The following is a 144179-nucleotide window of genomic DNA, read 5'->3' on the forward strand; positions in this document are numbered from 1 at the left end:
GCTGTTGGGTGCAAGGGAGAAGAAGAACAAGGCTAGCTCTCACTTCTCTCTCACTATGGTGTGTGTGCTATGCTTAGAAGCCAACCCTTTGCATGGGTGCCCCGGGGGGTTTATATAGGCCTACCCCCCGGGGGTACAATTGTAATCCGGCTAGGTTCCGGTCCCAGCCGTCAGTGTCTACACTCGCCGGCTTCTCCGCCGGCTGTTGGGGCCCGCCGGCTGGTGGGTCCCGCCGGCTGCCGGCCTCTTGGCCGACAGGCCAGCCCCACCGCCTAGGGTCTTGTCGGCGGCTGCTTACTATAGCCTCGCCTTTGATGACGAGGGCTTTGTCGAGGTAAGCGTGGCTACAGTGGGCCGCCTCGGGGGCTCTCACTGTAGCCTTACCTCGTCTTGTCTCCTTAATGGGGCTCCTGCTTTGAGGAAGGGGGTAGCCGGCTTCTGGGGGCCGGCTACGCCCTCGGCCGACTGGGGGAGGCCAGGCCGCCTTCGCGCCTCTCTCTGGCGGAAGGGGCCCGCCGCCTGCGGGCCGTACAGGAGTCGGTCGTGGATGACGTTGAGGCTGGCATGGCTACAGTGCCGAGCCGAACAGGAGACGGTCATCCCGTACGGCCTCCTGTGGCCATGCCTGCCTCGGGCCTCGGGAGTAGTGGGTCGCACTGTGGCCACACCCCGTCTTGTCACCGTTATGTGGGTGTAGCTTTGGTGGTTGTGATCTCGGCCGACTGCTTGGAGTCGGCGCTCTTCTTGGCCGGCTCCCTGGAGTCGGCCACCCCGTAGTTGTCCTGGGGGGAGGTCGTTGAGGCTGGGTCGCCTTCCGGGAGTCGGCTTCAGAGGTAGCCGGTCAGGAAGGCGGCCCAGTGCTCGGAGTGCTTGGAGGCCCAAAGGCCTGATAATTTTTTCAGAAGAACCAGGGGCAGTCGGTTAGGCTACCCGTGGCCATTTACTCCGACAGTAGTCCCCGAAGCTGATTGGGCTTCGAGGTGGAGTAGGGGTTGAGAAGCTCGATCAGCTTCCTATCTTGACAAGTCGGCAGCTGGGAGCCGGCTTTGGTTAGGCGTGCCGCCTTGGTCGAAAACTCCGGAGTCGGAGGGCGGGAGCTCGCTAGCGTGTGCTCCGGGCCGCGGGCCGGCCACTTACCGTCTGCGAACCACGTGGCCTCCTTGGGCCAGAAAGCTTGCCAGCCCATGCGCGTGACGGGACGTCGCCACAGGGCGGGGGCCCGCCACGTCCGCGCCCGGGCCCAGGCGCGGATTCTCTGTATCCCGAAACCGCCCGCACGTCTCCTTGCGGCAGTTTCGGCTCGCCTTTAGGGCGCAATAATCGCGGGGCGTGGGGGGAATGGGTGCAGTTAATCCCACGTCTCCCCCCCACGTCCGGCCTCTTCGGCCTCGCCTCGCGAAGCTATAAGTAGGGGGAGGTGGAGGGCGGCAGGCCCACGCACGCTCCTCCTACTTCCACCATCTTCTTCGCTCGCCGTTTCTTGCAACAGCGCCTCGCCGCCGCGCTCTTCCACCGCACGTTCCTCCACCGCCGCGCTAGTTTTCGCCATGCCTCCCGCCACGGAGCAGTATGGCGGGGATTGGGACGGCTCCAACGTCCACGAAGATCACGTCGAGTTCCTCCGCAATACTCGGCGGCTGCCGGCCGCGGACAAGGTGGAGGTCCGCCTTGCGCCGGCGACGGAAATTACGCCGGAGCCGCGGGAGGGCGAGCGGGTGGTCTTCCGCTCGCACTTCTTGCGCGGCATCGGCCTGCCAGTGAGCGCCTTCTTCCGCTCCTGGCTCGATTTCTATCAGCTCCGGCCGCACCACCTCACCCCAAACGCGGTGGTGCTGCTATCAGCCTTCGTCACCCTGTGCGAGGGCTACCTCGGCGTCCTCCCCACCCTCGAGCTCTGGGGGGAGTTCTTCCAGTCCAAGGTGGGCACGCGCATGCAGGGCGTGCCGGCTCAGACTGGCGCCTTCATCGCATCGCGGAGGTCGGTCGCCGACAACCCCTTCCCCGTCATCACGCTGATCCAATCGGTGAAGAAATGGCAAAAATCGTACATCTACGTGCGGAACATCGCCCCGCGGGGCGACTACATCAACCTGCCGGCTTACGTAGCCGGCCCTCCGGCGGGCAGGCGGCCCCAGTGGTCCTTCCGGGCCGTGACTCTGACGCCGGCCGGGTCCGCCGCCGTCACCCGAGTGCGAGAGCTGACCCAGTCGGAGGGCTTGACGGGGCCCGACCTGCTGGCCGCATTTCGTCACGCGCCGGGTTCTTCCGCTCCAGAGCCGGCCTCATCTGATCTGTCAGATGAGCGGCCAGCTCGATCCGAGCCGAATGTGCACTAAGGAGATGCCGCGCGAGGAGGTCGCCTATATGGTGAACTACCTTGCGAACTGCAAACTCACCGAAGAGTGGCAGTTCGGCAAGGAGCCATATAGCCGAGCCAATCCGCCGCCTACGGTATGCTCTCCTTGTCTCTTTTTCTTTTTCTTTGCTTTGTTGCCGAGTTCCTCTTGGCCGACTCTAACTTAGTCAGTTTGTTTTTCGACAGAGCTCTCTTCTTCGGCCGGCCGGCGGGTCAGACGCGGAGCGTCGATTCGTCCCCGACTGGACCGAACACGATCTGGAGGACCCCGACTTGGGGGCGGCCGGTATGGACGACAACATCGAGCCGGGCGGTGGCCAAGCCGGTAGCGAAGCAGGCGACTCTGGGCTCGGAGTCACCTTCGACGACTGGCCGGACGACGATGAGGCCGAAGTCGCCCGGCGCCGCCAGCCGACGTCTGGACGCGGCGCGGGTTCCTCCGCTGCACCGCCTGCTCGGGGCGGAGGTCAAAAGCGTCGCGCCGCCCAGGGTTTGTTCGGTAGCCGGACGAAGAAACCCAGGGGCGGGGCGGCAGCCACCAGGCGGGAGGAGGCGGCCGCGAAGGCGGCCCGCTTCCGCAAGACGGTGAAGCAACCGCAGACCGTGTCGGCGTAAGTTCACTTTCTTTCGTGTACACTTTTTTCTTTCTTTTCTCTGGTGGTCCCTGAACCCTTATCTTTCTTCTCCAAACGATCAGAGCTCCGTTGTCGCTTGAGCGGGCGGCTGCCGCCTCCGTCGTCGAGTCGCCGAGGGGGTCTGGGAGCACCACTCGCCGCGTGGACCCCCGGGCCGACCTTCAGGAGGCGACAGAAAGGAACGCGCGGGAGGCGCGGGCGGAGCGAGAGGCGCGGAAGGCGGAGGCACGGAAGGCGGCCGCCGCCCAGGCGGCACGGGAGGAGGAGGCGGCAAAGGCACTCGCCGATGCCGCAGCCAGGGCCCAAGCAGAGGCTGCGGCCGCGGCGGCGGCGGGGGAGGTTTTGATGGTCACCCCGCTGCGCGTCATGGCGCCTGGGGACATGGAGCCCTCGCCAGAGGGAGCCAGCGGCGACCAGCCAGGGCTGGGGGGAAGCGACGACGTCATCATCCTGGAGAGGGCGCCGGTGCCGACCCCGCCAACTGGGGCGGCTCAAGGCGGCCGGCCTGATCCGCCGCATGTACAGTCGGCGGGGGGCGAGCCGGCCGCGAGGGCTGAGATGGCAGTCCGGATTCCGTCGAGCCGCCGCGCGGGGAAGGCCGTGTCGGAGCCGCAGAAGGCCGCGTCGGAGCCGCAGCCGGCCGTGGGCTCCAGCTCGTTGGCCCGGGATGCGGAGGCGGCCAGTGCTACCTCGGGGTGGACGCCAGGCGGAGGGACGGCCGTGGTGAACGTGGCTGCGCAGGATGTCCGGACCCGGCTCCAGGGCCAAGCTGCGGCGTTGAGGCAGTTCACCGACGAGTTCTTCGCGACGCGAGCAGCCATCCGGGTTAGTCTTCCCATCTTGCTTCTTCTAGCTTTGATTTCTTCTTGATCTTGATTTCTTCCGTGGGGGCGTGTCAGCGCACCCACTGGGTGTAGTCCCCGAGTTCCGAGTCGGCTGCTGAGCAGGCGGCTTGGAACTTCTTGGTGGATTTGTCTTTGCGATTCTTGCTCTTACTTCGATCTTCTGTCTATCTTCCAGGACTACCACAATCTTCGTGCGGCCGCCTTCAACTCCCAGGCTCGGGAGCTGACCCAGAAGACCGCCGACCTTACTGAGAGCCGAGGTACATGCTTTGTTCTTTATCTCATGTGGGGGCGCGTCAGCGCACCCACTGAGTGTAGTCCCCGAGATTCGGGCCGACTGCTGAGCAGTCGGGTCGGATCTTTCTTAACGACTTCCTCTTACTTGTTCTTTCTTTTTCTGCCGTCTCTGCAGCGGCCAACGCCAGTCTGAGGGCACAGCTGGGAGAGTCTCAGACTGCCCTTCGTGCCAAGGATGCCGAGCTCGCCGCCTTGATGCAGGAGCGCGACCGCCTAGTCAAGAAGCTGGCCGACCAGGAGGAAGGCCACAAGGCGGCCCTGAAGGTGGTGCAGGACCGCGAAGCCGCCCTCCAGGCCGAGTACGAGACGGAGGCGGCCGGCTGGGCTGAGGCCAGGCAGACTCTGGTCTCTGGCTATGGCCAGATCAAAGATCTGGTTGACGGTAAGCCGCCTACCTCTTCGTCCTTTCTTGCCATCTGCCACTTTGGCTCTTTTTCTGATTTGGTGTTCTTTTCTTCTTCTTCTTCTTCTTTCTTGCGCGGAATATTTTCCTGGCTATTCTACTGCCACCAATCAGACCATCGAGGCCCGTCGCCAAGCGCGAAGGCTGGCTGGCTTTGAGATCTCGCCAACCGCCGGCCGCTCGCTGGAGGAGCAGCTCCTGGCGATCCAGGCCCGCATCCAGCCGGCTCACCGACTGCTCCGTCGGCTTCAGCGTGCCGGGGCGCAAGTCTTGGCCGCCCTCTGGCCCGGCCAAGTGGTTCCTCGCACCCCCAGTCGGACTGCCGATTGGCTGGAGGTGGCAGTCGGCCGCTTCGAGGCTCGGAAGGCCTCGGCGGCTCGCTCCGGCGCCAGGCGGGCGCTGGAGTTTGTCAAGGCCTGGTATCCCGGCCTGAGCCTGGACCGGCTAGCTACCTGGCGGCAGCAAGCCAACACGGAGCTGGAGCCGGCGCGGCCGGCTATCATCCGGCGGGCTTCGGCGATCGCCGACTACACCGACACCAGCGTCTTCGCCCCCGAGGTAGACGACAACGGTGTCGCCCAGCCGGAGGAGTGGTTCGGGCTGAACCCGACGGACGGTGAAGACTCGGCGGAGGAGATTGACTCCAGCGACGAGGGCGAAGAGGAGGAGGAGGAAGGTGAAGACGCCGAGCCGGCTGGTGGAGCAGCCGGCCAGCCTCAGCCAGACCGCACCTCCAGCACTACGTCGCGAGCGAGTGCGTCGCCTGCCGTTGGTGGTGACCAAGCCGAGACCCGCTAGGCGGCTACTCCTTCAGCCGGCGAGGCCGCCTTCACCGACCAGCTCGGCCTCCACACCGCGCCTTAGTCTGCCATCTTTTGTTTTCCTGCTTTGTTACTTTTGGAACAATGTTTTGTTAAGTCTGCACAATTCCACCCACTGGGTGTATTCGAACTTATTTCTGTTGCCAGCCTATTGGGGCTTTATATGTATATATAACTTATGCATTTGGCCGTTCCTTGTACTTTTGCTTTTTGTCCTTCTGTTGTTTCCTTTGCCGCCCTCCCTTGGTTGCCGCCTCCCCAGTCCAACAGTTGCTCTGCAATCTGTAGCTGGAGGAGTGCTTGGCCAATTGGGGGGGAAGTACTTTAGCTTTGCTGGACTAAAGCTAAGTGTTTAGGAAGCCGGCCAGCCGGCTGTTCTGACAGCCGGCGGGCATGTTTGGAGGCCGTCTCTTTGCTATATAGGTTTGTTGTTCCTTAGCCATTTTTCGTGTGGGCATCCTTTCTGCCTTGCCTCTTGCTAGTCGGACAGTCGGTTCTTCGAGCTGCGACTTTCAACAAGAGGGGACTCGGGAGCCGGCACACTACTTTTCTGACTTCAGGTAGAACTTTCAATATAGCTCAAGGCGGCCAGTCCCCGGGCCGACTAGTCGAACCCGGTGCCAGACAAGAATTCAAATGTAATAATACATTCATGGATATGACACTTGTCATTCATAGATAAACAAAAGGCAGTCCCCGAGTACTGCTCGGGAGGCCTGTTGGTTTGTACTTAATACAAAAAAGGGGTAGCATGATACATACTGCTTTCAACTGTAAAATCGTCTTAGGAGGTTTGCGTTCCATGGTCGCTCCGACTCCTTGCCGGAGTCGTCTCTCTTGCGTGCTCTTGGTTTTTGTGCGTCGATCAAGTAGTAGGAGTCGTTGTCGAGTGCCTTGCTGACGATGAAGGGGCCTTCCCAAGGGGCCGAGAGCTTGTGATGGCCGGCTGTTCGCTAGATCAGCCGAAGCACAAGGTCGCCCTCTTGGAAGGATCTTGGCTTGACCTTGCGGTTGTAGTAGCGGCGCAGCCCTTGCTGGTAGATGGCGGACCGGCTGAGTGCTAGCAGCCGGCCTTCTTCCAGTAGGTCCACGCCGTCTTCTCTTGCTTCTTCGGCCTCCTCCTCCGTGTACTTGGTGATCCGAGGCGAGTCGAACTCGATGTCTGTTGGGATGACAGCCTCGGCACCGTACACGAGGAAAAATGGAGTGAAGCCGGTTGACTTGTTGGGTGTAGTGCGCAGGCTCCAGAGGACAGCCAGCAGCTCTTCGAGCCAGCAGCCGGCCGATCGCTCCAGTGGTACAACCAGTCGGGGCTTGATGCCGGAGAGGATGAGTCCATTTGCTCGCTCGACCTGGCCGTTTGACTGCGGGTGGGCAACGGACGCTAAGTCCAGTCGGATGCCCTGCGTCGCGCAGAAACGTGCCAGTGCTCCTTTGGTGAAGTTCGTGCCGTTGTCGGTGATGATGCTGTGCGGCACGCCGTACCGAGTAGTGATGTCGGTGATGAATGTCACGGCAGTCGGCCCGTTCAGCTTCTTGATCGGCTTTGCTTCGATCCACTTTGTGAACTTGTCCACAGCGACCAGCAGATGTGTCAAGCCGCCGCGGGCTATCTTGAAGGGGCCCACCATGTCCAGTCCCCAAACGGCAAAAGGCCAGGTGAGGGGAATGGTCTTGAGTGCTGAAGCCGGCAGGTGTTGCTTGGAACTAAAAACTTGGCATCCTCTGGAGCTCTTGACTATTTCTTTAGCATCCTCCAAGGCAGTCGGCCAGAAGAAACCATGGCGGAAAGCCTTGGCCACAAGTGATCTTGAGGCTGCGTGGTGGCCGCATTCGCCTTGGTGGATGTCTTTGAGGATTGCCACTCCTTTTTCTGGCTCGACACAGCGCTGGAAGACTCCAGTGACGCTGCGCTTCACAAGCTCTCTGTTGATTATTGTATATGTTGCGGCTCGTCGTTGCACCAGTCTTGCTGAGATCTCATCAGCCGGCAGCTCTCTGCTGACTAGGAACTTGAGGATGGGCTGGGCCCATGACGGAGCTGTGACTTCTTCTTCTGTCAATGTAGCCAACATGACTCGGGTGGGTGGGTTGGGTGGCGTGGAGTTGGAGTCGGCCACCGCTTCTTGTGTCGTTGCAGTCCCCGGGCTGACTGCTGCAGTCCCTGGGCCGGGCTCTGAAGTCCCCGGGCCGGGTGCGACTACGGCAGTCCCCGGGCCAGTCGTCGAAGTCCCCGTGCCGCCTGCGGGGTTTCTCCAGTCGGATCCGGCTGTATCTGGCGCAGGCGGTACGAAGATGGAATCCGACTCTAGAGACGGCTTGATGGACGGCTTGAGGAGGCGCTGGAGGGAGATGCCAGTCGGTATGGCCTGTCGGGTGGAGCCGATCCGTGCTAGGGCATCTGCTTGGTCATTGTCGGCCCTTGGCACGTGGAGGAACTCACACCCCTCGAAGTATCCGCTGATCTGTTGGACGAGGAATCGATAGCTCGCCATGTTCGCGTCCTTGGCGTCCCAGTCGCCAGATGATTGCTGGACCACCAAGTCTGAGTCGCCGTAGCACAGGATCCGGCGTATGCCAAGCTCTTTGGCTAGCCGGAGCCCATGTACGAGCGCCTCGTACTCGGACACGTTGTTGGAGGCGGCGAAGTGGATCTGCAGCGTGTACTTGAGCTTGTCGCCTTTGGGAGAGGTGAGGACGATGCCGGCTCCCAAGCCGGTGCGCATCTTGGACCCGTCAAAGTGCATCCGCCAATGGGTAGAGTCGGGAGCCGGCGGTAGGTACTGGGTCTCGGCCCAGTCGACGAGGAAGTCGGCCAATGCTTGCGACTTGATGGCGGTGCGGGGTTGGTAGAAGATTGTGTAGGGCGCCAATGCAATAGCCCATTTTGCCACCCGGCCGGATGCATCCCGGCTGCCTATGATCTTGGCGAGCGGGGCAGTGCACACGACCGTGATGGGGTGCTCTTGGAAGTAGGGCTTCAGTTTCTTGGCAGCGAAGTACACCCCATAGCACATCTTCTGATAGTGCGGGTAGTTTTGCTTTGAGCTAGATAGCACTTCGCTGAGATAGTACACCGGCCTCTGGACTAGCTGGGCTCGGCCTTCCTCTGGGCGCTGGACCACAACAACAGTGCTGATGACTCGGCTAGTCGCGGCGATGTAGAGGAGCATGGGCTCCTTCTCAGTCGGCGCCGCCAGGACAGGCGGAGTGGTCAGCATTTTCTTCAACTCATGGAAGGCTTGGCCGGCTTGATCATTCCACTCGAAGTGAGTGGACTTCTTCATGAGTCGGTACAAGGGGAGAGCCTTCTCTCCTAGTCGGCTGATAAAACGATTTAGGGAGGCTAAGCAGCCAGTGAATTTCTGCACATCTCGCAGCTTGGTGGGAATCTCCATCCTCTCGATGGCCTTGATCTTGACGGGGTTGCACTCAATGCCGCGTTCGGAGACCAGGAAGCCTAGCAGCTGGCCGGCTGGTACTCCGAACACGCACTTCTCGGGGTTGAGCTTGATTTGGAATCGGCGCAAGTTGGCGAATGTTTCTTTCAGGTCTTCCAGCAAGGTACCACGCTTCTCTGTCTTCACCACAATGTCGTCTACATAGACGTGGGCATTTCTGCCGAGTTGTTTCAAGAGGCATTTCTGCATGCAACGCTGAAAAGTGGCACCGGCATTTCTCAGGCCGAATGTCATAGTCAGGTAGCAGAAAGCTCCAAAGGGTGTGATGAAGGCAGTCTTCAGGCGGTCAGCTGGGTCCAACTTGATCTGATGGTACCCTGAGTACGCATCCAAAAAACTTAACAGCTCGCATCCGGCTGTGGAGTCTATCACTTGGTCAATCCGTGGCAGAGAAAACGGATCCTTTGGGCAGGCCTTGTTCAGACTTGTGTAGTCTATACACATACGCCACTTGCTATTCTTCTTCAGAACCAGAACTGGGTTGGCAAGTCACTCTGGAAAGAACACTTCCATGATAAAGCCAGCGGCAAGGAGCCGGGCTATCTCTTCTCCCACAATTCTTCGCTTCTCTTCTGACAGTCGGCGGAGGGGTTGCTTGACCGGCTTCGCATCAGCTCGGACATGTAATTTGTGCTCGGCGAAATCCTTCGGGACACCCGGCATGTCCTTTGGGGACCATGCAAAGATGTCTCGATTCTCACGGAGGAAGTCGACGAGCTCGCCTTCCTATTTACTGTCCAAGTTCGCCCCAATGACAGCGAACCTCTCCGGGTTCTCCGGGTCCAGAGGTATCTTCTTCGTCTCTTTGGCAGGCTGGAAGGAGCCCTGCGCATCACAATCCTTGGGGTTGGGGGACAAGGCCGGCTGCTTGCCGGCCATGGCCACAACCCGTTCCAACATCTTCTTCTCTTCTGCCACCACGAGGGACTCGGCTAGCCGGCTACTGGCCATGGCGCACTCGATGGACTTCTTGTAGTCGCCGGCTACCGTGATGATCCCCTTCGAGCTCGGCATCTTCATCTTCAGGTAGGCATAGTGGGGCACAGCCATGAACTTGGCCAGAGCAGGTTGGCCAAGCAGTGCATGATAGGGGCTCTCCAAGTCCACCACCTCGAACCATATTGCTTCTCGGCGAAAATGATCTTTGTCTCCGAAGAGAACATCCATTTTGATCTTGCCGATTGGGGAGCAAGATAGGCCGGGGACGATACCATGGAAGACGGTGCGGCTCGGCATGAGCTGCTTCGCTTTGATGTTTAGTTTTTCCATGGTATCGTGGTACAGTATGTTGATACTGCTTCCGCCGTCTATCAGGACGCGGGAAAATCTGGCAGCTCGCCTCTCCGTCGCGAGGGTGACGTCCAAGACCATTGCATAGGAGCCAGGAGAGGGCATCACCTCTGGGTGGTCGGCCTGGCTCCAGCTGATTGGCTTTTCTGACCAGTGCATGAACTCGGGGGTGCTGGTGGCGACTGCATTTACTTCTTGGTGTTGTCAGCGTCGGCTGCGCTTGTCGTCGGCTTGACTGGTGAAGACAACGTAGGCGGCGTGCTCTTCGGGGAATTCATCTTGGATGGCGCCGACTGCCGGCCGAGCCGCCGGCTGCTGAGGGGCTGGAGGCGGCGGGCCGGGAGGCGGAGACGGCAACATCCCCTCGCCCTTGGTGATGCGGGTGAGCCAATGGCACTTCCGCGTTGTGTGGTTGGACGGCTTCGCGCCGCTGTGGAACTTGCAGGGGGCGTCGAGAGCTTGTTCGTAGGAGAAAGACGGCTGCCAAGCCGGCCTGCCACCCTTCTTCTTGGGAGCGGGCCGCTCTTCGGGCTGCTCGTCTTCAACTGTGGCCACCTGCCGACTGGAGGAAGTCGGCATGGGGGCCTTGCGCTTGTGATCGTTCTGGTAAGGGCGCCAATTGGGGTCGCCAGCCGGCGTCTTGGGAGCCGGAGCAATCACCTTCCCAGAGGCGTCTACTCGCAGCTCGGTCTTCATTGAGGAGTCGGCCGTGGCGTATTTGTCCGCGGTGATCAGCAACTCGTTGAGGGTAGCCGGCTCGTCGCAGAGGAGTCGGTGCTTGAGGAGGGTGCCCTCTCGGCACTCGGCGGTGAAGTACTCGATGGCCTGGACCTCATGCACCCCCTCGCAGGAGTTGCGGAGCTCGGCCCATCGCGTGAGGTAGTCGCGGGTCGACTCGTTGGGCCCTTGGACGCAGAGGGAGAGCTGGCGAGGCTTGGGAGGCCACTTGTAGGTGCTGGTGAAGTTGCGGACGAAGACTTCGGTGAAGTCCAGCCAACTGTAGATGCTGTAGGGCTTGAGGCTGTTGAGCCATGTGCGCGCCGTGCCTTGCAGCATGAGGGGGACGTACTTCACGGCGACGCACCGATTGCCGTTGGCTATGCTGACGGCCGTGGAGTAATCGATGAGCCAATCTCCCGGCTTCATCGAGCCGTTGTACTTGGGCGTGTCTCTGGGGAGCGAGAACCCTTTGGGAAAGGGCTCGTCGCGGATGCGGGGGCCAAAGCATGGCGGGCCGACATCGTCTTCTTCTTCTAACGCCAAGGATCGAGCAAGGCGGTCGATCCTGTGGCGGGCGTCGTTCTCGCCGACTCCTTCTCGGCGGCCGAGTCGGTCGCCAAGAGTCGGGTGTGTGATAGGCGGCGGAGTGAGGCGTCTTTCTCTTCGAGGCGGGGGAGGAGGCAGATTTCCTTGGTGCTCTACTGCTCGAGGGCGGCCCTCCGCGTCGCGCTCGATGGTGATGTGAGTTCGGCTGCGGCTGGCAGCCGGCTCCTTGTCTTTCTTCTGGCGTGCGCCGCTCGCAGTCGGCGAGCGGGACGTCGCGGCGTGCTCCCGGCACGGAGGCTGACTATCAGCTCGGGCGCCGGCTTCGTGCCGTTCTGCAGCCGCGTCGAGCAGCTGCTGGATCCGTCTCGTCATGTAGGGGAGCTCATCGGCTCCCAGCCCATTGAGCTCTTCTGCGGCCGCCTGAGCGGCTCGCGGATTCTCGAGCGGGGTGGCGTAGACGGGGCGATCTGCCCCCAGCATGCTGGCGACGGCCGCGCCGCGCTTCTGGACGAAGCCGGCTCGGCTCGGGCCGCTAGGCGGCGGCGTACCGAAGGCGGCGCGGTCGACCTCGCGCTGGTGGGCCTCGGTGAGGCGTCTCATGGAGGCTATCTTCTAGCCCTCCGCGATGAGGGCGAGGCGGCGTGCCTCCGGGGTCTCGGTGTCGGCATCGGCCGGGATGGGGACGGAGAGGTCGTGCATTGCCGCTTGCAGGGCGTCGTGGGCGTTCTCGCCTGAGTTGGCGACGTGGCTGATGACCAGCACTTCGGTGACAGCGCTGCTGCCGCTGTCAGCTCGAGGGAGGGGGTCGTCGAAGACCACCACGTCGGAGGAGTAGGCGTCCAGCGATACCGTGTCGGAGTCGATGAGCATCGGGTCGGTGGAGCCGACCGACTCCGTGTCTGCAGCAGGCTCGCTGGAGACGTGAAGCTGGTCGAGGAGGCTGACGAGGCGGTTCTCGGGGTAGTCGGTGCCTGCGTCGGACGCAGGCTCGTCGAAGATGCGAGTCTCGCCGAGCAGATCGGCGAGGCAGCTCGCTGCGCAAGCGTCGTCGACGCCATGCACCGCGTCGAGGCAAACGCCATCGGGCGCAGCAGGCTGGCTGCGCTCGCGGGGGAGGAAGAGGGTTCCCGTCCAGAACAGGTCTCCGGACGACGGTGCACCTGGCCCCACGGTGGGCGCCAAATGTCGGGTGGTTGATGCGACATATGCCAACGGATGGCTTATCATTGTGGGTGCCAATAAGACATCGCCGGTGCCTGGAAATGGGATGAGGCGAAGACATGCACGCCGGCGGATCTTACCCAGGTTCGGGGCTCTCCGAGGAGATAACACCCCTAGTCCTGCTCTGCGGGGTCTCCGCATGATCACTAGATCAAGAAAGGTAGCTACAATCGCTCCTAGAGCTGTTGGGTGCAAGGGAGAAGAAGAACAAGGCTAGCTCTCACTTCTCTCTCACTATGGTGTGTGTGCTATGCTTAGAAGCCAACCCTTTGCATGGGTGCCCCGGGGGGTTTATATAGGCCTACCCCCCGGGGGTACAATTGTAATCCGGCTGGGTTCCGGTCCCAGCCGTCAGTGTCTACACTCGCCGGCTTCTCCGCCGGCTGTTGGGGCCCGCCGACTGGTGGGTCCCGCCGGCTGCCGGCCTCTTGGCCGACAGGCCGGCCCCACCGCCTAGGGTCTTGTCGGCGGCTGCTTACTGTAGCCTAGCCTCTGATGACGAGGGCTTTGTCGAGGTAAGCGTGGCTACAGTGGGCCGCCTCGGGGGCTCTCACTGTAGCCTTACCTCGTCTTGTCTCTTTAATGGGGCTCCTGCTTCGAGGAAGGGGGTAGTCGGATTCTGGGGGCCGGCTACGCCCTCGGCCGACTGGGGGAGGCCGGGCCGCCTCCGCGCCTCTCTCTGGCGGAAGGGGCCCGCCGCCTGCGGGCCGTACAGGAGTCGGTCGTGGATGACGTTGAGGCTGGCATGGCTACAGTGCCGAGCCGAACAGGAGACGGTCATCCCGTACGGCCTCCTGTGGCCATGCCTGCCTCGGGCCTCGGGAGTAGTGGGCCGCACTGTGGCCACACCCCGTCTTGTCACCGTTATGTGGGTGTAGCTTTGGTGGTTGTGATCTCGGCTGACTGCTTGGAGTCGGCGCTCTTCTAGGCCGGCTCCCTGGAGTCGACAACCCCGTAGTTGTCCTGGGGGGAGGTCGTTGAGGCTGGGTCGCCTTCCGGGAGTCGGCTTCAGAGGTAGCCGGTCAGGGAAGGCGGCCCAGTGCTCGGAGTGCTTGGAGGCCCAAAGGCCTGATAATTTTTTCAGAAGAACCAGGGGCAGTCGGTTAAGCTACCCGTGGCCATTTACTCCGACAATGTTTCTACATCATGAAAATGAGGAAACTAACATGGCCATTGATACACACTCATATTTAGTAGTAGTATATAGATTAGTAGAAAATAAGGATAATATCCATATATTCCTAACCGTTTGATTATTCAGGGTACAAATTGGCTGTAATGACATGGTCACAATCGCATGAATTAACTCATTCCAAATATAGCTGATTTACGGCGTCTCTAATACATTGCCATAGTTCTACTCAAATTCTGCTCAAACAGGGATATGCCAATCATCACAAAAAGTTCAAACAGTGTCATGGCATCATCATTAACATGAGACGGAAACAACTTACACGCGCCGTCCCAGCAATACGTGGTGCCATCTGCTTTGTCGATCGCGTAGATGATGCCATTGTGTTCAATAGCATCACAGAAGTGTGTATCAGCTTTGATGATGATCCACTGCGAGCCGAGTTGTCTCCAGCTAAAGAAGGCACCGTCGTAAAGATAGGCGAGTCCGCGGTCGAACAAGGCAATTAGCTTGAAGTCTGCGTAATTCGCATGTCATGTGGGCACTTGGCAGATTACAATCTTCTGCAAAACAAGGTCCGTCCAACTGACGTAGTAATCTAGATGACTTGGACCGCGATGGTAATACTCTATATAATCTAACGGAGGAAGGATAATCTCATGGGAGGTATGGAAGTTCACGAGCACCAACTTTTTACCGTCTTCTCTGAAGGCAGCCATCCAGTGGGAGTTCATGCCGACCCAGTACATACCTGCCAAGAAGTTTCGGGCGATGGTGATCGGATCGATGTCGAGGGAAATGATGTACGGCGACCCACTACATACCTGCAAAGAAGTTTCGGCTAATGGAGATCGGATTGAAGTCGAGGGGCATCATGCACGCCTCCGTATCATGGTGAGCCAATCTCACAAGACCAGATAGCAGCAAGCAGGGTGTCTTGAAAAGCTTAGGCCTTGCTTCGACGATGGCCGTGTGCATGTCCCTCGAGCATGCAGCCAGCCGCAGGGCGCTCAACATATCCATACACAAACAATAGAGGTCGAGGATGTCACTGGGGAGATTGCTCCAATCGCGGCTCATATGGATGCTGCGCGGTTCGCGTTCGGCCATGGTGGAGTTTGGAAGGGGGCTTGATTTACGGGGGAGAAGGATGTCGGTGCTGGAGCGGCTAGCGAGGGAATAGTGGTACTGGGGGAGGTGAGTGAGGCGACAGTACACGGGGGCACAGTGAGATGGAGACGGAGACGGAGACGGAGAAGGAGATGGAGATGGAGATGGAGTGGTGCAATGGGAGCGGAGAGGGAGACGAGGCGAGGCGCCAATGTGCTGTACAGCGGCGGTGACAGACTGCACAGTGCACAGGGTGAGGCTGACTTTGGTAACCCAAACACGCCGCCTGGACTAGTGTCAGGCGCAGGGTGTTGTCACTTCACTGTGAGGACCGGATGAATAGTATTTTGACCATCAAGTGTACCACAGTTGTACTACTACTACTACTAGTAGTAGTAGGAACATGAGTACTCCAGTATTGTATAGCGGAAATAGGTCTCCCGTGCTAGCATGCCTGTTCACTTCATCGTTCAGGTATCATCCATATTGCGAGCAGAACCAAATTCTCGTGCATGCCCAATCAACGCCCTGTCGCGATGCATGTAGTGGTCGTTCTGGTGCATCAAGGACGGCATGCAGATCGTTCCATACTTGAGAAGAGGAAAAATGGAAAGGTAGAACGCGGCAGCAGAGGAAGAGAACGCTGGCTAACGAGGCTGGGAGGGGGTCGAGCAGGAAGTTAATGCTCCACGCCTAAAGGTTTTGGGAAAACCTGATTTTCATAAGGTGACTTATACTCACCTAAACGGAGGAAGTATTCCTTAACCAGAGAATGTTGTATCTCCCACTCACGCGCTAAAAAAAAACTACGACACATTTTTTATCTGTTTGCATAGGTCCCACCTATCAGGAAGGATGGGCACGTACACAAACAGGTACGACTCATCAGTCTACCCGCATAGCCTTTTCGTTTAATCTACCTAGCCGTCTAATCAACTGCCTGCACGCCACTTCTCCCATTTACTTCTCCATCGGGAACCGATTCTCCTCGGCTTCTTCACCTCCCCTTCATCTTCATTTGCATCCAAACCCCACTGAGTTCACATTGTTTTAACCTCTTTAAATAATCATCTACTACTTCAGTTAGACTAGCCATCTAATCCTAATTCTCCAAACCATAGCCCTCCGTTCCAGCGGTTCCAAATGGCGAAAGAGATCGAGAAGCAGGTTTTTAGCGTCCAACATGTCCTCGTCGAAGGCTCGATGCGCATAGTTGCCACCGTCACCGTCCACCCAAGGGTTGTTCGGTAGCGGATCAACAATGTATCCGACTCCCTCGAAAAGGTAGAGACGAGGGTCATCGGTCTCGACGCAGAGTACACGGAGCGTGCCCCTGGGAAGATCCAGCGCGCCGCCGTCCTTCAGCTGTGCCTCGAAGATGATGTTTTGGTGTACCACATCATACACTCGCCCTCCATACCAGGTGAGCTTCACGATTTCTTGTCTCGGGAGGACGTATACTTCTGTGGGGCAGCCATCGAAGGGGACAAACAGAAGCTGGAGCCGTACAACCTTGATTTGAAAAGCATCGCTGACCTACAAACCAGAATCAAAATTCCTGTAGAAGATTGTGATAAACAGACACCATCCCTATTCGACGAAGCAAATTTTGTGCTCGGTACAAATCTTCAGAAGGGTGACGAGACGGTGGCATTAAGGTCGTCTGGATGGGAGAATTATCCCTTGATGTACGAGCGGATAAAATATGCTGCCCTCGATGCCCGTGTGAGTTTCGAGATAGCTGCAAGGTCCAAAGAGCTTGTTGCGAAGCCGTCTCCCACAGAGAATGAGAACAAGAAGAAGAAGAAGAAGAAGAAGAAGAAGAAGAAGAAGAAGAAGAAGAAGAAGAAGAAGAAGAAGAAGAAGAAGAAGAAGAAGAAGAAGAAGAAGAAGAAGAAGAAGAAGAAGAAGAAGAAGAAGAAGAAGAAGAAGAAGAAGAAGAAGAAGAAGAAGAAGAAGAAGAAGAAGAAGAAGAAGAAGAAGAAGAAGAAGAAGAAGAAGAAGAAGAAGAAAAGGCTGCACCAGCAGGAGGGCATTATGGATGGATGAACTATTTCCTCTCTTGTAAAAAAATTTATTCCCTCTCGGCATGAGTGACAGAAGCACAGCCCCGAGTAAGTAGGTTGTTTGCGTATGGGATAAAGAGGACTTGATACTTTAATGCTATGGTTGGGTTTTACCTTAATGATCTTTAGTAGTTGCGGACGCTTGCTAGAGTTCCAATCATAAGTGCATATGATCCAAGTAGAGAAAGTATGTTAGCTTATGCCTCTCCCTCAAATAAAATTGCAATAACGATTACCGGTCTAGTTATCGATTGCCTAGGGACAAATAACTTTCTCGTGAAAAAAAGCTCTTTACCAAAACTAATTTAGTTGTGTCTTTATCTAAACAGCCCCTACTTTTTATTTACGCGCTCTTTATTATCTTGCAAACCTATCCCGTTACACCTACAAAGTACTTCTAGTTTTATACTTGTTCTAGGTAAAGCGAACGTCAAGCGTGCGTAGAGTTGTATCGGTGGTCGATAAAACTTGAGGGAATATTTGTTCTACCTTTAGCTCCTCGTTGGGTTCGACACTCTTACTTATCGAAAGAGGCTACAATTGATCCGCTATACTTGTGGGTTATCAAGACCTTTTTCTGGCGCCGTTGCCGGGGAGCAATAGCGTGGGGTGAATATTCTCGTGTGTGCTTGTTTGCTTTATCACTAAGTAATTTTTATTTGTTGTTCTTAGTTGTTTTCTATCTTTAGTTATGGGTAGGAAACTCAAAATACCAAAAAATTAGTTGTACCCACCGAACCAATGGTTGAAGAACCACTCAAAATCTATCACACTCCTGAAGCTTTTTACTTGGATCATCTTCGATCCCTATGTGCTCGTGCTGAAACCCCAACTAGCTTAGTTGAGGGCAAATCTTTAGATGAGCATGCTTGTTATGTGCGACACCGCATATCTCAAAAAGGGAAACTTTTATTGGATCAAATTCATCGTTTGCAATGTTATGCTTGGAATTTATGTGAAATATATGATTTTACTTGTTGTTCTGAAAACCCTAAGAAACACCTTCCCTACCAATGTGAGTTTAGCGATAATGGAATCGTATCTTCGTATGCTAAGGGTGTTTATAATTACTATGATGTTCAACAAATTGAAAATTTTGTTGCTTTTAAGGGTGCTTATGAAATTGCTTCTTTGATTGAAAAGTATGATGCTAGTCTTTACAAATCTGAAAACTTTGCCATACTTAAATATTGTTATGATAATTATGCTTCTAATGCCTATGTTAAACCATATATTGAGGACTCCTCCGCTGTCCAAGAAGAGACTAATATTTTGCAGGGGTCTATGGAAGAAGAAATTGATGAAACTGTGAGCTCATTGGATGAAAAAGATGATGAGGAGAGCGAAGAACAAAAGGAGGAAGAGCGGATTAGCTACACGTGCCCACCTTCTAATGAGAGTAACTCTTCAACTCATACATTGTTTAATTTCCCTTCGTGCTTACCGAAGGATGATTGTTATGATCCCGTTGATTCTTTTGAAATATCCCTTTTTGATGATGCTTGCTATGCTTGTCGCCAAGATGCCAATATGAATTATGCTTATGGAGATGAACTTGCTATAGTTCCTTATGTTAAACATGAAATTGTTGCTATTGCACCCACGCATGATAGTCCTATTATCTTTTTGAATTCTCCCGACTACACTATATCGGAGAAGTTTGCCCTTATTAAGGATTATATTGATGGGTTGCGTTTTACTATTACACATGATGATTTTGATAGATATAATATGCATGTGCTTGCTGCTCCTACTTGCAATTATTATGAGAGAGGAACTATATCTCCACCTCTCTATGTTTCCCACATGATAAAATTGCAAGAAACTGCTTATGCTATGCATTGGCATTTACTTTGTGTGCATAAATTGTTCTTTTATGACATGCCAATGCATAGGAAGAGAGTTAGACTTCGTCACTGCTTGATATATGTTGCTTTGTGCTCACTACTAAATTACAAATCATTGTTAATCAAAATTGGCTTTGATATACCTTGGGATCCGGGTGGATCCATTACTTGAGCACTATATGCCTAGCTTAATGGCTTTAAAGAAAGCGCTGCCAGGGAGACAACCCGGAAGTTTTAGATAGTCATTTATTTCTGTTGTGTGCTTTTATAAAGCTAAAAAATAAAAATAATGTGCCGAGGTTTGCCTTTAGGATGTTTTAGACTACTTGCTGGTTTGTGCGGTGCAGGACAGAAACTTTGGCTGTAGTGCGCGATTTTTCATTTTTTACTGGAACGTCAAATGGTTCTGAAACTTTTTGCACTGTCTTTCTATACAAATTTTTTATTTTTCATAATTTTGGCAGAATGTTTGGAGCACCAGAGGTATGGTGAATTTTCAGATTATTACAGACTGTCCTGTTTAAGACAGATTCTGTTTTTGATGCATAGTTTGCTTGTTTTGATGAAACTATCGATTTCTATCAGTTGATTAAGCCATGGAAAAGTTATATTACAGTAGCTACAATGCAAAAAAATATGAATTGTTTTGCAACAGTACTTAGAGTAGTGATTTGCTTTATTATACTAACGGATCTTACCGAGCTTCTGTTGAGTTTTGTGTGGATGAAGTGTTCGAAGATCGAGGAGGTCTCGATGTGAGGAGAAGGAAGAGAGGCAAGAGCTCAAGATTGGGGATGCCCAAGGCACCCCAAGTAAATATTCAAGGATACTCAAGCGTCTAAGCTTGGGGATGCCCCGGAAGGCATCCCATCTTTCTTCAACAAGTATCGGTATGTTTTCGGATTCGTTTCGTTCATGCGATATGTGCCAATCTTGGAGCGTCTTTTGCATTTAGTTTTCACTTTTATTTTATGCACCAAGCTGGTATGAGATAGTCCTTGGTTGATTTATAGAATGCTCATTGCACTTCACTTATATCTTTTGAGTATGGTTTTATAGAATGCTTCATGTGATTCACTTATATCATTTGAAGTTTGGATTGCCTATTTCTCTTCACATAGAAAACCGCCATTTGTAGAATGCTCTTTTGCTTCACTTATATTTGTTAGAGCGTGGGCATATCTTTTGTAGAAAGAATTAAACTATCTTGCTTCACTTATATCTATTTAGAGAGATGACAGGAATTGGTCATTCACATGGTTAGTCATAAAATCCTACATAAAACTTGTAGAGCACTGAATATGATATGTTTGATTCCTTGCAATAGTTTTGCGATATAACGATGGTGATATTAGAGTCATGCTAGTGGGTAGTTGTGGATTGTAGAAATACTTGTGTTGAAGTTTGTGATTCCCGTAGCATGCACGTATGGTGAACCGTTATGTAACGAAGTTGGAGCATGAGGTATTTATTGATTGTCTTCCTTATGAGTGGCGGTCGGGGACGAGCGATGGTCTTTTCCTACCAATCTATCCCCCTAGGGGCATGCGTAGTATTACTTTGCTTCGAGGGCTAATAAACTTTTGCAATAAGTATATGAGTTCTTTATGACTAATGTGAGTCCATGGATTATACGCACTCTCACCCTTCCATCATTGCTAGCCTCTTCTGTACCGTGCATTGCCCTTTCTCACCTCGAGAGTTGGTGCAAACTTCGCCGGTACATCCAAACCTCGTGATACGATACGCTCTATCACACATAAACCTCATTATATCTTCCTCAAAACAGCCACCATACCTACCTATCATGGCATTTCAATAGCCATTCCGAGATATATTGCCATGCAACTTCCATCATCATCATATACATGACTTGAGCATTTATTGTCATATTGATTTGCATGATTGTAAGATAGCTAGCATGATGTTTTCATGGCTTGTCCTTTTTTGATGTCATTGCTAAACTAGATCATTGCACATCCCGGTACACCGCCGGAGGCATTCATATAGAGTCATATCTTTGTTCTAGTATCGAGTTGTAATATTGAGTTGTAAGTAAATAAAAGTGTGATGATCATCATTAAATAAAAGTGTGATGATCATCATTATTAGAGCATTGTCCCAGTGAGGGAAGGGTGATGGAGACTATGATTCCCCCACAAGTCGGGATGAGACTCCGGACGATAAAATAAAAAAAAATAAAAAAAGAGAAGGCCCAAAAAAATGGGAGAAAAAGAGAGAAGGGACAATTTTACTATCCTTTTACCACACTTGTGCTTCAGAGTAGCACCATTTTCTTCATATAGAGAGTCTCTTGAGTTATCACTTTCATATACTAGTGGGAATTTTCATTATAGAACTTGGCTTGTATATTCCGATGATGGGCTTCCTCAAATGCCCGAGGTCTTCATGAGCAAGCAAGTTGGATGCACACCCACTTAGTTTCCAGTTTGAGCTTTCATACACTTATAGCTCTAGTGCATCCGTTGCATGGCAATCCCTACTCCTCACATTGACATCAATTGATGGGCATCTCCATAGCCCGTTGATTAGCCGCGTCGATGTGAGACTTTCTCCTTTTTTGTCTTCTCCACACAACCTCCATCATCATATTCTATTCCACCCATAGTGCTATGTCCATGGCTTGCGCTCATGTATTGCGTGAGGGTTGAAAAGGCTTAAGCGCGTTAAAAAGTATGAACCAATTGCTCGGCTTGTCATCGGGGATGTGCATGATGTGAATATTTTGTGTGGTGAAGATGGAGCATAGCCAGACCATATGATTTTGTAGGGATAAATTTCTTTGGCCATGTTATTTTGAAAAGACATGATTGCTTTATTAGTATGCTTGAAGTATTATTGTCTTAATGTCAAATGATAGACTATTGCTTTGAATCACTCGTGTCTTAATATTCATGCCATGATTAGATTATGTGATCAAGATTATGCTAGGTAGCATTCCACATCAAAAATTATCTTTTTTATCATTTACCTACTCGAGGACGAGCAGGAATTAAGCTTGGGGATGCTGATACGTCTCCGTCGTATCTACAATTTTTGATTGTTCCATGCCAATATTCTACAACTTTCATATACTTTTGGCAACTTTTTATACTATTTTTGGGATTAACATATTGATCTAGTGCCCAGTGCTAGTTCCTGTTTGTTGCATGTTTTTTGTTTCGCAGAAAATCCATATCAAACGGAGTCCAAACAGGATAAAAACTGACGGAGATTTTTTTGGAATATTTGTGATTTTTGGGAAGAAGAATCAACGCGATACGATGCCCGAGGGGGCCACGAGGCAGGGGGGCGCGCCGTGGACCCTCGTGGCCCCCTGTAAGGTGGTTGGAGCCCTTCTTTCGATGCAAGAAAGCTAATTTCCGGATAGAGATCGTGTCCAAAATTCAGCCCAATCGGAGTTACGAATCTCCGGTTATAAAAGAAACGGTGAAAGGCCAGATCTGAGAATGCAGAAACAGAGAGAGACAGAGAGACAGATCCAATCTCGGAGGGGCTCTTGCCCCTCCCACGCCATGGAGACCAAGGACCAGAGGGGAAACCCTTCTCCCATCTAGGGAGGAGGTCAAGGAAGAAGAATAAGGAGGGGGCTCTCTCCCCCTCGCTTCCGGTGGCACCGGAGTGCCGCCGGGGCCATCATCATCACCGCAATCTACACCAACAACTTCACCGCCATCATCACCAACTCTTCCCCCCTCTATGCAGCGGTGTAACCCCTCTTTTACCCGCTGTAATCTCTACTTAAACATGGTGCTCAATGCTATATATTATTTCCCAATGATGTATGGCTATTCTATGATGTTTGAGTAGATCCGTTTTGTCCTATGGGTTAATTGATGATCGTGATTGGTTTCAGTTGCATGTTTTATTATTGGTGCTGTCCTATGGTGCTCTCCGTGTCGTGCAAGCATGAGGGATCCCCGCTGTAGGGTTTGCAATATGTCCATGATTTGCTTATGGTGGGTGGCGTGAGTGACAGAAGCACAGACCCGAGTAAGTAGGTTGTTTGCGTATGGGATAAAGAGGACTTGATACTTTAATGCTATGGTTGGGTTTTACCTTAATGATCTTTAGTAGTTGCGGACGCTTGCTAGAGTTCCAATCATAAGTGCATATGATCCAAGTAGAGAAATTATGTTAGCTTATGCCTCTCCCTCAAATAAAATTGCAACAACGATTACCGGTCTATTTATCGATTGCCTAGGGACAAATAACTTTCTCGTGACAAAAAGCTCTTTACTAAAACTCATTTAGTTGTGTCTTTATCTAAACAGCCCCTAATTTTTATTTACGCGCTCTTTATTATCTTGCAAACCTATCCCGTTACACCTACAAAGTACTTCTAGTTTTATACTTGTTCTAGGTAAATCGAACGTCAAGCGTGCGTAGAGTTGTATCGGTGGTCGATAAAACTTGAGGGAATATTTGTTCTACCTTTAGCTCCTCGTTGGGTTCGACACTCTTACTTATCAAAAGAGGCTACAATTGATCCCCTATACTTGTGGGTTATCATATCCATATTCAAACTTATTCACACACTATATAATGGTATAGATATGTGATCAGATCACATGTTGAAGTCCTATTTACGCATGTGCCACACAAATCTATCTTCTTGTAGGTGAACTGTTCAAAGAACAAGGCCAACCGTACGAAAGTGAAATTCCAACAGACGACAGGATCTCGTAGCTATATTGCACACTGCGAGGCTCTTGTAATTAACTGTTGTTTCACTCTTTTCGTTGTACCATATTATCAGATCTATATTGACTTGTTCCAAATGCAGAGGAAAGCCCGCAAGGACCAAAAAGTACCTGAACCAAATGTTGTGGAAATCTTCAAGGACTGTCACACCAGCAAGACGAAGGGCATGACTACACCAGTTAAAGCCGATGTTGTAAGTCCTTAATCCTCATGCCTTTTAACTACTACTTACTCTGACTTGTGCCTTGAACTGCATGGTTTGCAGCCAATGTCTATTACTCTTTTCAATTTTATACACAATTGTCTTAGTGTATCATTGCACCTTACAAGGTTTAAAAGAGAGGATTCATGTTCCTTTGATCTTGACCTGTAATCTAGTTCGGTGTTGGACTTGCCCACACAATGTTACAATTGTCTGTTTGTCTGTTCTCAGTTGTTTTGTGGTATGAATGATGTCATACTATGCTTACCGTATTATAAACTTTGTCTCTTTATCCTTAGTTGTCAATACAATGTGAACAAATAGACAATACATTAGCCATGGTACATGGTCATATGTTTGGAACCTGGTTTTATTATGTACTTTGCAGTAAAATACAACTAATATTTTACATGGGTTCACCAGAATAAGTTCTGTATATAGACCAAAGCTATTTTGTTCGGTTTTGCTGCCTCCTTAATATCTTCTGTTCTGGTACTACTAATGTAAAACTCAACTTTTCAGCAAGCTATGGAAAAAATGGTGGAACCGCCACCTTCTGAAGGTGGCGAGGCAACTATAACCGCAATGTCAGCTCTTGCTGCAGTGGGTCAGTACCTGTCCACTAATAGTGCCAAAAGCACGTTCCTGTGTAATACTTGGTTGGTTGTTAAGGCAATCTCGTCCAAACTGCCTCATGATCAAGATATGCAAGCTCAAAACAATGTTATATCTGCTCTCCAGACACAAGTCCGTTCCCTAACGGAGACCCTTTGTGAAACAAGGACAGACATTGTTCGATGTCGTCAAGATATGCATGGTTTTGAAGCCAGACTATCAGACATTTGCTATGTTCTTCAGGAGCCTAGGAGAAATGAAGGCGAAGGTTATGGTGCTCCATCGGACAATACAACATGAAAACGTAAGAGTCAGGTCAAATGAACTGAGCTTCTAAACTTCTGGTGGTGCATTTATCTGCCAGACTGTTAACTTTTATGCCAACCTTCCTTTTGTTTTATAGTTGTAATTTGTTTTGTTGCGATACAAAATTTGTTCTTAACGTGCAGCCACCGGCTGAAGAAAACAGCAAGCCATTTTTGTATAGTGTAGGGTGTTCCCTATATTTGCACTGGTGGCGATCTTTGATGCCCAGTGGATGTAATCTGTGCAATCGCCTTAATAGCCTAGAGTTAGTTTTGGGCTTATTTATTTCCTAGTCTTCTTTTTCCCTGGTTTGCTAGTGGCCGCAACAACCATGGGCCATATATGGACCGTGGTAACCTTGACCCTGCTACGGGCCGTAGGATCCATGGGCCTCCTACGGGCCGTCTTTAAATGGGCCTCCAACACGGCCGTAGAATCGGTAGGCCTCGGGCCATCGGATAAATGGGTCTACATGGGCCATAAATGGGGGTAATTGGTATCGGCCCAGCACGGTAACGGGCCGTTAACAGGCCGGAGGTCAGCAAAGGCTTAGTTCTCACAGGCATAACGGGTCGTTAATGGGCCAGAATATAGGACGGGCTGGAAACGGCGCAACGGGTTAACAGGCCAGAAACGGGCTGACTCTTGCCACGGGCCGAATTTGGCCCATTAGGGGAACAGGCCAGTAACAGGCCGGAAGTAATCGAGGGCCGGAAAGGAGCCCAAGAACGTATGGGCCGTCAGTAGGCCGAAAGCTAACATGGGGTGGAAACGGCCCATGTGAATCATGGGCCGTTAACGGGTACAAAGAAATTTACTGTTCATTGTGGGCTAGAATCACCGTGGGCCTCTAGAGGGCCTAAAGATACGAAGGACTCATATGGGTCGAAAGACGTCGTGGGCCATACATGGGCCGAAAGTGAAATGGGGTGGTGTTATATTCGACGGCCAACATGACGTTGTTGGGCCGATTTCGGGTAGGCCCTAACGGGCCGTGAGTTACCGGGCCGTAAAATGGGCTATTTGCGAAGAGACCGTTAACAGGCTTTTCACGTGCCAGCCCGCTAACTTTTGACCAAGTCAAACGGGCCAGCGTTTGTAAGCTAAATGGGCCGGTGGTGGGCCGTCCCACGTGTCGACATATCATAGGCGCCTATCTAACCCACTAACGAGCTGACACGTGTTTCCTCCGGCCAATCAGAATTTTACACGTGGAAATTTCCCATTGGTCCGGGCTGTTAACGGGTTATCGGATCCAAAACCGGACCCGATAGCTTAACGGCGACCCGTTACGGTGGATGCCACGTGTCGGTCACCCTTGACGAAAGCACTTCTGTGACGCGCGATTTATCGTCATGGAAGTGGGCACTTCCGTGATGATAATTTTGGTAATGTCATGGAACACTTCTACGACAGCATAGGTATGACTATCTTGATTCTGTCATAAAATTGTCATGGATGTACATGCATGACAGAAAACGTGACCTACTGTGACAAACACGTATCATCACGGAAGTGTCTTTTTTTGTAGTTTGAGCATCCAAGAGCCATTGCGGATCGCCAATGAACGAAGTCTGTGAAGGTTTGGAAGTCTACCTTGAAGACTTACCAGAGTGATTGGGCGAGGACTGGGTGTCCTTAGCTCAAGGGGAATAAGGTGAAGACGCGGTCTTCTGAGTTCAATCTCAGCCTCCCTAACCAGACATACAGTTGTCACAGCAACTGGAACTGGTCTACCAAATCTCTGTCTTCACCAAGCAACTGGTTCTATCCCAAACTTTCTTTACCTTTCAGTTTGTCTTCATGAAGTCATTGCTTGCCTGTCTGATGTGTGAAGACTATTACCTGTTTGGCTTCATACTGTCTTCCATTCTGATCCATACTACCTAGCTGCTGATAGTCTTCGTACTTTCACTACATTGCTTACTTGACTATGGCTTGTCTAGTGTAGTCTATCTTCCACTGCATATCAATAGGTTCATTTCATCTGTTTGTCTTCAAAGACCTCGTGTTTTGAAGACTTTCATCAAAATTTCCTGTTCACCCCCCCCCCCCCCTCTAGTCGATAACTAGCATTTTTAGGTTCTGAATCTTGCAAGCTGGGAATCAATGAGATGTGTAGGCATCTTTGTTGTATTTATTATTTGAATCTTATTTGTTGGTTCTGAATCTTGCAAGCTGGGAAATACGGTATGATGATGCAGAGGACAGCAACAACAAACAGTTCAAACTTGGTAGTATTATCTGTGTGAAAGTGCGACAAATGTGCTGATCGTGTGCGTCCTGAGAATAATGATTCTAATTGTTGTGCATGTTGATCATGTGGCACTGATATAACGAGCCAATGCATTGCTTGTTTTAAGAATAAATTTCAATTAAAGCTAATTTGCTTATGTATGTAACTAGTTCACTCGGTTGTTGTGATTTGAATCTCCTTCCTCCCAACATATTCCCCTTCTCAGGTGGACCCAGCAGGTCTCGTACACATACATATGGGACCAACCACATATCCATTTGTATTTCTTTATTTTGTTCAATCATTCGTCCTCTTCGTATACAACGGCTGGCGGCGCTGCCGCGCACGCCTCGGTGACCCATCATAGCCTATGGCGTTGGCCAGGCCATCCCTCTACTCCCACACATTGTCCGGTGGCGGCAGCTCCACTGGCCCACCCTGCACCCGAACAAGTCAACCCTCGTACTCCCCTCCACCTGCGTCTTCCCCACTCCGGTTCATTCGGTCTGAGGTCTCGACGTCGTCCTCCGTCTTGGTGCTCTCGCCGCGGCACCGCCGTCTGTCGTTTCCAACATGGTCAGCAAAACAAGAGGAATCGGGAGACGATTGTTCGTCAACAGGCTGATAGTCACGGGCCCACCAGGTCCATGGCCTAGGTTTTGTTGTTTAACATGAGCAGCCCACGACATGTTTCAACTTTTTTTGGATCCAGCAGGTATCAAGCGGCCTCTGGGCCTCCCAGCCTAGCTTGTCTATAACATCAGGAGCCCAAGTTATGTTTGTTTTTTCAAGACAACGCACAGCTCAGTTCTATTTTTCTATGAGAATGCAAAACTGAACCTATGTTTTCCCTTCTATAATGTTTACCATTAGCCGGTCTATTCTACTAATATTAGCAGAATAACTATTCTGGTAACACTTCCACATTGCACGCTCAACGCAAGTGCACGTCATTGTTTGAACCAAGTGTGCTGCAGTACTCAAGCGAGTGAACTTCTTGTCAAAAAAAACTGCACACTGTGTTTTTTGGGTACCTTTTTCGCTCTAGTTTTTTAACCATTTATCGGAACAAGGCGTGTAATATACCGTTGAGAAGCTATGGATTAGGCGCAACTTCGCCATGTTGAACACTTTCCGAGATTCCACGCGGTTTAAGAGCAGTTTTGAAAACGGTGTGGCGCACACCGAGTGGCAGCGAGCATTTTTCGCGTTTTTTTCTAAAACCGCTCATCGGAATGAAGCAAATGATACACCATCGGAAAGATATCATCGAGGCGCATCTTTTTCATATCAATAATTTTTTCTAATTCGCTACGGTTTAAGAGCAGTTTTAAATTTAATAAATCGCGGGATTGCGGCTTTTCAAAAAAATTGCAATTTTCGGTATTGTTTTGGCTCCAGTTTTTGAACCGTTTGTTGAAACGAGGTGTATGATAGGCCGTTGGAAAGCTACGGACAAGGCGCAACTTTCGTATGTTGGAATATTTTTGAGATTCCTTACGATTTTTAGTTAATTTTGAAAATCGTGCGGCTGACGACGGGAGGCAGCGGCCGTTTTTTGTGAAATTTTTACAAACCGCTGGTCGAAATGATTTGAATTATATGCCATTGAAAAGATATCGATGAGGTGCAACTTTTTTATGTAGAATACTCTCTCTGATTCCTTACGGTTTAAGAGCAATTTTTTATGTACTACATCAGACAGAAAACTGCACTGTTTTCAGACCAAAAACTGCACTTCATCAGTCCGACAAGTGCACTGCATGATTTCTTTTTTGTGGGACGTAAATTTTCCCAAACGAGGTAGCAAACCGCACTTTTTTAGACTAAAACTCGCACTTCATCAGACGGACAAGTGCACTGCATGATTTCTTTCTTGTGGGACGTAAATTTTCTCAAATGAGGTAGCAAACCGCACTTCTTTAGACTAAAACCCGCACTTCATCAGACGGACAAGTGCACTGCATGATTTCTTTTTTGTGGGACGTAAATTTTCTCAAACGAGGTAGCAAACCGCACTTCTTTAGACTAAAATCCGCACTTCATCAGACGGACAAGTGCACTGCATGACTTCTTTTTTGTGAACCAGCATTTTTTGTCGTTTCCATAACATTTTTCTATATTTCATATTGGGAGTAAGTGCACCACGACACTACCGCAAGTGAACCGCATGAGTTTCTTTTTTCTTCCTAGCATTTTTCGCACTTCACGTTGGGCGTTAGTGAATTGCTACACGACCGAAAGTGAAAAGCATTATTTCTTTGTCATCTTCCTAACATTTTTGTCTCCTCCTCATTTTTGTCTCCTTGCAAAGACGAGGCAAATGCACTGCATTATTATTTTTGAGTGAACCACCAATTTTTTTTATAACAAACTTGCACAGGGACACAAGAATAGTGAACTGCAAGGGCCTTCTATCCAACCTTTTTTTAAATGAAGTGTGTTTGTTTTTCTCAACAAATTTAATAACAAATTAAAATGCCACTCGGGCGTTGGGCTGACGAACTTCATGGCCATGGTCTAGCGCACTACATGGGGGACATAAGTGCACTGCACGAATGATAGAATAATACTGCACACATTTAATATAAGTTGCACAAGCAAACATCCACATAAAAGAGAAAAAGAAAGTACACACAGGACTGAAACACACACACAAACACGAATTCACCAACATCCACTGGGAACTGCACGCCGCGACCACGGAGGAGTTTTATTTCTATAAAAAAATATGCACAGTCAGCTCGCATCACACACAAGTTGAATAATATGGACCACATTTTTTGTACCTCACACGCACTGCACTGCATATCAGAACGCCCAAAAAAGAATCTGAATGGGAGAACTGCAATTTTGTGCCAAGCAAAACCTGAAAAATTAAAATTGAACGAGCAACTTGCAGATCTCTCCAACACAACAACGTGAACCACAGTTTTTTCACCACAAACTTGTAGATAAGGGGCCGGGAGCGGACTGCAGCGCAACGTCGGGTGGACTGCGGCCTCCGCGTCGCAAGGGCAGGAACAATGAGATGGTGGTGGCCGAGATCAAACTGCATGATGCACAACTTGCAGTAAAAAAAACATGCACAAACTGTACACCACCACACCCGAGCTACACAGGGCTATATACCAAACCACACGCTTGTGCAAACCGAGCTGCATGGGATGAGTTGCTGAACCGCTATCGAGTAGTGCATTTTGAATGTGAACCTCATCAAGCTCCCATCTAAATTGCGGGAACGGTCAGAGCGGACCGCATCGAGTGCACTGCAGGAGTAAGTGCAAAATTATATGGAAATATGCACAAGTAAACTGCACACCTCGGGAAAAGAAACTGATTTCCTTTCAAAAAATTAACAGGAAAAAACCTACAAATTCAACCAGAAGAATGACACATAGCAAACTCCAAACTCCACTGGAAGAGAGAGGGACGAGTGCACTGCCGCAACCGTCGTCGGTGGAAGGAGAGACGACCCTTGGGGCATGTATCTCGCGTGCATCACGGTGAAGGGATGGCGCGCATCACGACCTACAGCAGTAAAATTAACCGAGTGAATCAAGTCAAGTTGCGTGTGTTGTTTCTACTATGTCCAAACCCAAATCTACATTAGGAACTGATCTGCATCGGTAATGCTTACAACAAATGAATGAATCTGCACGTCTCAGTTTTGACATGCCAAACAAAGAGTGATGCATATATTCATCCGTCTGTACGTACAAGTGCAAAGTCAAGTCTGCTGTAATTACTAGTGCGCTCTTCCTAATCAGGATGGATTGGATTCCTATGCCTAATCAGCTTGGCATTTCCGCTGGTGTCAAAGTTTTCTGCTGACAAATATCAAACTTTTCTCCCCTCCTCTCCTCTGAAGAAAGGTTCAGTTTTCTTGACTTGTCCTGTCTATTCGGTAGCAAGCAAATTCGATGACCCATGCGCGGAGAGAGAGAGAGAGAGAGGAGGGGGGTTATACCTTCCATGGTGTCGGAGCAGTGGCGACCCGGGAAGAAGAAGGACCCGAGACTTGTATCCTCCATGGCGGCGCTTGACGAAACCGCATCAGGCCAGATCCTCCGAGTCCAGGGGTGGCGAAGTAGCCTGCTCAAGGAAGGGAATCTATCATATGAGGGAAGGGAAGGGAAAGGTATAGGAGCAAATGGAAGAGGGGAGTGAGTACCTCGCCTTGACAACGCGCGATGGAGCTACATCACGGTGAAGCGATGGCGGGGCAGCGCCGTCCAGTGTCGGGGTTGGGGAGGAGGCTTTGGAGGCCGGCCGTGGCAACCGAGCTGCACGGGCCTGACAACCGAGCTGCACGGGGCTGGTGGCGCGGTGGCTGCCTCGGATCCCTCGTCGCTGACCGCCGAGATAACCGAACCCCCTCCAATCTTTGAAGCCAGCTGCCCCTAATGCCCCCGGGACAACAAGTCCCTTGGCTTTGACAGTGGACTGCATGGAGAGGAGGAAGTGGGGCATGCCTCTGTGCGATGTGGACTGCAGTTCCAAATCCACCCGGTCAGAGCTGCTTCGTCGGGACACTGCGACACTCGAGGCCGCTGTGGAGGTACCCCAGATCGAGGCCGCGTCCGTGTTGGCTGCGTAGGCCAACCATAGCTCCGACAGAGGGGGCCGCCCCGTCGTCGTCAACGCGGGAGTGCTGCCGGACCTCACCCCACACATCATCCCTCCATGGCCGCCCGATCCGGAGGATGTTGGGGACCGGCGGACGCTCGGATCTGTTGATTGGGTGGCGCGGGGGGGACGAAGGTGCGTGGGGGAGGGGTGTGGTGGTGACCACGGGGGAGGCTGGCGGCACGGGGGAAGGTGGCGGCGCGGCTACCCAGGGGAGGTGGCGGTTGGGGCGGTGGGTGGCACGGCGCGACAGCGAAGGAGGTGCGGAGCGCCGGCCGGTGGGGCTGCTGTGTGGCTGGATCCGGACGTCGCAGTAGCAGGTGAGGGCGGCCGGGGCGGTGGGAGGCCGGGGAGTCCCTGGGTGGCGCAAGGCCGGAGTTGGGGGGCGCTCCATCCAGAAAGGCGGTGTTGGGTAGGAAGGGGCGCGCCGGCGAAGGTGGGGCAGTTGGGCGGAGCACTGGCGGTGGTAGTTGGCCGGCCTGGGGCGCGGCGGTGGGTTGGTGGATCGGGGGCTGAGGCGTGGGAGGAAGAAGGTGGAGGGGATCGGGGAGGAGTGGGGGAGGTGGGTGGGTTTCTTTTTTACGTGCGGTTCGGTTTGCGTGGGTTAGTCGGGGTGTTATCACAATAAGGCAGAAGTGTTATTAGAATAAGGTCTTAAAGGGTGTTATTAGAATAGACCCACACTATATATATATAATTTTATTACATATATATAATAGAAACAACATAAGGTTCCGTTAAACCTGTCGTTCGTCCAACCATTTTATAGACCTTCCCACTTCCTTTATTTTTCGTTTTCATTAATCCTATATCTGAATTTTCTCCCACTTTCTTTTTCGATGTAATATGAGTTTTCTTCCAGTACTTTTCCCTAAAAACCAACTCAACTGTCCCACGTCTAGCCTAAAAAAAATAATACCCCACGTCCTATTAACTCATCAAATTAAAATGATATTTTATTTCATAGTTCGGAAGTTCTTACAAAATAATAATTATTATTGTTTATATATAACTTGGCAAGTTAACTCCAAGTGATTGCGTGCATAAGCTTGCAAAGATTTTACTGACCAATGCAGTAATAGACGTGTAATCATGTGTTTATGTTTTTATAACATTTCTCCGTCCAGGCCAACATGATATTTTCACCTAGCCCAACAAGTCCGCAGATTTCGAGAAAAATGCAAATAGGCTTTAAATTCTACCACAATATATAAACGGGCTGCATATATGCTACATCATTGTTGCACTCAGCCCACCAAATGGACTGGAAAAAACAAAATGGACTGGCTGATATGTGGGCCAGTAGGTCGAAGCCTAAGCACTTTCGCAAAAAAAAAATACATAGGTCGAAGCCTAAGCAAAGCGTTGGATTTACATCCAACGGCCGGCACTCTTCTTCAATCTCTCGTCTTCTTCCCCTAGCGCTGCCGGGACCGCCTGCTCCAGCCTTCGGCGTCCAGCGGCGCTGTTTTGCGCTCCTCGCAGCGAAACGCTACCCCGCTGACGGCCAGGCCATCCCTCCACTCCTCCGCACCTCCTGTTATTCTTTCCCGAGTGTAGGCCCACCCCGCACCCAAACCAGTCAAGTTTCCCACTCCTCTCCGTCTGGGACTCCACTGTCGCGTCTTCCCCATCTCCAGGGCGTTCCAGTCCGGGGCCTCACCATCGTCCACCAGCTTGGTGCGGGGTGTGGTCAACGTGGTCAACAAACGAGAGTCATCGGAAGATGATTGTACGTGGAGAGGCTGACAATGGGGACGCACCATGCCCATGGACGCATGCATGCAACTGCATCCTTTTTACACTAAAAATAATGTTTTCTCCCCCTAACAGCTGGGACCCACCAGCTACATATTCGCATGCAAGGAAGTGCATCCTTGTTACGGCAAAAAAATGATTCTCCCCTCTGACAGCTAGGACCCACCAGCTATATCTTCGCACGCAAGGAAGTGTGTCCTTATCCTCCCTAATAGCTGGAACCCACCCAGTCGAAGCATACGTAGCGTTGTCTGTGTACATACCGGTCGATCGGTCTGTCTGCCACGATGAATCGTGGCTGAGTAAGGAGCGGTAGCAGTTCAGGCAGTCCAGTCAAAACCTTGTACGCGAACGTACAACCAGATGCCAAAAAATATGGCCACATACGTACATACGGGCGGGGTCTCGAACGCGTACTCGCGCATACGTACGACCAGGGCTCGTGTACATGGAGAGGCCACGGACGGCGGCAACGGCGTCCTGTTCATCTCAAGCCAACCGGCTGGGTCGGAACGGAGAAACTGCGTCGTGTTCATGGGGAGGCAACGAAATGCGTCGTGTTCATCGGGAGGCAACGGAATACGTCGTGTTCATTGGGAGCCAACCGGCTTGAACGGAACAGCCAAAACAAGGTCTGGCGTACCGCAGAACGGAGAAAACGGGCCTTCTGTTCGACCGCGAACAGTGGAAACGGGATCCTGTTCATCGGGAAGGGTCTGGCGTATCGCAGAACGGAGGAAACAGACTTGTGTTCGACCGCGTACGGTCAAAACGGGGTCCTGTTCATCGAGAAGGGTCTGGAGTACCGCAAAACGGAGGAAACAGACTTGTGTTCGACCGCGTACGGTCAAAACGGGGTCCTATTGATCGGGAGGGGTGTGGCTTGCCGCAAAACGGAGGAAACGGAGTAGTGTTGGAGCGCCTACGGTCGAAACGGGGTCCTGTTGATCGGGAGGGGTGTGGCGTACCGCAAAAGGGGACTCCACGGGCTACTGTTCATCCACCGTCGACTTCTTCCAGCCTCCACATGCTACTGTTCATCCATCGTCGACTTCCTCCAGCCTCCACCATCTACTGTTCATCCATGGGGTCCTGTTCATCCAGCCTCCACCGGTTACTGTTCATCCAGCCCTCCACGGGGTCCTGTTTATCCAGCCTCCACCGGCTACTGTTCAACCAGCCCTCCATGGGGTCCTGTTCAACCTGCCCCTCCACGGGGTCCTATTCAACCAGCCCTCCACGTACGGGGTCCCTCCACCGGATACTGTTCATCCACCCTCACGCCTCCTCGATCGGGATCCTGTTCATCCAGTTGCAACGGCCTCTACTACCATGGGATACTGTTCATCCAACCCCCAACGGGAACTGTTCATCAAGAGGCAGCTTTGATTGGCTTCAGTTAGCAGCAGTAGCAAAGGAATCACTCGGGTTCAGTTAACAGCAAGGGATCGATCCAGGTTCAGTAACGTAGCTAGTGCAATCGCTCGGGTTCAGTTAGAGCCTAACGCCTCGCTCGGGTTCAGTTAGAGCGCAACACCTCGCATACACGCGCGTACGTGTACGAGAGAAACGCGTAAACCTCCGTGCATCGCTGGGCCCCGACCACCCACCATAACCGGAAACTCCCTGATATTTTCCTCGCCCTTGCTTCTACCATGATTTTTTCCGTCGTGGACGGCCCAAAGAATGTCATGCATGTGCGTCTCCGGCCCGCCCAGGATAAAAAACCCATTTCTGTCATGATTTTTTGTCATAGAAGTAGGAGCCCACCACATCTATGATGATACCGGGTTTTGTCACAATTATCATCATAGAAGTGTCATAAGCATGACAGAAAAAAATCGTTTGGCCCAAAATGTCACGGATGTGTCTTTTTTTTGTAGTGTCTACCACCTCATCCGAGGTCTGGGCTTCCCTTTCCACCCCTTCGTCAGGGTCTACTATTTTCTATGGGCTTGACTCCATCATATATTCCCAAATTCTATTCTCCACATCGCCTCCTTCATAACATTCTGCGAAGCCTTCTTGCATGTCGAGCTCCACTTTAGGCTGTGGCTGAAGGTGTTCGGTATTAAGCCGCACAGCAGCGGCTCCAAGCTTGCTGATTGTGGTGGGGCCATGATCAACAAGATCCCCAAAATTACCTGGCCAAAGGGCACTTTCATCGAGACAATGAAACTTTGGCAACAAGAGTTTTTGCCAGCTCTGTCAATTTGTGAAGCAAGTGCATTATAGTTTTATCTTATGAAGCTCATATTTTTGCATACCTCAACACCCACTCATAACATGCCTATCCACAAATTTTGATCATGACCCAACCCCCATAGCTCCCTCCATAATTTTGCCAAAGTTTGCATCCACTTGGCTAGAATGTGAAAGAAGTACATTTTGCATCCACCCACTTGAGCTCAAATTTTTTATGATGGTTAAAAATGACAAAACATCACTGCAACTCCATTTTCATCAATTTTGATAACACCATTTGAGCACACTATCATCCCAAAGTTTATGTACATAGTTTTACTTTGTACGAAGTACTAGCTACACTCATCCAAATATCCTCAATTTTCAATCCATGTTATCCAACATATAAGACTAGCCTCCACCAAAATTTAGCCTCATTAGCCACACCATATGACCACAGACCCATCCCAAAGTTTATGTACGAATTGTCAAGTTGTATATGAAGTACCATTTAGGTTCATCTTATTGCCACCAGAATTTACATGCATGTGACCATGTCATATCTCCCTACACCAAAAATCAGCCCAAATGGCCAAGCCAGCTGACCACAACAAGATCACAAAGCTTTTGTACATAATTTAATGTGTACGACAAATGTCACCTAGACTCATCCACTTTGCCTCAAACTTTGCATACCTAATCATCATCATCCTCTATAACACTAAGTTCCCTAGTTTTGAAGAGCCCACATTTAATTGAAGTCTCCAACTAAAATTGGGTCACCTAATTTTGACCGGGTTAAAAATTTCTCAAAGCTCTCACATTCAATTCTTTTATACCATACAATATGCTTCCTGATTTTTAAGCGTCACAATTAATTGAGGTATTCAATTTAGAACTGGGTCAACTGATTTTGACCGAGTCAACACTTTTTCAAGCTCTCCCATTCAATTATTTTAATTCATCATGTTCCCTAATTTTAGAAACTCTTTCATTCAATTGAGGTATTCAATTTTGGATTTGGTTTACTATTTTGATCGGGCCAACGAATTTTCAAATCAATCAGCAGCAACTGGCCTATAAAAACAGATCCCGCGCACCCTCCCACCACCTGGAAAAAGTAAGTCTTTGACTTGTTACAACACGAGTGCTTGCATTTTACCGGATTTATTTTAGTCTTTTTGATACTACTCCCTTCGTTTCTAAATATAAGACCTTTTAGAGATTTAAATACGGATGTATATAGGCATATTTTAAAGTATAGATTCACTCATTTTGCTCCGTATGTAGTCTATATTGGAATCTCTAAAAGGTCTTATATTTAGGAACAACGGGAGTATTTCTCTGATGATATGGTATGCTTCTCAACTTCAGGTGTCTCTCGCGATTTCGTTAATCTCAAGTGTACTGGCAAACCTTTCGAAATTGCTCATAGTGATATGTACGTGAATGTCTGATCAATGCTGTGTTTAAAAAAAACATTTTAAGAGAAAAACCGTGTCCATATTGCTCTTATATTTTCGAAACTTCTATGCAAAATAAAAATTACTACCTCCGTCTCGGTGTATAAATCATTCGTGTAGTTTTAGGTCGACAATTTAACTATCTAAATATGTATTATATGTGATAAAAATATATATTTAGAAACTAAATCCGTGTAGAAATCTGGTGATATACTTTTCATGACGTATAATACATATTTAATTTCTCAAATCGATGACCTAGGACTACGCAAATGACTTAGGATGGTCATAGTGGGGAGTAACTTATACTAGTGTCATGCATATGACACTAGTCTAAGTTACTACCTCCATAGTGCAAAATAACATAGTAATAGTATCATAGATGGCTTCATTATTACCTTCCAGACTCATTCTTTCTCGGGCAGCGCTATGTTACAGCAACATGTTATGTTACTCTAAATACCTCTCTCCTCATTAACTACATGCCACATAAGCAAAATTTTCTTGGAATGCGCTATGTTACTACCTAAGGCTGGTCATAGTGGAGAGTAACTTATACTAATGTCATGCCTCCATAGTGCAAATTAACATAGTAGTAGTGTCATAGGTTGCTTCATTTATTAGCTCATAGACTCATTTTGCCTCGGGAAGCGCTATGTTACAGTAATATACTCCCTCATTTCCGGTTTATAGGGCTTAATTCAAAAATCTCATGAACCAAGGTAGATGGTGAGTGGTGGAATATTTTTTGTAGCTTGCAACCAATTAATGCTTTTGTTTTCCTCAAAAAAGTATGTTTACCAATGCATTAATTGCAATGCATGCATGCATAAAGTACATGCATTGGTCAATTTTCTTTTAATACTTGCATTCAATGATTTAATGCACCTTGAAATCTGAACTTGTAATGAAGAACAATCAAATAGAGCCTTATAAAATGAAAAAACTAAAATTTTAAGATAAGCACTGTAAACCGAAAAGGAGGGAGTATTATGTTACCACAAGCATCTCTTTCCTTATTAAATACTTGCCACATAAGCAAAATTGTCTTGGGATGTGTTAAATTACTACCTAAGTTACCCTACTATGGCTAGCCTAAGTTACTCCCACTATGACTAGCCTTATTGACGGAGATAGTACGAAAAAAATATCACATTTTCTGATTTCCATGTGATCGTTGTGTCCCCCTAAAAAAAAGTGATCGTCGTGTCACGGTTCAGCACGAGCGCTCGTCCAGGTGGTCGACTCGCCGCCTCCCCTTCTGCCCCCGCCGCGCCGCGTGTCCCGCCGCTTCTCCTCCCCCTCCTCGTCCTCTGGCTCTGTTCGCCTCCCCGTTGCCGTGATATAGCCACGGGCTTCCTCCGACAAGAGCGCGTCGCAGGCGAGGCGAGGGGTCGGGGAAGGGAAGGGAAGAGGATGTCGCTGGGGGCGGTGTTCCACGGCGCGCAGCTGATGCTGGATCTGGCGGTGGCCGGGATGTCGCTGATGTTCGCGCTCGGCCTGTTCGCCGTCGTCACCACCGTGCTCTGCTCCGCCGCCTTCCTCCACCACTCCAAGCCCGTCGCGTCGTAGCCGCGACCTGCCTCCCACCAAGCCCACGACCCCCTCGGCGCATCCTAATCGTAAGCCCGATGTCAAGAATTTCATCCGTTCATTTCAATTCATTCCAAGGTTGTGCCCTCGACGATGAGAAATACTGGAACGTAGCGCGGTGGAATCGATTTGTTTAGCACTGTAGTGGTGAATTTTGGATGGAATCAAAGAAACAATGTGCTCGCTCCACATGTTCATGCTTCCTGACTGGCTATGTGGATAAGCATGGACGACGCCACGATGGTTTGAGCAGGAGCACGTTGTCGTACTTGGAATCCATGAAATTGACATTCAGCACGATTCCCCTAGCCTTGTGTCTTGTGTTACATTACTTCAGAGTCCGCACCATTTCCCCTGACCCCTGTCGCCCTAACATTTTAAGCAATTTTTACTGCCAAATGTGCCATGTGGAGTACATTTGCTAAGGCTGCATTTTCTGTTTAGTCTCACAAATTAATGTGGCAGGTTAGCTCCCCTCGTTGTCCTAGCCTTGTTGTGATTGATAGCTTGGTAGAGGACTCCAAGGAGTCCAAGCTGGAACACCCTGTACGATTCCCTGAAGATTGTGCCTGCTGTTTCGTTGTTTCTGAGAATATCTGGTGTGAGATTAGGCATGATAGTCATCTGGGTGATTGGGCATATTTCTTTTTGCGACCTTGAGCTGGCTACTGATGCTTTTGAATGAAGTGGCTTTTATGTGTTTGGTCAGAAAAAATAGCATCAGAAAGCTGCAACTAAGGGTCTTAGATCTTGTTTGGCCACCGCTGAGTGAAACGACTTTAAGTTGGGAATTTCACAAATCACCATCCCTGCCTACTTTGGGTAACTGTAACTTTCACAATGAAACATCAACTCGACAGCCAAAACCATGTGAATAGATTGTGCCCAGTGCTCACCCTCATCTGAATTCTGAAATAACTCAATTATCTCTTTTGCAGTTTTGCTTTACCCTGTCTTTGCTAGTTCAGTTGAACTCTTTATCTTTTACTAACTGATTACCATTCCCCTTAATAAGTTTTTCATTCTTTCATCTCAGGAGTCAGATTGCTGTTGGGAGGTAATACCTTCTTTTGCATCATTTGCCCAGCAGCAGGTCCTCCATATGCTACTGCTGCTAGTACTGTTGGGAGGGAACTACTGTAGACGCAAAGAGTAGGAACTGCACATATCAGGTGATAGCTGGAGGCTCTTGTACCTTGTATTACTTGTCATGTCTACTTAAGCTGTTCTGTAAACTACACTTGCTTGTACAGTACATTGTTGGTTCGTCTTGTTGAAATCTTCTACATCTTATTGTTTATAAATGTACTGTACATTGTCTAATGCTTCTTATGGAAGGGCCGGATATTCCTAGGTTTCATGTGCAAATGCTGCATCAGTTGTAGTAAGATTGATCTACTATATATGATAGGATTTGCTTTACTCAAGGGTAAGAAAGATGTGTTAAGGAGATTTGTGTAAATCCTATTAATTTTTGCTCTACGGCTGTTCATATAACTTAACTGATAGACAATACTATATTAGATTGCTCACCAAACGTGAAAAGATTATTGACAGACACACGATAAAGCAGATTTCTATATACGCCTTTTCTGAGTAAATTTTAACACATGCAGATATTCTGACCTATAATTTTTTTGGGAAAGCAGAAGGCCATTGAACCGAATTATCTTTTTGGGTTGGTGGCCTCAACACCTCATTGGGGAGGTGTATCTGGACAAAGTGATCATTAATGTCTATAGAAACATAGGAGAGCATGCAGTGCTTGAATGTCGATATTACGAATAGGGTAATGAATAATAATGAAAGGGTGACAGATTTGCACAGGAAGAACTAACCTATGAGGTGGCTAACAAATGGACAAAACAGCAGAAGGCAATAGCAGGGACCATCACAAGGCCTTCAATTCCTCATGCCTCTGACATTGATTCTAGCTTGATAATATTACCAAAAGAAGCTTGTTCTTGATGAGCTACGTCTTCTATTGTGGCCTCTTTTGCTGCTTTTCTCGTCCCCTTTCTTCACCTTGCCCGCCTTTTTGTTGCTGCCTGTCGAGAACTTGGTAAGTGTCTCAGCTTGTTCATCCTTGACATGTTCATTGCTGGAACCATGATTTGTCTGACGATCCTTCTCTTCTTTGCCTTCAAGCACCTTCACTTGAGATGTCCCTGTGGAAGCATCAGACGCCAGGGAATCATAATCTCCATCATCATCCGCGTTGTTCTCTTCTTTCCCTTTCCTCCTCTCGGTGATGTAGCCACTGCCATCTTCAACATTGCTCCCTTCACTGCCATTCTCTTTTGCTTCATAGCTGCTCGTGGGGGAGGTCAGGTATATTGTCCACCCGGATTCATTGCTGTTGCACTCTTCGCCGCCATCCCCGGTGATTTGGGAGGATTCCATGACAGGCGATCGGAGTGGAAGACCAAAAGAGAGACAAGAATGGCCAAGAATGGAAACAAGGCAGAACAAGGTCGAGGGAGAATTCTGCGAGCACCTACTCTTATGCTTCTCCCGAAATCTGAATATCCTCAACAATGCAGCACTGAAGATGGCACTGTTCTTGCCTATGCCTCTTGAGCACCCATAACCCGAGAAGAGCACCAGATCCTCCAGCAATCAGCCCTCTTCAAAGGATCAAGAATTCAGAAGGAGTTGAGGGGGGGCAAGAATTCTTCAGGGCTGGGCCGTGTGTATGGCTATGGTGTGTTTGGGGGTGGAGGTGTGTGAAGGAACCGCAGAAAGGATGGCAGTGTGTTTAAATGGGAAAGGGTGGCCTATCCTCGCAAGCTCCAACTGTCACCCATAACTTTCCCCAACCATTTGCGTACCCTCTCTTCTCTTGTCACCAAAGCCAAGGAGGGAGGAGCAAACCATTTCGCTTGCAACGCAGTGTTACAGGTATTTCCATCTGTAGTCCATGTGGCCGTAGCGCCTCGCCCTCATGGTGGGGGCCTGGCAGATAGGCCTGGGGAGATTAGATGCACCTGCCTGGCTGCCTGGGTTTGGTTAGCCCATGATTTATTAGCATTAGATTAGAAGGTTAAGCATGAGGCTGGCATAGCTCAAAAGGCCCCCTGTCGCTGCTGTGTCTGCCTGTCATCCATGCATGCCAAATGCGTAGCTTGCTCACGGCGTATCTCCACTTCAACAACAGTCTGCAGGACCAGGAGAACATGTCTTTTGTTTGCTTTGGTATTAGTACGTACGTGCTACATGTAGACGGTGGATGAGCAATTAGGCCCAGAGCCACTGGATTTCTCATGTGCTGATACTGTCATCGTTGCCATCTGGGCAAGCAAGAACTCTGCTGTTGCAGGCCGGAGGGAGATACGCTGAGAGCATCCGTGGTGGATATGGTGAAATGTTACAGGTTGATTGGAACATCAGAAAGTGCTTGATATGTTTATTGATTGTTTACCATATAGTAGCTAGATTCGGCGGATACTGCACAATGATAGCAGTAAAAGGGATACCAAACTTGATTAAGTGACATGCTTTCCTCCAAGCTGGAGAAAGGAACAACCCGGCCCTGGCTTGTTTCTGAAGCTTTCATCGGGGAGAAAAAGGCTCGGAGACATGAAGAGGCCGGAGCTCGTGGTCCTTGTTGTTTCCATGTCCTAAAAGTTAGCTTCTTCTCGCCTGCGACCCAGTTGTCTCCTGCAGTTAACCAAAAGAGAAAAGTTTTGCCTGCGTTGCATCTTGTAATACTAACTCCGTCGTATGCTTGCTTGACCTGTGTGCGTCGTCACTGTGGCGCGCGACAGGAAATCGATCGATGCGACGGCTGGGCTGTGGCCGGTGGTGCTCCTACTCCTACAGTGCATGCATGTATCTCGAAAAATTTCTTGCTTGTTCCTGTGCGTCGGTCAGCGTTCTTTCATTGCCACGGGCGCATACATCGTCCATCCTGTGGCCGGCTGTTCCACTTCCACGTATGTGCACCTGGTCGGGTCACCAGTACGGCGATCAGAGCCCTATCGCTCAGGTTCACCGCACGTACGCTCGGATCGCGCGCTGTGGGCGGCCGTGCCCCTACCCCTACCACCCTCGACCGTCCGGTAGGGTAGGACGTCGCGCGGAGTTCACGTGGAGACGGTGTAGTTGCCTTGGCGGCAAGCGACGACGACGAACAGCTGCAAGGCTTTGGAGTGACTCGACGACCACCACCACCCTGCAGGCCTCTGAACCAGATGGTAGCTACCAGTAGATACGTGCCCTCGCCGTGGTGCAAACAGAGGCTGGACACGTCCGTAACTCGTGCCCGTGCTCGGGTAGTTGGTGGGCGGAGCACACGCGCCCTTGCCCCCCGCATCACCTGTCCGAGTCGATTTGAAGGCCGCCGCCCGGCGAACTGTGACGGGTACAGGGCGGCCATGCACGTCGGGTTCCGGGGTCTAATCGGCCGCTGTTGCTCACTGATTTCTCTGCTCTGCTGCTGTCGTCGCTTGCTACTTGCAGAAACCCATGGATGCGTCTGCTGGTTGGTTGGTTGCCCTAACGTTGCTGCCGCTGGTGCTGGTGCTGGTGCTCGTGAGAGCATAGCAGAGCAGAGGCCTGCCGTTGCGTGGTGTCCACGGGGCGTCGGTGCGCGCGCGCGGTGGCAAGGAATGAACGGCGTGCCTTTCCACGTGCGGCGGCCCCCGTTGACATGTGCGCGGCTTCGATCGGGGATTCGGGCAGGGGCGAAGCCAGGCTGCAGCGGTGAGGCCCGTGCGCTACTTGTGTGATTGCGTCGTCAGTGATCAGGAGGAGGGTCGGACAAGGTCGCGGGCTTGGGAAGGATGAGGATTTGTGGGGTTTTTTGATTTTTAGCCACCACTTTTTACATTGTAATTGATCAGTTGCCACTCTTTACTTTGCACTTTGATTTTTTGCCACTTTTTCACACAAAAACAATACTTACAAATGATTGACATAATATATGCATAAAACAGTGGATCAAAATACCCTTCGTGCTAGTTTGAGCAGGAGGTAAAAGCACCCAGGTACCCTAACTTGCACAGAATGTGATGTTTTAATCCCAAATTTGCAAAATGCAACTCCACCATACCCAACTTGCAGTGGATGTGATGATTTAGTCCCCGGCCCATCATAGCTCGACAAGTGGCAGCCAGATGGACTGGTCAGCGCCTGCACTTTTGCAAATAACACCCTGGAGTCTTCTCTAATTAACAAACTCTTTGTTTGTATCTGTCATTGCTGTCGAGAGGAAACGCCGCTGCAGGGCAATCTCACCTCCCGCCGTCGCCCTAGGCAGCCAAGCTCCAACTCAACCCCGACACGCCGTCCCCGATATTGCACGCCCAACCTGTCGTCCAACTGCCCTCGGCCGCTCTTGCTGCCGCTGTCGCTGCGTTAGTTCGCTTCGTCCATCTAACTCTCGCCATGCTCCTCTTGTAGACCTTCAGGCTCACGCACCCGTGACCTTGCGGCAGGCCTCGACCGTATGCTGCCTTGTTATGGATTAGAAGTTCAGTTATCCATGCTTGGCTGTATCTAGTATGATTGCATCTTAGAAACTGAGTGACGTTAAAACTTTCTTCAGATGCTAGGAAATAACCGAGCCATCACTGGAATAGGCAACAGCTTGAACCAATATACAATTTAAAACATGAATTTGCATTGGACATGGCCAACTCTACAAAGGTGAACACTAAACTGTCCATGACCGTGAGCCTCTGTCGTCTACGCCCTGCTGCCTGGGAGCCGTGGCGAGGATTACGTATTTCTGTATGACCTTCTTGTCAATGGCGGACAGCTCGCCAGTGGTGTCCGGTGGTTTCGCCACCACCGCCATGAACCAGGCCACCATGAGCAGCGTAAGCCATTGCTTCACATATGGCCTAGCAAGGAAGAGGACAACGCCACAACGGTGTAGGTAGGAGACGTCGGCGAGACCTGTGACATACTGACATGCTGCCGAGCGCCTGGTCTACGAGCCAGGCTGGCCGAGGAAGGGACGGGAGATGGGCTTGCGGAGGAAGAGGATGCATGCGGACGGCGAAACCAGATGAAAGGGGTAGCCTTAATCTGTCTGATTAGCTGAAAATTAATATCCCCAAATTGCCCTCAAATTACATATACCGCTCGTGTTGAACGAGCAGTGCACGCTGTACTGCTAACCAAATTTGAGCAGTATACATCTCTTTGGGTCGTTGGCTCCCTCTTTATGCATTCTGTCTCTCTTTTAAGGATTCTTTCTGGGCGGTCAATGGAGTTTTCGAGTGGAAGAGACCTGTTGAATAATTTGCTCCCAGGCCCAATAGTACCTTTTGTCCGTCGAGGAATTTCTTCCCCAAACTCCAACGTTAACATATGCACAGTGTGTGATACTATAGGCATAGGAGAACTAAACTAAATAAATGCAGAGGGCATTAGGAATGAGAAACATAATCAGTTCTGTAGGTTCCGTATATATATGATTGTAGGAGTACCAAACGGCCAACAGGTTGCACTTGTCTGATTTTTCTCCTTGATCCGTGCTGGAGCTGCCAAGTTTATGTCCTTAATTTTATGCTGCTTGCCGTGATTTTCTGCAGATCCAGAGAAGAGAGAGTTCCCTCGGCATACAACTGATTCATCAAGTGAGTGATCAGTGGTTCATTCTAGTTCCCCGTTTTAGCTTGAATCTTCTCTCTGGCAAAATTCGTATGCATGATGCATGATTTCCTATGTACGTATGCAGAGACGAGATTCAGCGTATCAAGGCCAACAATCCGGACATCACCCACAGGGAGGCTTTCAGCGCAGCTGCCAAGAATGTAATTAACTTCATCTTCTCTATTTCTCAACACACATTTTGATCGGACCGGGTTCGATCTTTGATTTGTTCAATACTTTGTGTATTTATCACCGATCGTCTGCATGCATCTGTGGGCTCATTTTCCACACATCCATTTCGGTATTTACCACCTCCATGCTCCCTCCCGAAAAGGTTGTACTGCGGGTTAATTAGAGAAGACTGCAGGGTGTTATTTGCAAAAGTGCGGCGACGACCGATCCAGCCATCTGTCGAGCTATGATAGGCCAGGGACTAAATCATCATATCTACTGCAAGTTGGGGTATGATGGAGTTGCACTTTGCAAGTTTAGGACTAAAACATCACATTCTGTGTAAGTCAGGATACTGGGGTGCTTTTACCTCGCAGGAGCAGTGCACCCCGATTCATCGATTGAAATCAAACCAGGACAGGATGAACCCATTCACTACCGCCGCCGCCCTCTCTGATGGCCGGCTGCTCTCCTCCTCCTCGCGTCGCTCTCCTCTAGGCCGTCGGCTGCGCCGTCGGAATACCAGATGCCGGGCGGGACGCACCATGGGGAGGGCCTAGGGCGCCGCTCCAGGCCTCCACCCGGTGGCTCGCCTCGCTCCCGACGGGGTCGCGCGTCGGGGATCGAACTTGCTACCTCACCCCGCCTCAGGCGCCGCTGGCGACGAGAAAACTGGTGGATGCGGCACGCAGGCGGTGAGGGAGATGGGGAGCGAGCTCCTCTCCCGTTTCCTGTACTCGTCGATCGGGAGGCAGCAGGGTGGGTCGAAGGGATTTGGGGAGGATGGGTAGGAGGTCAGCCATGGAGCAACGTGCCGTCGACGGAGAAGGAGCAGAGGCCCCGTGATGTAGTCGCCGCCGTCGTCTCTTATCTGTGGAATTTTTTTTTTTGCGGGGGTTATCTGTGGAATTAGTGTCGTGACCCGTGAGTAGTCAATGGGGTAGGAGCAGGGGCAATCTCGGGTTTATCCGTGCGCAGGGGCAAATCTTCCAAGTCCCAAGTAAGGAATGGCAAAAAAGCAATTACGAAATAAGGAGTGGCAAATCGTCAAACTTCAAAGTAAATCATGGCAAGAAATCAAATTCCCCGGATTTGTGCCTCTGGGTGCCACACACCCCTATATAAATATAGCATTAAAAAATATCAAGAAATTTATAAAAAAACCTAAAATTTTAGGATAGCAAACCTGGATGTCAATTGTACATTCGTGTTCAGTTTCACGGGGAATGGATGGATGCGGTATTGGTAGGATTTCCTGCTATTAAGAAACAGTATAACGGGACGAGCTACGGCTGCTCACAGCGTCTTAACATCCTTAGCCGTTCGATTATTGATGGGTCTATCTCCAGCCTCACATCCGGTGTTTCGTGGGCTGCTACTCCGCTGACTTACCTAGACTTGTTACGGTTGATTGGGCTGGAAATGCATGCCGGGCCGGATGGGCTGCTAGAACGTCCCCGTCAAATTTGACAAGCAGCAGCCCAAGTATAAATGATTCAGTGATGTTGCATGAGCCCTGCCATCCCCAATCACTACTCCGTCATGCTCTTCATGCTCCCCTGAAAGTAAAAGGCCGAGGACAACATAGCACGGTCAACTTCCACTGCCGCGATGCTGTTCAGTGCAGTCCCATCGTGAACCAAACCAAATGTTATTTCAGCTTCTATTTTCATGGAACTGCTTTGATGTTCAGCAATTTCGTTGTTTTCTTCTTGTTCTGCAGCTATGAATTCCCAATCATTTATTCTTGTTATTTGGTGCACAACATGTGCTTCTCTCAATGGCTGAGGATCATCACACTCCGTTACATGATTTTCAAGATTAAAGATCCTTATATTTAACTAACAACGAGCTATGTTGTAGGATCCGGCTGAACAAGTTGAACACCAATGACTAAATAACTTCAGGTTCCACCTACTGAATGAAACCTCCAACGACTGGAGCTGATCGAAATAAAAGTTATAGTGGAATGATTAACCCACTGATGCAAATGTAGATTTCTAGCACAAATAAATTGGTATCATCTCGTTTTCATCTGCACTTCAGCAACACTCGAATATGATATACGATGAGGATTTTGTTTCTTACATTTATGTGACTAATATAATCTATTTGACTACGTTAAGATGTTATATCCTCAATAATGATGCAAGAACCAAATATATTTAGTAGTGGTAAGGGCTTACTACAGCGTGCACATATACAGAGCACACATGTTTATCCAAAATAATCTCAAAATACTTCATCGATTACACATATTATATCCATACAACTCAAAGGTACAATACAATTACTCATTTATGTTATTGTATTTTTATTTTATTAATAATATACCGACATCCTCCTCACCATTGTGTTAGACAGGTTGATATTTGATGTCGTGACATATACCAAACATTTTGGATTCTTCAATGCCTTGTCATACTTTGCTGCGTTGTGCTTCGTGAATCTGTTCGTGTGTCTATACATGCTTAGCGATATTATGCTCTCTATTGGAGCATTTAAATTTAACACTATGTATGCATGTATTCACTTTAAACAACATTACAACGATCGTATTCCTAAGTATTTATACCCCCCTTTGTTAAGATGGACTAGCGCGGCAACGCGCGCCTTTATGATCTAGTGTTTTTAATGATATATTCATATAGGGGGTGTGTGGCACCCGGGAGTGCTAGCCTCTGATCCCTTCTATCCGCTCTCGCACATCCTCGCATCACACATCATGTCTCGTCGCCTGCCGTTGCATGTCACCATCCACATTCCAAACATATATTGTTTTCTAACTATTTGAGGGGTCTACGGCGGGCAAAATGCCGGGCTGAACCATTTTATTAAATTTAAAAGTAGTGAGCAGAGTTAATCCTCTATTCTTAAATAGCCACAACCAACTACCTATTTTTCCTTTTTTTTAACACAGCTACCTATTTTTCCTCTTCATGCAACCATGTCATTAAGTCATGCATGTGGTCATAAGTTATATTTTGTGCGCTAACCCATCCATGCAACTAGGGGTGAAAACGAAACGGAAACGGATAAAACTAGGTGCTGCCACATCTGTTTTTTTTTTTACAGAAACGAATACAAAACCCCCAGAAACAATACATAAGCGAACACTACCTAAAACAAAATGGAGCAAATACGGCACGGACACAGAGATGAAAGCGGACTGTTCACAGGAACTAAAGACCCCTTGAAGAATAGATAAAAAAAACAAGGAAACTAACAAAGTTGTTCAATGATAAGATGATTACTAAATATTGTGATATATCATGGCTATATAATAGGATATGTCAGTGATGGCAGCGTGCTCGATTAGGGGTTAGGGGTTCCGCTTGCGTGCTACCATGCTCGATGTAGTAGTAGTGCTGTAGAATTTGGGCCATCTGGGCTATTCTGCTCATCGTGTGTAGGGTTTAATTGTGTGTTTGTTGGGCTACAAAACGGCCATGTGCTCATACTAAAAACAGAGATTTTTCGTATTAGCGGAAACATGAAATTTTGTTTCTGCACCTGTTCCACCAGAAAATATCGTATCATTTCCGCACACACAAAAATCTGTTCCGTTTTGCAAAATTTCCTTTTCACTTCCATTTTCCCTCTTCGTTTTCATTTTTCCGCCAAAAAAGCCAAAAATTTCGGCTCCATTTTCATTCCTATGTGCAACCATGCCACCTCAGCAATCATGCATGTCAATTTGTTTCACTAATATTTGTGTGGGTATATATGGTATATACGTTGGGACGCTTGGAGCAAATATATTTAGGTCATGTTACAAGTTTTTGTTATGTAGGCACCCCGTTGACTTCAACCTAATAATTTTCTCTTTTTATACAACATTTTTTATATGCTTTATTATTTCAAAATATAAACATAGCGAAATCTTTTTCTTTTTTGCAATAGTTTTGGTTTTTAGCGCCTATTTATGCATCGCTTTTATCAATGTTCCCACAACAACGCCCGGGGCATCATCTAGTTACACAAGAGGCATAGAAAGCGGGAAGAATATAAGAGAATCTTCAATCAGATTGCAGTAATTTTACCCTTATATGTCCGTGAACGCGCGGATAGGAGGGGCTTGGCCCCTATTTGTCCGCCCCCTAAGTTGCCCCCCTCATATCTCAGTCCCATATTCATATAATTCATGCAACGTAAATCAACGCAATATCTATCCATAAATATATAATTAAACATATAGTAGTACACCACTTCTTCCCTTTGCCCTTCCCCTTATTGTCTTCGCAGCGACACTAATACGTGTCGAAAGTCGGCATCCAAAAGTTGCGTGCGTTTGAGAACCTAGAGGCCGACGAGACGTCAGGCGGCGTGGACCTCGACGCCATGGTGCAAATAGAGGGTGAACACGCCTGAAACTCGTACCTGCTTTGTACTTTTGACGAATATTTATAATAGATTCGATATTTTTCGGAAAAAAAACTTGTATGTGTTGGGGTTCACGTTGGTGAACGGAGGACACACACCATTGCCCTTTGATTCACCTGTGAGTCGATTTGAAGGCCGCCGCCCTACAAATTTTAAAAATGTAATTTGTAGAACATAACGTTAACACAATTATGGGCAATGGCCGAGCCACCTCCCAGCTAGCCGGTGCAATTGCCCGGGCTGTGCCATGCATTCTCCTTTGACCATTAGTAGTTAATGGAGAGCCGAACATCATTTTGCAAGGGCACACAACCGGCAGGCAGGAGCGTCATGGACTTTGCCCCGGCTCACCAGCCGAGCTGGCTCCGCTACTGATTATGGGATGGACAGGGTCATATGCCCCCCACCCCCACGCTCACTTCACCACGTTATATTTATTTAATAGTTATTTATGGTTGAGTGTGGTGCGAGAAGAGGCCTGGAAAAATGCCTACAGCGCTAACTAATCTCTGCATGGGTCACTCTCAATCTTGAGTGCTCACTTCGGACGCTTCAACAACCTCCGTTGCAGCACCTTCACAATAGTCGACCTCATCATCTCGTAGACCTTGCCCCCCAAGTCCGCTACTCTCGGGCTAGACAAACCAAATACGTAGCAATCATGTGACCGGGTGAATAAAAGTTCAGTCTTGCTAAGTCACTTGGTCATGTCTCAGTCGATACTATATACATATACGTAAAATCATGCATTAAGATTCGTGCAAAGTTTTCTTTTAAGATTTGCCTTTTTTTTTCTTACATGGTATGCCACTTGACTGAGACTTTGTTAAATCTCAGTCAGACCGAGACCTAGCCACACCCATAAAAGTTTTATACTCCCTCCGTTCATTTTTATAAGTCGTTTCAGACAAGTAAAATTGAGTTGTTTTGCACAATGTGTGAAACATCTACAAAGCCTTATAAAAATGAACATAGGGAGTACTAACTATTGAGATCTATGCCCACTTTTGTACATCATGCAATGGCAATAATGAGGCTGGCTAAATGATCCTACAACTAAAGAGTAAATAGCATAAAACTACTACTTTACACGCTAGAGTTTCAAAAAACTACCGATTTTTAGTTTTTCGCTGATAACTACCAAGTCAGGGGTTGGCTGTTTAAAAAAAAAAATCACTCATTGCTACCGATTTAAACCGTTTTATGGAAGACCGGGCCCACTCCTAAACAATCCGTTTGTTCGACCGTTTTGCTTGACCGTTAACTTACATGTGGGACCCACATGTAAGTTCCCTATCTTTTGTTCTTCCTTCTCCTCATGACCAAGGCCCAAGCTCCACCACCCGCTGCACGCCAAGCCAGGGCCGGCCGGGGGAAGGAGCGCCGCGCGGAGGACCAGCCGCCACCCAGGAGCACGGGCCGCCACCAGCCGCACGCCATGGCCAGGGGGCAGGGACTCAGCCCGCCACGTCCAGGGGCATGGACTGCCGCCATCCTTGCGCTATGGCCAGGATCACGGGCCGCCACCAGCCGAGCTCCATAGCCAGGGGCTCGGGTCCCCGTGCCCAGGAAAGAGAGGGAGAGCGAGAGAGAGGCCGTTAAGCGGGAGAGCTCACGACAGCTGTAGGCGCAGCTCGCCGGCAGGAGGAGGCCGCAGCCGCCACGCACGCTGGAAGGGAGCTCCGCTGCGGCACACATTGGACGGGCGACGGGAGGGATCTCCGCAGCGACGCCATGGCTTCTGGCAGGCGCGCTCGTCACGGCGGCTGCTGGCCGGCGAGCACGGCGGTGGGCGCGTTGCTCTCGATCTTGAGCACAAGGGGGCTGATAACCCACAAGTATAGGGGATCGCAACAGTTTTCGAGGGTAGAGTATTCAACCCAAATTTATTGATTCGACACAAGGGGAGCCAAAGAATATTCTCAAGCATTAGCATTTGAGTTGTCAATTCAACCACACCTGGATAACTTAATATCTGCAGCAAAGTATTTAGTAGCAAAGTAATATGATAGTAGTGGTAACGGTAACAAAAGTAACGGTAGCAAAAGTAATATTTTTGGTGTTTTGTAGTGATTGTAACAGTAGCAACGGAAAAGTAAATAAGCGAAGAACAATATGTAAAAAGCTCGTAGGCGTTGGATCGGTGATGGAGAATTATGCCGGATGCGGTTCATCATGTAACAATCATAACATAGGATGACACAGAACTAGCTCCAATTCATCAATGTAATGTAGGCATGTATTCCGAATATAGTCATACGTGCTTATGGAAAAGAACTTGCATGACATCTTTTGTCCTACCCTCCTGTGGCAGCGGGGTCCTAATGGAAACTAAGGGATATTCAGGCCTCCCTTTAATAGAGTACCGGAACAAAGCATTAGCACATAGTGAATACATGAACTCCTCAAACTATGGTCATCACCGGGAGTGGTCCCGATTATTGTCACTTCGGGGTTGCCGGATCATAACACATAGTAGGTGACTATAGACTTGCAAGATAGGATCAAGAACTCACATATATTCATGAAAACATAAGAGGTTCAGATCTGAAATCATGGCACTCGGGCCCTAGTGACAAGCATTAAGCATAGCAAAGTCATAGCAACATCAATCTCATAACATAGTGGATACTAGGGTTCAAACCCTAACAAAACTTACTCGATTACATGATAGATCTCATCCAACCCATCACCGTCCAGCAAGCCTACGATGGAATTACTCACGCACGGCGGTGAGCATCATGAAATTGGTGATGGAGGATGGTTGATGATGACGATGGCGACGTATCCCCTCTCCGGAGCCCCGAACGGACTCCAGATCAGCCCTCCCGAGAGGTTTTAGGGCTTGGCGGCGGCTCCGTATCGTAAAACACGATGAATCCTTCTCTCTGATTTTTTCTCCCCGAAAGTGAATATATGGAGTTGGAGTTGAGGTCGGTGGAGCGTCAGGGGGCCCACGAGGTAGGGGGCGCGCCCTAGGGGGGCAGGCGCGCCCTCCACCCTCGTGGACAGGGTGTGGGCCCTGACGTGGATTTTTCTTCCGGTATTTTTCTTATTTTCCAAATAGATGTTCCGTGGAGTTTCAGGTCATTCCGAGAACTTTTGTTTCTGCACATAAATAACACCATGGAAAGTCTGCTGAAAACAGCGTCAGTCTGGGTTAGTTCCATTCAAATCATGCAAGTTAGAGTCCAAAACAAGGGCAAAAGTGTTTGGAAAAGTAGATACGACGGAGACGTATCAACTCCCCCAAGCTTAAACCTTTGCTTGTCCTCAAGCAATTCAGTTGATAAACTGAAAGTGATAAAGAAAAGCTTTTACAAACTCTGTTTGCTCTTGTTGTTGTAAATATGTAAAGCCAGCATTCAAGTTTTCAGCAAACATTATGACTAACCACATTCATAATAACTCTTAGGTCTCGTGTTTACTCATATCAATGGCATAATCAACTAGTGAGCCATAATAATAAATCTCGGATGACAACACTTTCTCAAAACAATCATAATATGATATAACAAGATGGTATCTCGCTAGCCCTTTCTGAGACCGCAAAACATAAATCCAAAGCACCTTTAAAGATCAAGGACTGACTAGACATTGTAATTCATGGTAAAAGAGATCCAATCATAGTCATACCCAATATAAATTAATAGTAATGAATGAAAATGACAGCTGCGCTCTCCAGCTAGTGCTTTTTAATAAGAGGGTGATGACTCAACGTAAAAGTAAATAGATAGGCCCTTCGCAGAGGGAAGCAGGGATTTGTAGAGGTGCCAGAGCTCGGTTTGAAATAGAGATAAATAATATTTTGAGCGGCATACTTTCATTGTCAACATAACAACCAAGAGATGGCTATATCTTCCATGCTACAAACATTATAGGTGGTTCCCAAACAGAATGGTAAAGTTTATACTCCCCCTCCACCAACAAGCATCAATCCATGGCTTGCTCGAAACAACGAGTGCCTCCAACTAGCAACAGTCCCAGGGGGAGTTTTGTTTGCAATTATTTTGATTTAGTTTGCATAAAGCATGGGACTGGGCATCTCGGTGACCAGCCATTTTCTCGTGAGTGAGGAGCGGAGTCCACTTCTCTTGAGAATAACCCGCCTAGCATGGAAGATACGGATAGCCCTAGTTGATACATGAGCTATTCGAGCATACAAAACAGAATTTCGTTTGAAGGTTTAGAGTTTGGCACATACAAATTTACTTGGAACGGCAGGTAGATACCGCATATAGGAAGGTATAGTGGACTCGTATGGAATAACTTTGGGGTTTAAGGGATTGGATGCACAAGCAGTATTCCCGCTTAGTACAAGTGAAGGCTAGCAAAAGACTGGGAAGCGACCAACTAGAGAGCGACAACAGTCATGAACATGCATTAAAATGAATAAACATTGAGTGCAAGCATGAGTAGGATATAATCCGCCATGAACATAATATAGTGAAGGCTATGTTGATTTTGTTTCAACTACATGTGTGAACATGTGCCAAGTCAAGTCACTTAAATCATTCAAAGGAGGATACCACCCCACTATACCACATCACAACCATTTTAATAGCATGTTGGCATGCAAGGTAAACCATTATAACTCATAGCTAATCAAGCATGGCACGAGCAACTATGATCTCTAATTGTCATTCCAAACATGTTTATTCATAATAGGCTGAATCAAGAACGATGAACTCATCATATTTACAAAAACAAGAGAGGTCGAGTTCATACCAGCTTTTCTCATCTCAGTCAGTCCCTCATATATCGTCATAATTGCCTTTCACTTGCACGACCGAACGATGTGAATAATAATAAGAGTGCACGTGCATTGGACTAAGCTGGAATCTGCGAGCATTCAATAAACAGGAGAAGACAAGGCAATATGGGCTCTTGGTTAAATCAACAATAATGCATATAAGAGCCACTTCAAAAATTTAATCATGGTCTTCCCCTATCGACCCCCAAAGAAAAGAAAAGAAATAAAACTATTTACACGGGAAAGCTCCCAACAAGCAAAAGAAGAACGGGAAATCTTTTTGGGTTTTCTTTTTTGATTATTACTACTACAGCAAGAAAAGTAAACTAACTAAAAGTTACACTAATTTTTTTTGGTTTTTCTTAAGGTTTATTAAACACACAAGAAGAAAGCAGGAAAAAGAAAAAAAAAATAAACTAGCATGGATATTACAGTGAAAGAGTATGAGCACCGACATCTAGCAATGAGTGTGTGAACATAAATGTAAAGTCGGTGAGAGATACGTACTCCCCCAAGCTTAGGCTTTTGGCCTAAGTTGGTTTATTGCCACGGATGGCCTGGCGGATATCCATAGTTGTAGCCAGGGTCGTACTAAGCTGCGGAGGACTCTGACTGCCACTGGCTGGCAGTCATCTCCGGATCCCAAAAGTAATCAGACTTTCGTGGAGGCTCAAATTGTGGTTCCGGCTCTGGGGCTGGTGTAGGGTTCCGGTAAGCATAAATGGCCGCCCACGGAACAAGATACGGACCTTCAGATAAATTAAACAAGGAAGGAGCAGGCAAGGTAATAGTCTCAGGGTGATGTTTATCAAGAACAATTTGTATTTAAGCTCCCCTTCCTTGTTCTTAACAATAAAGTCATGCGCTACCATACTCTTATAATCTAAATAAGCATTGGGCAGCAATTTTTCTTCTTTCTCATAGAGCCTAATAGGTATGTTATAATGTGCAGCAAGTCGTGAAGCATAAATACCTTCAAAGATGGGACCCTTAGTACGGTTCAAACTTAACCGTTTAGCAATAATACCGCCCATACTAACAGTGTTATCGGAAAATAAACCATGGAACAAAATGATAATATCAGGAACACTAAGGTTTCCACAGTTTCCGCGACCAATCAAGCAACGACTAGCAAATATGGCAAAGTAACGTAAAACAGGAAAATGTATGCTAGTGATTCTTGCATCGGAAACCTTCCTGGTTTCCCCCACAGTAATGGTGTCAATAAACCCGTCCACATCTTTACGATGTGGTTCATCTAAGGTACCCTCAAAGGGTATTTTGCAAACCTTGCAAAATTCATCTAGTGGCATCTTCTTAACAACATCATATAAATGAAACTCTACTGAAGGAGGTATTTCTTTAGGAAAATAGTAGAAGTTTTGCACAAAAGTATTGGTGAGTAAGAGATACTGATGACGTTGGTCGCGGAGGAAGTCGGTGAGGCCAGCATTCTCAGCCAATGAATAGAAATCATCATAAATCCCGGCTTCTCTCAAGAAATCATCGGAAGGCCATTCACATGGCCGGACCTCCGTGGTGCGAGGCAAATTATATTTGGGCCTCTGTGCTTTTTCACTTTGCTTTTCCTTCGAGCTTCGGCTCGATGAGCCCCTCAAAAATCTCTTCATTATTTTCTGAAAAATTCTGAAATTTTTAGTAACTTCAAACAAAAGTGAACCAAGCTCAATAAAATTGATAGCATCTACTCCTACAAGTGCCTAGAGACTATATCATGCATTAGAACTACTTGGAACCATATAAATTTGACATGCAAGCTTAAGAACATGGTCACCTAGGCAGCACAAATTTGCAATGAATAGAGCACTAGAACAAAAACTAATTGGACCAATGGAGGAGTCACATACCAAGGAACAATCTCCCCAAGCAGTTTTGTGAGAGGTGCTTTGAGCAAGGAGATCGAAAATCGCAGCAAAATGAGCTAGAACTCGTGCTTGAGCTGGATATTGGTGTTTGTGGGAGGAAGAAGGAGTGTGTGGGTGCAGGAATAAGTGGAGGAGGGCCACCATGGGCCCATGAGGTAGGGGGCGCGCCCAGGGGGTAGGGCGCGCCCTCCACCCTCGTGGCCAGGTGCTTGCCCCTCCTGCTGTGTTCTCAGTGCCAGATATTCTCAAAAATTCTATAAAAAATCATATTCCATTTTCAGGGCATTTGGAGAACTTTTATTTTTGGGGTATTTTTATATTGCACAGATAAATCAGAAAACAGACAGAAAAATACTATTTTACTTTATTTCAACTAAATAACAGAAAGTAGAGAGGGGGTACAGAAGGTTGTGCCTTCTAGTTTCATCCATCTCATGCTCATCAAAATGAATCCACTAACAAGGTTGATCAAGTCTTGTTAACAAACTCATTCCGAATAACATGAAACCGGAGAAATTTCGAATAACACTATGTTACCTCAACGGGGATATGCACATCCCCAACAATAAGAATATCATATTTATTTTTGACAGTAGGAAGAGGAAATTCAAAACCTCCAAATATAATCGATGGAATTTTTCCAATAGAATTGATACTATGAACTTGAGGTTGTTTCCTCAGAAAGTGTACCGTATGCTCGTTACCATTAACATGAAAAGTGACATTGCCTTTGTTGCAATCAATAACAGCCCCTGCAGTATTCAAAAAGGGTCTTCCAAGAATAATAGACATACTATCGTCCTCGGGAATATCAAGAATAACAAAGTCCGTTAAAATAGTAACGTTTGCAACCACAACAGGCACATCCTCACAAATACCGACAGGTATAGCAGTTGATTTATCAGCCATTTGCAAAGATATTTCAGTAGGTGTCAACTTATTCAAATCAAGTCTACGATATAAAGAGAGAGGCATAACACTAACACCGGCTCCAAGATCACATAAAGCAGTTTTAACATAGTTTCTTTTAATGGAGCATGGTATAGTGGGTACTCCTGGATCTCCTAGTTTCTTAGGTATTCCACCCTTAAAAGTATAATTAGCAAGCATGGTGGAAATCTCAGCTTCAGGTATCTTTCTCTTATTTGTAACAATATCTTTCATATACTTAGCATAAGGATTCATTTTGAGCATATCAGTTAATCGCATACGCAAAAAGATAGGTCTAATCATTTCAGCAAAGCGCTCAGAATCCTCATCATCCTTTTTCTTGGATGGTTTAGGAGGAAAAGGCATGGGTTTCTGAACCCATGGTTCCCTTTCTTTACCATGTTTCCTAGCAACAAAGTCTCTCTTATCATAACGTTGATTCTTTGATTGTGGGTTATCAAGATCAACAGCAGGTTCAATTTCTACATCATTATCATTACTAGGTTGAGCATCATCATGAACATCATCATTAGCATTTTCATTAGGCTCATGTTCATTACCAGATTGTGTTTCAGCATCAGAAATAGATATATCATTTGGATTCTCAAGTGGTTCAGCAATAGGTTCACTAGAAGCATGCAAAGTCCTATCATTTTTCTTTTTCTTCTTTTTAGAAGGACTAGGTGCATCAATATTATTTCTCTGAGAATCCTGCTCAATTCTCTTAGGGTGGCCTTCAGGATACAAAGGTTCCTGAGTCATCCTACCAGTTCTAGTAGCCACTCTAACAGCATAATCATTTTTCTTACTATTCATTTCATTGAGCAAATCATTTTGAGCCTTAAGTACTTGTTCTACTTGAGTGGTAACCATAGAAGCATGTTTACTAATGAGTTTAAGTTCACCTTTAATATTAGCCATGTAATCACCCAAGTGTTCGATCATATAAGCATTTTGTTTTCATTGTCTACCAAAATAAGCATTGAAATCTTCTTGCTTAACCATAAAGTTATCAAACTCATCCAAGCATTGGCTAGCAATTTTAGTAGGAGGGATTTCAGCTTTATCATATCTATAGAGAGAATTTACCTTTACTACCTATGTCGGGTTATCAAGACCATGAGTTTCTTCAATAGGTAATGGATTAAGATCATATGTTTCTTCAACAGGCGGTAAATTAAGACCATGTATTTCTTTAATAGGAGGTAAATTCTTAACATCTTCAGCTTTAATACCTTTTTCTTTCATAGATTTCTTTGCCTCTTGCATATCTTCAGGACTGAGAAATAGAACACCTCTCTTCTTCGGAGTTGGTTTAGGAATAGGCTCAGGAGCTGGCTCAGGAAGTGTCCAATTATTTTCATTTGTCAACATATTATTCAATAGAATTTCAGCTTCATCCGGTGTTCTTTCCTGGGTCACTCTCAGTCTTGAGTGCTCACTTCGGACGCTTCAACAACCTCCGTTGCAGCACCTTCACAATAGTCGACCTCATCATCTCGTAGACCTTGCCCCCCAAGTCCGCTAGACTCTCGGGCTAGAAAAACCAAATATGTAGCAATCATGTGACCGGGTGAATAAAAGTTCAGTCTTGCTAAGTCACTTGGTCATGTCTCAGTCGATACTATATACATATACGTAAAATCATGCATTAAGATTCGTGCAAAGTTTTCTTTTAAGATTTGCCTTTTTTTCTTACATGGTATGCCACTTGACTGAGACTTTGTTAAATCTCAGCCAGACCGATACCTAGCCACACCCATAAAAGTTTTATACTCCCTCCGTTCATTTTTATAAGTCGTTTCAGACAAGTAAAATTGAGTTGTTTTGCACAATGTATGAAACATCTACAAAGCCTTATAAAAATGAACATAGGGAGTACTAACTATTGAGACCTATGCCCACTTTTGTACATCATGCAATGGCAATAATGAGGCCGGCTAAATGATCCTACAACTAAAGAGTAAATAGCATAAAACTACTACTTTACACGCTAGAGTTTCAAAAAACTACCGGTTTTTAGTTTTTCGCTGATAACTACCAAGTCAGGGGTTGGCTGTTTCAAAAAAAACTAATCACTCATTGCTACCGATTTAAACCGTTTTATGGAAGACCGGGCCCACTCCTAAACAATCCGTTTGTTCGACCATTTTGCTTGACCGTTAACTTACATGTGGGACCCACATGTAAGTTCCCTCTTCTTCCTCTTATCTTTTGTTCTCTTCCTTCTCCTCATGACCAAGGCCCAAGCTCCACCATCCGCTGCACGCCAAGCCAGGGCCGGCCGGGGGAAGGAGCGCCGCGCGGAGGACCAGCCGCCACCCAGGAGCACGGGCCACCACCAGCCGCGCGCCATGGCCAGGGGGCAGGGACTCAGCCCGCCACGTCCAGGGGCATGGAGTGCCGCCATCCTTGCGCCATGGTCAGGATCACGGGCCGCCACCAGCCAAGCTCCATAGCCAGGGGCTCAGGTCCCCGTGCCCAGGAAAGAGAGGGAGAGCGAGAGAGAGAGAGAGCGAGAGAGGCCGTTAAGCGGGAGAGCTCACGACAGCTGCAGGCACAGCTCGCCGGCAGGAGGAGGCCGCAGCCGCCACGCACGCTGGAAGGGAGCTCCGCGGCGGCACACATTGGACGGGCGACGGGAGGGATCTCCGCAGCGACGCCATGGCTTCTGGCAGGCGCGCTCGTCACGGCAGCTGCTGGCCGGCGAGCACGGCGGTGGGCGCGCTCCTCTCGATCTTGAGCACAAGAGGGCTGATAACCCACAAGTATAGGGGATCGCAACAGTTTTCGAGGGTAGAGTATTCAACCCAAATTTATTGATTCGACACAAGGGGAGCCAAAGAATCTTCTCAAGTATTAGCAGTTGAGTTGTCAATTCAACCACACCTGGATAACTTAATATCTGCAGCAAAGTATTTAGTAGCAAAGTAATATGATAGTAGTGGTAACGGTAACAAAAGTAACGGTAGCAAAAGTAATATTTTTGGTGTTTTGTAGTGATTGCAACAGTAGCAACGGAAAAGTAAATAAGCGAAGAACAATATGTAGAAAGCTCGTAGGCATTGGATCGGTGATGAAGAATTATGCCAGATGCGGTTCATCATGTAACAATCATAACATAGGGTGGCACAGAACTAGCTCCAATTCATCAATGTAATGTAGGCATGTATTCTGAATATAGTCATACGTGCTTATGGAAAAGAACTTGCATGACATCTTTTGTCCTACCCTCCCGTGGCAGCGGGGTCCTAATGGAAACTAAGGGATATTAAGGCCTCCTTTTAATAGAGTACCGGAACAAAGCATTAGCACATAGTGAATACATGAACTCCTCGAACTATGGTCATCACCGGGAGTGGTCCCGATTATTGTCACTTCGGGGTTGCCGGATCATAACACATAGTAGGTGACTATAGACTTGCAAGATAGGATCAAGAACTCACATATATTCATGAAAACATAATAGGTTCAGATCTAAAATCATGGCACTCGGGCCCTAGTGACAAGCATTAAGCATAGCAAAGTCATAGCAACATCAATCTCATAACATAGTGGATACTAGGGTTCAAACCCTAACAAAACTAACTCGATTACATGATAGATCTCATCCAACCCATCACCGTCCAGCAAGCCTACGATGGAATTACTCACGCACGACGGTGAGATGTTGGAAATATGCCCTAGAGGCAATAATAAATGGTTATTATTATATTTCTTTGTTCATGATAATTGTCTATTGTTCATGCTATAATTGTGTTATCCGGAAATCGTAATACATGTGTGAATACATAGACTACAACGTGTCCCTAGTAAGCCTCTAGTTGACTGGCTCGTTGATCAACAGATAGTCATGGTTTCCTGACTATGGACATTGGATGTCATTGACAACGGGATCACATCATTAGGAGAATGATGTGATGGACAAGACCCAATCCTAAGCATAGCTCAAAGATCGTGTAGTTCGTTTGCTAGAGCTTTTCCAATGTCAAGTATCTTCTCCTTAGACCATGAGATCGTGCAACTCCCGGATACCGTAAGAGTACTTTGGGTGTGCCAAACGTCACAACGTAACTGGGTGACTATAAAGGTACACTACGGGTATCTCCGAAAGTGTCTGTTGAGTTGGCACGGATCGAGACTGGGATTTGTCACTCCGTATGACGGAGAGGTATCTCTGGGCCCACTCAGTAATGCATCATCATAATGAGCTCAATGTGACTAAGGAGTTAGTCACGGGATCATGCATTGCGGTACGAGTAAAGAGACTTGCCGGTAACGAGATTGAACAAGGTATTGGGATACCGACGATCGAATCTCGGGCAAGTAACATACTGATTGACAAAGAGAATTGTATACGGGATTGATCGAATCCTCGACATCGTGGTTCATCCGATGAGATCATCGTGGAACATGTGGGAGCCAACATGGGTATCCAGATCCCGCTGTTGGTTATTGACCGGAGAGGCGTCTCGGTCATGTCTGCATGTCTCCCGAACCCGTAGGGTCTACACACTTAAGGTTCGGTGACGCTAGGGTTGTAGAGATATGAGTATGCGGAAACCCGAAAGTTGTTCGGAGTCCCGGATGAGATCCCGGACATCACGAGGAGTTCCGAAATGGTCCGGAGGTGAAGAATTATATATAGGATGTCCAGTTTCGGCCACCGGGAAAGTTTCGGGGGTTATCGGTATTGTACCGGGACCACCGGAAGGGTCCCGGGGGTCCACCGGGTGGGGCAACCTATCTCGGAGGGCCCCATGGGCTGAAGTGGGAAGGGAACCAGCCCTTAGTGGGCTGGGGTGCCCCCATGGGCCTCCCCCCTGCGCCTAGGGTTGGAAACCCTAGGGTGGGGGGCGCCCCACTTGGCTTGGGGGGGAAGCCACCCCCCCTTCCCCCTTGGCCGCCGCCCCCCCCCCCCCCATGTAGATGGGTTCCAGGGCCGGCGCCCCCCCCCTCCAGGGGTCCTATATATAGTGGGGGGAGGGAGGGCAGCAACACAACAGCCTTTGGCGCCTCCCTCCTCCCCTGCAACACCTCTCCCTCTCGCAGAAGCTTGGCGAAGCCCTGCCGAGACCCCGCTACTTCCACCACCACGCCGACGTGCTGCGATCTCCACCAACCTCTCCTTCCCCCTTGCTGGATCAAGAAGGAGGAGACGTCGCTGCTCCGTACGTGTGTTGAACGCGGAGGTGCCGTCCGTTCGGCACTCGGTCATCGGTGATTTGGATCACGGCGAGTACGACTCCATCAACCCCGTTCATTGGAACGCTTCCGCTCGCGATCTACAAGGGTATGTAGATGCACTCCTTTCCCCTCGTTGCTAGTATACTCCATAGATGGATCTTGGTGATGCGTAGGAAATTTTAAAATTCTGCTACGATCCCCAACAGTGGCATCATGAGCCAGGCCTATGCGTAGTTACTATGCACGAGTAGAACACAAAGCAGTTGTGGGCGTAGATGTTGCCAATTCTTCTTGCCGCTACTAGTCTTATCTTCTTTCGGCGGCATTGTGGGATGAAGCGGCCCGGACCGACCTTACACGTACGCTTACGTGAGACAGGTTCCACCGACTGACATGCACTAGTTGCATAAGGTGGCTAGCGGGTGTCTGTCTCTCCCACTTTAGTCGGAACGGATTCGATGAAAAGGGTCCTTATGAAGGGTAAATAGAAATTGGCATATCACATTGTGGTTTTACGTAGGTAAGAAACGTTCTTGCTAGAAACCTATAGAAGCCACGTAAAAACATGCAACAACAATTAGAGGACGTCTAACTTGTTTTTGCAGCATGTGCCTTGTGATGTGATATGGCCAAAAGGATGTGATGAATGAGATATATGTGATGTATGAAATTTATCATGTTCTTGTAATAGGAATCACGACTTGCATGTCGATGAGTATGACAACCGGCAGGAGCCATAGGAGTTGTCTTTATTTTTTGTATGACCTGCGTGTCATTGAATAAACGCCATGTAAATTACTTTACTTTATTGCTAAACGCGTTAGACATAGAAGTAGAAGTAATCGTTGGCATGACAACTTCATGAAGACACGATGATGGAGATCATGATGATGGAGATCATGGTGTCATGCCGGTGATGAAGATGATCATGGCGCCCCGAAGATGGAGATCAAAGGAGCAAAATGATATTGGCCATATCATGTCACTATTTGATTGCATGTGATGTTTATCACGTTTTGCATCTTATTTGCTTAGAACGACGGTAGTAAGTAAGATGATCCCTTATAATAATTTCAAGAAAGTGTTCCCCCTAACTGTGCACCGTTGCGAAGGTTCGTTGTTTCGAAGCACCACGTGATGATCGGGTGTGATAGATTCTAACGTTCGCATACAACGGGTGTTGACGAGCCTAGCATGTACAGACATGGCCTCAGAACACACGCAATACACTTAGGTTGACTTGACGAGCCTAGCATGTACAGACATGGCCTCGGAACACGGAGGACCGAAAGGTCGAGCATGAGTCGTATAGAAGGTACGATCAACATGGAGATGTTCACCGATCTTGACTAGTCCGTCTCACGTGATGATCGGACACGGCCTAGTTAACTTGGATCATGTTTCACTTAGATGACTAGAGGGATGTCTATCTGAGTGGGAGTTCATTGAATAATTTCATTATATGAACTTAATTATCATGAACTTAGTCTAAAATCTTTACAATATGTCTTGTAGATCAAATGGCCCACGTTGTCCTCAACTTCAACGCGTTCCTAGAGAAAACCAAGCTGAAAGATGATGGCAACAACTATACGGACTGGGTCCGGAACCTGAGGATCATCCTCATAGCTGCCAAGAAAGATTATGTCCTAGAAGCACCGCTAGGTGAAGCACCAATCCCAGAGAACCAAGACGTTATGAACGCTTGGCAATCATGTGCTGATGATTACTCCCTCGTTCAGTGCGGCATGCTTTACAGCTTAGAACCGGGTCTCCAAAAGCGTTTTGAGAAACATGGAGCATATGAGATGTTCGAAGAGCTGAAAATGGTTTTCCAAGCTCATGCCCGGGTCGAGAGATATGAAGTCTCCGACAAGTTCTTCAGCTGTAAAATGGAGGAAAATAGTTCTGTTAGTGAGCACATACTCAGAATGTCTGGGTTACACAACCGCTTGTCTCAGCTGGGAGTTAATCTCCCGGATGACGCGGTCATTGACAGAATCCTTCAGTCGCTTCCACCGAGCTACAAGAGCTTTGTGATGAACTTCAATATGCAGGGGATGGAAAAGACCATTCCTGAGGTATATTCGATGCTGAAATCAGCGGAGGTGGAGATCAGAAAAGAACATCAAGTGTTGATGGTGAATAAAACCACTAAGTTCAAGAAAGGCAAGGGTAAGAAGAACTTAAAGAAGGACGGCAAGGGAGTTGCCACGCCCGGTAAGCCAGTTGCCGGGAAGAAGTCAAACAATGGACCCAAGCTTGAGACTGAGTGCTTTTATTGCAAGGGAAGTGGTCACTGGAAGCGGAACTGCCCCAAATACTTAGCGGACAAGAAGGCCGGCAACACCAAAGGTATATGTGATATACATGTAATTGATGTGTACCTTACCAGTACTCGTAGTAGCTCCTGGGTATTTGATACCGGTGCGGTTGCTCATATTTGTAACTCAAAACAGGAACTGCGGAATAAGCGGAGACTGGCAAAGGACGAGGTGACGATGCGCGTCGGGAATGGTTCCAAGGTCGATGTGATCGCCGTCGGCACGCTGCCTCTACATTTACCTACGGGATTAGTTTTAAACCTCAATAATTGTTATTTAGTGCCAGCTTTGAGCATGAACATTGTATCTGGATCTCGTTTAATTCAAGATGGCTACTCATTTAAATCCGAGAATAATGGTTGTTCTATTTATATGAGAGATATGTTTTATGGTCATGCCCCGCTGGTCAATGGTTTATTCTTGATGAATCTCGAACGTGATGTTACACATATTCATAGTGTGAATACCAAAAGATGTAAAGTTGATAACGATAGTCCCACATACTTGTGGCACTGCCGCCTTGGTCACATTGGTGTCAAGCGCATGAAGAAGCTCCATGCAGATGGACTTTTGGAGTCTCTTGATTACGAATCATTTGACACGTGCGAACCATGCCTCATGGGTAAGATGACCAAGACTCAGTTCTCCGGAACAATGGAGCGAGCAACCAACTTATTGGAAATCATACATACCGATGTGTGCGGTCCAATGAGTGTTGAGGCTCGCGGAGGATATCGTTATGTTCTCACTCTCACTGATGACTTAAGTAGATATGGGTATGTCTACCTAATGAAACACAAGTCTGAAACCTTTGAAAAGTTCAAGGAATTTCAGAGTGAGGTTGAGAATCAACGTGACGGGAAAATAAAGTTCTTACAATCAGATCGTGGTGGAGAATATTAAAGTCACGAATTTGGTACGCACTTAAGGAAATGTGGAATCGTTTCACGACTCACGCCGCCTGGAACACCTCAGCGAAATGGTGTGTCCGAACGTCGTAATCGCACTCTATTGGATATGGTGCGATCTATGATGTCTCTTACCGATCTACCGCTCTCATTTTGGGGCTATGCTTTAGAGACTGCCGCATTCACTTTAAATAGGGCTCCGTCGAAATCCGTTGAGACGACACCGTATGAATTATGGTTTGGGAAGAAACCTAAGCTGTCGTTTCTAAAAGTTTGGGGATGCGATGCTTATGTCAAGAAACTTCAACCTGAAAAGCTCGAACCCAAGTCGGAGAAATGCGTCTTCATAGGATACCCTAAGGAAACTATTGGGTATACCTTCTACCTCAGATCCGAAGGCAAGATCTTCGTTGCCAAGAACGGGTCCTTTCTGGAGAAAGAGTTTCTCTCGAAAGAATTAAGTGGGAGGAAAGTGGAACTTGATGAGGTGATAGTCACCCCTTCCGAACCGGAAAGTAGCGCAGCGCGGGAAGATGTTCCTGTGGTGCCTACACCGATTGGGGAGGAAGTTAATGATGATGATCATGAAGCGTCGGATCAAGTTACTGCTGAACTTCGTAGGTCCACAAGGACACGTTCCGCACCAGAGTGGTACGGCAACCCTGTCTTAGAAATCATGTTGTTAGACAACGGTGAACCTTCGAACTATGAAGAAGCGATGGCGGGCCCGGATTCCGACAAATGGCTAGAAGCCATGAAATCCGAGATAGGATCCATGTATGAAAACGAAGTATGGACTTTGACTGACTTGCCCGATGATCGGCGAGCCATAGAAAATAAATGGATCTTTAAGAAGAAGACAGACGCGGATGGTAATGTGACCATCTATAAGGCTCGACTTGTCGCTAAGGGTTATCGACAAGTTCAAGGGGTTGACTACGATGAGACTTTCTCACCCGTAGCGAAGCTGAAGTCCGTCCGAATCATGTTAGCAATTGCCGCATACTATGATTATGAGATATGGCAGATGGACGTCAAAACGGCATTCCTTAACGGCTTTCTTAAGGAAGAATTGTATATGATGCAGCCGGAAGGTTTTGTCGATCCTAAGAATGCTAACAAGGTATGCAAGCTCCAGCGCTCCATCTATGGGCTGGTGCAAGCATCTCGGAGTTGGAACATTCGCTTTGATGAGATGATCAAAGCGTTTGGGTTTACACAGACTTATGGAGAAGCCTGTGTTTACAAGAAAGTGAGTGGGAGCTCTGTAGCATTTCTCTTATTGTATGTGGATGACATACTATTGATGGGAAATGATATAGAATTCTTGGAAAGTATAAAGGCCTATTTGAATAAGTGTTTTTCAATGAAGAACCTTGGAGAAGCTGCTTATATATTGGGTATCAAGATCTATAGAGATAGATCAAGACGCCTCATTGGTCTTTCACAGAGTACGTACCTTGACAAGATATTGAAGAAGTTCAATATGGATCAGTCCAAGAAGGGGTTCTTGCCTGTATTGCAAGGTGTGCAATTGAGCACGGCTCAATGCCCGACCACGGCAGAAGATAGAGAAAAGATGAGTGTCATCCCCTATGCCTCGGCCATAGGGTCTATTATGTATGCCATGCTGTGTACCAGACCTGATGTAAACCTTGCCGTAAGTTTGGTAGGAAGGTACCAAAGTAATCCCGGCATGGAACACTGGACAGCGGTCAAGAATATCCTGAAGTACCTGAAGAGGACTAAGGATATGTTTCTCGTTTATGGAGGTGACGAAGAGCTCGTCGTAAAGGGTTACGTCGACGCTAGCTTCGACACAGATCTGGATGACTCGAAGTCACAAACCGGATACGTGTATATTTTGAATGGAGGAGCAGTAAGCTGGTGCAGTTGCAAGCAAAGCGTCGTGGCGGGATCTACATGTGAAGCGGAATACATGGCGGCCTTAGAGGCAGCACAGGAAGCAGTCTGGATAAAGGAGTTCATTACCGACCTAGGGGTGATTCCCAATGCGTCGGGCCTGATGACTCTCTTCTGTGACAACACTGGAGCTATTGCCCTTGCCAAGGAGCCCAGGTTTCACAGGAAGACTAGGCATATCAAGCGTCGCTTCAACTCCATTCGTGAAAGTGTTCAAAATGGATACATAGACATTAGTAAAGTACATACGGACCTGAATGTAGCAGACCTGTTGACTAAACCTCTCCCTAGAGCAAAACATGATCAACACCAGGACGCAATGGGTGTTCGATTCATCACAATGTAACTAGATTATTGACTCTAGTGCAAGCGGGAGACTGTTGGAAATATGCCCTAGAGGCAATAATAAATGGTTATTATTATATTTCTTTGTTCATGATAATTGTCTATTGTTCATGCTATAATTGTGTTATCCGGAAATCGTAATACATGTGTGAATACATAGACTACAACGTGTCCCTAGTAAGCCTCTAGTTGACTGGCTCGTTGATCAACAGATAGTCATGGTTTCCTGACTATGGACATTGGATGTCATTGTTAATGGGATCACATCATTAGGAGAATGATGTGATGGACAAGTCCCAATCCTAAGCATAGCTCAAAGATCGTGTAGTTCGTTTGCTAGAGCTTTTCCAATGTCAAGTATCTTCTCCTTAGACCATGAGATCGTGCAACTCCCGGATACCGTAAGAGTACTTTGGGTGTGCCAAACGTCACAACGTAACTGGGTGACTATAAAGGTACACTACGGGTATCTCCGAAAGTGTCTGTTGAGTTGGCACGGATCGAGACTGGGATTTGTCACTCCGTATGACGGAGAGGTATCTCTGGGCCCACTCGGTAATGCATCATCATAATGAGCTCAATGTGACTAAGGAGTTAGTCACGGGATCATGCATTGCGGTACGAGTAAAGACACTTGCCGGTAACGAGATTGAACAAGGTATTGGGATACCGACGATCGAATCTCGGGCAAGTAACATACCGATTGACAAAGGGAATTGTATACGGGATTGATCGAATCCTCGACATCGTGGTTCATCCGATGAGATCATCGTGGAACATGTGGGAGCCAACATGGGTATCCAGATCCTGCTGTTGGTTATTGACCGGAGAGGCGTCTCGGTCATGTCTGCATGTCTCCCGAACCCGTAGGGTCTACACACTTAAGGTTCGGTGACGCTAGGGTTGTAGAGATATGAGTATGCGGAAACCCGAAAGTTGTTCGGAGTCCCGGATGAGATCCCGGACGTCACGAGGAGTTCCGGAATGGTCCGGAGGTGAAGAATTATATATAGGAAGTCCAGTTTCGGGGGTTATCGGTATTGTACCGGGACCACCGGAAGGGTCCCGGGGGTCCACCGGGTGGGGCAACCTATCCCGGAGGGCCCCATGGGCTGAAGTGGGAAGGGAACCTGCCCTTAGTGGGCTGGGGCGCCCCCCATGGGCCTCCCCCTGCGCCTAGGGTTGGAAACCCTAGGGTGGGGGGGGCGCCCCAGTTGGCTTGGGGGGAAGCCACCCCCCCTTCCCCCTTGGCCCCCCCCATGTAGATGGGTTCCAGGGCCGGCGCCCCCCCTCCAGGGGTCCTATATATAGTGGGGGGAGGGAGGGCAGCAACACAACAGCCTTTGGCGCCTCCCTCCTCCCCTGCAACACCTCTCCCTCTCGCAGAAGCTTGGCGAAGCCCTGCCGAGACCCCGCTACTTCCACCACCACGCCGACGTGCTGCTGGATCTCCATCAACCTCTCCTCCCCCCTTGCTGGATCAAGAAGGAGGAGACGTCGCTGCTCCGTACGTGTGTTGAACGCGGAGGTGCCGTCCGTTCGGCACTCGGTCATCGGTGATTTGGATCACGGCAAGTACGACTCCATCAACCCCGTTCATTGGAACGCTTCCGCTCACGATCTACAAGGGTATGTAGATGCACTCCTTTCCCCTCGTTGCTAGTATACTCCATAGATGGATCTTGGTGATGCGTAGGAAATTTTAAAATTCTGCTACGATCCCCAACATGAGCATCATGAAATTGGTGATGGAGGATGGTTGATGATGACGATGGCGACGAATCCCCTCTCCAGAGGCCCGAGCGGACTCCAGATCAGCCCTCCCGAGAGATTTTAGGGCTTGAGGGCGGCTCCGTATCGTAAAACGCGATGAATCCTTCTCTCTGATTTTTTTCTCCCCGAAAGTGAATATATGGAGTTGGAGTTGATGTCGGTGGAGCGTCAGGGGGCCCACGAGGTAGGGGGCGCGCCCTCCACCCTCATGGACAGGGTGTGGGCCCCCTGACGTGGTTTTTTCTTCCGGTATTTTTCTTATTTTCCAAATAGATGTTCCATGGAGTTTCAGGTCATTCCGAGAACTTTTGTTTCTGCACATAAATAACACCATGGAAAGTCTGCTGAAAACAGCGTCAGTCCGGGTTAGTTCCATTCAAATCATGCAAGTTAGAGTCCAAAACAAGGGCAAAAGTGTTTGGAAAAGTAGATACAACGGAGACGTATCAAGGGCGCGCACCGAGGAGCAAGGGCCCGATTGCACTTTCCATAAAACAGTCAGGGACCCGATTGCTTTTTTAAAAAAAATACAAGGACCCGATTGCTTTATATAAAAAACTTACAGAAATACTGACATGTGGGCCCTACATGTAAGGTAACAGTCAAACAAATGGTTCTCTTACGTGCGGGTCCCAACTGTCATAACCGCGATCAATTTGAAAGCACTCTGTGATTAGGGTTTTTTGAAACAGCCAACCCCTCACTTGGTAGTTATCAGCAAAAAATAAAAAACCGGTGGTTTTTTGGAACCCTAACCTGTAAAGTAGTAGTTTTATGCTATTTACTCACAACTAAGCTGCTTGATCCTATGAAAGTATCAACCACAGAGAAGTACCTTTGGTAATCCATAGCTGATCACAAGCACAGATGACCCCAGGTGAACAGTAAAAGGTGAAAAAACAAACATGTCTTGTGAAAATCTCGGCCGAGTGACACTTTTTTTTCGTATCTCTAATCTCTACTCCTAATGGACGAGTTGGTGAATCGTCTCCACGGTTTATTTTCGCTGGGTTTTTTCGTCTCTCCTCCCACCACCCCCTCCCACCCTGGTCTGCGGTTTATTTTCACTAGTTTTTTTTGTCTCTCCTCCCACCACCCCCTCCCACCCTGGTCCATCGGTTTATTTTTCTCTCCACTCTTTATTACAACCAGAACTTTCCTAACGTATAACAAATCATGGATCTAACTTCCTTAAATTATGCAAATCAATCGATTCCTTTTATTGGTTCAATTTGTCTTAGGAAACAAATAACAGATTTTCAGAAAACAAATAATACATTTTAATCTAACTTCCTTAAATTATGCAAATCAATTGATTCCTTTTATTGGTTCAATTTGTCTTAGGAAACAAATAACAGATTTTCAGGAAACAAATAATACATTTTAATCTAACTTTCCTAACTTATCTAAATCAATCGATTTCTCTTATTAGTGAATTTTTTTTTAGGAAACAAATAACAGACACGTCACAACTTTCCTCCCAATAAATAGTTTCTTAACATTTGCAAACTTTCCTAATCAGACACGTCACAAACGGGCAGGTACTGATATCACGTTACCAAACAATAAAACCCCATTTGCATAGAAATCAATTCAAAAATCCTAACTTTCCTAAATTTTTACCTTTCCTTGATAACAACCAATATTTCCTATGTTTTCCACCTATTGAAGGAAATCACCCCTCCATTGATATTAGCATTTTTTGAACTGAGATCTCCGGGTTATGATTTTTTTTTTGCGATTCTTTCCACTTGTGACCTCTCCTTCCACTCCGGCTCCTTCTCGCATTAACACCTCCACCACAGCCAGGTGACACCGCCCCAGACCTCCTGCCTCTCCACACCTTCTCCGCCACCTCCTTCTCGTACTCCATTAACAATCCCTCCGCCACATTTGTCCACGGCGATGTCGAGGGCATGGCGCAGCAGCGTACCAGCGGTAGAGCAGCGCATAGCAGCAGGAAGCAACACGCAGCAGGCGAGGCGAGCGGCCGACGGTGGAGGGCAGAGATGCGGCCGGCGTGGCTGAGGGGGCGGCCGGCAGAAGATGGCCATGACTGGAGGCGGCGCGAGGCAGGGGCGCGACAGCGGGGCGAGCGAAGGGATAGGCGGCAGCAGACGGGGCGAGCGCAGCCAGCGAGAGTGTGGCGCGCGGCCAGGGTGTGTGTCGCGCGGGGCACAGTGGTGCGGTGGCTGCGGCGAGCGCGACGGCAGCGGCGGGCGCGACCGACGCGGTGTAGCACGGGCGTGGGCATGGAGAGGGAGTGGCCCCGCGGGCGCGGAAGAAGAGCGGCAGGCTCGGGCATGGGCGTGCATAGGAGCGGGCATGTGCCACGAGGTCAGTCCGATGAGCTCGGTGGCTACCCCTGCAATGGCCATGGCGGACGGCGGTTCTTGGCCACGGCGAAATACCTAACGAGAGCAAACGAGAGGGGAAACAGGGGAAAGGCAAGAGGAGATCATGGCGGTGTCAATGACGCCCTAGGGGAAGACATGGGAGCTCGGGGCGGCGCGGATCGAACGGCAATGTCGCGGTGGCCCAAGGTTGAGGAAGACGGCAGCGACGTCGATGCGGGGGTGCTGGACTTGATCTCGTTGGCGCAGACGAAGTAGCGAAGGCGTTCGGAGCTCCTCGACAAGCTCCTAGCCCGCAGGGAGGGCAGTGGCTATGTGGAGGGGTCGGTCATGGTGGCCGTGGCATCTGACTTCGTCCAGATCAACGGGATCGAGCGAGCGAGGAGGAGAAGTGGATTTGGGAGGGGGCGTCGAGGAGGAGTGAGGCCATGGGGGCAGGGAAGGAAGGGCGTCACCCTTATCCATTCCCCTTCGATGCCAGCGAGGTGGTCGGGCGGGAGCCCGGCTCTGTAGCGACGCGGCTCGGGGAACAGGAGAAGACAACCGCGCGAGGACTGGACCGCTGAGCCGGTTCGGTGGCAAGGCCCGGGGGCAGGGCGAATCCCCTTTTACATCGTCCTTTTGGTTTTTCAATGTATTCTAATATGTTTCTTCTTTTTAACACCGTTTTCTATTTATTCTTATCAACTAAATGATCTCTACTTCTAATGTCTCAGTTGGTAGTCTCCGTTCCGGGTTTATTTTCGTCCCACCTCCCGAGTGAGGGAGAGGGGGAGAGAGAGTGAGGAAGAGGGAGGGAGAGGGTGTGTGTGAGAGAATTTGATGGTAAAAAAGTCGTCAATGTCACTTAATATGTATGAGAATATTAAATGTAATATTAACATAATTGATACTGAACTTTTAAACTTAAATGTGGCCCCGTTGCAACGCACGGGCGTTCTTCTAGTAGCATGTAAATATGCAGTTCTAAGTTGAAACAAAAAAGTCTAGAATCAGTTAGCGCTCGCATGACAGGAACTGCAAGGCTCAACAACAATCAAGTTGACATTACAGGGTACTTCGGGCTTGATGTATCTTCTTATAGCCACGAGCGATTTCTGGGCCTGTAGGACATCACGCGCGTCCATGGGGAAGCACCTGCCGCTTCTGCATGAGGAACACCTAGAGTAACCATGGGTGGTGTCCAACGTCAGGCACTCAAGCGAAGCCGTGTGCTTCAGCATACGACAGGTTAGCTCAATCATGCTCTCAGCCGAGTAAAAACTATATATCGTCACGTTCTTGAGGCTGCCATGGCGAAACTCTTGCGCCCGCGCCAAATGTGAAACATCGCGATGAATCCGACCGTAGCCTCTGTTAACACAGTTCATAATGCTCGCTGACTGCAAGGGCACAATATGTTGATGTCAACTACTTCTCACAAAAATGACAATAGTTCTAGATGAACCAGCTGAAAAATAAAAATGGGCTCAAAGACAAGATTAGCATGAGATGCGCCTTATCTATGTATGTTACTAAATACTCCACTTGTTCATAAATAAATGATGTTTCGAGCATTGTTACAATCTCAAATATGCATGTTTGGCCGTTGCTTTTCATATAACTATTTTAATGAAAAAATATGATATTGTGTGATCCCTGACAAATCTAACGGAACAACTGTAACCTGACCAGTCAAAATGGTTTACTATATCGAAGAGAGTTGACAAAGTTTGATTGCAAGCTTTTTACGGTGTCATGTATTTATGAAAAGAGATTATTTTATTTTCTAAATTACTTAGCTTTGAAGTAAAAATAGAAATCTATGATCAGCTAAAGACAATAGGCATGATAATCTGAGTTAATTAATAAACAGACTTTGTAAAGAAACGGTAATAATACTCAATTGTTGAATCAATGGCTATATAACAGGACTTACGCTCAAGACGAGAGTCTCCAAGGCAGGAGAAGCATCAAGAAAAGCTAACAGAGACAAATAATCATATTCATCTGCTGCCGAGACAGCGGGGAGAGAAATATTCAAGTACTTGAGGTGTTGGAATTTGCCGGGCACCATTGGTGTGCTCACCTGCTGAAGAAAGAGATTCCTCAGATTAGTATGTCCCCTGATATAACAACTACTCCTTAGAGCAATAGCTGATCGCAGAACCAAGTAATTTAAGTTTAGAGGATCTGATGGAGATGCTCTTATTATGGAAGGCAAAACCAAGGAATTGCCGGTCTAAAGTCTCAGATTATGCATACCTCGTGTGGCAACAACAATATGTCAAGGACTTCAACACCGGGTGTGATTGATGGAAGCTTGCCGAGAGCGTAACTTGGGGATGCAGGTGTTATTCGGAGCTGCTTCACTTGAGATGAACCATCTCCCAGTGAGAGTGAGAAATCCACTTGGTCGCCAAGTTCAAGGTCGACAGTAGAGATATCTGGGGCATTGCTCTCAATTGCATGTAGCATCTCACACTCAAAACACCTCCACGGACCTGAGGTGCCGCAGCAGGCAAGGTATCTTCAAGCAGATGATCTCACCACAATCAGAGAGTCGCAGATGCCTCAAAGCCAAAGACTCATAAAGGAAGCACCCCAATTCGTCGTCGCCGATACGCACGGACTGCAGGTGCAATCTTGTCAGGCAACCAAGTCCGGCGGTGGGATGGAAACTAGAATTGGTGAGTTAAGATACCGAATCGACCGCCCGCTCTCGCCTGATAAAAGCGAGCACGGGAAGTTGTAACGCTGTAATAAGGGCAGCATCACGGTGAGTTCTTGGATACCGGGCGCAATGGCAGCCTTGAGGAACCTGTCGACGTAAGAGGTGTCGAGTCTGTTCCAGTTCCAGGGGAGTTGGAGCTCAAGCGTTTTCACTCCGGTGCCTGAATGATTTCCAACGATATGGTCAATTCTGCTTACAAGATCCATTGCTACTTCGTCCACTGTTCCTGCTTTTCTAATCAAGCCCAGTTGTTGCATACCGAAGGTGAGATTAGGATAGTGTCTCCAGGAACGTCGAAATGACCGAGACACGCACGCAGCACGTGCGGCGTCTCGCAGCGGCATTAGGGCATGTATATGATGCACGACATCCTGCAGGCAGAAGCAAGGGAGGAGAAATCAGCATTGGCATTGTAAAATCAGAATGATGGCGTCAATAACCAGTAGTGGGGCAAAAATAAAAACGAACCATATGTATGATCTTGTGATAAGAAAGTGGACTAGAACATGACTCTGGTCAGTAGCTGCTTTACATATGGCATTGTCGTCATTATTAACCGGGATGCATGAGAGATTGTGCGTGTTTACTTCTACAGTAGGACGATGGCATCACTGGGCTAATAGTGCAACATTCTTTTCTGGAACAAACTTGGCGCGGTTAACCAACTGAAATAAACATGTACTATGTACTAGCAAGCTTGACACCCTTCTGAATATTTGGCACCCCACTGACTAGGTCTAATTCAGAAGAGAAACGATGTTGCAATTCCTTTGACCGAACAGAACTGGAATAGTCTGGGAGCATAATGTACAGTCAAAGCAAACTATTACTCCATCCGTCCCAAATGATAAGACGTTCTAACTTTTCTCTGAATCAAATATTTAGTCTATTTTGAAATATCCAAAACATCAAACCGAGGTAGTACGTACCTCGGAAAGGCTGTTCCATGATGAGTTGATTCCATTGTGAGCGTTTGAACCGGTGCCGTCGCCGTCGTCGTCGTCGTCGCCGTCGTCTTGTTGGCAGGGTGGGCACTTCCGTTTAACTGCCGAAGAACCCGAGTCGCCTGAAATAGAGTGAGGGGTTATGATTGGGAACAGACAATTGGTCCCTTGAGAATAATGACATCGAGATTACGGCACCCTGCCTGCCGCGACATCACCGAGATCCAGAAGTTCCAGCTCTCCGGCAAGGGCATCAACAGTTTTTAGAATCACTAGGTCGCAAGGTCAAATCCACACCCACGTTTGTAGGAGGAAACCCTCCAAATTCGACAATGTACATGACTCGAGGATCAACGGATAACAAATTAAGAGGCCGGGGCAAGGAGGAGCTAGCTAGCTTACCGCGGGATTGGGTGGACTCCACCATGCCCGGCACGGTCAAGGGCGACCACCGGAGAGGAGGAGGGGAGGAGATCGCGGCGAGGAGCCGCACGCTTTGGCTGCCCGCGGTTCCCTCGTCAGAAGCAAACTGAAAGGCGCTCGTACCCTCCGTCGATGCGATCCCCTTGTGTACCTGGCGTCGTACTAGTACCGTACAGAGCTCGTGTTACATATGTAGCGTTGCCTGCTAGTATCTTCGAGTTTTTCTCGAACCAATCTCTGGTTACATGAACAGTGGTATCCCCAGCCATTAGAGTTCAAATTCTGGTGCTCGCATTTATCCTGAATTTATTTCAGGATTTCCGACGATACGCGTTCAGTGGGAGGAGACGTTTCCATCGACTACGAGTTGCCTACGGTGACTTCGTAAAATTTCAAGATGATATGTTGGTTCAGTCTCTTGGAGGTGCTTATAGGAATAGGGTGCGTGTATGCGTTCATATGAATGAGTGTATGCGCGTATATATGAGCGCTTGTGTCTGTAATGATGTTCAAGAAAAATAATAGTATCTTGGATTTTTCTAATCAACGAAGGAAGATTTTTATTTCATCCGTGTGTTTCAGCGGTATACATCTACTACTACTCGGTCATTGGAACGGGGGCAAACAAATGACCGCGCGTTCATTATTTGTATAATTTTAATGAGATTGTGTACTCAATCGCGATGATTTACTTATCATTTTACTGTTATTGTGACAGCATAGTAAAAAAAGGATTTTATTGGTTTTAAAGAATAGGATTTTTATTGCTAAGCCAATAAGACGTGGGCTTACCGAGGCAGTTTTGAGATAGAAGAGATGGAGGAGAAGAAATCAAAACAATAAGATGTGTAATCCCCAATCCACCTTTCAATACCGGCGGATATCCTTGTGTCCACTGAGCAAAGTGCTTTTGTGCCCGAGCGCCTAATCACCTATAATATTTTGATTGTATGAGTGTTCAAATGAATTATCACATACGATGTATATAGACATATTTTAGAGTGTAGATTCATTTATTTTGCTTCTGGTTGAAATCTTTAAAGATAAATATTTAGAAACGGAGGGAGTATATGATAGAACCGGCTGTCCTACTCAGCTTTAGCATCATCTTTGTTCGTCTGTTATGAACTGTGTCACTTCTGTCATGTTTGTTGTCCGTATACATGAAGGGATTGCAAGTGATCAAAGTGAGTATTTCATGGCAATTGTTCAGAAAGTTTGTTAACAAAGACGAGCTCCATTCATCTTGGCCTCAACACAACTCGTTCAATCCACAGGAGTGCTAGTGCGCACGTACAACAAATATCCCTGGTGCTCCCGAGCTCCTCGGAGAAAAAGACGCCCAGCGCACTGGAGTTCACGAAGAACGAAGCCATGACAATTGACACAAGATAGAGAGCATGGCAACATGTTGTCTCAGTTTTTGTATACACTACGCATCATTGATATAAGTTTCCGGAAACAAAAAAGATTAGGCAGGTAAAATGCATGAAACATACGTATTTAGTAATAAAGATAAATTATTTCACGGCCGTCAAAAAAGTCACCTACAAAATTTAGCCTTGGGCGATAACAAACAAGATTTTGGAGCTCAGTGTTCTTACAAAGACAGTCCATCGCTCGATGTCATCATCACTCTGGCTCCAGTGATACTTCTATTTTTTGCTCATCCACCTCCAGGGTATTTAAAAAAAATGGATGCCTACAGAACTAACTAATCTCTCCATGGGTCATTCTCGTTCTCAGTCCTGACTTCGGATGGCTCAACGACCTCCGTTACAACACCTTCAGAAGAGTCGACGTCGGCATTGGTCTCAGCCTCCTCGGTGCCGGATCTACCCCATCTCCCGCCAAGGGCGATGGTCATCATCTCGTAGATCTTGCCCCCCAACTCCGCTGGACTCTCAGGCTAAACAAACCAAGCAACAATCATTAGGCCACGAGCGATATGTATCATCATTGACCATGAACGGGAGCATATAGGTATCTTGTAACTTACAGTGTATCCACTGGAGATCAGGGCAGTCTCGTACAGCAACTCAACTGCCCTCTTGGCTTCGGTGCTCTCAGGCTCGTTCTTGCAAGCAGCCTATTGTTATTCACGAAGTATACATTAGTGATTGAACAACAACAAATAGGTATGAATTGCAAAGATTGCAGGTATCTTACACTCAAGTCCTTGACAATAGGGTGGTCGGGGTTGATTTCAAAAATTCTTCTTCCTCTCATGAACTCCAAGCTTGATGTGTCACCAAGCGTTTGTGCTTTCATAAGCCTATCAAGTTGAACAAGTGTTAGGACAACAACTGCACGCTTATTTTGCCAAATTGGGTAGGTGAATGAACCATCAAGCTACCTTTCCATGTTAGCCGACCAACCAAACTTGCCAGATACAAGAACACATGGTGAAGAGCTGAGTCGCTTTGAAATTTGGACCTTGGCAACTTTGTCACCCAGCTGCTGCTTTATCCAGTCACAAAGAAGAGTGTATTCCTGCTTGGTTTCTTCCTTGTCCTCATCCTCATCGCCTGAAACAGCCAATATATGTTATTGCCATGCAGAAACTGCTAATCACATGACAATTCAAATTCACTTACCCAATTCTAGGTCTTCCTTGCTGATATCAACAAACTTTTTCTCTTTGTACGTCTGCAGATTCTGAATAGCTACCTCATCAATCGGTTCGATAAGGTATAGAACCTAAAAAAATGGAACAGTGTCAGCTTAAGCTAACTGTAGCACAACAGAAAAATCAATTCTGTGATCAACAACAAGATAAGCACATACTTCAATATCTTTCTGAAGCAGCTTTTCCAAGAATGGAGCGGTCTTTGCACTCTGAAGACTATCTGTGGCAATATAATAGATAGCCTTTTGGGTCTCGGGCATATTCTCCACATACTGATCGAGACTTATCAAATCCGTTTCATTTTTAGAGGAATAAAACCGCAGCAAAGGAGCAAGGCGCTTCTGATTTCCTGAGTCCTCAATGCAACCAAGTTTCATAAATTTGCCAAAGCTCTCCCAAAATTTCTTGTAGTCCTGCACGAAGCACGTCAAGCTTCAAGACAAGCCTAATGAAACAAAAGCTTGGGAACAAGAGGAAGTTAGACTCTTACCTCCTTGTTATCCTTGTCAGCAATATCCTGAATCATATCAAAAGTCTTCCTAACAAGTCTCTTGCGCATGATCCTGACCTGAAACATATGGATGGTGATAATTAGTTCCAAGAACCACACACTAAAGTAAACAACTGCAGGTTAAGTCACAAATGCTTTCCAGTAACTTACAATACGACTTTCTTGAAGAATCTCACGAGAAACATTCAGAGGGAGATCATTCGAGTCAACAACACCTTTGACAAAGCTCAAGTACCTGGGGAACTGCAGAGAGAACACTAAAGTTCAGCGGCCCATTACAACATTGTAAATATAGTAACCAAAGAAGTACAGTAGCTTCTAACTCTAATAACAGAATAAAAAAATTGTGGCAACATACCAGCTCGCCATCAAAGTCATCAGAAATGAAAACCCTCTTGACATACAACCTGATATTTTTGGTCTTAGGGTTCATTATCTCCTCATTGCTAAGTGGTGCCATTCCTGGGATGTAGAGAACACTTCTAAATTCCACCTCACCCTGTTTGCAACAAAAGTCTTGTCAGAATGTTTGGTGTGCATTAACATAACAGATGTTTAGTTTCGGAAGTGTTCGCACCTCTGTTGTAAAGTGTGCATGAGCTAGAGGATCCAAAAACTCATTGAATGCCTTCTTGTAAAATTCATTGTACTCAGTTTCCTCGACTTCCTTTGGATTTCTCATCTACATGACAAGAAAATTCATTTCAGCTTCTGTTTCTTCAATATATATCCAACAGAAAACCAAACTACTAAAGTAAAGACATGTTTCACATGACAGTTACACTGCAGGTACCAACGATAAGGATATGGAAACAAATAATTTGGGTGCCAACATACCCATATTGGCTTTGTTTCATTTGCCAATTCCCAATCCCAGTACTTCTCAGTGATAGTTTTCTTCTTCTTCTCCTTCTCACCCTACAAAAGAGGAGGGATTATTTTTATATACAATATGGATGAGTTTGATCACAGTGACAACCGAATGCACATAAAGCTAACCTCTGCTGTCTCTTCGGCTTCTTTTGACTCCTCTTCTTCAACCTATTTAGAGGATGTAACAAGTGCACAGAAGAGAAGAAATAAATATCAATTCCAACGAAACTTAGTATGACTGGAGGTTTAAACTTTAAAGCAGAGCATACTCAAAATCCTACCTCAACTGTTCTAGATTTCTCCTGCCATGTAAAAATGGGGAACGAAACAAACTGCGAGTAGTTCTTAACTAGACCTTGAATCCTCGTAGGGTCAGCAAATTCATACTTATCATCCTCCTAAAGGAACAAAAGTATAGTTAAGAGTCATGTTAGGACTTAGGTGATAAAGGTTGTACAGAATATCAGTATAAGCTTCTTATCTTACTCTTAAAAAGAGAGTAATCTGTGTTCCACGTGTCAGCATTTTCTCAGGATCAGTCTCTTCCCTGATAACGTATGAGCTACTGTTAGCCTCAGCTTCCCATATATACTGCTTATCTGTCTTGGGACTCTTAGTGGACACCACAACCTGCAAGGCAACAAGTATCCACAAGTTTGAAAACTACTTTTGGCTTGCAAAACAGATGTACAAATAATTTGAAATTGTTCCTCAAAACATGCAGCAACAACCACCATACAGAATTTCATGTATAATGGTCCACCATCCAATAGATATTCTGTACCTTCTCTGCAACAAGAAAAGCCGAATAAAATCCAACACCAAATTGACCAATAAGTCCATTATCTGCACCAAGCTCCTTGTTCTCCTGAAAAAAAGAGAAAGCAAATTGACATCAACATCAACAATGAAGAAAAAGGTCATCATAGAACACAAACTGATGAAGCTAGATGGGGAAGGAGGTGCACCTTCAGAGCCTTCAAAAATTTGGAGGTACCACTTTGTGCGATAGTTCCAAGGCAGTCCTTGAGCTCATCCTTTGTCATCCCAATGCCACTATCACTGTAAAATCCAAAACAATGGGTCTGAGACTGAATTGTGACTTCTGTAAGAATTGATGACTGAACTGCCAATCTGATAGAGAAGAACATACGTGATAGTTATTGTGCCAGCATCAGGGTCAGGTTTAATCCTTATTTCCATGTCACCACCATCAGCCAGCACGGACGGGTCAGTTACACTGAGAAATCTCAGCTTATCCAAGGCATCACTCGCATTACTGGGTGAAAACATAAATTTATCCAGGTCAGATAGTCAGCAATGATTTTCTACTAATAGTAGTTTAATTATCATACATCTTGATGAGCAGAAGACTGACCTTACAAGCTCCCGAAGGAACACTTCCTTATGGCTGTAGAGGCTGTGAACAATCAAATCCATCAAGCGGCTAACCTGGAGGACAGAAAGAGAAACTGCATAAACATCCAATCCTGGAACTGCTAAAAACTACTCACAAACGAATTGGCAACAGACTCTCAATTTCATTATATCCTGTAAATAAATGAACCACGAATCCTGCCACCAGAGAGCGCAGCAACCAGAACCGACTGGTCGTTACGCCTCCCAGATTAAGGGGATCCAAAATCCAACCGGAAAGGTACACAAGGATTGGAGCCCCTGCACCCACCTCGGCCTGGTACTCGAACTTCTCGCCGGCGGCCTCCTCCTCCTCCCCGGCGGTCTTCTCGGCAACGGCGGAGGCGCACCTGGCCCCGACCAGCCGGCCCCTCCCGGCCTCCCACCTGACTCCTCTGGCGCCGGCGGGCCTCCTCCCCTGCGGCGCGAGCGCGGCCCGCAGCAGCCCCCGCGACGGGCTCGGCCGCAGCGCCGCCACCGAGGACGGGCCCAGGGTCCTGCTCAGCGCGGGCGCCATGGGAGAGGCAGACGTCGCGGCGCTCGCTGGTGGTTGGTCGTTCGGATGGTTTGGGTTCCGGCGCGGTGTCTGGGAGGGGGAGACGAAAGGATAAGGGGCTGGGCTAGGGTTTATACTTGGGATAGAATGGTGGAGGGTGGGTTTAGGGGCGAGGGGGGAGACGACGACGAGAGGGAGGAGTCTAGAAGGCTGTAGGGCGCACGGGGGTGGCGTGTGGCGGCGTGCGCGGCGCCGTCGGATGGGGTGGAGCCGACGGTGGATGGGGGGATGGCGTGGGATGTGTGGGAGGCTGTTTGTCCGACGTGCGGAGCGGCTCCGCGAGTGGCGACCATTCGTTCGTTTGGGGCTCCGCGAGACTGCTGCCAGCTTCTCCGTCTCTCTCGGTTGCTCCGCCCCCGCCGTCCCGTCACCGTACGACGCGGTCTCGTCGCATTTGAAGTAAAAATGCACACAACCGTCGCATTCATGTCACGATTAGCATAATTTTATATTCATGGCATTTTGCACCGAATCGAATTTCTGGCAACAATAAAAAATGCTGAGCTATTTTCTGAGCACGTTTTGACATGACTACTCCCTCACGTGCCGACAACGGTGACGACACGGCGTTAACGGCCTCTGTCCGAAGCGACTGGGTCGAACCCGAGCGCTCCCTCGGTCACTCCCCTCCCTCACTCTCCCTCTCCTCTCTCGCGGGGCATGACGGTGGCGAGGTTCTGTTCATCCAGCGCCAGCCGACTGTGGTGGGATGCAATGGCGGAGCTGGGGGTATTCCTGGGTATTCCCTGGAATACCAAAGAATTTTGTGCAAAATTTTTTTTACTACATATATCAATATACGGTGTGGACTGACTTGGCCCAACCCAAACACAGCGACGCAGCGATGCGGGGAGCCAGACAGGAGCGACCGGGTGTCTGGTCTCGTGCGCGAGTAGCAGACCGAATCCCCTTTCCCCTTTCCCTAACCTAGCGCTAGTTGAGGCTCCGGCGGCGGTGGCGAGCGATTCTGGTCCGACAGCCGGCCTTCTCCTCTCGCCTCTCCCTCAGTTCCTCCCCTCCACTCCGGCCATCTCCCTCCCCAGCTCCCCTCCCCTCCGTCCGTCCCTCTCCTCCAATCCTCCGCGACTCCGCCAGGCGCCAGGCGCCAGGCCGCCAGTCCGCCTCCGGCTTCCCCAGCACGGCGACTGCCGGCAGCGCCCTCCGTCGATAGTACGACCTCGGTTCAGCGCCGTCCCGCAGCAGCAGGCAGCAGGTCCGGCGACAGCGCCGTCCAGCAGCAGCAGGCAGCAGGTCTGACCTTGGTTCCTCACTACCTCTGTTTATTTCCCTCTGTTTCTAACAAATCTGTAGATTATTCAGTGAGTGCTTGTAAATTTAAATGCAGTAAACTGAAATTGCAATAACTTCCTTTACTATGTGATTCATTTCTTGCTTACTATGAAAATTGAAGTGTTTGATTGGCCCCATGTACATTAGGCCATGCCACATTGTCACTGCCACTGATTTCTATTTTGTTTATGTGATTGTCATGCAGATGAAGAAGAAGGATGTTAGCATATTTGAAATGTGGGACAAATCTTCAAGACAAGGAAAATAACTTCTACGTCCACACCAACTTCTCTTTCCGTTGAGCTGGAGAGCAATCTGCAGCTAGCACTAGTGCAAAGATATGACGAAGCTCCGCAACCGGAGAGGGAGACAACTCCAATTGTAGAAGATGATGAAGCGGTCGATGAAGATGATGAATCAATGCCCCAATTTGAAGCAGATTTGGCAGCTCTGGAACGTGATCCCGGCAAGCGACTTCCCATTTCTTCGTATCATGCCAATGACCAAGTAGAGTTAGAAGGAGATGCATTGACTTGGGTGCTTGTCAACCAAAGGATCATAAGTTTGAGATCAGAGATTTTAGTGGACATCCCCGTCGCTTTTGCCCTACTTGGTTTAAGCATCATAAGTGGCTTGAGTATAGTGTGCAAGAAGAGGCTGCTTTCTGCTTTGTTTGCTACTTGTTCAAGGATAAAACAAAAAGTCTCGGAGGAGATGCATTTGTGAACGTTGGGGCTCTCACTACAGAATGTCAACCATGTTATCTCTATGTATCCGGCAATAAGGCGTGTTCTCATAAGGATTGCAAAAGAGTATATAATGGCACAGAGGCAGTAGCAGCAATGACTATGTTGACATCATTTCAGACATTTGAATTTGTTTTCATGGCACACTTGATGCAAGAAATATTTGAATACACCGATGACTCGGGTAGAGCTTTGCAAAAGAAAGATTAAGATATTGTTAATGCTATGGAGATTGTTGATCTCACAAAGCTGCACTTGCAATGCTTGCGAGAAGATGAAGGGTGGAATGATTTTCTTGAGAATGTCACTTCTTTTTGTGTAAAGCACAAGATCAAAATTGTTGACATGGAGGCTCCTTACTATCCTGCTGGGAGACCAAGAAGAGGGTGCTTCAATGGCACAAAGAATTACCAACGTTTCAAGGTTGAAACGTTTGTGGGTGTCATTGATAGGCAACTTCAAGAGCTGAATGCAAGATTTGAAGAGGTAAACACTGAACTACTTGCATGGCAGCATTCAGTCCACATGATTCATTTGATGCTTATGATAAAGAGAAGTTGGTTAGGCTTGCTAGAAAGTTTTATGCTAAGGATTTTACAAATGATGAATTGTCAAGACTTCCATGGCAATTAAGCATGTTCATTTCTCATGTGCGTAAGGATAAAAGGTTTAGCAAGTTGAAGAATCTATGTGAGCTTTCAGTTTTGATGGTTGAGACAAGAAAGAAAGAACAATATTATATCGTTTACAAACTTCTTAAGTTGGTTTCATTCTTCCGGTAGCCACTGCTAGCGTTGAGAGGGTATTTTCCTCGATGAAATACGTGAAGAATTCACTAAGAAACAAAATGGGTGATGAATATTTGAACAATTTGTTGGAAATATGCTCTAGAGGCAATAACAAATTGGTTATTATTATATTTCCTTGTTCATGATAATCGTTTATTATCCATGCTAGAATTTGTATTGATAGGAAACTCAGATACATGTGTGGATACATAGACAACACCATGTCCCTAGTAAGCCTCTAGTTGACTAGCTCGTCGATCAATTGATGGTTACGGTTTCCTGACCATGGACATTGGATGTCGTTGATAACGGGATCACATCATTAGGAGAATGATGTGATGGACAAGACCCAATCCTAAGCCTAGCACAAGATCGTGTAGTTCGTTTGCTAAGAGCTTTTCTAATGTCAAGTATCATTTCCTTAGACCATGAGATTGTGCAACTCCCGGATACCGTAGGAATGCTTTGGGTGTACCAAACGTCACAACGTAACTGGGTGGCTATAAAGGTGCACTACAGGTATCTCCGAAAGTGTCTGTTGGGTTGGCACGAATCGAGACTGAGATTTTTCACTCCGTGTAAACGGAGAGGTATCTCTGGGCCCACTCGGTAGGACATCATCATAATGTGCACAATGTGACCAAGGAGTTGATCACGGGATGATGTGTTACGGAACGAGTAAAGAGACTTGCCGGTAACGAGATTGAACAAGGTATCGGGATACCGACGATCGAATCTCGGGCAAGTAACATACCGATTGACAAAGGGAATTGTATACGGGATTGATTGAATCCCCGACATCATGGTTCATCCGATGAGATCATCGTGGAACATGTGGGAGCCAACATGGGTATCCAGATCCCGATGTTGGTTATTGGCCGGAGAACGTCTCGGTCATGTCTGCATGGTTCCCGAACCCGTAGGGTCTACACACTTAAGGTTCGATAACGCTAGGGTTATAGGGAATAGATATACGTGGTTACCGAATGTTGTTCGGAGTCCCGGATGAGATCCCGAACGTCACGAGGAGTTCCGGAATTGTCTGGAGGTAAAGATTTATATATGGGAAGTCCTGTTTTGGTCACCGGAAAAGTTTCGGGTGCTACCGGTAACGTACCGGGACCACCGGGAGGGTCCCGGGGGTCCACCAGTTGGGGCCACTGGCCCCAGAGGGCTGCGTGGGCCAAGTGTGGGAGGGGACCAGCCCCAGGTGGGCTGGTGCGCCCCCCCCCCCACAAGAGGCCTAAGGCGCAGGGAAAGGGGGAAGGGGGAAACTGTGACACCCCAAAATTTTGACTTTGTTTTACTAATTAAAATTTTGCCAGGAAATTAAACTTTTCCATTTGTCAAGATTTACCCCTTTTGATATTGTGGATTTTTACCTCAAGTGGAAACTTTCCAAAAGTATTGTTGGATTTGTATACTCTCTCTATGAAACAATTCTTTATCAGTGGATTTAATTGCAAGATTTGTTTTCTCAGAGCTTTATTCTTTTAAAATGATTTCTTTTGGATTTGGAGCCTGTTTTGCACTGGAACCATTTGGCAAATGCCTTTAAAATTTCCACCAAAATTTGGGGATGTCTTGCAAAAATATCTTTTGGTTATTAGAGATTTTGAGCTCTACATCAACTTTTCAAATCTGGGCCAGTAGGCATTTTTTCACTACAACCTATTTAAATATTGCTTTAAAAATTCTTCCAGGTGTTTGGAGAGGTCAGTAGATGCATATAATTCAACTTCATGCAAAAACCCAGTGATGTTCTTTGAAACATTTGAGTGAATCAACCTCTTTTCCATTCTGGTCCAGTTTGGTGATTTATACGGCAACCCTATTCTATTTTGCTCTAGTGACCCTGAGCTTTTTCCTGCTTGTAGCCCTTCCTACAAACCCCTTAAGTCTAGGAGAGTGGACCCTTTGGAGGATTTTAAGTGCATGCAATGAAACCTTTTTCTTTCTGTCCAAAACTGTAGTTTTGCAACGCTTGCACTAACAAGTTTCTGGTTTTGCCCAAATGACCTTGCCATCACCACCCACATCCAGGGAGACCCTGATCTGGAGATTTTGGCCACTCCAAAAGTTGCCTAAGTGCACTTGGCATTCTGTCGAACACTTGGTGTGCACAGTCAGTTTTGGGCATGTTTCCTAGTTTGCACTATGATCTTGATCCCCTGACCCAGCAACCTTGTCCACTAAGCTCCTGGCTACCCATAACCTAGTCCTGTTAAGTGCCAGCCTCACCCTCGCACTCTAGGCCGCCCTGGCATTTCGTCGAGCACGTCCCGTGCGTGCTCTGGGCGCGCCCAGAGCGCACGTTTTGCACGCGCGCGCACCGAGCCGCCGCGCCGCACTGCCGCCCCCGACGCGTCCCGTCCCTGGCCCCAGCTCGCCCGCTGAGACGCGCACTACGCTCGTGCACTACGCTCGCCCACTCTCCACGCCACCCCTGGCGCCCTATAGCGCCGCTGGCAGAGCTTTTGGCGGCATGCCGGCGTCGGCAGTGAGCCTCTGCCATGGACGGCGCCGCCCAAACCACGCCAGCGCGCCAGCTGCCCCGGTGAACAGCTCGAGCTTATCCCGAAGCCCGTCGGCACGCGCTCGTCGCCGCCACCTCGCCCTGCAGCTACAGCACCGCGGTCGCCGGCGTTCTTATCCTCAGCCGCCACGGGATCAGCCTCGAGCGCCTATTTAAGGGATCCCCGAGCTCGTTCAAGACCTCAGGCGACCTCAGACTTTCCCCCTTGTGCTCCCCAAGCAGTGGATTGGCCGGGAGAGGCCATCTTCCCCAACTCCGGCCGGTTCGGCCGCCGCTGCCTTCCGGTGCCATTCGTCGCAACCAGCCACTCCCCCGCGCATCCAGCGCCACCAATCGCTTCCTCTTGTCCTTGCGGAGCTGCCCAGCGCCTCACCCTCGATCGGAGACCACCGGAGCCCTAAACTCACTTCACTCCCGTAGCCCTCTCCGCCGCGGAGCTCGCCGCCGGCGACTCCTCCCACCACCGTCGACTCAAGAACCACCGAGAGGACCGCCCCGGTCTGGCGGGTCCATCCCTGCCCTCAGGAGCCCTCGAGGAGCCGCCGTTCATCGCCGGCGATCGCCGGAGTCCCGCTCCCGTGCGGGCAGAGAAGAGGAGGGAGAGAAGAGAATGGTCAAACCTGACCAGTGGGCCCTCTGGACCCACTGTCAGTGACCCCCGCGCCACCCACGCTGGCTTAAGTGGAAGCGTATTTCCGAGAGTACGTATCCCTTACCCCGAAAGCGTAAGCGCCCCGAAACGTTTTCCTTTTTCTGGTTTTATTTAAAACAGAGATTTGACCAAACTTTGACTGGCTATATCTTTTAAAATAAAACTCCAAATGAGTTGATTCTTTTTCCTACCTCTCTCAAATTTCATCTAGTTTATTTTAGGATTTATTTCAAAAAAATTTGAGACAACTTTTTGCACTGTATTTGAAATATTTGTATTTGATTATATTTTTCAAAATAGGAAATGGGGAGAGAAGAAAGCTTTCAAAAAGTGCACCCTTTGCATACTCTTGAAGGCAAGCATTCTGAACTCTGGCATAATATTTTTGTGTGGTGTTTTGATATGGTTACAACACCACTTGGGCTTGGAGTATACGTTATCTTTATGTAACGATAAAGTCTCACGCATGAGTGCATTTTGGAGATGTTTTGTTGTTAGCAATGGATATGCTGGTGATAGTGACCATCCTCGTGAGCTTCTCATGCATACCGGAAGGCAGCCGGGAAAGTCGTGGTCTTGGGTAGACACGGGCTTTTCCCTAGTCCCTCGTCGAGACGAGTATGTCCGGTATGGTATGGTGAGGCTTGATGAGTGGTGAGTTTATCTGTTAATGGTAATATTGTTGGAGAATGCTTGGACCTCCTGAGTTGGCCGTAGGTCGAGTCTTGGTTAGTATCTTCCACTACTTGTTTTGTACTACCACTTGTCCCTGCCGCAGGTAGGGTATGGTTCAGTAAGTTGTCAACCCCTTACCAAAGCACACACCGTACAGAGAGGCCATGGTGGAAGATACCGGGTGCATCCGGTAGGCAGGCCACCTGGTCCGGGGGCATGGGTGTTTCCGGTTGGGACCGAGAGGGGGGCACCCCTTAGAGCGCGCGTATATAAATTTGATCCCATGCTACGTCGAGGTTGTAGCCTCCCCACTTAGAGTTTTGCTTGGCAGGTGTCGTGGGTGATTCCAGACACCGGTAAGTTAAGCTGGTGTGTGCAGGTCAGGCGTGTTTTCAATTAAAAGGCCGTAGGCGGAATTAGTCCCGATGGACTAAATAAATTCGTTACTCGTGGGTAAATAGTACACCCTCTGCAGAGAATATATCCATTCGGATAGCCATGTTCATGGGTAAGGACTACAGTCTGAGGTGGATCTAGTGACGGTTTTCGGATGGAGAAACGGTTAACTGGATCATGGAAACGGTATTCGGATGGAGAACGGCTTAATTAGAATCTAGTGACGGTCTTCGGATGGAGGAACGGTTAGACTAGCTATTGTTTATGACCTGTGACACATGAGGATTATGATTATTATTTTTATGGACTAACCATTTTCATTATTTGAATTTATTGAGTATCCCTGGGACGGTTCTACCTCCTGGATATTCACTACGATTATTCTTATATAAGCCCTTTATGTGGTGTCGCTCAGACGCCCGACTGTGGCATGTTTGTTATTTATTTATCCCTTATAAGCCCTTTATGTGGTGTCGTTCAGACGCCCGACTGCGGCATGTTTGTTATTTATTTATCCTTTATAAGCCCTTTATGTGGTGTCGCTCAGACGCCCGACTGCGGCATGTTTGTTATTTATTTATCCTTTATAAGCCCTTTCTGTGGTGTCGCTCAGACGCCCGACTGCGGCATTGTTAATTTATTTGCAACCTTTCGAGGAGTCATTTCAGACACTCGGTCAGTACATTCTGTTTTTCTCCCGCATTGCATGTTCATATTTTTCCCTGCATGCGAGCATCACAGATTTTTGTGACAGACGTTATCATCATAAAAATATTTCGGAGCATGATTACCCCTTGTTATATTATACTCGTGTTCCTAATGTTTGCGAGTACATTCAAACGTACTCACTGGCTTGTCCCTGGCTATTGTCTTGGCCAGATTTCGCGCATGGGGAGAGCGTTACGACGACAGCCCCGGAACCTACGCAGTGTTGATAGCAGCCTCGCGAAGATAGGAGTTATCCTGGTCAGCTGTTCTTGTGGGAAATGGAGTCCCATAGATGCAGATGAACCACAAACCGCTTCCGCCATCAACCACTAGAAACCAAGTGTTGTACTCCTAGGCCACAATGGTCTTGTACTACATATTTTGTACTTTGCTTGGAATTCTTGTATCAAGTTGGTGCCTCATCAGCTAACAGTAATCCTGGGGCTGGTGAGCACAAAGGCCGCTTTCTGGGAAATTAATATCCCAAAAATCCGGTCATGACAGACTTGGTATTAGAGCCAGGCTGACCATTGGCTAATCCTATCTTAGCCAGGTCAATAAACCTAGGTTAACCAAACCACCAGACCTTAACCTAACCTCGGCAAGCTTCTCGCGTAAGATAGCCCCACAGTGACCCGACGCCTTTCGGCGGACGGTGCCCAACCTATCAGCCTAGCCCGTCGATCGCGCGCCAGTGACCGACACCCAACCCGTCCCATTCGCAAGCGTACGAAGGAAGACTCCGTCCCCTTTTCCTATAAAAAGGGCACGCTAGCCTCAACCCAGCACGGCACAACCCCTTTCCCCAAACCAAGCCACGATGCCTGGCCCCATCGTTCACAATGAGACTACAGCAACCAACCTTGGAGGTTTTGTGACCGTGCTCGCAAACCTCACTCGCCGTGCCTATGCATTAGAAGAGCCTCCTGAATATGTTGTGTACCAAGGACCCATGTACGGTGAGAGCCGTCAGTACTAGGCCACTGTGCACATCTATGGTAGGGGTCTGTCGCCAGAACGTCCCTACAGGTTCACTGGAAGGACCACTTCCTTTGAGCCACAAGCCATCCAACTGGCAGCTCGAGAAGCTATAGTTCAACTCCGGCACTTGTCGCCCAGAGTTAACTGTCGCTCGTTCTACTACTACCCCAGTCGTGACGGGTATGGTAGACCGCCCCAGGTTGCCAACGGAGATCACGAGACAGATCCTGCACTATTGCATCTGGTGCGCTATGTAAGCGCACTAGAACAACTGTTCGATCAGGTCACCCTTGATCTGATCGCAGCTCGTGGAGAACTGGTTCGCCGAGCCCCGGCGAGAGGAGAAGTGGAGCCCGACGCCGACAACCCAGTCGTGCTGTTCGGACACCCAATTGATCCCTTGAGGTCTGCCCCGGCCATCAACCAGAGTGCTTTGGTGTCCCCAGAAGCGCTCCGTCGTCTTTTGGGAACCCGTTCCAATGGGATTGTGGCCAACAACCCCCGCGATGGCCATCACCACTACCCCGACCCTGCAGCCCCTCAACCTCAACCAGCAAATCCCGATGGAGAAACCCGTGGAGAAACCTCGGCATCCGCCAGGCCAACCCACTTAGACATTAACGAAGTAGACTAGGTCGCTCGAGTTGTATCGAGCCTTAGTTTTCCTACGCTTTGTAATGGTGTGATCTTGTATCGCTTTTATTAAACGCTGTCTGCTTGTGCGCCCCGTTTTGGAGTAGTAGCTATGCATATGTACGCTGGCGTACAGTTGCATTTTTAAAATTTCGGGCGCAGCTACCAAGACCAACCCCGACGGCACCCACAGTAAGGCGTCACATTTATGTGATGCGTATATCTGTGGCTTTGACCCTAGAACAGGATCGACAACCAGTTGCCCTTCACCACGGTAGATAACCCAACCCCAATGCTATAAAAAGGCCACCTCGTGACCTTGCCGAGTACCCCTCACCTTGTGCGCAGCACTCACAGCCATTTCTTTGCCATGCCGACCCCCAGTATTTATCTGAGAACCCCATACGCAACCCCGGGTAGTTTTGTTAAATTATTGTGGGACTTTACCTGCAGTACCATGAGTGCCACCCATCCACCCCAGTACGAGTTGCTCAAATCGAGGATCACCCCATCCACCTCGAAATATTGGGCAGTGGTGCACATCCCTCCCGCATACCCAAACCAAGACCCAACAGAAGTTTCCTTCGTGGGAAAATCCATGCCGACTCCGCATATGGCCATAGAAGCTGCTGCGTACGAGGCGCTCGCTCGCCTTCGATTCGCGGTACCCTATGCCAGCGAACGAGGATATTATTATTTTCCGAGTCGTGCAGCACCCGGAGAAGTTGCATCTTTTCCCGGTGGACGAATTGAGAGAGATCCAGTACTGGCCAACCTTGCCCAGTACGTTATCGCTCAGGAGCGTTTGACTCAGCGGGTAATGGGTTATCTCCAGAGCCTCGCTGATTTAAATCCTCGGATCGCTATTGGCAGACCACTGAGGCCTGACCAGGAGAGGCGCATTCATCGACTGGTCAACCCGCTTCCCCCGATAGAAGAGGAGTGTGCCCCAGTACCAGAGGCGTTTTCTCAGGACCCTGTCTTTTTGCCGTTTTCTTTGTAAACGTCACCGCTGTGTTTATTATCCCAGTATTTATTTATGTGTTGTAACTTGCGCGTGGTATCCAAATTTGTGCGATGAATCCGAGTTTTGGTTTCAATTATGTGAGCAGTGTTGCTGCTGTTATTTTTGTTATAACTTTTTTTTTCTCTCGGAATATTTTTTGTAATGAGATTTCTTTCCCCGAGTTGCTACAGCGTATATATCTTTACGACATAGATTTTTTTTATTCGCACAGCACTGTAACAGCAGACTCACAACCTCAACCACTCGACCTTGTGCACTAATTGCAAATCCTCGTACACATTTTGCGCCTAACTGATCACACCCGAGGACACCACAGTCTCAGTAAGAGAGATTTGTGAGTGATCATTCGGACGCGAGCTGCCCCAGCACACCGACAACAGTTAGCACTCGATGCCGCACCTAATCCTCGTGATCGCCGCCACCGCGAAGAGCTAACACTCGAGCGGCAGCATCACGACGATCATCCAGGATCATCGCGCACAAGAGCACGGATAACCCCAGCAGCACCGCCAAACCTCCACACACCAGGACCACATACCAGTCCGGCATCGCCTCCGCCATTGGAGCCTCGTCTCGAGCTCCTGCTAACAACAATGGAGGAGAAGGAAGGAGAAGTAGGAACGAGGCCAGGTGTGAGGAAGAAGAGAGGAGCACCGTGATCATTTTATAGCTCGAGATCGGTGTACGGTGGGCGAGGTCCACCAGCGCCACTCGTCGCTCGATCGCCGGTGTTCGGAGGCGAGTCCGTGAGCAGTGCCGACAGCGCACTGGCCCGCGAGGTGAGTGCACGCTGCACCGGCAGCTAGCACGCCGCGCACTACCGCAGTACGGCCTAGATGCCCTACGCGCTAGGCGTCGCCGGTGGAGGAAGCGCGGGAGAGCACGCGAGAGAGAAGAGAGAGCCAGAGGTAGAAGAAGAGGCCGACAGTGGGCCCTGGGTCCACCTGCAAGCCAGTGAGAGCACTGTGCTCTCGGGTGCGATCAGCGTATCTTAGTAATTTAGAATTTATTCTAAATTACTGTGCCCAGCATAGAAATATCTCGGGTTTTTTTCCCGACCTTAGATTTTTCCACGCAACGCCAGTGTCCACACTGTGGTTTTACACCACTAATTGCCCTCTCACTGTAGCCGCTTTGTTTTTACACAGTTGAATGATTTCTTTGGGTAAGGGCAATGTTTGTTCAAAATAGCTTTTAACAAATCTCGAGGACGAGATTTTTCTTAAGGGGGGTAGTGTTGTGACACCCCAAAATTTTGACTTTGTTTTACTAACTAAAATTTTGCCAGGAAATTAAACTTTTCCATTTGTCAAGATTTACCCCTTTTGATATTGTGGATTTTTACCTCAAGTGGAAACTTTCCAAAAGTATTGTTGGATTTGTATACTCTCTCTATGAAACAATTCTTTATCAGTGGATTTAATTGCAAGATTTGTTTTCTCAGAGCTTTATTCTTTTAAAATGATTTCTTTTGGATTTGGAGCCTGTTTTGGACTTCAACCATTTGGCAAATGCCTTTAAAATTTCCACCAAAATTTGGGGATGTCTTGCAAAAATATCTTTTGGTTATTAGAGATTTTGAGCTCTACATCAACTTTTCAAATCTGGGCCAGTAGGCATTTTTTCACTACAACCTATTTAAATATTGCTTTAAAAATTCTTCCAGGTGTTTGGAGAGGTCAGTAGATGCATATAATTCAACTTCATGCAAAAACCCAGTGATGTTCTTTGAAACATTTGAGTGAATCAACCTCTTTTCCATTCTGGTCCAGTTTGGTGATTTATACTGCAACCCTATTCTATTTTGCTCTAGTGACCCTGAGCTTTTTCCTGCTTGTAGCCCTTCCTACAAACCCCTTAAGTCCAGGAGAGTGGACCCTTTGGAGGATTTTAAGTGCATGCAATGAAACCTTTTTCTTTCTGTCCAAAACTGTAGTTTTGCAACGCTTGCACTAACAAGTTTCTGGTTTTGCCCAAATGACCTTGCCATCACCACCCACATCCAAGGAGACCCTGATCTGGAGATTTTGGCCACTCCAAGAGTTGCCTAAGTGCACTTGGCATTCTGTCGAACACTTGGTGTGCACAGTCAGTTTTGGGCATGTTTCCTAGTTTGCACTATGATCTTGATCCCCTGACCCAGCAACCTTGTCCACTAAGCTCCTGGCTACCCATAACCTAGTCCTGTTAAGTGCCAGCCTCACCCTCGCACTCTAGGCCGCCCTGGCATTTCGTCGAGCACGTCCCGTGCGTGCTCTGGGCGCGCCCAGAGCGCACGTTTTGCACGCGTGCGCACCGAGCCGCCACGCCGCACTGCCGCCCCCGACGCGTCCCGTCCCTGGCCCCAGCTCACCCGCTGAGACGCGCACTACGCTCGCCCACTCTCCACGCCACCCCTGGCGCCCTATAGCGCCGCTGGCAGAGCTTTTGGCGGCACGCCGGCGTCGGCAGCGAGCCTCTGCCATGGACGGCGCCGCCCAAACCACGCCAGCACGCCAGCTGCCCCGGTGAACAGCTCGAGCTTATCCCGAAGCCCGTCGGCACGCGCTCGTCGCCGCCACCTCGCCCTGCAGCTACAGCACCGCGGTCGCCGGCGTTCTTATCCTCAGCCGCCACGGGATCAGCCTCGAGCGCCTATTTAAGGGATCCCCGAGCTCGTTCAAGACCTCAGGCGACCTCAGACTTTCCCCCTTGTGCTCCCCAAGCAGTGGATTGGCCGGGAGAGGCCATCTTCCCCAACTCCGGCCGGTTCGGCCGCCGCTGCCTTCCGGTGCCATTCGTCGCAACCAGCCACTCCCCCGCGCATCCAGCGCCACCAATCGCTTCCTCTTGTCCTTGCGGAGCTGCCCAGCGCCTCACCCTCGATCGGAGACCACCGGGGCCCTAAACTCACTTCACTCCCGTAGCCCTCTCCGCCGCGGAGCTCGCCGCCGGCGACTCCTCCCACCACCGTCGACCCAAGAACCACCGAGAGGACCGCCCCGGTCTGGCGGGTCCATCCCTGCCCTCAGGAGCCCTCGAGGAGCCGCCGTTCGTCGCCGGCGATCGCCGGAGTCCCGCTCCCGTGCGGGCAGAGAAGAGGAGGGAGAGAAGAGAATGGTCAAACCTGACCAGTGGGCCCTCTGGACCCACTGTCAGTGACCCCCGCGCCACCCACGCTGGCTTAAGTGGAAGCGTATTTCCGAGAGTACGTATCCCCTACCCCGAAAGCGTAAGCGCCCCGAAACGTTTTCCTTTTTCTGGTTTTATTTAAAACAGAGATTTGACCAAACTTTGACTGGCTATATCTTTTAAAATAAAACTCCAAATGAGTTGATTCTTTTTCCTACCTCTCTCAAATTTCATCTAGTTTATTTTAGGATTTATTTCAAAAAAAAATTGAGACAACTTTTTGCACTGTATTTGAAATATTTGTATTTGATTATATTTTTCAAAATAGGAAATGGGGAGAGAAGAAAGCTTTCAAAAAGTGCACCCTTTGCATACTCTTGAAGGCAAGCATTCTGAACTCTGGCATAATATTTTTGTGTGGTGTTTTGATTGGTTACAACACCACTTGGGCTTGGAGTATACGTTATCTTTATGTAACGATAAAGTCTCACGCATGAGTGCATTTTGGAGATGTTTTGTTGTTAGCAATGGATATGCTGGTGATAGTGACCATCCTCGTGAGCTTCTCATGCATACCGGAAGGCAGCCGGGAAAGTCGTGGTCTTGGGTAGACACGGGCTTTTCCCTAGTCCCTCGTCGAGACGAGTATGTCCGGTATGGTATGGTGAGGCTTGATGAGTGGTGAGTTTATCTGTTAATGGTAATATTGTTGGAGAATGCTTGGACCTCCTGAGTTGGCCGTAGGTCGAGTCTTGGTTAGTATCTTCCACTACTTGTTTTGTACTACCACTTGTCCCTGCCGCAGGTAGGGTATGGTTCAGTAAGTTGTCAACCCCTTACCAAAGCACACACCGTACAGAGAGGCCATGGTGGAAGATACCGGGTGCATCCGGTAGGCAGGCCACCTGGTCCGGGGGCATGGGTGTTTCCGGTTGGGACCGAGAGGGGGGCACCCCTTAGAGCGCGCGTATATAAATTTGATCCCATGCTACGTCGAGGTTGTAGCCTCCCCACTTAGAGTTTTGCTTGGCAGGTGTCGTGGGTGATTCCAGACACCGGTAAGTTAAGCTGGTGTGTGCAGGTCAGGCGTGTTTTCAATTAAAAGGCCGTAGGCGGAATTAGTCCCGATGGACTAAATAAATTCGTTACTCGTGGGTAAATAGTACACCCTCTGCAGAGAATATATCCATTCGGATAGCCATGTTCATGGGTAAGGACTACAGTCTGAGGTGGATCTAGTGATGGTTTTCGGATGGAGAAACGGTTAAACTGGATCATGGAAACGGTTTTCGGATGGAGAACAGCTTAATTAGAATCTAGTGACGGTCTTCGGATGGAGGAACGGCTAGACTAGCTATTGTTTATGACCTGTGACACATGAGGATTATGATTATTATTTTTATGGACTAACCATTTTCATTATTTGAATTTATTGAGTATCCCTGGGACGGTTCTACCTCCTGGATATTCACTACGATTATTCTTATATAAGCCCTTTATGTGGTGTCGCTCAGACGCCCGACTGTGGCATGTTTGTTATTTATTTATCCCTTATAAGCCCTTTATGTGGTGTCGTTCAGACGCCCGACTGCGGCATGTTTGTTATTTATTTATCCTTTATAAGCCCTTTATGTGGTGTCGCTCAGACGCCCGGCTGCGGCATGTTTGTTATTTATTTATCCTTTATAAGCCCTTTCTGTGGTGTCGCTCAGACGCCCGACTGCGGCATTGTTAATTTATTTGCAACCTTTCAAGGAGTCATTTCAGACACTCGGTCAGTACATTCTGTTTTTCTCCCGCATTGCATGTTCATATTTTTCCCTGCATGCGAGCATCACAGATTTTTGTGACAGACGTTATCATCATAAAAATATTTCGGAGCATGATTACCCCTTGTTATATTATACCCGTGTTCCTAATGTTTGCGAGTACATTCAAACGTACTCACTGGCTTGTCCCTGGCTATTGTCTTGGCCAGATTTCGCGCATGGGGAGAGCGTTACGACGACAGCCCCGGAACCTACGCAGTGTTGATAGCAGCCTCGCGAAGATAGGAGTTATCCTGGTCAGCTGTTCTTGTGGGAAATGGAGTCCCATAGATGCAGATGAACCACAAACCGCTTCCGCCATCAACCACTAGAAACCAAGTGCTGTACTCCTAGGCCACAATGGTCTTGTACTACATATTTTGTACTTTGCTTGGAATTCTTGTATCAAGTTGGTGCCTCATCAGCTAACAGTAATCCTGGGGCTGGTGAGCACAAAGGCCGCTTTCTGGGAAATTAATATCCCAAAAATCCGGTCGTGACAGAAACCCTAGGCTCAGATGGGCCTAAGGCCCACCTAGTGGTGCGCCCCCCTCTCTCCCCCCTTGGCCGCCCCTCCAAGTCCCATCTAGGGCTGGCCGCACCCCTTGGGGGGGAACCCTAGATGGGGGCGCAGCCCCTCCCCCTCCCCTATATATAGTGGGGGTTTTGGGGCTGCCACAGACATGAGAACATCTCTCTCTTGGCGCAGCCCTACCCCTCTCCCTCCTCGTCTCTCATAGTGCTTGGCGAAGCCCTGCTGGAGTGCCACGCTCCTCCATCACCACCATGCCGTTGTGCTGCTGCTGGACGGAGTCTTCCCCAACCTCTCCCTCTCTCCTTGCTGGATCAAGGCGTGGGAGACGTCACCGGGCTGCACGTGTGTTGAACGCGGAGGCGCCGTGGTTCGGCGCTTAGATCGGAATCAACCGCGATCTGAATCGCTACGAGTACGACTCCTTCATCCGCGTTCTTGCAACGCTTCCGCATCGCGATCTACAATGGTATGTAGATGCACTCCCCTTCCCCTCGTTGCTAGATTACTCCATAGATTGATCTTGGTGATGCGTAGAAAATTTTGAATTTCTGCTATGTTCCCCAACAGTGGCATCATGAGCTAGGTCTATGCGTAGTTTCTATGCACGAGTAGAACACAAAGTAGTTTTGGGCGTCGATTTTGTCAATTTACTTGTCGTTACTAGTCTTATCTTGATTCGGCGGCATCGTGGGATGAAGCGGCCCGGACCGACCTTACACGTACACTTACGTGAGACAGGTTCCACCGACTGACATGCACTAGTTACATAAGGTGGCTAGCGGGTGTCTGTCTCTCCCACTTTAGTCGGATCGGATTCGATGAAAAGGGTCCTTATGAAGGGTAAATAGAAATTAGCATATCACGTTGTGGTTTTTGCGTAGGTAAGAAACGTTCTTGCTAGAAACCCATAGCAGCCACGTAAAACATGCAACAACAATTAGAGGACGTCTAACTTGTTTTTGCAGGGTATGCTATGTGATGTGATATGGCCAAAAGGATGTGATGAATGATATATGTGATGTATGAGATTGATCATGTTCTTGTAATAGGAATCACGACTTGCATGTCGATGAGTATGACAACCGGCAGGAGCCATAGGAGTTTTCTTAATTTATTGTATGACCTGCGTGTCAATGAAAAACGCCATGTAATTTCTTTACTTTATTGCTAACCGTTAGCCATAGTAGTAGAAGTAATAGTTGGCGAGACAACTTCATGAAGACACAATGATGGAGATCATGATGATGGAGATCATGGTGTCATGCCGGTGACGAAGGTGATCATGCCGCGCCTCAAAGATGGAGATCAAAAGGCGCAAGATGATATCGGCCATATCATGTCACTTTATGATTTGCATGTGATGTTTGTCATGTTTACATCTTATTTGCTTAGAACGACGGTAGCATAAATAAGATGATCCCTCACTAAAATTTCAAGAGACGTGTTCCCCCTAACTGTGCACCGTTGCGAAGGTTCGTTGTTTCGAAGCACCACGTGATGATCGGGTGTGATAGATTCTAACGTTCGGATACAACGGGTGTTGACAAGCCTAGCATGTACAGACATGGCCTCGGAACACATGCGAAACACTTAGGTTGACTTGACGAGCCTAGCATGTACAGACATGGCCTCGGAACACAAGAGATCGAAAGGTCGAACATGAGTCGTATAATAGATGCGATCAACATGGAGATGTTCACCGATGATGACTAGTCCGTCTCACGTGATGATCGGACACGGCCTAGTTTGACTCGGATCATGTATCACTTAGATGACTAGAGGGATGTCTATCTGAGTGGGAGTTCATTAAATAATCAGATGAACTTAATTATCATGAACATAGTCAAAAGGTCTTTGCAAATTATGTCATAGCTTACGCTTTAGTTCTACTGTTTAAGATATGTTCCTAGAGAAAAATTTAGTTGAAAGTTGATAGTAGCAATTATGCGGACTGGGTCCGTAAACTAAGGATTGTCCTCATTGCTGCACAGAAGGCTTATGTCCTTAATGTACCGCTCGGTGTGCCGAACCTCAGCGTCGTCTGTAGATGTTGCGAAACATCCGACATACACGTTTTGATGACTACGTGATAGTTCAGTGCGTAATGCTAACGGTTTAGAATTGTGGCACCAAAGACGTTTTTCGTCGCAGAACATATGAGATGTTCCGAAGACTGAAATTGAGATTTCAGACTAGTGCCCACGTCAAGAGGTATGAGACCTCTGACAAGTTTCTTAAGCCTGCAGACTAAGGGAGAAAAGCTCAATCGTTGAGCATGTGCTCAGATTGTCTGAGTACCACAATCGCTTGAATCGAGTGGGAGTTAATCTTCCAGATAAGATAGTGATGGTTCTCCATAGTCACTGCCACCAAGCTATTAGAGCTTCGTGATGAACTATAACATATCAGGGATAGGCATGATGATCCTTGAGCAACTCGCGATGTTTGACACCGCGAAAGTAGAAATCAAGAAGGAGCATCAATTGTTGATGGTTAGTAAAACCACTAGTTTCTAGAAGGGCAAGGGCAAAAGGGATACTTCATGAAACAACAAATCATTTGCTGCTCTAGTGAAGAATCCCAAGGTTGAACCCAAACCCGAGACTAAGTGCTTCTGTAATGAGGGAAACGGTCACTGAAGCAGAACTACCCTAGATACTTGGTAGATGAGAAGGCAGGCAAGGTCGACAGAAGTATATTGGATATACATTATATGAATGTGTACTTTACTAGTACTCCTAGCAGCACCAGGGTATTAGATACCGGTTCGGTTGCTAAGTGTTAGTAACTCAAAATAAAATCTGCGGAATAAACGGAGACTAGCTAAAGGTGAGATGACGATATGTGTTGGAAGTGTTTCCAAGGTTGATGTGATCAAGCATCGCATGCTCCCTCTACCATCGAGATTGGTGTTAAACCTAAATAATTGTTATTTGGTGTTTGCGTTGAGCATAAACATGATTGGATTATGTTTATCGCAATACAGTTATTCATTTAAGGAGAATAATGGTTACTCTGTTTATTTGAATAATACCTTCAATGGTCTTGCACCTAAAATGAATCTCGATCGCAGTGATACACATGTTCGTGCCAAAAATATATAAAATAGTAATGATAGTACCACATACTTGTGACACTGCCATTTGAGTCATATTGGTATAGAACGCATGAAGAAGCTCCATGTAGATGGATCTTTGGACTCACTCGTTTTTGAAAAGATTGAGACATGCGAACCATGTCTATTGGTATATATGCATGAAGAAACTCCATGCAGATGGATCGTTTGGACTCACTTGTTTTGAATCACTTGAGACATGCAAATCATACCACATGGGCAAGATGACTGAAAGGCCTCGTTTTCAGTAAGATGGAACAAGAGAGCAACTTGTTGGAAGTAATACATTTGATGTGTGCAGTCCAATGAGTGCTGAGGCACGCAGTGGATATCGATATGTTCTTACTTCACAGATGATTTGAGTAGATGTTGAGAATATTTACTTGATGAAACACAAGTCTGAATTATTGAAAGGTTCAAGTAATTTCAGAGTGAAGTTGAAGATCGTCGTGACAAGAGGATAAAATGTCTATGATATGATCATAGAGATATCTGAGTTACGAGTTTGGCACACAATTAAGACATTGTGGAAAGTGTTTCACAATTAATACCGCCTGGAACACCACAATGTGATGGTGTGTCCGAACATCATAACTGCACCCTATTGGATATGGTGCATACCATGATGTCTCTATACCACTATCGTTTATGGGTTAGGCGTTAGAGACAACCACATTCACTTTAAATAGGGCACCACGCAATTCCGTTGAGACGACACCATTTAGAGAAACATAAGTTGTTGTTTCTTAAAAGTTTGGGGCTGCGATGCTTATGTGAAAAAGTTTCAGGCTGATAAGCTCGAACCCAAAGCGGATAAATGCATCTTCATAGAATACCCAAAACAGTTGGGTATACCTCCTGTTTCAGATCTGGAAGTAAACAGGTCCTTTCTCGAGAAAAAGTTTCTCTCGAAAGAATTGAGTGGGAGGATGGTGGAGACTTGATGAGGTTATTGAACCATAACTTCAACTAGTGTGTAGCAGGGCACAGGAAGTTGTTCCTGTGGCACCTACACCAATTGAAGTGGAAGCTTATGATAGTGATCATGAAACTTCGGATCAAGTCACTACCAAACCTCATAGGACGACGAGGATGCGTACTACTTCAGAGTAGTACGTGATCCTGTCTTGGAAGTCATGTTGCTAGACAACAATGAACCTACGAGCTATGGAGAAGCAATGGTGGGCCCGGATTCCGATGAATGGCTCGAGGCCATAAAATCCGAGAGGATCCATGTATAAAAGCAAAGTATAGACTTTGGAAGAAATACTTGATAGTCGCAAGGCTGTTGGGTGCAGATGGATTTTAAAAGGAAGACAGACAATGATGGTAAGTGTCACCATTAAGAAAGCTCGGCTTGTCGTTAAGATGTTTTCCGACAAGTTCAAGGAGTTGACTACGATGAGACTTTCTCACTCGTAGCGATGCTAAGAGTCTGTTGGAATTATATTAGCAGTTACTGCATTATTTATGAAATCTTGCAGATAGGATGTCAAAACATTGTTTCCTCGATGATTTCTTGAGGAAAGGTTGTATGTGATACAACCAGAAGGTTTTGTCAATCCTGAAAGATGCTAACAAGTATGCAATGCTCCAGCAATCCTTCTAAGGACCGGAGTAAGCATCTCGGAGTTGGAATGTACGCTTTGATGAGATGATCAAAGATTTTGGGTTTATACAAAGTTTATGAGAAACTTGTATTTCCAAAGAAGTGAGTGGGAGCACTATAGAATTTCTGTTGAGTATATGTTGTTGACATATTGTTGATCAGAGATGATGTAGAATTTCTGGAAAGCATACAAGGTTATTTGAAAAGTGTTTTCAATGGAAAACCTGGATTAAGCTACTTGGACATTGAGCATCAAGATCTATAAGGATAGATCAAAAACCGCTTAATAGTACTTTCAATACATACCGTGACAAGATTTTGAAGGAGTTCAAAATAGACCAGCAAAGAAGGAGTTCTTGGCTGTGTTACAAGGTGTGAGTATTGAGTAAGACTCAAGACCTGACCACAGCAGAAGAGAGAGAAAGGACGAAGGTCGTCCCCTATGCTTTAGACGTAGGCTCTACAGTATGCTATGCTGTGTACCGCACATGAAGTGTGCCTTGACACATGTCTGGCAAGAGGGTACAAAGGTGATCCAGGAGTAGATCACTAGATAGCGGTCAAAATTATCCTTAGAGGAATAAGGAAATGTTTCTCGGTTATGGAGGTGATAAAGAGTTCGACGTAAAGAGTTACGTCGATGCAAGCTTAACACCTATCCGGATAGCTCTGAGTAGAGATACTGGATACGTATAATGGAGCAACAATTTGGAATAGCTCCAAGTGGAACGTGGTAGCAGCATCTACGATATGACATAAAGTTTTGCGAAATACATAGGGATTTGAATGTTGCAGACCCGTTGACTACAATCTCTCTCAAGCATAACATGATCAAACCAGAACTCATTGAGTGTTAATCACATAGTGATGTGAACTAGATTGTTGACTCTAGTAAACTCTTTGGATGTTAGTCACATGGTGATGTGACCTGTGAGTGTTAATCACATGGTGATGTGAACTAGATTATTGACTCTAGTGCAAGTGGGAGACTGTTGGAAATATGCTCTAGAGGCAATAACAAATTGGTTATTATTATATTTCCTTGTTCATGATAATCGTTTATTATCCATGCTAGAATTTGTATTGATAGGAAACTCAGATACATGTGTGGATACATAGACAACACCATGTCCCTAGTAAGCCTCTAGTTGACTAGCTCGTTGATCAATAGATGGTTACAGTTTCCTGACCATGGACATTGGATGTCGTTGATAACGGGATCACATCATTAGGAGAATGATGTGATGGACAAGACCCAATCCTAAGCCTAGCACAAGATCGTGTAGTTCGTTTGCTAAGAGCTTTTCTAATGTCAGGTATCATTTCCTTAGACCATGAGATTGTGCAACTCCCGGATACCGTAGGAATGCTTTGGGTGTACCAAACGTCACAACGTAACTGGGTGACTATAAAGGTGCACTACAGGTATCTCCGATAGTGTCTGTTGGGTTGGCACGAATCGAGACTGGGATTTGTCACTCCGTGTAAACGGAGAGGTATCTCTGGGCCCACTCGGTAGGACATCATCATAATGTGCACAATGTGACCAAGGAGTTGATCATGGGATGATGTGTTACGGAACGACTAAAGAGACTTGCCGGTAACGAGATTGAACAAGGTATCGGGATACCGACGATCGAATCTCGGGCAAGTAACATATCGATTGACAAAGGGAATTGTATACGAGATTGATTGAATCCCCGACATCACGGTTCATCCGATGAGATCATCGTGGAACATGTGGGAGCCAACATGGGTATCCAGATCCCGCTGTTGGTTATTGGCGGAGAACGTCTCGGTCATGTCTGCATGGTTCCCGAACCCGTAGGGTCTACACACTTAAGGTTCGATGACGCTAGGGTTATAGGGAATAGATATACGTGGTTACCGAATGTTGTTCGGAGTCCCGTATGAGATCCCGGACATCATGAGGAGTTCCGGAATGGTCCGGAGGTAAAGATTTATATATGGGAAGTCCTGTTTTGGTCACCGGAAAAGTTTCGGGTGCTACCGGTAACGTACCAGGACCACCGGGAGGGTCCCGGGGGTCCACCAGGTGGGGCCACCGGCCCCAGAGGGCTGCGTGGGCCAAGTGTGGGAGGGGACCAGCCCCAGGTGGGCTGGTGCGCCCCCCACAAGAGGCCCAAGGCGCAGGGAAAGGGGGAAGGGGGAAACCCTAGGCTCAGATGGGCCTAAGGCCCACCTAGTGGTGCGCCCCCCCTCTCCCCCCTTGGCCGCCCCTCCAAGTCCCATCTAGGGCTGGCCGCACCCCTTGGGGGGGAACCCTAGATGGGGGCGCAGCCCCTCCCCCTCCCCTATATATGGTGGGGGTTTTGGGGCTGCCACAGACATGAGAACATCTCTCTCTTGGCGCAGCCCTACCCCTCCCCCTCCTCGTCTCTCGCAGTGCTTGGCGAAGCCCTGCTGGAGTGCCACGCTCCTCCATCACCACCATGCCGTTGTGCTGCTACTGGACGGAGTCTTCCCCAACCTCTCCCTCTCTCCTTGCTGGATCAAGGCGTGGGAGACGTCACCGGGCTGCACGTGTGTTGAACGCGGAGGCGCCGTGGTTCGGCGCTTAGATCGGAATCAACCGCGATCTGAATCGCTACGAGTACGACTCCTTCATCCGCGTTCTTGCAACGCTTCCGCATCGCGATCTACAATGGTATGTAGATGCACTCCCCTTCCCCTCGGTGCTAGATTACTCCATAGATTGATCTTGGTGATGCGTAGAAAATTTTGAATTTCTGCTACGTTCCCCAACACAATAGCTTGGTTACATTCGTTGAGAGAGAATTCTTCAGGCAAGTGAAAGATGAGGATGTCATCAATCTCTTCCAGAAAGGGATCGTAAAATTATATTGTAATTTTCTTTGCTATTTGTAATTTTTCTTAATTGTTAGAGATATTGCGACAATGATATTTTGCTACTATTATTGATGTATGGTCATTGAGTCATTAATGTTATCATCTTGTTGTACATTTATTGTTCTATTGTGTTGCTTTGGCATAAAAAAATTAAAAGAATACCCATCAGCAAATTCCTGGCTCCGCCACTAGTGGGATGGTCTCAACGAGGTCATGTTCACCGACCCCCCAACCAGCTGGGGTGTGGCATACTGTGAAACAGCATCCACAGGGTCATGTTCATCGAGCGCCAACAGCCTACAACCGCGATGAGGTACTGTTCATCGAACGCCAACTGCCTACGACCGTAATGGCCTCCCCTGTTTGTTTGGATGTGGAGAATTAGATGCCACTGGAAAACGAGTTTCTAAAAGTTTTTTAGGAAAACCAGTTTTATTTACTTTTTCAGAAAAGAACTATGATAACGTCTAAACGTTCTACTTACATGGACAGATCCGAACGACCCTCTGCACGATCGTTGATCCAACGTGATCGGTAAACCCACCAGGCCACCGGCCCACGTTTCTGTTTTTTTCACGATCGCTACTCCCACCAGCCAGCCCCCCCACCTAGTGGGATGGTCTCAACGAGGTCATGTTCACCGACCCCCCAACCAGCTGGGGTGTGGCATACCGTGAAACAACATCCACAGGGTCATGTTCATCGAGCGCCAACAGCCTACAACCGCGACGAGGTACTGTTCATCGAACGCCAACTGCCTACGACCATAATGGCCTCCCCTGTTTGTTTGGATGTGGAGAATTAGATGCCACTGGAAAACGAGTTTCTAAAAGTTTTTTAGGAAAACCAGTTTTATTTACTTTTTCAGAAAAGAACTATGATAACGTCCAAACGTTCTGCTTACATGGACAGATCCGAACGACCCTCCGCACGATCGTTGATCCAACGTGATCGGTAAACCCACCAGGCCACCGGCCCACGTTTCTGTTTTTTTCACGATCGCTACTCCCGCCAGCCAGCCCCCCCGGCGCTCGATCGCCACCGGCGCATGTTTCAGTTTTTTTTCACGATCGCTAATCCCACCAGCACCCCGCTTGATCACTAATCCCACCAGCGCACATTCTCTGCTTTTTTTCCTCATCTAGTTTCTTCTCTTTGAAAAAAAATCCGTACAAAGCAGGAGTTGAACCTAAAGACCTCTCCTTTCAAGCCTATCTCTGCTAACCAACTGGACTAACGAATCATTTATGGATGTTTATCGATTCACATCTAATTTGTATACATATAACTATGTTTGAAGTAACTGGAACAAAACTGCTCATGCTAGATATACTAGAAGAACGCCCGTGCGTTGCAACGGGGCCACATTAATTTTAAAAGTTCAATATTAATATTCTCATACATATCAAGTGACATTGGCGACCTTTTTTACCATCAAATCCTCACACACACATTCTCTCCCTCCCTCTTCCTCACTCTCTCTCCCCTCTCCCTCTCTCTCTCTAACACACACACATATCCATCTTACTGGGTACGGGACCATAATCCATTTATTTCACACACACACGCTAGTGCATAAAATTATAGATTATGTGTATTATATTTGCCACCATAACTGAGGGAATTAATTTCATGTAAATCGGCCAGCCACAGCTTCAAGAATACGCGGAGGAGGTGGCCCGGGTCGGCGTCGGCGCCGTCCGGCGCGGGCCACGGGCCCGCTTCCAAGTGCGTCTGCGCGCCGGCCACCCACGCCGGGTCCTTCAAGTGCCGCTTCCACCGCACCAACTCCCAGGGCCACGGCCACAGCCAAGGCCAGGGAAGCCACCCTTCTTCGCCCCCTTCACCGGCCATGGCCAACGCGGTGCCACGACACCCGGCCTCGCCGTCCTCGTCCTCCGACACCGTCGCGACCCAGTGACGCAGCCCAAGCATCGGCCTCGAGAATCAAGAACGCTCGACAACGGAGAGGGAAGAGAAGATCATATACATGTCATAAGAAAGGGAGTTTATTTACTGCTCCCTCGATGTATTGTTTCCTTTGTTTGGAGACTGATTACCATCCGTGAGTTAAGGTAAGGTTAATGTGATTGAGCGATTTTTCTGAAAATCAAATATTTGTTTTCTAATTAATGTGATTGAGTGATTTAAGTTAGGTTAATTAATTTAGATTTGATCTTTAGAGATTGTTCGTGATTGATTCTATATTACTAAATAACTTGCGCCAGTATGGAAAGTTCTGATCTGTTCAGATCTCTTTCGTTGTGTGAGAGGGTGACGCGAATAAACCGATGAAGTGGGGGGAGGGGACAAAAAAAATCTACGAAAAAAACCAGCAAAGGTGGGAGGAGGTACAAAAAAAACCATGGGAGGTGGGACGAAAAAAATCTAGAAGCAAGACTACCGACTGCTCCATTAGAAGTAGAGATCAGCCTACTCGTGCTAGATTTATCAGGTAATGCACACTAAATTTACCAGGCTACTCATGCTAAACATCTTAGGTTGTTAAATGTTAATGTCCAAGATACCATGATTTTTGAAGGTAAGTTATCAGGTGTGTCGTTTATGTTCCAACAACACTTCTCCCTCTAGTCAATGTTACCATAGTGCTTGTGTGTAACTTATCAGGTCCCCGTACATAAAAAATACCATGCTATTTACACAAAAATTATGAGGTATGTTTCCCCTCCCCGAAGGTCAAAATTACCATGGTATTATATACGTAAATTAACATGGTTGTGGTGCATTAATGATCATCTATTTACACATAAGCTATTAGGGGGTATTTTCAACAACTATTTTTCCCGTGTCAAAGTTACCGGGGTGTTTGTACGTAAATTATAGTGTTATTAACACAAAAGTTACTGGGGGTATGTTTTCATCAACTTTTTCCTCTCGAGTCAAAAAGTTATCATGTTGTTTGTATACAGGTTATCAGCTCCGATGTGTGTAAATTATCATGTTATTTACACGGAAGATATGGGGGGGTATGTTTTCAACAACTTCTTTTCCTCCCGGGTCTAAAGTTACTGCGGTGTTTGTACGTAAGTTATCATCTCTGGAGTGCATAAATTATCATGCCATTTGCACATAAGTTATCGGGAGGAGCGAGGATGTTTTCATCAATTCCCCCCCATCCCGGGTCAAAGTTATCGTGATGTTTGTACGTAAGTTATCAGGTATGCTACATTACCACACTATTTATGCATAAGTTACCCGAGGTATGTTCTTTTAACAACTCCCCCTGAGTCAAAAGTTATCATGGTGTTTGTACATATAGGTTACCGTCTCTGTTGTGTGTAAACTATCATGCTATTTATATTTAGACAAAGTGGCCAGGCATATGTTTCCAATAGCTTTTTCCCTGGGTTAAAGGTTACCGCGGTGTTTGTACATAGCTTACCATATCAGTTGTGGTATATTATTGTGAAATTTACATAGAAGTTATTGGGGATATATTTTCGAACAACCTTTTCCTTGTTGGTCGAAGTTACCACGGTGTTGGTGTTTGTATTCAAGTAATCATCTCCGCGGTGCCTAAATTATCATGCTATTTACACATAATTTACTGGGATTATACTTTCAGTAACTTTTTTCACAAGGTCAAAAAAAGTTACAACGGTGTTTGCACCTAAGCTATCAGGTCTGTGATGCTTAAATTATCATGTTAATTACATAGAAACTACCATTCAAATTAATAACATCCAAACTACAAAAAATTACTCAAACTACTGCTAATTCTGGCTTGATAGCCACCTCTTAGACACTCCTCAGTTTTGAACCATCATGGGTCTAATCCAAGAAGAATGCTGCAATAGTGATCAATGCCCTCACATGATCATTAATTTCCTATTGCCCGAGTTGGTTATAGAGTTGAGTGACTTGCGTTGCCAGATATGGGATCGTGGGTTCGATTCCTCCTCTCGCAAATTATTTTTCTGGGCCATTGTTTTTTAGCGGGACCTGCGGGATCACATGAAAAATAAATTTTGAGCGGGACATGCGAGGGTCATGATGAGACCTATGAAACTAGATTCCATGTTGATATATTCTAATGACCTTTTTCCGTGCAAATAGTTACCGGCCTGGGCTAAGTAAGTTATTAGCTCTCATGTGTGCATATTATGATGCTATTTACACATGAGTTACCGTGGTACGTTTTCAACAACTTTTTCCCCAGGACAAAGTTACCGTGGTGTTTGGGCGTGAGTTACCATGCCCGCGATCCGTATATTACCATGCTATTTACAAATAAGTTATCGAGGGTATGTTTTCAAACAACTCCATCCCCCCGATCAATGTTACCATGGTGTTTGTACGTGAGTTAGCAAATCTACGGTGCACATATTACCGTGGTGTTTACGCGGAAGTTATCACGAGGGGGTATGTGTTCAAACAACTTTCTCCACTTCCTCCCACCCCGGGTCAAAGTTATCATTGATGCTTGTGCGTGCGTTATCACGTATATGTTGCGTATAGTGTCATGCTTATTATACGAAAGTTACCGGAAGTATGTTTTGAAACAACCCACCCTGGGGCAAAGTTACCGTGGTGTTTGTGCGTGAGTTATCAGCAATGTTGTGCGTATGTTGTTATTTATAGAGAATTTACCATGGGGATGTTTTGAACAATTTTTTCACCGATCAAAAGTTGCCATGGCGTTTGTGTGTAAGTCAAGTCTGAGATTCATATATTACCATGTTATTTATATAGAAGTTATACGAGCATGATTTCAACAACCTTTTCCTGGATTTAAAAGTTACCACGGTGTTTGTACTCGGGTGACGGTGTCCTGAATAAGGGGGTACTAACCTAGTCGGCCCTTCATCCTCAGGTTGGGCCGATGGGCCCTCATTCATGATCAAGATGGACTCCCGAGGTTGTACGTATGTTTCCCCTCCCCGAAGGTCAAAATTACCATGGTATTATATACGTAAATTAACATGGTTGTGGTGCATTAATGATCATCTATTTACACATAAGCTATCAGGGGGTATTTGCAACAAATATTTTTCCCGTGTCAAAGTTACCAGGGTGTTTGTACGTAAATTATGGTGCTATTAACACAAAAGTTACTCGGGGTATGTTTTCATCAACTTTTTCCTCTCGAGTCAAAAAGTTACCATGTTGTTTGTATATAGGTTATCAGCTCCGATGTGTGTAAATTTGTTGGAAATATGCCCTAGAGGCAATAATAAAATGGTTATTATTATATTTCCTTGTTCATGATAATTGCCTATTGTTCATGCTATAATTGTGTTATCCGGAAATCGTAATACATGTGTAAATACATAGACCACAACGTGTCCCTAGTAAGCCTCTAGTTGACTAGCTCGTTGATCAACAGATAGTCATGGTTTCCTGACTATGGACATTGGATGTCATTGATAACGGGATCACATCATTAGGAGAATGATGTGATGGACAAGACCCAATCCTAAGCATAGCACAAAGATCGTGTAGTTCGTTTGCTAGAGCTTTTCCAATTGTCAAGTATCATTTCCTTAGACCATGAGATTGTGCAACTCCCGGATACCGTAGGAGTGCTTTGGGTGTGCCAAACGTCACAACGTAACTGGGTGACTATAAAGGTGCACTACGGGTATCTCCGAAAGTGTCTGTTGGGTTGGCACGAATCGAGACTGGGATTTGTCACTCCGTATGACGGAGAGGTATCTCTGGGCCCACTCGGTAATGCATCATCATAATGAACTCAATGTGACCAAGTGTCTGGTCAAAGGATCATGCGTTACGGTACGAGTAAACTGACTTGCCGGTAACGAGATTGAACGAGGTATTGGGATACCGACGATCGAATCTCGGGCAAGTAACGTACCGATTGACAAAGGGAATTGTATACGGGATTGATTGAATCCTCGACATCGTGGTTCATCCGATGAGATCATCGAGGAACTTGTGGGAGCCAACATGGGTATCCAGATCCCGCTATTGGTTATTGAGCGGAGAGTCGTCTCGGTCATGTCTGCATGTCTCCCGAACCCGTAGGGTCTACACACTTAAGGTTCGGTGATGCTAGGGTTGTAGAGATATTAGTATGTTGAAACCCGAAAGTTGTTCGGAGTCCTGGATGAGATCCCGGACGTCACGAGGAGTTCCGGAATGGTCTGGAGGTGAAGAATTATATATAGGAAGTCCAGTTTCGGCCACCGGGAATGTTTTCGGGGTTATCGGTATTGTACCGGGACCACCGGAAGGGTCCCGGGGGTCCACCGGGTGGGGCCACCTATCCTGGAGGGCCCCAAGGGCTGAAGTGGGGAGGGGAACCAGCCACTGGTGGGCTGGTGCGCCCCCCTTGGGCCTCCCCTGCGCCTAGGGATGGAAACCCTGGGGGTGGGGGGGGGCGCCCCACTTGGCTTGGGGGGCAAGCCACCCCCTTGGCCGCCGCCCCCCTCAGATGGGATCTCCAGGGGGCCGGCGCCCCCCAGGACCCCTATATATAGTGGGGGGGAGGGAGGGCAGCAGGACCCTAGCCCCTGGCGCCTCCCTCTCCCTCCCGTGACACCTCTCCCTCCCGCTTGCGCTTGGCGAAGCCCTGCCGGGATCCCCGCTACTTCCACCACCACGCCGTCGTGCTGCTGGATCTCCATCAACCTCTCCTTCCCCCTTGCTGGATCAAGAAGGAGGAGACGTCGTTGCTCCGTACGTGTGTTGAACGTGGAGGTGCCGTCCGTTCGGCGCTCGGTCATCAGTGATTTGGATCACGACGAGTACGACTCCATCAACCCCGTTCACTTGAACGCTTCCGCTCGCGATCTACAAGGGTATGTAGATGCACTCCTTCCTTCTTGTTGCTAGTAAACTCCATAGATGGATCTTGGTGATGCGTAGAAAATTTTAAATTTCTGCTACGATCCACAACAGTGGTATCAGAGCCAGGTTTATGCGTAGTTTCTATGCACGAGTAGAACACAAACTTGTTGTGGGCGTAGATGTTGTCAATTTTCTTGCCACTACTAGTCTTATCTTGTTTCAGCGGTATTGTGGGATGAAGCGGCCCGGACCGACCTTACACGTACGCTTACGTGAGACAGGTTCCACCGACTAACATGCACTAGTTGCATAAGGTGGCTAGCGGGTGTCTGTCTCTCCCACTTTAGTCGGAACGGATTCGATGAAAAGGGTCCTTATGAAGGGTAAATAGAAATTGGCATATCACATTGTGGTTTTACGTAGGTAAGAAACGTTCTTGCTAGAAACCTATAGAAGCCACGTAAAAACATGCAACAACAATTAGAGGACGTCTAACTTGTTTTTGCAGCATGTGCCTTGTGATGTGATATGGCCAAAAGGATATGATGAATGAGATATATGTGATGTATGAAATTTATCATGTTCTTGTAATAGGAATCACGACTTGCATGTCGATGAGTATGACAACCGGCAGGAGCCATAGGAGTTGTCTTTATTTTTTGTATGACCTGCGTGTCATTGAATAAACGCCATGTAAATTACTTTACTTTATTGCTAAACGCGTTAGACATAGAAGTAGAAGTAATCGTTGGCATGACAACTTCATGAAGACACGATGATGGAGATCATGATGATGGAGATCATGGTGTCATGCCGGTGATGAAGATGATCATGGCGCCCCGAAGATGGAGATCAAAGGAGCAAAATGATATTGGCCATGTCATGTCACTTTTTGATTGCATGTGATGTTTATCATGTTTTACATCTTATTTGCTTAGAACGACGGTAGTAAGTAAGATGATCCCTTATAATAATTTCAAGAAAGTGTTCCCCCTAACCGTGCACCGTTGCGAAGGTTCGTTGTTTCGAAGCACCACGTGATGATCGGGTGTGATAGATTCTAACGTTCGCATACAACGGGTGTTGACGAGCCTAGCATGTACAGACATGGCCTCGGAACACGCGCAATACACTTAGGTTGACTTGACGAGCCTAGACATGTACAGATATGGCCTCGGAACACGGAAGACCGAAAGGTCGAGCATGAGTCGTATAGAAGATACGATCAACATGAAGATGTTCACCGATCTTGACTAGTCCGTCTCACGTGATGATCGGACACGGCCTAGTTGACTCGGATCATGTTTCACTTAGATGACTAGAGGGATGTCTATCTGAGTGGGAGTTCATTGAATAATTTGATTAGATGAACTTAATTATCATGAACTTAGTCTAAAATCTTTACAATATGTCTTGTAGATCAAATGGCCCACGTTGCCCTCAACTTCAACGCGTTCCTAGAGAAAAACAAGCTGAAAGATGATGGCAGCAACTATACGGACTGGGTCCGGAACCTGAGGATCATCCTCATAGCTGCCAAGAAAGATTATGTCCTAGAAGCACCGCTAGGTGAAGCACCCATCCCAGAGAACCAAGACGTTATGAACGCTTGGCGATCACGTGCTGATGATTACTCCCTCGTTCAGTGCGGCATGCTTTACAGCTTAGAACCGGGGCTCCAAAAGCGTTTTGAGAAACATGGAGCATATGAGATGTTCAAAGAGCTGAAAATGGTTTTCCAAGCTCATGCCCGGGTCGAGAGATAGTCGAGAGATATGAAGTCTCCGACAAGTTCTTCAGTTGTAAAATGGAGGAAAATAGTTCTGTTAGTGAGCACATACTCAAAATGTCTGGGTTACACAACCGCTTGTCTCAGCTGGGAGTTAATCTCCCGGATGACGCGGTCATTGACAGAATCCTTCAGTCGCTTCCACCAAGCTACAAGAGCTTTGTGATGAACTTCAATATGCAGGGGATGGAAAAGACCATTCCTGAGGTATATTCAATGTTGAAATCAGCGGAGGTGGAGATCAAAAAGGAACATCAAGTGTTGATGGTGAATAAAACCACTAAGTTCAAGAAAGGCAAGGGTAAGAAGAACTTCAAGAAGGATGGCAAGGGAGTTGCCACGCCCGGTAAGCCAGTTGCCGGGAAGAAGCCAAATAATGGACCCAAGCCTGAGACTGAGTGTTTTTATTGCAAGGGAAGTGGTCACTGGAAGCGGAACTGCCCCAAATACTTAGCGGACAAGAAGGCCGACAACACCAAAGGTATATGTGATATACATGTAATTGATGTGTACCTTACCAGTACTCGTAGTAGCTCCTGGGTATTTGATACCGGTGCGGTTGCTCATATTTGTAACTCAAAACAGGAGCTGCGGAATAAACGGAGACTGGCGAAGGACAAGGTGACGATGCGCGTCGGGAATGGTTCCAAGGTCGATGTGATCGCCGTCGGCACGCTACCTCTACATTTACCTACGGGATTAGTTTTAAACCTCAATAATTGCTATTTAGTGCCAGCTTTAAGCATGAACATTGTATCTGGATCTCGTTTAATGCGAGATGGATACTCATTTAAATCCGAGAATAATGGTTGTTCTATTTATATGAGAGATATGTTTTATGGTCATGCCTCGCTGGTCAATGGTTTATTCTTAATGAATCTCGAACGTGATGTTACACATATTCATAGTGTGAATACCAAAAGATGTAAAGTTGATAACGATAGTTCCACATACTTGTGGCACTGCCGCCTTGGTCACATTAGTGTCAAACGCATGAAGAAGCTCCATGCAGATGGACTTTTGGAGTCTCTTGATTACGAATCATTTGACACATGCGAACCATGCCTCATGGGTAAGATGACCAAGACTCCGTTCGACGGAACAATGGAGCGAGCAACCAACTTACTGGAAATCATACATACTGATGTGTGCGGTCCAATGAGTGTTGAGGCTCGCGGTGGCTATCGTTATGTTCTCACTCTCACTGATGACTTGAGTAGATATGGGTATGTCTACCTAATGAAACACAAGTCTGAGACCTTTGAAAAGTTCAAGGAATTTCAGAGTGAGGTTGAGAATCAACGTGACAGGAAAATAAAGTTCCTACGATCAGATCGTGGAGGGGAATATTTAAGTCACGAATTTGGCACACACTTAAGGAAATGTGGAATAGTTTCACAACTCACGCCGCTTGGAACACCTCAGCGAAATGGTGTGTCCGAGCGTCGTAATCGCACTCTATTGGATATGATGCGATCTATGATGTCTCTTACCGATCTACCGCTCTCATTTTGGGGCTATGCTTTAGAGACTGCCGCATTCACTTTAAATAGGGCTCCGTCGAAATCCGTTGAGACGACACCGTATGAAATGTGGTTTGGGAAGAAACCTAAGCTGTCGTTTCTAAAAGTTTGGGGATGCGATGCTTATGTCAAGAAACTTCAACCTGAAAAGCTCGAACCCAAGTCGGAAAAATGCGTCTTCATAGGATACCCTAAGGAAACCATTGGGTATACCTTCTACCTCAGATCCGAAGGCAAAATCTTTGTTGCCAAGAACGGGTCCTTTCTGGAGAAAGAGTTTCTCTCAAAAGAAGTGAGTGGGAGGAAAGTGGAACTTGATGAGGTGATAGTCACCCCTTCCGAACCGGAAAGTAGCGCAGCGCGGGAAGATGTTCCTGTGGTGCCTACACCGACTGGGGAGGAAGTTAATGATGATAATCATGAAGCTTCGGATCAAGTTACTGCTGAACTTCGTAGGTCCACAAGGACACGTTCCGCACCAGAGTGGTACGACAACCCTGTCCTGGAAATCATGTTGTTAGACAACGGTGAACCTTCGAACTATGAAGAAGCGATGGCGGGCCCGGATTCCAACAAATGGCTTGAAGCCATGCAATCCGAGATAGGATCCATGTATGAAAACGAAGTATGGACTTTGACTGACTTGCCCGATGATCGGCGAGCCATAGAAAATAAATGGATCTTTAAGAAGAAGACAGACGCGGATGGTAATGTGACCATCTATAAGGCTCGACTTGTCGCTAAGGGTTATTGACAAGTTCAAGGGGTTGACTACGATGAGACTTTCTCACCCGTAGCGAAGCTGAAGTTCGTCCGAATCATGTTAGCAATTGCCGCATTCTATGATTATGAGATATGGCAAATGGACGTCAAAACGGCATTCCTTAACGGCTTTCTTAAGGAAGAATTGTATATGATGCAGCCGGAAGGTTTTGTCGATCCTAAGAATGCTAACAAGGTATGCAAGCTCCAGCGCTCCATCTATGGGTTGGTGCAAGCATCTCGGAGTTGGAACATTCGATTTGATGAGATGATCAAAGCGTTTGGGTTTACACAGACTTATGGAGAAGCCTGTGTTTACAAGAAAGTGAGTTAGCTCTGTAGCATTTCTCTTATTATATGTGGATGACATACTATTGATGGGAAATGATATAGAATTCTTGGGAAGTATAAAGGCCTACTTGAATACGTGTTTTTCAATGAAGGACCTTGGAGAAGCTGCTTATATATTAGGCATCAAGATCTATAGAGATAGATCAAGACGCCTCATTGGTCTTTCACAGAGTACGTACCTTGACAAGATATTGAAGAAGTTCAATATGGATCAGTCCAAGAAGGGGTTCTTGCCTGTATTGCAAGGTGTGCAATTGAGCACGGCTCAATGCCCGACCATGGCAGAAGATAGAGAAAAGATGAGTGTCATCCCCTATGCCTCGGCCATAGGGTGTATTATGTATGCCATGCTGTGTACCAGACCTGATGTAAACCTTGCCGTAAGTTTGGTAGGAAGGTACCAAAGTAATCCCGGCATGGAACACTGGACAGCGGTCAAGAATATCCTGAAGTACCTGAAGAGGACTAAGGATATGTTTCTCGTTTATGGAGGTGACGAAGAGCTCGTCGTAAAGGGTTACGTCGACGCTAGCTTCGACACAGATCTGGATGACTCGAAGTCACAAACCGGATACGTGTATATTTTGAATGGAGGGGCAGTAAGCTGGTGCAGTTGCAAGCAAAGCGTCGTGGCGGGATCTACATGTGAAGCGGAGTACATGGCGGCATCAGAGGTAGCGCAAGAAGCAATCTGGATGAAGGAGTTCATTACCGACCTAGGGGTGATTCCCAATGCGTCGGGACCGATGACTCTCTTCTGTGACAACACTAGAGCTATTGCCCTTGCCAAGGAGCCCAGGTTTCACAGGAAGACCAGGCATATCAAGCGTCGCTTCAACTCCATTCGTGAAAGTGTTCAAAATGGAGACATAGATATTTGTAAAGTACATACGGACCTGAATGTAGCAGATCCGTTGACTAAACCTCTTCCTAGAGCAAAACATGATCAACACCGGAACTCTATGGGTGTTCGATTCATCACAATGTAACTAGATTATTGACTCTAGTGCAAGTGGGAGACTGTTGGAAATATGCCCTAGAGGCAATAATAAAATGGTTATTATTATATTTCCTTGTTCATGATAATTGTCTATTGTTCATGCTATAATTGTGTTATCCGGAAATCGTAATACATGTGTGAATACATAGACCACAATGTGTCCCTAGTAAGCCTCTAGTTGACTAGCTCGTTGATCAACAGATAGTCATGGTTTCCTGACTATGGACATTGGATGTCATTGATAACGGGATCACATCATTAGGAGAATGATGTGATGGACAAGACCCAATCCTAAGCATAGCACAAAGATCGTGTAGTTCGTTTGCTAGAGATTTTCCAATTGTCAAGTATCATTTCCTTAGACCATGAGATTGTGCAACTCCCGGATACCGTAGGAGTGCTTTGGGTGTGCCAAACGTCACAACGTAACTGGGTGACTATAAAGGTGCACTACGGGTATCTCCGAAAGTGTCTGTTGGGTTGGCATGAATCGAGACTGGGATTTGTCACTCCGTATGACGAAGAGGTATCTCTGGGCCCACTCGGTAATGCGTCATCATAATGAGCTCAATGTGACCAAGTGTCTGGTCACGGGATCATGCGTTACGGTATGAGTAAAGTGACTTGCCGGTAACGAGATTGAACGAGGTATTGGGATACCGACGATCGAATCTCGGGCAAGTAATGTACTGATTGACAAAGGGAATTGTATACATGATTGATTGAATCCTCGACATCGTGGTTCATCCGATGAGATCATCGAGGAACATGTGGGAGCCAACATGGGTATCCAGATCCCGCTGTTGGTTATTGACCGGAGAGTCGTCTCGGTCATGTCTGCATGTCTCCCGAACCCATAGGGTCTACACACTTAAGGTTCGGTGACGCTAGGGTTGTAGGGATATTAGTATGCGGAAACCCGAAAGTTGTTCGGAGTCCCGGATGAGATCCCGGACGTCACGAGGAGTTCCGGAATGGTCCGGAGGTGAAGAATTATATTAGGAAGTCCAATTTCGGCCACCGGGAAAGTTTCGGAGGTTATCGGTATTGTACCGGGACCACCGGAAGGGTCCCGGGGGTCCACCGGGTGGGGCCACCTATCCCGGAGGGCCCCATGGGCTGAAGTGGGGAGGGGAACCAGCCACTGGTGGGCTGGTGCGCCCCCCTTGGGCCTCCCCTGCGCCTAGGGTTGGAAACCCTGGGGGTGGGGGGGCGCCCCACTTGGCTTGGGGGGCAAGCCACCCCCTTGGCCGCTGCCCCCCCCTCAGATGGGATCTCCAGGGGGCCGGCGCCCCCCAGGACCCCTATATATAGTGGGGGGAGGGAGAGCAACAGGACCCTAGCCCCTGGCGCCTTCCTCTCCCTCCCGTGACACCTCTCCCTCACGCTTGCGCTTGGCGAAGCCCTGCCGGGATCCCCGCTACTTCCACCACCACGCCGTTGTGCTGCTGGATCTCCATCAACCTCTCCTTCCCCCTTGCTGGATCAAGAAGGAGGAGACGTCGCTGCTCCCTACGTGTGTTGAACGCGGAGGTGCCGTCCGTTCGGCGCTCGGTCATCGGTGATTTGGATCACGACGAGTACGACTCCATCAACCCCGTTCACTTGAACGCTTCCGCTCGCGATCTACAAGGGTATGTAGATGCACTTCTTCCTTCTCGTTGCTAGTAAACTCCATAGATGGATCTTGGTGATGCGTAGAAAATTTTAAATTTCTGCTACGATCCCAACAGTGGTATCAGAGCCAGGTTTATGCGTTGTTTCTATGCACGAGTAGAACACAAACTTGTTGTGGGCGTAGATGTTTTCAATTTTCTTGCCACTACTAGTCTTATCTTGTTTCGGCGGTATTGTGGGATGACGCGGCCCGGACCGACCTTACACGTACGCTTACGTGAGACAGGTTCCACCGACTGACATGCACTAGTTGCATAAGGTGGCTAGCGGGTGTCTGTCTCTCCCACTTTAGTCGGAACGGATTCGATGAAAAGGGTCCTTATGAAGGGTAAATAGAAATTGGCATATCACGTTGTGGTTTTACGTAGGTAAGAAACGTTCTTGCTAGAAACCTATAGAAGCCACGTAAAAACATGCAACAACAATTAGAGGACGTCTAACTTGTTTTTGCAGCATGTGCCTTGTGATGTGATATGGCCAAAAGGATGTGATGAATGAGATATATGTGATGTATGAGATTGATCATGTTCTTGTAATAGGAATCACGACTTGCATGTCGATGAGTATGACAACCGGCAGGAGCGATATGAGTTGTCTTTATTTTTTTTGAATGACGTGCGTGTCATTGAATAAACCCCATGTAAATTACTTTACTTTATTGCTAAACGTGTTAGCCATAGAAGTAGAAGTAATCGTTGGCGTGACAACTTCATGAAGACACGATGATGGAGATCATGGTGTCATGCCGGTGACGAAGATGATCATGGCGCCCCGAAGATGGAGATCAAAGGAGCAAAATGATATTGGCCATGTCATGTCACTTTTTGATTGCATGTGATGTTTATCATGTTTTACATCTTATTTGCTTAGAACGATGGTAGTAAGTAAGATGATCCCTTATAATAATTTCAAGAAAGTGTTCCCCCTAACTGTGCACCATTGCGAAGGTTCGTTGTTTCGAAGCACCACGTGATGATCGGGTGTGATAGATTCTAACGTTCGCATACAACGGGTGTTGACGAGCCTAGCATGTACAGACATGGCCTCGGAACACACGCAATACACTTAGGTTGACTTGACGAGCCTAGCATGTACAGACATGGCCTCAGAACACGGAAGACCGAAAGGTCGAGCATGAGTTGTATAGAAGATACGATCAACATGAAGATGTTCACCGATCTTGACTAGTCCGTCTCACGTGATGATCGGACACGGCCTAGTTGACTCGGATCATGTTTCACTTAGATGACTAGAGGGATGTCTATCTGAGTGGGAGTTCATTGAATAATTTGATTAGATGAACTTAATTATCATGAACTTAGTCTAAAATCTTTACAATATGTCTTGTAGATCAAATGGCCCACGTTGCCCTCAACTTCAACGCGTTCCTAGAGAAAACCAAGCTGAAAGATGATGGCAGCAACTATACGGACTGGGTCCGGAACCTGAGGATCATCCTCATAGCTGCCAAGAAAGATTATGTCCTAGAAGCACCGCTAGGTGAAGCACCCATCCCAGAGAACCAAGACGTTATGAACGCTTGGCGATCACGTGCTGATGATTACTCCCTCGTTCAGTGCAGCATGCTTTACAGCTTAGAACCGGGGCTCCAAAAGCATTTTGAGAAACATGGAGCATATGAGATGTTCGAAGAGCTGAAAATGGTTTTCCAAGCTCATGCCCGGGTCGAGAGATAGTCGAGAGATATGAAGTCTCCGACAAGTTCTTCAGTAGTAAAATGGAGGAAAATAGTTCTGTCAGTGAGCACATACTCAAAATGTCTGGGTTACACAACCGCTTGTCTCAGCTGGGAGTTAATCTCCCGGATGACGCGGTGATTGACAGAATCCTTCAGTCGCTTCCACCAAGCTACAAGAGCTTTGTGATGAACTTCAATATGCAGGGGATGGAAAAGACCATTCCTGAGGTATATTCAATGTTGAAATCAGCGGAGGTGGAGATCAAAAAGGAACATCAAGTGTTGATGGTGAATAAAACCACTAAGTTCAAGAAAGGCAAGGGTAAGAAGAACTTCAAGAAGGACGGCAAGGGAGTTGCCGCGCCCGGTAAGCCAGTTGCCGGGAAGAAGCCAAAGAATGGACCCAAGCCTGAGGCTGAGTGTTTTTATTGCAAGGGAAGTGGTCACTGGAAGCGGAACTGCCCCAAATACTTAGCGGACAAGAAGGCCGGCAACACCAAAGGTATATGTGATATACATGTAATTGATGTGTACCTTAGCAATACTCGTAGTAGCTCCTGGGTATTTGATACCGGTGCGGTTGCTCATATTTGTAACTCAAAACAGGAGCTGCGGAATAAACGGAGACTGGCGAAGGACGAGGTGACGATGCGCGTCGGGAATGGTTCCAAGGTCGATGTGATCGCCGTCGGCACGCTACCTCTACATTTACCTACGGGATTAGTTTTAAACCTCAATAATTGTTATTTAGTGCCAGCTTTGAGCATGAACATTGTATCTGGATCTCGTTTAATGCGAGATGGCTACTCATTTAAATCCGAGAATAATGGTTGTTCTATTTATATGAGAGATATGTTTTATGGTCATGCCCCGCTGGTCAATGGTTTATTCTTAATGAATCTCGAACGTGATGGTACACATATTCATAGTGTGAATACCAAAAGATGTAAAGTTGATAACGATAGTTCCACATACTTGTGGCACTGCCGCCTTGGTCACATTGGTGTCAAACGCATGAAGAAGCTCCATGCAGATGGACTTTTGGAGTCTCTTGATTACGAATCATTTGACACATGCGAACCATGCCTCATGGGTAAGATGACCAAGACTCCGTTCTCCGGAACAATGGAGCGAGCAACCAACTTATTGGAAATCATACATACTGATGTGTGCGGTCCAATGAGTGTTGAGGCTCGCGGCGGCTATCGTTATGTTCTCACTCTCACTGATGACTTGAGTAGATATGGGTATGTCTACCTAATGAAACACAAGTCTGAGACCTTTGAAAAGTTCAAGGAATTTCAGAGTGAGGTTGAGAATCAACGTGACAGGAAAATAAAGTTCCTACGATCAGATCGTGGAGGGGAATATTTAAGTCACGAATTTGGCACACACTTAAGGAAATGTGGAATAGTTTCACAACTCACGCCGCCTGGAACACCTCAGCGAAATGGTGTGTCCGAACGTCGTAATCGCACTCTATTGGATATGGTGTGATCTATGATGTCTCTTACCGATCTACCGCTCTCATTTTGGGGCTATGCTTTAGAGACTGCCGCATTCACTATAAATAGGGCTCCGTCGAAATCCGTTGAGACGACACCGTATGAATTGTGGTTTGGGAAGTAACCTAAGCTGTCGCTTCTAAAAGTTTGGGGATGCAATGCTTATGTCAAGAAACTTCAACCTGAAAAGCTCGAACCCAAGTCGGAAAAATGCATCTTCATAGGATACCCTAAGGAAACCATTGGGTATACCTTCTACCTCAGATCCGAAGGCAAAATCTTTGTTGCCAAGAACGGGTCCTTTCTGGAGAAAGAGTTTCTCTCAAAAGAAGTGAGTGGGAGGAAAGTGGAACTTGATGAGGTGATAGTCACCCCTTCCGAACCGGAAAGTAGCGCAGCGCGGGAAGATGTTCCTGTGGTGCCTACACCGACTGGGGAGGAAGTTAATGATGATAATCATGAAGCTTTGGATCAAGTTACTGCTGAACTTCGTAGGTCCACAAGGACACGTTCCGCACCAGAGTGGTACGGCAACCCTGTCCTGGAAATCATGTTGTTAGACAACGGTGAACCTTCGAACTATGAAGAAGCGATGGCGGGCCCGGATTCCAACAAATGGCTTGAAGCCATGCAATCCGAGATAGGATCCATGTATGAAAACGAAGTATGGACTTTGACTGACTTGCCCAATGATCGGCGAGCCATAGAAAATAAATGGATCTTTAAGAAGAAGACAGACGCGGATGGTAATGTGACCATCTATAAGGCTCGACTTGTCGCTAAGGGTTATCGACAAGTTCAAGGGGTTGACTATGATGAGACTTTCTCACCCGTAGCGAAGCTGAAGTCCGTCCGAATCATGTTAGCAATTGCCGCATTCTATGATTATGAGATATGGCAAATGGACGTCAAAACGGCATTCCTTAACGGCTTTCTTAAGGAAGAATTGTATATGATGCAGCCGGAAGGTTTTGTCGATCCTAAGAATGCTAACAAGGTATGCAAGCTCCAGCGCTCCATCTATGGGCTGGTGCAAGCATCTCGGAGTTGGAACATTCGATTTGATGAGATGATCAAAGCGTTTGGGTTTACACAGACTTATGAAGAAGCCTGTGTTTACAAGAAAGTGAGTGGGAGCTCTGTAGCATTTCTCTTATTATATGTGGATGACATACTATTGATGGGAAATGATATAGAATTCTTGGGAAGTATAAAGGCCTACTTGAATAAGTGTTTTTCAATGAAGGACCTTGGAGAAGCTGCTTATATATTAGGCATCAAGATCTATAGAGATAGATCAAGACGCCTCATTGGTCTTTCACAGAGTACGTACCTTGACAAGATATTGAAGAAGTTCAATATGGATCAGTCCAAGAAGGGGTTCTTGCCTGTATTGCAAGGTGTGCAATTGAGCACGGCTCAATGCCCGACCACGGCAGAAGATAGAGAAAAGATGAGTGTCATCCCCTATGCCTTGGCCATAGGGTCTATTATGTATGCCATGCTGTGTACCAGACCTGATGTAAACCTTGCCGTAAGTTTGGTAGGAAGGTACCAAAGTAATCCCGGCATGGAACACTGGACAGCGGTCAAGAATATCCTGAAGTACCTGAAGAGGACTAAGGATATGTTTCTCGTTTATGGAGGTGACGAAGAGCTCGTCGTAAAGGGTTACGTCGACGCTAGCTTCGACACAGATCTGGATGACTCGAAGTCACAAACCGGATACGTGTATCTTTTGAATGGAGGGGCAGTAAGCTGGTGCAGTTGCAAGCAAAGCGTCGTGGCGGGATCTACATGTGAAGCGGAGTACATGGCGGCCTCAGAGGCAGCGCAAGAAGCAATCTGGATGATATCGGAGGGGGGGTGTTTGTACGTAAGTTATCATCTCTAGAGTGCATAATTTATCATGTCATTTGCACATAATTTATCGGGAGGAGCGAGGATGTTTTCATCAACTCCCCCCATCCCGGGTCAAAGTTATCATGATGTTTGTACATAAGTTATCAGGTATGCGGTTCATACATTACCACACTATTTATGCATAAGTTACCGGGGGTATGTTCTTTTAACAACTCCCCCCGAGTCAAAAGTTATCGTGGTGTTTGTACATATAGGTTACCGTCTCTGTTGTGTGTAAACTATCATGCTATTTATATTTAGACAAAGTGGTCAGGCATATGTTTCCAATAGCTTTTTCCCTGGGTTAAAGGTTACCGCGGTGTTTGTACATAGGTTACCATATCAGTTGTGGTATATTACCGTGAAATTTACATAGAAGTTATTGGGGATATATTTCCGAACAACCTTTTCCTCGTTGGTCGAAGTTACCACGGTGTTGGTGTTTGTATTCAAGTAATCATCTCCGCGGTGCCTAAATTATCATGCTATTTACACATAATTTACTGGGATTATACTTTCAGTAACTTTTTTCACTAGGTCAAAAAAAGTTACAACGGTGTTTGCACCTAAGCTATCAGGTCTGTGATGCTTAAATTATCATGTTAATTACATAGAAAATACCATTCAAATTAATAACATTGAAACTACAAAAAATTACTCAAACTACTGCTAATTCTGGCTTGATAGCCACCTCTTAGACACTCCTCGGTTTTGAACCATCATGGGTCTGATCCAAGAAGAATGCTGCAATAGGGATCAATGTCCTCACATCATCATTAATTTCCTATTGCCCGAGTTGGTTATAGAGTTGAGTGACTTGCGATGCTAGATATGGGATCGTGGGTTCGATTCCTCCTCTTGCAAATTATTTTTCTGGACCATTGTTTTTTAGCGGGACCTGCGGGATCACATGAAAAATAAATTTTGAGCGGGACATGCGGGGGTCATGACGAGACCTATGAAACCAGATTCCATGTTGATATATTCTAATGACCTTTTTCCGTGCAAATAGTTACCGGCCTGGGCTAAGTAAGTTATCAGCTCTCATGTGTGCATATTATGATTCTATTTACACATGATTTACCGTGGTACGTTTTCAACAACTTTTTCCCCAGGACAAAGTTACCGCGGTGTTTGGGCGTGAGTTACCACGCCCGCGATCCGTATATTACCATGCTATTTACAAATAAGTTATCGAGGGTATGTTTTCAAACAACTCCATCCCCCCGTGATCAATGTTACCATGGTGTTTGTACGTGAGTTAGCAAATCTATGGTGCGTATATTACCGTGGTATTTACGCGGAAGTTATCACGAGGGGGTATGTGTTCAAACAACTTCCTCCACTTCCTCCCACCCCGGGTCAAAGTTATCATGGATGCTTGTGCATGCGTTATCACATATATGTTGCGTATAGTGTCATGCTTATTATACGAAAGTTACCGGAAGTATGTTTTGAAATAGCCCACCCTGGGGCAAAGTTACCGTGGTGTTTGTGCGTGAGTTATCAGCAATGTTGTGCGTATGTTGTTATTTATAGAGAATTTACCATGGGGATGTTTTGAACAATTTTTTCCCCGATCAAAAGTTACCATGGCGTTTGTGTGTAAGTCAAGTATGAGATTCGTATATTACCATGCTATTTACATAGAAGTTATACGAGCATGATTTCAACAACCTTTTCCCTGGATTTAAAAGTTACCACGGTGTTTGTACTCGGGTGATGGTGTCCTGGATAAGGGGGTACTAACCTAGTCCGCCCTTGATCCTCAGGTTGGGCCGACGGACCCTCATTCATGATCAAGATGGACTCCAGAGGTCGTACGCAAGAGGCGTAATCAATATTGCCTCCCTCAAAGACTTGACTTGACGTATACTTCAAAATCTCTACCGCCGCCTAGCTCCTAGCTACCGAACTTGTAACCCTAGATACTCTCCCTCGCGTGTATATAAGCCATGGGGTTTAGCCCATAGATGGGACATCAACACAAAATCATTCACCTAGCCATAGAGTTAGACTATACATTACGATCTCGAGATAGATCAACTCTGTACTTGGTACAACTTCATCAATATAAACAAGAGCAGGACGTAGGGTTTTACCTCCATCAAGAGGGCCCGAACCTGGGTAAACATCGTCTTCTTCGTTCCGGTTACCCTCAAACCATTATCCACAGCTCGGGACCCCCGGTTTTGACACCGACACCGGGTTATCAGGTCTACGGTGCATATATTACCATGTTATTTCCACATAAGTTATCAGGAGGTGGGGGGGGGGTATGGTTTCAACAAGTATTTTTTCTCTAGGTCAAAGTTACCGCGGTATTTGTGCATAAGTTACCACGTCCGCGGTGGGTATATTACCATGCTATTTAGCCAGTAGTTTTCAGGAGTATGGTTTTGACAACAAAAGATTCTTGGGGTCAAAGTTACCACGGCGTTTGTGCGTAAGTTACACGCCCGCAATGTGTGTATTACTATGATATTTAGGCAGAAGTTACCGGGGTTATATTTCCCACAAGTTTTTCACCCGGTTCAAAAATTAAACACGGTGTTTTTATGTGAATTATCAACTCTGCCGTGGGTAGATTACCAAGCTATTTACACAAAAGTTATTGGGAGCATGTTTTCAACAACCTTTTTCGTGAGTCAAAAGTTACTGCGGGTTTTTGTATGTGAGTTATCAGCTTCGCGGTTCATATATTATCATGTTGTTTACACAAAAACTCCCAGGGTATGTTTTCAACAAAAGTTACCAGTGGTATTTTTTCCAACAACTCCTCCTCCCCCTTCTCAAAGTTATCGCGGTATTTGTACCTAGTTTATTGCAATGTGTTTATTAACATCATATTTATACAAAAGTTATCGGGACAACTGTTTTCCCAGGTAAAAAGTTACCGTAGTGTTTATACCTGAATTATCAGGTCTGTGGTACGTATATTACCGTGCTATCCGTAGTGTTTATACCTGAATTATCAGGTCTGTGGTACGTATATTACCGTGCTATTTTACACAAAAGTTAACAAGTGCCGACCAACAACTCCATTTTGACCTGATAAACAAAGCCCCACCTCAAGTCTTTCATGGTGTTCAGTAAAAGTGATGCTCATCTCATTCAATCATGGCGTCCTCCACTGGACACATAAAACCAGTCAAAATTTTCACAAAGCAAAAAACCATATCAGGATATTGTGGGCTTGGTAACGGCATGATTTACACGTATCACAAGTCCACGAGATCAGTTGTTTTGGGGGCATGGGCCCAGCCCTGAAACTCAGGGGCGGACATTTGATTAGTAGAGAAGGGAGGTCCGTAACTCTCTGTTAATTACCCGTGGGTGTAGGATTATTGTTGTGAGGACGGCAATCAGTCAATTCATATTTGCACTACTAGAGTGATAAGTTTAAAAGTAATATGACAAATAGAACTGAGAAACTAGCTTAAGGTAATACTCTTATTCCAAACTATTTTTGCTTGCATCACGTATTATATGCCGGGACAGATTAATATTGAAGACAATTTGACTATGCTGGCGAAGGATCAGGTAAAGGAGTGGTTTTCTTGCCGCTAGTGTGTTCTCTGAAGACCCGGAATTTTTACAGTTTTGCTTGCACTCATCCTGTGAACTGTAGCAATACGGAGTTAAAAAGCAACAGAAGCAAGTACCAGTGCACCACTTTTCTCTGCCGCACAACCCATATGGTATATTGACCTTCTCATTCTCCATGTTGGCGATGGTTCGGCCTATGGAATAACAAATGAAACATTGTTATGCAAATAATTTTGGATTGGTAAACAAACAAGCAAAATGTCTAACAGGAATTAAAAGAAAGGCCAGAGGAATAACCGTTCTCTTACATTGCACAATAGTAGCATAGCATACGAGATGTAACAGCAGGGCTACTGCAAGGATGTGAGTCGCGTACTTGTCCATTCTACGTCAATGATGGTTGTGGATGAGAAATATTTCTTCTACTACAGGCCGGAATTGCTAGGTATCAATACCTGACTGATAAATACATACATACATACATACATATATATATAGCTAGACAGATCAAGAGAATACAGCCCCGTGCAGAAAACATCAAGCAATAAAATTGGAATGATTTAGTATCTTACCATTAATAACCCAGTTCCTTATATCTCACAAGTTTCCGAAATTTGGCAGCAAAATACAAATGCGCGGGTTAGGAAGTTGTCCTTTGTGTGATTTATTTCCTATTTTGTTAGATTGTACGTTCCCAAACATTAAATGGAAATTTGCGTATGAAATAGTAAGTTCAAGGTTATTAATTGACGTGTGATTCATGGTTATGGAGTACTATGTTTCACGCACGAAAAAGATCATCTCTACTCCTAATGTCTCAGTCTCCGTTCCGGGTTTATTTTCATCCCACCATTTTCGTCCGGTTTTTTTTCGTTGGTTTTTTCGTCAGTTTTTTTTTGTCCGGTGCTCTCTGTTGGCTTTCCCCCTCGGCATCGCTCGATCCAACTCCTCCCTCTCCCTCGGTCCTCTCTAGGGTTCGCCGCCCGCCGCCGTCCCCCGCCGCCCTCCTCCGCTGTTGCCCCTCCTCTCCATCTCCTCCCCTCGGGGCGTCACCATGTTCCCCCGTCCAACAAGAGCCCTTCCCCTGCTACACCGTCGAGCGCATGACTGGCGCCAAGCCCCTCATCCTTTCCCTCTCCTCCCCATCCTCTGGCTCCACGGAGGCCGCGGACGCGGCCGCAGTCATCGCCGAGAGGTTCTTGCCGGACCTCTTATACGCGTCGGAGAAGGCGAGGGCGAGGACACACGATGTGCCCAGGCAAGACGAGGAGGCAAAACTGAGTCTCATGGCAAGGGTGGGCAAGGTCCTGTTCCAACGGTGAGTCTTCTTCTATGTGTCCCACCATTTCCAGTTCTTGGATCTCTGCTTCGTGTCACAACTCACATAGCATTGTGATTAACGCGCGCCATCACCCATCTTTTGTGTTGGTCGATTGCCCGCCTCCCTGGACACCGTCCGCGACCTCGCAGAGGCAGGGATAGAAGGATCCAAGATCCCAGTCCGTAAAACGTTCCATATGAATCTGCCCAGTGATTTCTTGGATGACATGGAGTGATTCGCTGTGGAGAGGATGGGGCTGGAGTTCATTTCAACAAAAGAGCACTACCATGTCAAGGTTTATGTGTCTAACAATTTGATAATTATCCCCTGGTTGTTGTTTAGACGAGTGTGAATTGACTTTGCGGCCTGTAAATATCTGATAGGTGGTCGACAAGCAGGGAATGGTTTCCAAGATGTCTTGCAAATGCACTGTGCAAGAAGATGGGAAGCTTGCAATCGACAAGGTGTGCCCCATGCTATCCTTTCCTGCACATTTGATCAGAACTCAGGGTCACAGTTAACTTTTAGCACTACCATGCATTGATTATATGGGTATCCATGCTAAATAGTACTACTAAATAGTGTGAAATATCAGGATTGTGCATGGTTTTATTCTTTTACGACTGACAATGGAGAACCCCGAGACTGTAGAAGGCATGTCATTTGATTCATGCCGAGAAGCGTACAAACAGTATAAGCTATTCGCTTGGGAGAATGGTTTCGGAATTCATCTGGAAAGTCGAGATGAGGGCATGCACGTTACCAGTTGATGCACAAAATTATGTGCTGGTGCTAGGTCAGTTACATAGCGTCTTGCTTGAAATTGTAGTACAGAGGAACCAATTCGTATTTTATTACATGAACCCCACATGGATATGCACCATCTCTTTACAGAAAACTCATCCTTTTTCTTATTATGCATTTCTGGCACCTTAACAATTTTTGCCAACAGAAACAAAGAAAAAACAATGGGGGGGCCTCTCGAGATTGAAGCCTGTGAAATTTATACAAGCGTGATATACAAAAAGTTTGAAGATGAGTTCTACAAATGAAAGTCCTTGGTTGTGTGTAGATGCATCAGTGAAACTGAATGTGAAATTGAATATGAAGTTAAGTGTGCGCGTCCAGAATATTTTCAGGCATATGGGAATGTTGTGCGAACATTCTGTTGGTTTCAGACAATTGAAAGCAGTGCTACAGTCCAAATTTAGCCAAGTCCCCTCTTCTACGCCGGCGTCCTCCTCCGATCTGTTGCATCACAGTGGGACGAGTCATGGCGATGGTGACGGCGGCCGGCATGCTGTGGGGCTAGCTGGTGGGGGCGGCAACGCACGACGACCGCTTGTGTTGAGGCGCACGTCCAGTGCTTGCGACAGCCATGGATGGTGGCGTACAAGATCTGCGGTTGGTGCCGATGTGCAAGATCAACATGACCGTTGCCGCCGCGAGATTCATTGTCAAGGTACATGTCTTCTCCTCTGAGTTTGGCTTCACGCTCTCCCAGTTTCTCTTCGAATTCGTGTGTTGATCTTTGAACCAGAAATTAAGTTTGTCTATTTCTGAATTCCTAATGTTATCTCTTGAGTTCATGTGTCACTCATGTATTGCAATGCAACATTTTATTTCTAAGTTCTGAATCTGAATTTTGTGCATATAGTTGCATTTTGTCCTGGCCTCAGGCTTCATCGTAAGAAGAAACAAATGAACTCTGCTATCTTCTACCACTTCATTTAGTAGATTGCAATACTCTTCTTGCTAACATGAATGGTCATACAATACAATATGCGGAATCACACAGGGGAGGAAGCACAAGAAGCTTTTCTGGATCTCGGCGATTTCACCTCTGGTCTCAATTATCTTGTCCGTGGCCATGGTCTACGCCACGAAGGGGACAAGCACGGCGTGAAGATCATCCACGAGGTGCATGACGGCCTGAACTCGGGCTCCGTCAAGCAGATATAGCTCAACGACACCTACACCGCTGAATTCGCCAAGATCACCATCATCTGCGCAGTTATTGTGCTCATGGTAAATCATCATCGTACACAATTCAGCACGTGTTTGTTTTCACGGCAAAATGCAGGTTGAACTGACCAATCAAGTTTGTGCATGTTGCATGTTTCAGGAAGCCATTGCTGTTGGACAATCTTTCGCCACGGTTAGATGGTACAAGCTCGATGCCGAACACCGGCCATACAAGTCACACGGATCGATATGTCCTTCCTCTGCTTCATCAATGCGACTTTCATCAAAGAAAGGTGCTAACATGATCAAAGAAAGCAAACCTCGCATTGTCTAAAGTTCGATGTAAGTGCTCACATAGGTGTTGTTAATTCAGGATCATGGAATGGGTAAGGGCTGAAGTGGATACATCCAATGAGAAGGTCAGGGAAAGGGTGCAATCAGTTGTCTTTGACATGTCAAGTAAGCTCCTACAGGGAAGTTTGACAATTGCTAAACTTATATAAAAATTCCAAAGACATCTCCGATTCAGTTATGATTCTGGTCTACAGACGTGGTGAACATTGACACTTCAGGACTCGTGGGATCGGAAGAAATTCACAAGGATCTAGCATCCCTGGGCATACAGGTGAAGTGATTTACTAATGGGCATCATATTGTACTTCCGTCAAAAAAATTCTCCAAGTCAATGGAAAGAGTAGACCTACATATAATTTAGAATAGTTTCAGTTACTGCTTGCATATACTATATGAATGCCCTTTGTTCAGTTAGGATCAACTTTGTTAGTTCACGTGCTCTGTTGGAAACCAGCCCTAATGTGTATGCTACAACAATACAACCAGTGCAAAAAGCACATTTCCAACAAGCCCTAATGTGTATGCTACAACAATACAACCAGTGCAAAAAGCACATCTCATATTTCAGGAACCACACACATGGTAGGGGATATTTTATGAAGGGTGGGAGCATGAGCACCTTGTGTGTGGGAGCACCTGATATTCTCCCATATTCTTAGATATGGAAGCTACAGCCTACATAAGCAATCTATGTATTAATTATTCAATCAGAAAAATATCTTATGCATATTATGGGTCTTTCTCATGAAATCTTGTACATCCAACAGTTTCACAGGAACAAGTCAGTGGCAGTAAAAGTTGAAGCTCCTTAGTCAGGTTTGTTCAGGTGAGTACCTTTCCTGATACAAGAATTAGCACTGAGAATGTTTTTAGAGGTAAACTAGCACTGAGATTTCTGTATATTTACAAGCAATGGGGCATACATTAGTTGGTTGTTTGACATTAATCGAGTTTAATGTATACTCATAGATTTGTCATACACGTACAAATATGTAGTCACCTGAACGAACATCCTACGCGTATTGTACATGACCGGTACGGCGGCCCTGACGGGGAGCGAGAACCACCACTGGAACGCAGCAGTGAGCCCCTTGGTGAAGACCTGCGCGGAGAGCAGGAACGTGTGCGGGGCCGCGGCGGCGATCCCCGTGGTGTCCCCGGACCGGAGGCCGTCGAGGATGTAGAGCGCCGGGAGCGCGGCACCGACGAGGAACCCACCCATGATGTGCGTGGTGAGGAGGAGGCGCTCGGGGCCGAGGAAGATGGGCGCAAACGGGTTGGGCTTCCCGGGGCGCTGCGGGAAGGTGATCGTGGCCAGGTGGAGTAGGTAGGGGAGGAGCAGGCCGATCGATCGAACCGTAAGAAAAGAAATCTAAATTCTATTATATTTCTGCGGTTATTTTCAATTTCGATGGTGGAAACGATTTAAGGATAAGTTGGAGGAATGCCTCGAAGATGTTTTATAAGCTTTAAAAAAAGTGGGTGGTTTGAGGTAGTGCATCATTTGCCTTTTATCTGAACACTTGCAGCCAAATTTTTTATCGCACTGTGAGTTGTTTTGTGCACATGCTGCGTTCTGTGTAGATATGGATGAGAAACTTCCGTGCCTACAACATTATTTGTGTCTGACCCTGTCCGAGGATCCTGTGGCATGCTCTGATTTGTTTCAGAGTGTGGATGTTCCAATGCTGTGCATCGTGTGCTTCCGAGGCAGCAGAAGGTTGTACACATATGAACGTCTATGGGTGAAGATATCCTACCATATCTAGAACCTGTTTGATATGCAGATTAGTCAAGCTTTTGCAGAGCAGTCCTCATAAGCTGCAAGATACATGCATGGTTTGTATGGTTCATTACTCATAACTAATCTATATGTCAAAACTTGGACAACTATTTAGCCCTTGAATTATCTTATAAATTGACAATGATGATGTTTTGATGCAGTCTGCAATTTTGGTTTTGTAGCAGCTGCTGTAGAACAGGATTTTATCCCATATCCAGAGAAGGTTCTTGAAATGAGGAAAGGCTTTATTGTGCTCGGCAAGGATGATGATTTTTGTGGATGAGCTAGGACTAGCAACAGCAGTTGGCGGAACCAGGATGGAAGTCATATTGCCTCCTTTTATTGAAGCTGCTATTTCAGTGAGTCCTAATTCCACTACTTCAGAGTTCAGACAACCAAAAGGCTTTAGCGCAATTATTTATGCTCTTCATATTTGCAGGGTTTTGGATTGGATTATAGCGAGCTAATGTAGTACTAAGGGATAGAGACAACAAGGTCCACCTAGACCATAAATCACATTGTTTGTGACATCAGCACATCCAATTGTAACCGTAGTCCCTCATTTGTATGACGTTACAGCCAACATTTAACACCCACTGTTCGTAATATATACATGATATCCCCTGACCAAATTCAAATATATGGAATCCCAAAATCAGTTCTGCAACTTGAGCAAGGTATGTGGTCATCTAACTTAATCCTTGCATACAGTAGAAGATCTATCCTACAAACATATATCATCTACTTTTCTGAATTTCACTGGCATCCCTTAGCTGTGTTTGTGGGTCGAAACACTACAAAAAAATACACTTCCGTGGTGATACGTGCTTGTCATAGTAGGTCGCGTTTTTTGTCATGCATGTACATCCATGACGATTTTATGACAGAATCAAGATAGTCATACCTGTGTTGTCGTAGAAGTGTTCCATGACATTACCAAAATCATCATCACGGAAGTGTCCACTTCCATGACGATAAATCGCGCGTCACAGAAGTGCTTTCGTCAAGGGTGACCGACACGTGGCATCCACCGTAACGGAACACCGTTAAGCTATCGGGTCGGGAAATAAATTTGGATCCGATAACCCGTTAACAGCCCCGACCAATGGGGATTTTCCACGTGTAAAATCATCATTGGCTGGAGGAAACACGTGTCGGCTCATTGTTGGGACAGATGTCATCTGCTCATTGGACCGAAGGCGCCTATGATACGGTGACATGTGGCACGGCCCAACAGAGGCCCATTCCCGTGGAAAGGCCGGCCCGTTTGACTTGGTCAAAAGGTGGCGGGCCGGCCCACAGAAAGCCTATTAACGGCCTGTTCGCATTAGCCCATTTACAGCCCGCTAACCCAGGGCCCGTTACGCCCTATCCGAATTAGGCCCAGTAGCATCATCTGGGCCGTCCAATATGATTCAGCCCGTTTTAACTTTCGGCCCATGTGTGGCCCATGACTTCTTTCGGCCCATATGAGGACCTTTGTAACTCTTGGCCCATTAACGGCCCATGGTGAAACTGGCCCGTAATGAACAGTGTATCACTTTATACCCATTAACGCCCCGTTATTCCATTGGGCCGTTTCCAGCCCAAGTTATCTTTCGGCCTTCTCAGGGCCCATTGATTCTTGGGCTCATTTGCAGCATTCGGTTACATACGGCCCGTTACTGTCATTTTTTGCTTGTGGGCCAAATTCAGCCCGTCGTTACAGTCGGCCCGTTTGCGGACCGTTAATACGTTGGGCCGTTTTCATGTAAAAAAACCCGTTGGGCTGTTTCCATAGAGTTATCAAATACGGCCTATTAACGGCCCGTTATGGTCCACGAATAGTACGACCCATGATTGGCGAAATGATGATACGCCCCGTAGAAGGCCCATGGATCCTACGGCCCGTACGAGGCCCATGGATAGTACGGCCCGTAGAAGGCCCATGGATCGTACGGCCCGTAGAAGGCCCATGGACCCTAAGGCCCGTATAGAAGGCCGATGGATCCTACGGCCGGACGAAGGCCCATGGATCATACGGCCTACAGGAGGCCCATGGTTACAACAGTCCGTGTGTTGCCATGATTATTTTGGCCTAGTTACCAAAAATAGGCTACTGTGGCCACTAAAAAAAACAGAAAGAGAACTGCAGTGACTACAAGCAAACAGCTAAACAAGACAATAAGGAAATAAATAAGCAAGCAATTAACGCTAGCCTATTACCGCTATTACACATATTACATCCACTGGGCATCAAAGTTCGCCACCAGTGCAAATATAGGAAACAAAGCAGCACATTACATACACTGGCCGTCAAAATTGGCCACCAGTGCAAATAAACGCGGCAGCAAAACAAGAGTATAACTGAAACAACTTCAGAAGAGCTCAAGAAACGTTATCCTGGGTATCCACCATGCTGGCAATAAGCTTAGCAAGCTGATTAGCTTTGTCCTGTTTGGCGCTAAAATCCTCCAACGCTTGCTGTTGCACCAGAAAGTATGCATCTGAATGCTCCAGGGACTTCCGCAGTCCTTCCGCTTCTTGTCGCAGCACAGCTGATCGATGTCTTTCAGCTTGTAGTTGAGACTCAAGAAACCGAACTGATTCAGACAGTGAGTTTGAATAGCTTGTGCAAGCGGTAGTGGCCAGTAACTCGAACACTAAACCAAGACAGGACTTTGGGGTTGTCTCGCTGTCTTCAAGATAGTCTTCCTTAGCTGTTTTATCAGCTTTGTTGGAGACCAACAAGGATGTGTCACTATTTTGAACCTTATCTGCATTACTTCCTTTAACATTGCTTAATAAGGCACCCTTCCCCAATATTCTGTCAGCATTCTAAAAGAAGAAACAAGCAGACACATAACAAGTTTAGCATGTACTAGTATATGAAACTCATTTCGGTGAACCAGTTCATTAGTAAGGTGGACAGGATTAAACTACCGAGTCTTCTATTGCCAAGTACTAGTACATAATAAAAGCATCAAACAAACATATATCTATGTCCTATGGTCACTGCATTGTCTTGCCAAATCAAAATAGAGACACGGTTCAAATCATATCAGTTCAAGACAAAGCAGCAGTGAAAGAATACAAAGCATGGGAAACTACACGACACAACAAGATTTCAGATGGGTACCACGGGTCTACATATACAACAACACTATTGGCTCTGTTGTGATGCTAGTAATGCGCATGATATGAAAGTCAACTGTATACACAATTGAAATTGAAATCAACAAAGCTATTGATAAGAGCAAACCTGTTAAAAAACATGCGTGAACATACCTGCTGTGCCACTGGAGTTTCGATTGGATCCTTCAATTTAAAAATAAATTTGTATGAGTAAATACAGTGATATAAGAGCAAAGCAATCATAGTTAAAAAAGGAGCGCCTAAGCGAGCGCTTAAGCGCGCCTAGGCTCTAGGCGTTGGCAAAACGCATTGCGCATAACTACGCATAATCTGTGCATAACTGCGCATAAGCATGCGCTTTGGTCAATAAAGCGCAAGGCGGTGGCAAAACGCACAATTAACGCCTAGCGCTTTTTCGAACTATGATAGCAATGGAATCTTAAATTAGAACAGTTGTTCTTTAGGTTTAGGCACTTGTTCTACATGAACAGAGTACAGTAAGACGCAAGAATATAATACTTAAAAATAGAAAATGAGCTCATAGACCTTACCACATTCTTGGTTCGGGACCAGTACAGAACAAGGCGTTCTCAGTCATCGTCCAGTAAATGTGTCTCAGGAGAACGTACGGGAATTTGATGAGTTTCTTTGCCGGTGAAGTACGTTTTCTTCAGGTAATTCCGATACTGCCACCAAGCATTCTTGAAGATAGCAGAGGTATTAGTACAGGTTACCTCATCCCGAGTTTCCAAATCGGTCCTTCTCTATAGAGAAAAATGGGAAAATTTGCTGTATTATAACCATCATGGAGGTAGGATGTATGGGACGAAGCAAAGTAATTGCCATGAATAACATTACTTACACATAACTCCTGGACAAACACCTGCAACTGGCATTTTCCTTCATCTTCGGTATAATATTTCCAAGATGGAAAGATACGTACATACGATTTAACAACATCAAATGTGATAGATGCTAAAGTACGACTAGCTGGTTGTGCTTCCTCCACAGGAATAGACGTACTAACTGGTGGAGTTGGGGTTCGCCGTGATAGTACTGGCCCTTTGGGCACTGGAGCTGCCTTACTAACTGCTCTTGTTTGGGAGCTCTGTGACGGAGATGGTGCTGTGTCAACAAGAACTGGGTTACTATCGGCTGGGGTTGGGGTTAGATTGGGTGAAGCTGGTTCTCTGTCCATCGCAGTAGGCGTACAATCTGCGAGAGTTTGGGTTATGTGTGGTAGGGCTGGTTCTTGTGCATGTACAACCGGGGTGCTATGTCCACCAAGAGGTAGCACTGTTTTGATTTGAAGACCGTGTTTTTAGTCCACTAGATACTGGCATCAGCCGCTCCAATTCAAATGGCTGATAAACAGGAAACATGGTTGAATGTACAGACATTGTATGAGAGACAGATGCAATAAATAGTGTGGAAAAAAGAGGGCATGAAAAAGTTGACATGTATATTGTTTAACTAAAACGGATAGCATGACATAATTTCACATATATGATGTCTATCTAAACTGGATAGCATAGCATAACATAATTCAAAGATATGATGAATAACTAAACAGGATCGCATGACATAATTCACCTACATGTTATCTAAGTAATCAGGATCACATCATTTAATTCACATATGTGATTTATATGCTAAACAGAGGGCATTCGATATGATGTCTGAACTAAGAACATGGTGTTGAATATTGTGTATATGATGTCTAAACTATGCAATGCAAGACACTGTATGCATGATATGAGCAGTATAACCCTGCCAAGTTAGATATACACCTCAGTGGGGGAATAGGACTAGTCATCTATCTCTGAATCCATCTCTGAGGAGCTACCGGGACCCAACAAGAGATCTGCTTCGACAGGTAGCACTGTCTGCTCTGAAGGCCTTGTTTTCACTCCAGATTTTTCCATCTCCTACCCAAATGGCTGATTCACAGGAAGAGTAGTTTAATGTACAAACATTGTCGACAAATGGAAATGTAATGAAGAAAAGGATGGGCAAGATATCATTCAAATATATGATGCCTGGTTAAACAGGATGACGTTGCACATTTCACATATATTATGGCTGGCTAAAAGACATGAGACTGCATAATTCCCATATATGATATAGAAACTAAACAGGTGGCATTACAGAACATGTCTAAACTAAGCAGATGACATATATGATGTCAAAAGTAGGCACTGGAAGGCAACGTATGCATGATATGACTAACATCATCATGCCAAGGTAGAGAAAACACCTTGGGGGGTAAATAGGAGTGGTCAGCGGCGTCTGAATCCGCCTCAGAACAGATATCTTCCTATGGATTACAATCTGGAGAGGGGTGGGGAGGGTTTGCCATTGAACCCACCATGGAGCGATGTCTGCATGACCGTGTATTGCCGCGCAAAACTCTTCTCTTTTTCTCTACATGTTCAGCATGACTGTGTACAATATCTGACATGCATACGAAAAAAATATGGTGAGATTATGTAAGGAGAGCATGCAGAAATTTAGAGTGATGGTAACAACCAGTGGATCGACGTTTTTCGGTTGAACCAAAATAGCCCTAATGGATCGACGTGAATGTATAGTAATAAGTGATGCAACAAGTGTACAACCTCTTTGCCGTAGCCGTGTCGACCTCAGCATCATTGGGTTGGTCGCTAAAGCAGTTGAGGTAGAGGTGGCTGTCGGAGGTGTGGAGGAAGATCTGAGGAATCTGTAGATGGCGTCCAGGGCACTGCTCTGTTGTGATGGATCGTTCTGTTGTTGGAGCAGCTCCGGTGAGCCGTAAGACGTCAAGGCTGAAGCAGCACAAGATAGACATCGTCAATCTCAAGTGGGATTCTAATAGCATCTCCAATAGATGATGTAAAATGGATGTAAAATTAACATCACCAAAAACCACCTAACTACAACAGATGAGGTAAAAACTGTTGACTCTGAACTTAACTGCCGAAACTGAAATTTACTGTGGAATCTGAATGCTACTGTCGAAACTGAACGCAATGGTAGCAGAGAGGCACTTGACATGTAGTTTAGGGAGGGCCTATAGTTCATCTTCAACCTGCACCCCCCTGAGCCGCCAGCCACCACCGACCGAACCGCCGGCTCTAGCGCCGCCTCGCTGCACCGGAACAACTAACCACCGCCGCCCCGGCCAGCCCTCTAGGCCCCCCGCCCCCACCCTGAACCCTAAGATAGATAGTGGGGTACCTCTCCGGCGAGCCCCCGTCCCCGCTGCGGATGGTTCTTCCTTAACTCCGGCGAGCCCCCCAACCCCTGAAAATAATTGACTCAAAAGTTGATTCAGTCGACTGAAGTGTGGCTTAATCGGAGCAGAGCATCAGCACGAGCGAGGGGGAGAGCAGCAGCAGCAGCTGGGCGAGCGAGCGATCGAGCGAGAGCCGGAGCAGCAGCAGCAGTGCGAGCGAGCGAGCGAGAGCTGGAGCAGCAGCAGCAGATCCGGCTGGTATGGACGCCGCCGCCGAAGGGGCCTCGCACTGGGGGAGAGCCGCCGTGGAGATGTCGCCCGCGGCGCCGGCTTAAAGGTAGCCGCTCCATGGGGGTGCAGGATGGAGCACCGTCGGCGCCGGGAGGTCGAGTTAAGGAGAAGGTGCGATGCAATGAGTGTACAACCTCTTTGGTGGCGCCGAGTAGGCCTCGACTTCGTCCGAGGAGTCGGTGAGGATGCTGCGGTTCCGGTGGAGCAGGTTAAGGCGGCCGATTGGGGATGGAGCAGCCGCAATAGACGAGGCGATCGTCGGAGCAGCTCCTTGGAGGTGGAGGACGGGGCGGCTGAACCGGCGGGACGGCGAGATGGACGACGGATCCTCATCCGGGGAGGTGGACGAGGGACGTCGAGCTGTTGCGGTGGACGATGTCGTCGGGGAAGAGGCTCCGGCTGGGCAGCGGTGACGTGGCGGACGGAGAAGGGTGGGGTTTCGCGGCTGGAGCGGAGAGGTTATGGCGGCCTGGGATTTCGAATGGCGAAAAGGGGGCGATGGGAGGGGGTGAAGCATGACTTAGGGACGCGCTTGTCCAAAATGTAGGGTGTGATATAAAAGTACCCCCACCGATTTGAACTAGCAGCCCTTTCGGCTCAGGGTTAGAAGGGGGATTTCACGTGTCGGGATTTGGCAGCTGGAGGGAGTTTTCACGCGCGTTGTAATTTCGGGATAGCAAGGCGCGGGTTGTGAAGGCGCCAGTTTTGGGAGCACGATATCTGAATTTTCGGGATATAACAAGACGCGGGTTGAATTTTAGGGACAAGCCTAATGTGTAGTAATATTATACTTGTACGTACCAAATCAATTCGCACTTCCCTCAACCAAAAAGAAAACGAAAAAAATAAAACTATTCACACCACACAAAGAGAGAGTCTTGCCCCGTTTTACTATACAAATGCTATTCAAAGCTACTCCCTCCTTCCATCTATATAGGGCCTAATGCGTTTTTTGATGCTAACTTTGACCAAATATTAGAGCAATGATATATGACATGCAACTTACACAAAGCACACCGTTAAATTCGTCTGTGAAAGGTTCTTTCAATGATATAATTTTCACATTGTGCATGTCATGTACTATTAATCTTGTCAATAGTCAAAGGCGGTCTTAAAAATCTCATTACGCCCTATATAGATGGAAGGAGGGAGTATGAATCCATGTTATGTCCGATTAAATTTTTTCGCTTGCTGTATAATGCATGTAACCTACTCATACCAACATTTTAGTGCATTCCAAATGTCTAAACTACCGCCGCAATTGGAACTAAATTTGAATTCGTTTCTCTATTTCAATAAGAATCTACAATCATGATTGTTGCCAACTTCAACCATCATAGTTTCCTTGCTATCCGCCAGATATAAATCGGACGGCCTATAATGCAGGATGGCAGGCACACCATCATCAACAACTCCGTTTTTTTATAAGAGTAGAGATAAAATATATTAAATGTAGTATAACATGTTCATAACCACACCATGTGTATCACCGTTATATATATTCACACATGCGTCGGTTTGAAACACTATGATAAATTCTTCAAATATTCGAATTCGCTTTTTATAATGAAGTATATATGATCTCTATTTGTCTTTTACACCCACACAACCCTCTATCTTTGTAGCTAGCGCTAACTTTCTCTTGTGCATGCACACGCCCGCATCCCTCTCACCCTCCCTCAGCATTCTCTAGCTCCATCACGCAAATTCGTCTTTTCACTTTAGGTCGTTCACCCATGGTGTGTGTAGGCCCCCCAGCTCCTTCTTTACGGCACACATTGATCGATATGCCTCTCTAGCCAGGTGTGCCTAGCACAAACACAAGCTTCCCCTCTTCTCTTGTCACCGTCCATGCCTCACTCCCACCACTCTTTTCATCGTTCTTGTACTCGCACACTCCTCCCCCTCGATATAGTATGCCTCTCGTACCACCTCCTACATGCATCCCTCTCTCTCTATCCTTCTCCTCGTGCCTCATTTGCTTCTAACACACACATGCATGTATACCGATCAATCTCCCAACATATACCTAGATCGACTTTAACTACCCCCCCATCGATCGACGTACCTCACAAGTTATGTCTCTCCTTCCTCTAACAAAGGGCGATTGATCTTCCTATGTAGTTACGTTTGCTTACCACAGCCACATCGTCCCCCCTCATCATTCGTGCATGCCTCCTGACCCGTCTCTCACACGCACGTGCACAGAAAACAAGCAGCCATCTCCTCTCTTATTGATATTGCGGGCGTGCTCTCCGTTTGTCTAGCAAGCCTATCCCACCATTTGTTAGAAGCAACTCCACTACCACCCCCTCCAACACTCTAGCTCTGTCTCTCTCCCAACCTTATTCCTCTCCTACACATATGCATGGATGCCGATCGATCTCCCTTAATACATGAGGCAGATCGATCTCCTTAATACATGAGGTAGGCCTCTCTCCTCCTCCACACATATACCAGCCATTGTACCTCTATAGTTAATTGGGCCTCCCTCTTCCCCCACCACACACCGATAGTCGAGCGCTGCAGGTAGGTATCCATGCCACAGAGACAAACTGCACATGTCCCATCTCACGTTCCAGTAGGCCAGCCACTCTATATCTTTGACGTGGGCACACACAAATTCGATGGCACTCTTTATCGATCGCGCGCGCACACACACACATCATCCCTCTCTTTGATTCTATGGACACCTCAAGCCGATGATACCTCCACTCTCTTCTCGTGGATTGCCTCCTCTATATATATGTTATATCCAGGACTCTATTTCACAGACATTGCATATGTTACATTTTTTGATTGACCCCCCCCCCCCCAAAAACTCTCAAGAACCCACACACTATATCTCTCTAGGTTTGTATCTCTCTCACACAACCCCACGTAGGTGGTGCACATATACAAGAAGAGAATAGGTGCACCATGCACGTACTCACGCTTCGTGCCCAGCCACACCCGCGTGGGTACACGGTGGAGCTCATTTCTTTACGAAATGGCAGACCACGTGCTAATTTGAACGCCTGTAGCTGTTGTTTACCTAGGGAGGTCGTGTACCACGCGTGCACGAAACAAAGTTCGACTTGACGCGTTGCCGCGTTATTTTTAAATAAAGTTATAGCGCTTAATGTCACGTACACAGAATATAAAACGATTTTTATGGAGAAAAAGGTAGTCCGCTCACTATATACAATGGAGCCTGCCTGCCTGGTTTGTCGCTCTTCAGAGTATCTCACACAGGGCTGCGGTGGCCTCTCTCTCTCTCTCTCACCGTTGGTCACTGATCCGGCCGCATCCCGTCCGCCGGGGAAAGGGAGTGCGGTGGCCTCTCTCTCTCTCACCGTTGGTCACTGATCCGGCCGCATCCCGTCCGCCGGGGGAAAGGGAGGAAGTGCATCGTTTCTCTGTTTGACGGCGCCGAGGCAACACATCCTGATCTGCGGTACACGCCGTTCTCTCTGACCAAGCTCCGGCGCGGCAGGGCCTACGCCACCTGCTTGCAGATTCCGCCCGCCGCCGCTCACCTAGTTACATCCCGACGACCTCCAGGTATCCCCTCCGGCCTTGCTCCACTGCCCGTCTTCCCACGTCGCTGCATGTGGATCTTCCATAGTTCTTTGCCCAAAACGTAGCTCGTCCGGCGTACTGTCCATATTGCATTCTCGTCCTCACACCATTTTAGACAAACACAACCGTGTTGTTATCTTCCCTTAGGACAAGGAATATGCTTCTTTTTTGTCGTCGCATGTGTCATCAACTGTTATTGGCCAGTAATTGTTTCCTTTCTACTCTTGCTATTGCGACCTTTTGGTGAACTGCACAAATCACTTTTTTCTTAAGAGTGTTTTGTGCAGTTGTACTAAAATGTCACATGGGCAACGTCTCTACATTTCAGTGCGACTGCACAAAGGGAGATTGGTTTTGCTCTATCCTCCTCATCCAACTCCGAGCCTAATCTTCTCCAACTAGTTAGTCTTAAGAGAGACTGCAAAGGTGACCGGCCTCTATTTGTGTGTTTATTGTTTCATCAGCAGTCCTCTATTATCGTAATCACACTTAATATCTTTG

At 47.3% G+C, this 144179-nt stretch overlaps 4 protein-coding genes and 2 long non-coding RNA genes across 15 annotated transcripts; 3 read left to right on the forward strand and 3 right to left on the reverse strand.

Annotated features, from left to right (window-relative positions):
• Positions 1 to 29393: 29393 nt before the first annotated feature.
• LOC109735217 (uncharacterized) lies at positions 29394 to 32009 on the reverse strand. 2 transcript variants are annotated; one of them, XM_020294423.4, is made up of 5 exons: positions 31009 to 32009; positions 30805 to 30929; positions 30209 to 30365; positions 29967 to 30103; positions 29394 to 29886 (listed from the first exon to the last, which is right to left on the reverse strand). In XM_020294423.4, exons 1-5 carry the CDS (start codon positions 31512 to 31514, stop codon positions 29882 to 29884), a joined length of 930 nt encoding a protein of 309 aa, XP_020150012.1. In that variant the 5' UTR covers positions 31515 to 32009; the 3' UTR covers positions 29394 to 29881. The 2 variants fall into 2 exon arrangements, 1 of the variants encoding a protein (XP_020150012.1); XR_012184903.1 differs by having other exon boundaries at positions 29394 to 29553; positions 29624 to 30365.
• Positions 32010 to 40220: 8211 nt separating this feature from the next.
• Positions 40221 to 41134, reverse strand: LOC109735208 (uncharacterized). The gene has a single exon (XM_020294413.4). The coding sequence runs from the start codon at positions 40862 to 40864 to the stop codon at positions 40406 to 40408; it is 459 nt and encodes a 152-aa protein (XP_020150002.1). The 5' UTR covers positions 40865 to 41134; the 3' UTR covers positions 40221 to 40405.
• A 1595-nt stretch (positions 41135 to 42729) lies between these two features.
• Positions 42730 to 46287, forward strand: LOC141023438 (uncharacterized). Its single transcript, XR_012184904.1, has 2 exons — positions 42730 to 45048; positions 45150 to 46287. It is a non-coding gene; the product is annotated as an uncharacterized lncRNA (long non-coding RNA).
• Positions 46288 to 77583: 31296 nt separating this feature from the next.
• LOC109735218 (heat shock protein 90-5, chloroplastic) lies at positions 77584 to 82175 on the reverse strand. The gene is made up of 19 exons (XM_020294424.4): positions 81782 to 82175; positions 81473 to 81546; positions 81248 to 81373; positions 81063 to 81156; positions 80879 to 80962; positions 80581 to 80724; positions 80376 to 80492; positions 80221 to 80262; positions 80059 to 80139; positions 79799 to 79903; positions 79580 to 79720; positions 79372 to 79464; positions 79201 to 79278; positions 78869 to 79123; positions 78679 to 78781; positions 78438 to 78609; positions 78251 to 78356; positions 78081 to 78170; positions 77584 to 77990 (listed from the first exon to the last, which is right to left on the reverse strand). The coding sequence occupies exons 1-19, from the start codon at positions 82025 to 82027 to the stop codon at positions 77796 to 77798; spliced, it is 2346 nt and encodes a 781-aa protein (XP_020150013.1). The 5' UTR covers positions 82028 to 82175; the 3' UTR covers positions 77584 to 77795.
• A 706-nt stretch (positions 82176 to 82881) lies between these two features.
• LOC109735204 (uncharacterized) lies at positions 82882 to 105661 on the forward strand. Its single transcript, XR_012184906.1, has 3 exons — positions 82882 to 83310; positions 83562 to 84975; positions 105451 to 105661. It is a non-coding gene; the product is annotated as an uncharacterized lncRNA (long non-coding RNA).
• A 23387-nt stretch (positions 105662 to 129048) lies between these two features.
• On the forward strand, positions 129049 to 134164 carry LOC109735205 (uncharacterized). Of its 9 annotated transcripts, none has more exons than XR_005757533.2 (10): positions 129049 to 129691; positions 129780 to 129860; positions 129992 to 130192; positions 130349 to 130858; positions 131195 to 131424; positions 131522 to 131654; positions 131735 to 131820; positions 131910 to 131986; positions 132483 to 133857; positions 133938 to 134164. XR_005757533.2 is itself a non-coding variant. In XM_073500433.1 (10 exons), exons 1-4 carry the CDS (start codon positions 129618 to 129620, stop codon positions 131356 to 131358), a joined length of 603 nt encoding a protein of 200 aa, XP_073356534.1. In that variant the 5' UTR covers positions 129049 to 129617; the 3' UTR covers positions 131359 to 131424; positions 131522 to 131654; positions 131735 to 131820; positions 131910 to 131986; positions 132483 to 133554; positions 133681 to 133857; positions 133938 to 134164. The 9 variants fall into 9 exon arrangements, 5 of the variants coding, with proteins under 5 accessions (XP_073356534.1, XP_073356531.1, XP_073356533.1 ...); XR_002226072.3 differs by lacking the exon at positions 129992 to 130192 and having other exon boundaries at positions 130525 to 130858; positions 132483 to 133554; positions 133684 to 133857; XM_073500433.1 differs by lacking the exon at positions 129992 to 130192 and having other exon boundaries at positions 130575 to 130858; positions 132483 to 133554; positions 133681 to 133857.
• The last annotated feature ends 10015 nt before the right edge of the window (positions 134165 to 144179 follow it).

The sequence above is a fragment of the Aegilops tauschii genome, chromosome 5, assembly GCF_002575655.3.
Source record: "Aegilops tauschii subsp. strangulata cultivar AL8/78 chromosome 5, Aet v6.0, whole genome shotgun sequence".
NCBI lineage: Eukaryota > Viridiplantae > Streptophyta > Magnoliopsida > Poales > Poaceae > Aegilops > Aegilops tauschii.

Bases quoted from the DNA above. Each gene is read 5' to 3' on its own strand.
- LOC109735217 (XM_020294423.4), bottom strand. From the start codon at position 31,514: ATGATGTGTGGGGTGAGGTCCGGCAGCACTCCCGCGTTGACGACGACG. The intron at 30,366-30,804 runs GTATAACCCCCC...TTACTGCTGTAG, and splicing joins CTGCTCCGACACCATGGAAG to GTCGTGATGCGCGCCATCCC. The intron at 30,104-30,208 runs GTAGGTTTTTTC...TTACTCCTGCAG, and splicing joins TCATTCTTCTGGTTGAATTT to TGCACTCGATGCGGTCCGCT.
- LOC109735208 (XM_020294413.4), bottom strand. From the start codon at position 40,864: ATGGAATCCTCCCAAATCACCGGGGATGGCGGCGAAGAGTGCAACAGC.
- LOC109735218 (XM_020294424.4), bottom strand. From the start codon at position 82,027: ATGGCGCCCGCGCTGAGCAGGACCCTGGGCCCGTCCTCGGTGGCGGCG. The intron at 79,721-79,798 runs GTGCGAACACTT...TGTTGCAAACAG, and splicing joins ATGCACACTTTACAACAGAG to GGTGAGGTGGAATTTAGAAG. The intron at 79,279-79,371 runs GTAAGTTACTGG...CATATGTTTCAG, and splicing joins TTCTTCAAGAAAGTCGTATT to GTCAGGATCATGCGCAAGAG.
- LOC109735205 (XM_073500429.1), top strand. From the start codon at position 129,647: ATGGGGCTGGAGTTCATTTCAACAAAAGAGCACTACCATGTCAAG. The intron at 129,692-129,779 runs GTTTATGTGTCT...AATATCTGATAG, and splicing joins AAGAGCACTACCATGTCAAG to GTGGTCGACAAGCAGGGAAT. The intron at 129,861-130,524 runs GTGTGCCCCATG...GTGCGCGTCCAG, and splicing joins GGAAGCTTGCAATCGACAAG to AATATTTTCAGGCATATGGG.